At 40.7% G+C, this 144179-nt stretch overlaps 1 protein-coding gene across 2 annotated transcripts; it reads left to right on the top strand.

Moving 5' to 3' along the window:
* The first annotated feature begins 44754 nt into the window (after nt 1-44754).
* LOC124802453 (ras-related protein Rab6) lies at nt 44755-126244 on the top strand. 2 transcript variants are annotated; one of them, XM_047263366.1, is made up of 7 exons: nt 44755-44980; nt 47214-47272; nt 64196-64249; nt 67046-67151; nt 72497-72702; nt 107351-107417; nt 125496-126244. In XM_047263366.1, exons 1-7 carry the CDS (start codon nt 44911-44913, stop codon nt 125564-125566), a joined length of 633 nt encoding a protein of 210 aa, XP_047119322.1. In that variant the 5' UTR covers nt 44755-44910; the 3' UTR covers nt 125567-126244. The 2 variants fall into 2 exon arrangements, with proteins under 2 accessions (XP_047119322.1, XP_047119236.1); XM_047263280.1 differs by lacking the exon at nt 125496-126244 and adding an exon at nt 121667-122902.
* The last annotated feature ends 17935 nt before the right edge of the window (nt 126245-144179 follow it).

Genomic DNA, 144179 nt, shown 5'->3' with positions numbered 1-144179 from the left:
CCATGCCGCACAGTCTTGATGTCGGAAACAGAGACTCACCCTTCATGGAGACACGTCTCCTATCTAAGTGAGCTCCTGTTCCAACTTAAAAACCGTTGGCCTCTCTTCGACTGTCGGTTTCATGCAATATGCTTCACTGGCTCCGCAAATGTTGCCAACCCAGTTACTAACGTAGACACGTTCCTCTCACAAGGGGACGGCCACAGACACGGCCAACCGATTCGGCTCAGATTAGGCAGGTCGCTTGTGTACAACCTAAAACGAAGGATTCTAAGATATTTTGGGTCAACACCCCTGCGTTTTTGAGAAAATCTCCCCTAAAGGTTACGACGAGCAATCGACTCAAAATTGGAGGGATCGATAGATAATTTTAAATAGAGCATTTTTCATCACCAGTAATGGGTCCGCAAACGCATACTTTTCCAGAAATCGAGGTAAGAAACTTTAACAACTGCCGTTCTGTAACCACAGGGTAAACGCTTCTCATCGACAGCATCGATATCACCGGCGCGGTAGCTCAGCGTGTTCGGTCAGAGGTTAGCTGCCCTCTGTAATAAAAAAAACTGAGTTAATCGATCAACAACGAACTTAAACCGATGTCTTACGACGTCCACCCCGAGCAGATGCAACGAACGAAAGCGAACAAAACGAGATGAAGAAAAGATAGCGCAACGGCGAAGGTAAGTGGCTGGGAATCGAAGAACCCGCGCTCGAATCTCGAAGAAACCCAGCGGATGTTATTCTTTTCGTTTGTATTTTTCCATATCTCAATTGATAGGGATAGGAGGGTTAATAAGGTAAGTAAATCAATAAGGAATGATAATAATAAGGTAGGCAAATAAATTTCTCAAACCTCTTGAGATAGTCAACAACTAAAATGTTACTCCAGGTCACTTTACAATGACTCTTCCAGTTACTGTTACGTTTCCTCACTTTTCTTCGATCAACTAGGTGGGTGGTACTTGTCATATAAACATTTGAAACAAATATACTCACGGCACCAAGAACATGTAATGAATGCAATCTTTCAATAGCTACATTGCTTCCGGAGTGTCGGCTAAAAGCGTTTACCATGTGGGTACAGAAGCGGCAGTTGTAGAAGTTTCTTTCCTCGATTTCTGGAAAAGTTTGCATTTGCGGACCCCATACCTGATGATGAAAAATGCTCTATTTACAATTATCTAGCGATCCCTCCAATTTTGAGTCGATTGCTCGTCATAACCTTTAGGAGCGATTTTCTCAAAATTGCGGGGGTGTTGACCCAAAATATCTGAGTCCTTCGTTTTAGGTTGTACACAAGCGACCTGCCAAATTTAAGCCGAATCGATTGGCCGTGTCTGAGGCCTTTCCCTTGTCAGAAGAATAAGACGTCTGTGCTATCTTTCCTGGTAGGTCGATTTTACAGGAGCCCCGAGACTTCCAATATCTCCGTCTTCTTTGTCAAATTTGAACCTAATTTGCCGGCCGGAGTGGCCGTGCGGTTCTAGGCGCTACAATCTGGAACCGAGGGACCGCTGCGGTCGCAGGTTCGAATCCTGCCTCGGGCATGGATGTGTGTGATGTCCTTAGGTTAGTTAGGTTTAATTAGTTCTAAGTTCTAGGCGACTGATGACCTCAGAAGTTAAGTCGCACAGTGCTCAGAGCCATTTGAACCTAATTTTTGGCGTTTCTGCCAGGAGTGCAAGATCTGTACTCGAAAGAAGAGATCTCAGACATTCTACACTTCTGTTCCAGTATAATCCCAAAGTGGGATTTGGCTGAAATGGTCTGATTGTTTTAGTGGAACTTGATCTAAAATAGTCTGTCTATCTTTGGGTAGGGAATGAAAAGTTAAGCATCTGTGACGTGTCAAAATATGTGGTGTTTGCCTTAACTTATTCACGCATCAACTGTACGTTAAAAATTAATGAAAACCTTTATTTTATTATGTAGCCTACCTGAGATTATTTTTCCTAAATTGTTATGCAAACACGTTGTAGACACAAGGAGAACTGAAAGATGCTGCAAGTTGTTGTGTGTCTGGTGTTTCCAGCCAGACTGCGACCTGAGTGACACAGGGAACACATCACGCCACAGCCTTCTGCTAAGAAGATATAGAACGAACAGTGAGCAAAATATGTTAATTATTAAAAGTGGTGGTTCGTGGATGTTAGTTTGTTCATTTTGATGGTTTAGAAAATTTACACGTTTGTTGAATAGCATTTTGATTTGACCATTATCTGCGATAGGCGTTGGCTCCGATTTTGCTTCGGTTTATTGTATTAGTACAGATCCATCTCGTGAGGAAGAGTGGTTTCTATCTTTGTGTGTAATTGATTGTTGAGTTGCACTGAGTTTGTAGGTACGAATCAAGTACGGAATACTGCAATAACAGACACTTGTAGTGAATTCTAGAATCTGAGGTTTGTGATACAGTGTTGTTTGCCCTATTATGGCAGGATCCCTTATTCGAATTCTAGGTAGTTTACTCGCCAAAACGAACCATTAATTTGAATTAGGTTCAGTGCTATTACTCACTTAATGGATGACTGCGTCAAGTGTCTAACACATATTGTGATAAAGCGAGAATTAGCTGCCAAAGCCTGAAGTGGAAGAGTTTTGTTTACAAATTTAAATGGTAGCATAAAAGTGGTGATGTCAACAGCTATTTCCGTTGTAGGATAGATTTTTGGTAGGTCGGGCTACATGGGCACTCGTTCACAGCGGCGCCTGGGCGTGTATTAAAACCTTTGTGATTAAACCTTCTTCCTTAAAAAGAAACTTTAAGATCCTGACTCTCGTTATTTTGCTTCGACCAAATTAATTTCTTACCATCTCTAACAAAGGAAATGCCAACGAACGTTGAAAGAAAAAAAAATAAAAAAATCTTTTCTTTGAAGTTTTCTGCCTGAAGAGTTAAAGTGAAAAGTATTAGAAATTTCTGTAAAGACTCACTTCAGTAAAGAATGTTTCAAAGATAGGAATTATTTTCAGAATGAGAATTTCACTCTGCAGCGGAGTGTGCGCTGGCAGATTAAAACTGTGTGCCCGACCAAGACTCGAACTCGGGACCTTTGCCTTTCGCGGGCAAGTGCTCTACAATCTGAGCTACCGAAGCACGACTCACGCTCGGTACTCACAGCTTTACTTCTGCCAGTATCTGGTCTCCTACCTTCCAAACTTTACAGAAGCTCTCCTGCGAACCATGCAGAACTAGCACTCCTGAACGAAAGGATATTACGGAGATATGGCTTAGCCACAGCCTGGGGGATGTTTCCAGAATGAGAATTTCACTCTGCAGCGGAGTGTGCGCTGATATGAAACATCCTGGCAGATTAAAACTGTGTACCCGAGCGAGACTCGAACTCGGGACCTTTGCCTTTCGCGGGCAAGTCCTCTACCATCTGAGCTACCGAAGCACGACTCACGCCCGGTACTCACAGCTTTACTTCTGCCAGTATCTCGTCTCCTACCTTCCAAACTTTACAGAAGCTCTCCTCCTGGTTCTCAGGAGAGCTTCTGTAAAGTTTGGAAGGTAGGAGACGAGATACTGGCAGAAGTAAAGCTGTGAGTACTGGGCGTGGGTCGTGCTTCGGTAGCTCAGATGGTAGAGCACTTGCACGCGAAAGGCAAAGGTCCCGAGTTCAAGTCTCGGTCGGGCACACAGTTTTAATCTGCCAGGAAGTTTCAGGAATCATTTTTATAGTCAAGTCAGGAAATACTGAGGTAGTTGTCTTTCAAAGCAATGTTAAAGAAAGAAATACATTGAATAATTTGATACTTTCTCTATAATAGAAATAATTATCAAATATAATGAAGCATGAGAAAAAAGAGGATATAAAAATATATTTATCATATTTTGTAATACTAATGGTTTGCAGAAATCATATCGCTGACTTTGCAAGTAGATTGATCTTTGCTTTTTTTATAGCAAAATCGTGGAACAAAATGTACAAAGAGCGTTCAAAAAGTTTTTCACAGACGTCTCTAATTTATTTATTTTTTGCAGGAGGAGAATGAATTTTTTTGTGAACATGCTTGGAACATTAAGCTATAAGTTGGTGTATAAAACTATTTTCTTTTATTTACAGGTGAGCCATAATGGACCGTGAAGTAGATGTCAGGTTGCGACAACGGTCGGTGATGGAGCTCCTCTTCAAGACCGGCGATGACTCTGCCACATCGATTCACAGGAAGTCGCTCCCTGTTTATGGGGAGGACACAGTGGATCGCAGCAGTATCCAGCGCGGTTTGCAGAGGTTTAAAGAAGGTGATTTCTCTCTACTGGACAATCTACGATGTGGTAGACCATCGATGGCAATGAGTGATGTGGATAAGGAGACCATTGATCAAATCATCCAAAATGAGATGTGTGTGACGACACGACAGCTTGCTGAAATAACTCGTTTGTAATTGTGTAGTGTGGTATCACTGGTAATCACTAGAGTAGAGAAAAATCTGTGCACGCTGTGTGCCTATATTATTGACAAAAGAAATGAAAAGATGAGGAAGAATGTGTGCGAGGGTCTCATGAAGACCTTTACTGAGGAGTGGAAACAGTGTTTTGATGGCGTCATTACCTAGGATGAAAACATGGTTGTTTTTGTCCGAAACTGAGCGCAAAACCCAATTCATGGAGTGGCGTCATCCGGGTTCCCCTTGGAAGAAGAAACCAAGACTTTCACTAACAGCAGGCCGAAAGGTGATGGCCTCCTTCTTCTGGGATCAGTGTGGTGTCATTTTCATTGACTTTTTGGAACCTGGTTCCACAATTAACGGGGACATTGACTGTTTGTCATTGGACAAGCTGCGACTTGCCATCAAGACCCACAGACCACAGTTCAGGTCAGCCCATCAGACTACACCATGACAATGCCAACCCGAAACAGCCCTTATGACGCAGGAGAAAATCAGGAAAATGGGTTGGAAAATTGTTCCTCATCCTACCTACAGTCCGGACTTGGCTTCGTCTGATTTTTGCCTCTTTGGTCGTCTGAAGGCCCACCTGCGCGGTAAAACATTTGATAGTGAGAAAGACCTTATTTTCTGTGTCAAGCGATGGTGTAAAAGTCAGTCCCCAGAATTTTACGAAAGTGCATTTACGTCATGGAAATAACGTTGGGCCAGATGCGTCATAGCAGATGGAGACTATATTGAGTAGGCTCAATATATAGCTAAATGTTCCAAGTATGCTCACAAAAAATTTCATTCTCCTCCTGCAAAAAATTAAAAAAAAGAGACAACTGTGCAAAACTTTTTGAACGCCCTTTGTGTATGAAAGAGGAAAATTAAGTAATGAGGTAATTACTATGTCAAGCTTTTCTCTGTGGTAGTAATATCGTTTGGTAAGAAAGTTATGTCCGCCGCTCGTGGTCTCGCGGAGGAAGGCTATGGCAAACCACCTCCACTAGGACCTTGCCTAGTAAGGCGGCGCGGATTTCCCGCGTCGTTCCCCTACGCTCTGTAAAGAAGAATGGGACTTCATCATCATCATCAAGAAATTTATAAAGTACTTAATGCGGAAAGATTGAGGAAAAGTCCAATACAATCCTAAATCAGATATAAAATTATTGTTTTGGTTATGCTTCATTTGTCGACGGTATGAGCTGTAAATGATCTACAAAAATATTTATTTTGCCCATTACAGAGAATGATTAAATTTGCAATCTTATAGTGTTGCCTTAGGTGAACCTATTAAAATAGCTTTTGGATACTAAGTGTATGACAATTAAATACATGAAGGACATAGATGTTCGCACTCTTGAGTTTCAATAGCTATTCGATTTAGCCATGCAACCTTCTGTAGCACCACATTTCCAAATCCTCTTTTCTGTTCTTGTCTGAACTGATTACCGTTCACGTTTCACTTCCAAGCATGGATACACTGGAAACAACAGTACTCCTAAGATGGACTTACTTCGTATTTTGCGCGGCTATAGACTAGCATTTCAACGTCTCTGGTTTATTTTCGGTTACCTGCTGAACCGGGTTCAGTTATTTGAAAACTTAATATATGCGCAATTACAATGAAATGACTGCAGATACGAGGTGCGTGAGAAGATTAATAAGACTGACAACGTTGCGAGCGATCTGGCAACGCTGTGTTGTTTTACTTACGTAGACAGGCGTATTCAACCCTTCAAGATTCTCAGTCTGAGTTTCAACTCACGCGATTTTTGAGAGCTCCATCTGTGAAGTTGTGTTTTTGTTATGTGTTAACGAAACTGGAACAGCGGAATTTAGATCAACGTTATGCCATCAAGTTTTGTTGTAAACTTCGGGAATCTACGAGTCTGACCCTTGAAAAGTTGAAGACTGGGATCAATGACTTCCCTGGTGTCTAGCTACCGAAGGGAACCACTTTGAAGGGGACAGTACTATTGTCTGAAAAAAATGAAAACTTTGGTGGATAAATCAGTCTCACTGCTTTTCTCACACACCACGTAGTTTCACAAAACTAGAACAACGATATCAGCCACTTGTATTTTTTGCTAGACTTATTAAGCTACACCTGTTTCAACAGCAGTTCTCCTGGATGTAACATTCACTTTGGGCTTTTTTATACTTAGTTTTCAGCAGCGTATCGTCTGATATTGCAGATAAAACAGTCATCTACTTCCTGTTTGATTTTCTTACAATATTTAAAGTTATTTTGTAGCTGGATAAATTGTTGACGGGCTCAAAAGCGTTACGATCAATTGCAAATGATTCTTTTTCTTTTTGCGGTCGTGTCTTTAACTATGTGTCCTGAATGTCCTAATGTTGAGTTATGATGGGCAAGTCAGAGCTGAACGCTGTAACGGCAGCCAGGATATTGGGGACAGGGTACAAACTCGGAATGAAAGAAATGACTGATGGTATTGACTGTACCATTTTCTATATACCATCCTGACATTTGGCCAAAACGATTTACGTAAATCACAATGGAGGTTCAAGTTCAGCTCTTCACGAATACGATGCACCGAAGTGACAAAAGTCATGTGACACCTCCTAATATCCTGTTGGACTTCCTTTTGCCCGGCATTGAGCAGCAACTCAAGGAGGAATGGACGGAACAAGTCGTTGGAAGTCGTCTGAAGAAACACTGAGCCGTGATGCCTCTATAGCCGTTCATAACTGCGAAAGTGTTGCCGGTGCAGGATTTTATTCATGAAGTGACCTCTCGATTATGTCCCATAAATGTTTGATGGGATTCATGTCGGGCGATCTGGGTGGCCATATCATTAGCTCAAATTGTCGAGAATGTTCTTCAAACCAGTCGCAAACAATAGTGGTCCAGTGACATGGTACATTGTCATCCACAAAAATTCCATCGCTGATTGGGAACAAAGTCCAAGAACGGCTGCAAATGGTCTCCAAGTAGCCGAACATAATCATTTCTAGTCAATGATCGGATCAGTTGCACCAGAGGAGCTAGTTCATTCCATGCAAGCACAGCCCACACCATTATGGAACCAACACCAGCTTACACAGTGCCTTGCTGACAGTTTGAGTCCATAGCTTCGTGGTGTCTGAATCACACTCGAACTCTATGATCAGATCTTGTAAACTGAAACTGGGGCTCATCTGACAATCACACTGTTTTCCAGGCGTCTAGGATCCAACCGATAAGGTCACAAGCCCAGGAGAGGCGATGTTGTGCTGTTAGTACAGACATTCGCGTCGATTGTCTGCTGTCATAGACCTTTAAAGTCAAATTTCATTGCACAGTCCTAAGAGAGACGTTCGTCGTACGTTCCACATTGATTTCTGCGGTTATTTCACGCAGTTTTGCTTGTCTGTTAGCACTGACAACTCTTTGCAAACGCTGCTGCTCTCAGTCGTGAAGCCGACTGGTGTGGCCGTGCGGTTATAGGCGCTTCAGTCTGGAACAGCGCGACCGCTACGGTCGCAGGTTCGAATCCTGCCTCGGGCGTGGATGTGTGTGATGTCCTTAGGTTAGTTAGGTTTATGTAGTTCTAAGTTCTAGGGGTCTGATGACCTCAGATGTTAAGTCCCATAATGCTCAGAGCCATTTGAACCATCAGTCGTGAAGTGAAGGCCGTCGGTCACTGCGTTGTCTGTCTTGAGAAGTAATGCCTGAAATTTGGTATTTTCGGCACTCTCTTGACACTGTGGATCTCGGAATATGGAATTCCCTAACGATTTCTGAAATGGAATGTCCCGTCTGTCCAACTCCAACTACCATTCCGCGTCCAAAGTCTGTTAATTCCAATCGTCACGTCGGAAACCTTTTCACATGAATCACCTGAGAACAAATGACAGCTCCGCCAACGCACTGCCGTTTTTCTACCCTTGTGTGTGCGGTACTACCCCTATCTGTATATGTGCATATAGTTGTCCCGCGACTTTTGTCACATCACGGTGTTTTAACAATTGTGCCGACTCTTTCGGTGGTAATTAGTTTTGCTCTTTGTCTTCAAGAACAGTTACACTCCATCACGAAATCAAATAACATGATGTCTCTTGAGATGCATAATTTGCACGATGCGATTATTCTTGCGAAATATACTGAAAACTACTTTTTCGGAAACTGTATTACTTCTTACACCCTTCGACAGCATAACAATTTCAGATACGTGTGGAGCCTTGTACTATGTCTTTTCTTCTCTTGCTTTTATTCACTTACGAGTACGGTAGAAGGACATAATTCAAGAATCTTTTCAATACTGATACAGCCTAAACTGACATTTGGAACTTATTCCTGTTGTAGCAAAAAACTATGTCTACAGCTATAATTCACAAGCTACCTTCTTGTGTGTGGCGGAGGGCACTTTGTGCAAAACTCTTACTCCCGCTTTTCCTGATCCAGTGACGAGTGGTCCACAGGTGAAAAATGAAATGAAATGATCGTGTTGGACGGGAGGTCCCATCCGGGGAAATTCGGCCGCCGAATGCAAGTCTTATTTCAGGTGACGTCACATTGGGCGACTTGGGCGTCGGTGATGATGACAACACAACACCCACCCCACAAGCGGAGCCAGGAATCGAACCCCGCCCCGCTGCATGATAGGCAAGAACGTTACCGCTCAGCTAACCAGGCGGACCGTCCACGGGAGAAACTTGCTGGTAGGACTCGGTATGAGCTGGAAATCCTCTAAATTTGCTTGCATTTTCTTCTCTCGAGATCTATGGAGGTGGAAGCATTATCTCAGTTGACTGTTCTAGGAACGTGCGCACTCGGAATTTCAACGGTAAACCACAGCAAGATTCAGAAAGCCTCTCTTGCAACGTCTGCCACTGGAGTTGCCCGAGCATCACCGTGACGTTTTCGCCCCTACTAAATAAGCCTGTAACAAAACGAGCTGCTATTTTTTGGATCTCCTGTGTTTAATATATCAAACCTATCTGGTATGGAGCAATATTCGCTTTCTATATATGCTAGTTTGGTTCATGCAAATTTCTTGCTAACGTTTATAATCTACCACTTGTGTTTCCTGTACACCAACATTATTGCACCTCTTTTTTACGCTTAACAAACCAGAGGAGTGGTAAGCCATTAAATTCACATTCCGAAAGATTATGTGACATATTTCGCCTTTGCTACCAGGGACCTTTACTCCCAGCTTCTTAAGGGGGGTACGACATCAAACGGGCCGACTTGGAGCAGGAGAGGCATCACAGGACATTTTAATTTCCAGTGTCAATAATTTTACAAATAAATTCATAGAACTTGGTGAGCAACACCAGGAAGGATTCAGGATTCACACTCATTGCAGTGGAAGTTCAAAAACATAACAAAATAATTTTTTTTTCAAGTGCGAAATTTCATCATTTTTTCACTTACTAATGGCTGCATATGTTGCTATAGGTACACTTTTCTTCATAAGTTAGAGATATTCTTCGATGAATTTTGTACAGCATACATACCATACTCACAGGTGTATGAAACTCTAGAATTTATTTAATTTATGAAAAAAACGAACGAACTGTTATATTTTAAACTTCATGTTTAGAAAAAACACAAATTTTATAGTTAATTACCTCAATTTTTACCACAGTTTTAAATAGATTTGGAAAATTCTAGAGTTTCATACACCTTTAAGTATGGTTTGTATGCTGTGCAAAATTCATCGAACAATCTCTCTTACTTATGAAGAAAAGTGTACCTATAGCAAAAAATACTGCCATTAGCAAGTGAAAAAAATGATGAAATTTCACATGTAAAAAAAAATCATTTCGTTATGTTTTCGAACTTCCACTCCTATGAGTGTGAATTCTGAATCCTTCCTGGTCATGCTGACAAAGTTTTATGAATTTATTTGTAAAAGTATAGACAGTGGAAACTAAATTGTCCTGTGGTGCCTCTCCTGCTTCAAGTCGGCCCGTTTGACGTCCTACCCCCCTTAATACTGCACTCGAGAAATTATTCAAAGAATGATACTTCTTTATTGTATTAATACATTCACTATATTTTACATAAAATGGCCACGATAATCTCTATGTATGGCCATGAATGAAATAACGGAACTCCACCATAAAAACTGTTGCAGAAAGTACCTCGAATAAAAATAATTAAATTTCGAATTCACTTACTGCACTGTTGAGTCAGTGCTACTAACCGTAAATGGACACATACGAAACAGGCAGTAGGTCTATGTCCTCTGCCACCAGATGGTCAGAAATAAAGGAAACTCAGTTAATATCGTGGAAGAAAGCTGCAGGAGCTAGGATGGATACGATCTGATGACTGAGACGGGAGATTCAGCGGTAGCTGGCTTACCTTTTAATATCATGAAAGCTTCTTCCACGTGTTGCAGAGGTTAACTTCTGGCAAGCGACAGACTATGTAAAACTCAACTGAATAAAGACAATGGAATGCCGAGGTCGCAGCTACGAACTGTTTAAAGGCTATAACCTAGCAAGTATCCTTTAAAATATCTTACCACTCTTGTAATAGTGAAGTCAGATGGTAAAATATGCGAAGGTGCGTAAGCGAAAAATGTTGACTGAAAATGTTGTTGTTGTTGTGGTCTTCAGTCCTGAGTCTGGTTTGATGCAGCTCCCCATGCTACTCTATCCTGTGCAAGCTTCTTCATCTCCTAGTACTGGCTGCAACCTACATCCTTCTGAATCTGCTTAGTGTATTTATCTCTTGGTCTCCCTCTACGATTTTTACCCTCCACGCTGCCCTCCAATACTAAATTGGTGATCCCTTGATGCCTCAGAACATGTCCTACCAACCGATCCCTTCTTCTTGTCAAGTTGTGACTGAAAATATCCGAAGCTTATTTGCGATGGAAATGTGTGAAGCTCGCGCTACACGACGTGAAATCCAGAGTAAACAGTCGATCAAACAATACAACTGCGAGAAAGAAATCTGGTCTCAATAAAATTTACGTTCACCATCTGACTCTGTGACAGAACGACTTTCTGATAAATGTTGGCCCTGAATGTTACGAATCTTTGTTGGTTTAGAAAACAGTTGCCGTACTGGAACTATTATCATAATTACACAACAGATGAGCACTGAATAAAACCATCTGACTATAACCTAGCAAGTATCCTTTAAAATATCTTACCACTCTTGTAATAGTGGAGTCAGATGGTAAAATATGCGAAGGTGCGTAAGCGAAAAATGTTGACTGAAAATGTTGTTGTTGTTGTGGTCTTCAGTCCTGAGACTGGTTTGATGCAGCTCCCCATGCTACTCTATCCTGTGCCTCTTTCATAAAAATATCTCACTTGCACTAAACCTCTGAATTTATACAGATATTTCCCTTGTAAATGTACTCTGACAATCACTGTGCCTGATCCTGAATGTAAACTACAATGATAATGAACTTTATGGCTTACTTGTGCGCAGTGGACCGCTCGTTTGCTCTGTAACCTTTTTTTAATAACATAATTATCTGACTGTCAAAATTGAGTTTGTCTCGCCGTACTCGCCATGTGCAATGCGAGACGAGATTTCTTCAGCACTCAAAAATTTTACGCAACACACAACTCGTGATGGGCACTGCGATTGTCCAGTCAAAAGAAACCATGAATACAAATGAAAAATCGGGTACTAATCTCAACAACAAAGAAATAATTGAATCGGCATTTTAGGTATTCACTGAGCTTCATTCGATCATAGCAACAATACAATTTTTCGCACTTCATACTCATGAACGAATTCGCAAAACGTCTCTTTAGCCTTTATCACTGCAGTGAAAGAGAGAACCACATAACTTCATTACACAAACCTTACAGAAAATCTAAACCACTGTTATAACGATCAGTACACTACATATGTATAAATCTAACAAACTGCTTTACCTTTAAATGTTAATTTTTCTCATTCATACAACAATATAATCCTTCTACTTAATATCTCTTCATATTACAAAAATTACTCCAAACAATGTTGGCTCCACTACGGTGCAGGGCAGTTTCCGTCCGTTTCGAACCAAGTAAATTACCTCTAGGGTTGCCACATCTAGCTGAGACCTCGTAGGTGGGGGTGTAGAAATGAAGTAAAAATTTATTTAACATAATTATTTTTTATTTAGAACACAATTACATGGAACTTGTTGCGGAAGACGTAGTTGCTACACAATATTTTTCGGAAGATTTCACCTTTTTCAGCAAGTCTTTTTCCCTTTTACATATTTATAAAATTCCATGCGAGAGAACTTGTAGTTGAACTGACACCCTAAGATTGATTTCACAGTCCCTGGCAGCAGTCGATTTCTTTCATTAGTCCACTGGGCCGACATCAGCGAAACTACTCTTTCCACACTGGCTTTGTGTGCGAGAATAGAAAACAAATACTCGCATAATTTTAGCAGATGGCTTTTGCGTTCAGGATTTTCCGTTCCTTAAGAAAGTAAATCCACTTTTCTTACACGGAGTGTTTAGACCTCAGTTCTTCTGAGTCACGCTTAGTTTCTAAAGAGCTCTTCAGATACATATATTCCTGAAAACAACCGTCGCCTGAAACCTTCGCACCATTTTTAGTCAGGTATATAATAGCGTTTTCAATCATTGCCCAATCTGGGGCTTCAGATTGCGTCATCCAATCAAATACTTGATATTTATTAAAAGAAATAACCCATTTCTCTACATAATCAAATGCTATGTTATAGAAAGCCATTAGCTCTTCCTCAAATTTCGAAATCAAATTAATAGTTTTGCAAAATCGGACAAAATTCGGTCTTGTTGGTATGTCCAGACAAGAAAGTCCATAACGATGACAGTCCTGATGTATCACGATAGATGGCAAACCTAATTACCACACAGTTGCTACTTGCACACCTTGACACTGCTCAGACAGAGTAAAGCTAACTTCTCTGACCAACATCTCTGGTCTCGAACCAAAGGGGAGATGCCACCATATTGATGTGTCCATAACATTTGGTGTCGAGTGTGCATTAATAGTAGGGCAAGGGCGACATCACTCCACATTGGCCGGCCGGAGTGACCGAGCGGTTCTAGGCGCTATAGTCTGGAACCGCGCGACCACTACGGTGGCAAGTTCGAATCCTGCCTCGGGCATGGATGTGTGTGATGTCCTTAGGTTAGTTAGGTTTAAGTAGTTCTAGGTTCTAGGGGACTGATGACCTAAGATGTTAAGTCCCATAGTGCTCAGAGCCATTTGAACCATTTGAACTCGACATTGCACTGTAGCCAAATTTTTGCAAGATGGCGGATCCAAGATGGCGGCGATAGATGTGGCAACATTGATTATGACCACATGGCGAGAAGTTAAAATTTTGATGGGAAAATAGGTCAATTGGGCTAGCTCGATTAACCTAACCCTTCCCTCCCCTCTCCTCCCCTCCCCCACCCCCCTTCCCTCGCCTCCCCTCCACCCCATGCAGGCTGCTGTGGCCGAGCGGTTCTGGGCACTTCAGTTGGGAACCACACTGCTGCTACAGTCACAGGTTCGAATGCTGCCTCAGGCATGGATCTGTGTGATGTCTTTAGGTTAGTTAGATTTAAGTAGTTCTAAGTGTAGGGGACTAATGACCTCAGATGTTAAGTCCCATAGTGCTTAGAGCCATTTGAACCTCCCCCATCCCCAAGAATATGACAGTAGGTTCAAATTTTGGCAGAAAAAAGGTCACTTGGGCTACCTCCACTAACCTTACAAAACGGAGGGAAAATTTTGACAGGAGAAAAGGTCACATGGGGTACCTCCACTAACCTAAGTCATCTAACCACCCCCTCTTCCTTGGAATTGGTGGGAAAAGGACTTAGCCTGTGCTGGGCTGCTGGATAGGATGGACATAAGTATTTATTTTGCATTCAGTGTTTATTTATACAATTTGAGTTGTCATAGGCAGTAACTCAATCCACTGTGTTCACCATGAGGCCTGGAGTCCAACTGACATAGCACAGTACTGCTACCAAAGGGTGGTGCCATCCCATAGTGGTCTGGGGGAAAAATTGTGGGAAAAGAAGTCAGTGTGTGTCCAGTTGCTGGAGAGAGAAAGGAATGTACTTTATTTATGTTCAGTGCGAAGTGTGGAAAAATTTATTTATGAATGGATTTGACGTAGTTTATTTATTACACTGATACAAAATACTTGCCCTGATATGCTTGAGGTCACAATAAATAGCCTACAGACCTGCAAACTACTCGTAAATTAACGAAATAATGCTGTACACCAATGTACAGACATGCAAACAACTCGTAAATTACCAAAATAATGCATGTAAAACGCTCTGCAAACACGACCACTACTTGTAATTGCAAAGCCCACAGACATGTTCACAAAATAATGCTGTACACTGATGAACAGACACATTAACTACATGCAAAGCTGGTAGAATAATGCACAATACTTAAACCGTCAGAATAATGCAGTGCACAAACACTCATTGCATGTAAAAATGCTTTCAGACTATAGTTAAGAAATTCGACGGCGACATATCAACGAACTGTTCCCTACAGAGTTCCAAGATGGAATGATGACCGGATGCATTCTTCCTAGTGATTCTACTGGGCAGCCCTTCCCATATGCAAGATGCCTCTGGCCGTGGACGTGTTTACTTAGCCATTGTGGTTGATGCTCGTAATTGCAAAGCCCACAGACATGTTCACAAAATAATGCTGTACACTGATGAACAGACACATTAACTACATGCAAAGCTGGTAGAATAATGCACAATACTTAAACCGTCAGAATAATGCAGTGCACAAACACTCATTGCATGTAAAAATGCTTTCAGACTATAGTTAAGAAATTCGACGGCGACATATCAACGAACTGTTCCCTACAGAGTTCCAAGATGGAATGATGACCGGATGCATTCTTCCTAGTGATTCTACTGGGAAGCCCTTCCCATATGCAAGATGCCTCTGGCCGTGGACGTGTTTACTTAGCCATTGTGGTTGATGCTCACCTTTAAAAGCTGTGGATCCAGTGCCAAGTGAGATGTTTACATATTGGTTCATCCTCGCAGGCACAGCTAAAAGGTTGTCAGTGCTATAATGCCGTCACTTGTCCTTGTAAATAAGAGCCAAGACTCCCTCTGGGAAATCGTAAACTGTTGCAGAAAAAGTAAACGGTCACTTTTGTTCTTTTGTGACGTCTTAGCTTGTCCGCAGGGAAATTCTTGTCCCAACAGGACCTGTTTACGAAAATAGCCCAGAATAACAACGAATGCATTCTTTGTGATGGTCCCAACAGGCATCCGTTGTTAACCTTCCTGAAAATCGTGTCGTCCTGCTTTCAACAAACGTCTCAGAAACACTAAACGTTCTCATCGCTAAAAGCCTTAATCATGTCTGTGCACACTTTCGAAAACACTGTTAATCATAAAAGCATTCTTGTTGTTGGAAAGCGAGCACTGTCTAAGCACAAACGGGAAAATAAGAACAATTATGCAAACTGAATTCGATGCACAATCCTACAGAAGAGAAAAATGGCTGAAATTTTTGGTGTCCTACAGCTGTTGGTCGGAAGATGTTCTAATGCCACAATGGCGGATGAGTGTCAGCACCCCGCCAGAGATGGATGGTGTGCTTCAAATTGTCTTTGAACACTTGAACAAAGAACTTACTCTCAGAACTTTCCATAGATACCTTGTCCCCGTCATGTTTCAACCAGTCTTTAGAGGCTCCTATAGCCCAGCACAAAGGATGTATTGTGAATGAATGGAGCATTCTGATTGGCTCTTAATGTATTTATCCACCAAATTACTGATGCTGCAGGTGTGGGAGCACTGTCCGCCATTTTTCTCTGCAGACGAGACTGTCAGCAGCAGAACTCTTTGTACAGATCGCCCTATCGCACTGATAGTTAAACCTTGCAAAAGTGGTCGACAGTTCATGAAATATCGAAAGATACTCTCTCAATTACACTGCTCTGCCAATGTCGAGGAAATCTTGAATATTTCAGCATGAAACGGCTCTCCAACACGGCTATATATCACCACATACACCACATACCATACTGATGTATTAAACATACAATTCATACCCTGTGCCATACAAAATCATCACTTCTACATCCTGAATATAGCTATCAACCATCAGACCCTCATACGCATACCATGAAGGCAGACAGCATAAGGGCATGACCTGTATACTACACCCACAAATGAAGTTGACACTCGGCGCAGTGGCTGATCGGAGCGACTGCAGAGGCATTTTCCATTTACAATCGCTCCCATCAGCCACCACGCCAAGTGTCAACTTTGTCTACACAAATATTATAGACCTCGCAGCACTAGTCACAAGTCATCTGCTTCCGCACACACACTGGCCTGACATGTAACCAGAGCGCCCTCAGTGGACTGACGTCACTCTCTGACAACGTGTTCCCATTTCCATCGAATGGTCAAAACATGGTCCTGTAACACTAAGTCAGCTTTGCCTGTTTCTACACGGACTGCAAAATGTCATAGATATAGCTCTCTCCGACTTCTGCTCAGTTCCCACTTAAATTGGAATGATCACATGCACAAAGCTGCAGGGGTGGCAGCGCAGAGTATGAGGAACAGTTGCAAAAAGCATAGGGACTATCTAAAACCGCATTGGAACTTTACCGTAGCCGATAGGTTTGGAAAAGGTGACTCATTTCGAGATATGAGAATGATTCATTAGAGGCTGTAATCATTAAAAGACTCCTCCATAGGATTTAATGCAGGTATGTGTTTGAATGGATAGACTTGATTCCCATCACAGACAACAGTTCTACAGGAATGTGTAGCACCAGAGATCTGAAAAGCTTGTGTACATTTCTTATGACCTCAATCAGCACACCATATACTGTTTCTGTTCATTCCCAATCAACCATCACCTATAACCCAGTGGATATATCCCAGGACCTCTGACGTGACATCGAGACAGAATGCTTTACAAATACTGGAGAAATATCTAGCGGCGGCATGAGAGAGTTACAAATACCGGCTTCATACCATGTTGCTTAGCCGAATCACTTTCTAAATTCGGTCATTTATTTTACGAGCTTACACCATCGGCGACGTGTAACCGCACTGTTGGTCTGATAATATACACTCTGATGATCACCATGTATATTCAGTGTCGCAGCATTTGTCTCGAAAAACCACTTCATTTGGAGATAATTCCATACCTCGATTTATAAGGCTTATATAGATTTTAATATGGATATCGTTAGCGATACTTTTTAGCAGCTGTAGATCCAAGACCGATTCTGACAGTAACATAGTCTTTGCAAACGTGTTTTTAACATTTGGCGTCTTGTAAGATGGCTACGTTTCTCTTTTTAAGACACTGTGGTACCACTCACAAGAAAAAATTATGAGACACATCCACCCACCGCTGATTTTTGATCATTGTTGTTTCGTATCGCCAGCAATCAGTTATTGGTGAGGTATTATACTTAGTAGTTGGGGATGCGTGATAGGTTTGCCATGACATCAGGTTTATAAAGCATGTGCATGTGTATGATCCGACAAGTGCAAAGAAAATGACTGTGTCCAAACGTAATTGAGGTATGGATTTGACATGGAACACTGCGATAGCTGCAAAGGAAATGAAAGATTTTTTTTTTAATTGGAAAGGTACATGAAGTCATAAGAATGGTTTAGATATTTCTATTTCTAGAGCCACTTCTGTCAGCAGATGGTTTTTCCGGTACTTTGCTCATTGTCGAATGTTGTCCAATTGAGACTGCGATCGTAATATTTAATTGTCAGTACACTGATAAAATATATGTGGCCGGTTTCTTAGGACGATTCTGCCTGGTGTGCGAGGAGTACGTGGCGGCGGTGGCTTGTGACGGGAATGATTCACATTTCCCGCTAATGGCAAGAGTTGACCGAGTGGAAAGACTGGTTGAGGTACAGGAATGTAGCTGACCTGACCATGTTGCCCTCTAGACAGCTGAATAGTGAACTAATACTCACTATGTGTTGGACAGCCTTTGTGATCACATGTGTTCTCCGTGGAAATTTGAGAAGATTCAATATGGACGTGTGTTTGCGCTGTACCATTAGTCCCGCCCACGTAAATTGTCCAGTTTACTGCTTCTGCACATTTCCCGGCCTTATTTGGTTGAGAGACCATCGATTGTGGTTTGTGTTGTTTGCATCTAGCAGGTGAAAGACGGGTGGCAGACACGTTTGCTGGTTTTCTAGACACGAGAAGCACCTTAGATGACTTTGTAAATTATAGGGATGATTTGAAATTTGTTACATCACCGACATCAGTGTCTGCGAATGGAAATATCAATTTCCTGTATTTGTTTCGAGTTCTCACGTAAAGGTCTTCGCAGACAAAATAAGTTTCTAGTTAGTGGTTTACAGCAAGCTTCACCTCGCTAAAGATTCGCGTTTCTGGAGTAACAATTTCCAGTCTATAACTTCAGAATTGTACTGTGCAGATACTGCTATGCAAGTGATATTGCTATGTGCTTGATATCGAGAAGTATCGCGTAATTGGTATGATATTCTGTCAACTATGTGAAAATACATGTGTTCTTGTAATCCCAGAGTCTGGAGATGGATGTAGAAAGCAAGCAAGCTGGCCGGGACCAGAAACAGTAATGCCTTTGTGCCGAGGGGAACCAACCCAGCCTTTGTACAACAGTTTGGAGAGTGACCTCGGTCCACTGAGAGCGCTCTGGTCACGTGTTGGGCCAGTATGTGTGCAGGGGTAGACGTCTTATAACTGTCGACTACGGTGGATGACCTACCAAGCTCACAGGAAATATCTAGTGCTGCGAAGACTATAATATTCGTGCAGACGAAGTTGACACTCAGTATGGTGGCTGATGTGAGCGACTGTAAATCGGAAATGTCTTTATGATCGCTGAGTGTCAACTTCGTTTGTGCATGTATACGGGTGCATGCACTTATCCTGTCTGTCTTTGTGGTATATGTACGAGTGTCTCAAGGTTGATAGCTATATTCAGGATGCAAAAGTGAATTTTGTATGGCGCAGAATTCTAATTTTGTGTTTACTACATCGATATGGTATGTGGTGATATATAGCCATGTTGGAGAGCGGTTTCATGCTGAAATATTCAAGATTTCCTCGATAGTTGCAGAGCAATGTAATTGAGGGACTGTCTTTCCGTATTTCATGGTCTATAAACCACTTTTGCAAGGTTTAACTGTCAGTGCGATATGGCGATCTGTACAAAAGAGTTTTGCCGCTGAAATTCTCGTCTGCAGAGAAAAATGGCGAACAGTGCTCCCACACTGGCAGCATAAGTAATGTCTTTACGATCACTCCCATCAGCTACAGTGCTGAATGTCAGCAGATGGGTAAATTCAGTAAGAGCCAATCAGAATGTTCCATTCATTCACATGACATCCTTTGTGCTGTGGCACAGGAGCCACTACAGACTGGTTCAAACATGATGCGGATTAGGTATTTATGGAAAGTTCTGAAAGTAAGTTCTTTGCTCACGTGCTGAAAGACAATTTGAAGCAGACCATCCATCTCTAGTAGGATGCTGTTCCTCATCCGCCATTGTGGCATTAGGACATCTCCAGGCCAGTAGCTGTAGAACACCGAAAATTCCAACCACTTTTCTCTTCTGTGTGACAGTGCATCGAATTCAGCTTGCATAATTGTTCTGATTTTCACGTCTGTGCTTAGACAGTGCTCGCTTTCCAAACAACAAGAATGCTTTTATGATTAATGGTGTTTTCGCAAGTGTGCACATACATGATGAAGGCTTTTAGCGATGAGAACGTTTAGCGTTTCTGAGACGTTTGTTGAAAGCAGGACGTCACGATATCCTTAAAGGGTAACACGGGATGCCTCGTTAGGAACATCAGGATGAGTGATTTCGGTGTTATTCTGGGCTATTTTCGTAAGCAGGTCCTGTTAGGACAAGAATTTCCATTCAGACAAGCTGAGACATCACGAAAGCTCCTACAACAACAAAGGCGACCGTTAATTATTTCTGCGACGCTTTACAATTTCCGAGAGGGAGACTTGGCTCTTATTTACATAGACATGTGTCGTCAATATAACACTGACAACCTTTTAGCTGCGCCTGCAAGCGTGAGCCGCTATGCAAACATCTCGCCCGGCTAGGAAGAATACATCCAGTCAGCATACCACCTTGGAACTGTGTAGGGGACAGTTCACTGATACATCTCCATCGAGTTTCTTAATGATAGTCTGAAAGTGTTTTTACATGCAATGAGTGTTTGTGCACTGCATTATTTTGGCTGTTTAAGCATTGTGAGCGTGTTTGTAGATCATTATACATGCATTACGTTGCCAGGTTTACATCTAATTAACATGTCTGTGCATCAGTGTACTGCATTATTTTGTGAACAAGTCTGTGGGATTTGCAATGCATTATTTCGACAGTTTACATTAGTGATCGTGTTTGCAGAGCGTTTTACATGCATTATTTTGATTATTTACGAGTTGCTTGTGTGTCTGTACAATGGTGTACTGCATTATTTCGGTAATTTACGAGTAGTTTGTAGGCCTGTAGGCTATTTATTGTGACCTCAAGCACGTCAGGGCGAGTGTTTTGTATCAGTGTAACAAATAAACTACGAGATGGGGACATATTAGATATCTTGGCGACAAACAGACCTGATCGTTTTGAGGAAGTAAATCTAGAAGGAGGTATTAGTGACAATTATGAACAACTTAGATTGGAAAGAACACATAGAAAACGTTGTGGAGAAGGCGAACGAAAGACTGCATTTTATTAGTAGAATACTTAGAAGACGCAACAGATCTACTAAAGAGACTGCCTACACTACACTTGTCTGTCCTATTTTGGAGTACTGCTGCGAAGTGTGGGATCCTTACCAGATGGGGTTAACAGAGTAGATAGGATTAACGGGGTACGTCGAGAAAGTTCAAAGAAGCGAACACGTCTTGTATTATCGAGAAATAAAGACTGACGTCATTGAAACAAAGGCGTTTCACGTTGCGGCGGTATCTTCCCACGAAATTCCAATCGCCAACTTTCTCCTCCGAATGGGAAAAGTATTTTGTTGACGCCAATCTACATGGGGAGAAACGATCATCATAATAAAATAAGGGAAATCACAGCTCGCACGGAAAGGTATAGGTGCTCGTTTTCTCCGCGCGCTGTTGGGGAGTGGAATAACCGAGTATTATTGTGAAAGTGGCTCGATGAACCCTCTACCAGGCACTTAAGTGTGATTTCCAGAGTAGCCATGCAGATGTAGATGTGTATGTAATTATTTGTTTCTCTGTACATTACATCACATCTACCGATTTCCGTCCCATTCGGATAATTTCTTCAGTGTGCGTCGTTTGGTTTTGTTAGTGTGCAACACAACCAAGTAAGACTACAACCTTCACACCGTTTTTCCTGTTCCATTGATGTGAGGTCGAAACGATAGTTGATACAACATTCTCTTTTCAGCCAGATGGTACTGCAGATGAGTACGTGAAACATCTCATCACCAGGATCAAAGAAGCAACACAGCTGGCTCACATATGGACCGAGAGTGGAACAATGCCAAGAACCGGATAGTGAGATACAGCCCGAGGATCTATGGTTTTTTATGCCTTTGCGGAATGTGGGACTATCGGAGAAGTTACTGATGTGATACTTTGGGACCTACTGTACACTTCGTCGCTTGTCACACGTCACATACAAAGTCGAGGATCATAACCCTTCGTCACGAAGACAAAAGCGCAAAGACGTCGTCCTTGTCCTCCATATAAAGCCCTACAGCAGTCCTGAGTCGCAGATCGACAGTAGGGCCTTCTCGTTCAAAGAAATTGTAGACCCACTCGGTGGTCGCAAGGATCCGATGCTCGCCATAGTGAAGAGGATGGGACAATGCGACGAGAACGCGAAGATCCTCCCCTACTGCCATGCAGACAAGATGTACGTAGATCCAGGTGCTTTAGTCGGTTCCAATGAGGACCTCCGAAACCGCAGGCGTACGTTTCTTCAAGAGAGGGAGCAACGCCACCGGCTGTGCGACGTGCCTCGTGGACTAACGGTTAGCGTTGCTGACTGGCGAGTTGCTGGTCGTCCGTCAAACTCCGGCAGCAGTAAATATTTGACACACAGTGTTTATCGTTTCTGGGAGGTTCAAATGGCTCTGAGCACTATGGGATTAACAGCTGAGGTCATCAGTCCCCTAGAACTTAGAACTACTTAAACTTAGGTAAACCCAAGGACATTACACACATCCATGCCCGAGGCAAGATTCGAACCTGCGACCGTAGCGGTTCCAGACTGAAGCCTCTAGAACCGCTCGGCCACTGCGGCCGGCCTAGGAGGTTCTCGAAACTTTTTGTATTTGTAAGGTTTGTATGTTCTAGAATATTTTATGTTTGTATGAACAGGTGCACTCTCTATCTAGGTATTTAGTTCTGTTAAGGCCGTACATTGGTGTACGCAATAAACGGAATTTCAGTGCTAAATGTTCTACTTCATTGACGGCCTTACTTTCTGGTTTCGACCTGAATGTGGTTACGACGCGACGACCTACAACAGTGGTTGTAGTAACACTGCTACAATGCGAATTTCACAAGCAACTTGTTTGTTCATTGGCACTGAACGTTCTTTTGGCGAGAAAATCCCGCTTGCTATCAGATACTAATTGATGGAATGCGTAAGACAATGGCGCGACACCAATTTGCTGAAAGATTTCCAAATTACAAAAGTGGCATGGAAGAAACGTTGCTGATCTATGGTCAGTGTTAACGGATATTTTTCAAGGTCTGCTTCAGCCCGGAAAACACTGTATTTCTAAATCGTTTACGTCCCTCGGAGATGATATGAGTTGAATGGGCTAAAGTCCTGGTTCACTGCTTCAGACTCTCTACCACTACGTCCCCAATGTGGTCGCATTTGTGATAAATCCTACAGGAACATGGAAGAAAGGACAATCGTACCATTCATTGACATAAAAGCAGTATGGACACGACAGAAGAGCTTGTTGGGGGAATGCACTGATGACTTGGTTCGCTGTATCTTTTTCTGACAATGGTGTTGCTACACGACGCTTAGCCAACGGTCTAAAGTTACAGACACAGAAATGACCGATGGCTGGGTGAGGCCTCAGCTGCTTAGAACGAGACAGCAGTCAGCCGAACTGCTGGCAGTCGTTATGTTGCGCCTCATGTGCACCTCAGACATGGCTATATATCTGTGACATCTCACTCCGGACCAAAGGAGAAAATACATTGGGGCATTATATGTTACAGTCCAACTCCACAAACGGCATATTTGTACCTTTTCTTGTGAACTTCGCTAACATTATAAGGGATTTTTAAATTTATTAGTATGTCTGAACAATTTTTAATGGATCTCCCATGAACCTAGCAATAAGCTGATGAACGAAGACCAGTCTGGACTCAATATTTCTGCCAAGAGATCTCGTCCAAGACGTGGAGGAGATGACACTGCTGGCAGTTGTTGAATGCACTTAGTAGAACCAGTGGCAAATCATTGTTCATATCAAAATCAATACACATGTAGCCTGAGCGCAGTGGCGACTTATACAGTAAAATCTAATGAGATAGAAACAGTCAGAATGTTCTGCACTTTTCCAAAACTGCTAATTTTTTACTTCTAGATCAAAGAAATAAAAGATACAGACACACAATTACAAATGTTGACAGCAAAGTAGAGCCCAGTTGACATCAATAGCAAGTGTAAAAGTTTCGAAAATAATTATTCACTCGTGTTTTGGGACAAAGTGTATAATCATCATACTGTAGTGTCGCGGAACAGTAAAGAGTTGGAAACGTGGAATATTGTCAAAGTTTCGTTGCCTATGCCGAGAGCTAGAGGCAGTAGGTTAGCCAAGAGGTAGGAGCATTGCGCATATATCGGAATGTGTCGTCAGGTAAGGGCAATGGCCGGGTTACACACAACAGGCCAGAGAGAATTGCTTAGCACGCGGGTTTGTGTTGGACGGAGATGGTTGGTTGGTTGGTTGGTTGGGGGAAGAGACCAAACAGCGAGGTCATCGGTCTCATCGGATTAGGGAAGGACGGGGAAGGAAGTCGGCCGTGCCCTTTCAGAGGAACCATCCCGGCATTTGCCTAGAGCGATTTTGGGAAATCACGGAAAACCTAAATCAGGATGGCCGGACGTGGGATTGAACCGTCGTCCTCCCGAATGCGAGTCCAGTGTGCTAACCACTGCGCCACCTCGCTCGGTTTGGACGGAGACTTTCGTAGAGTGTAAGACAGAGGTATAGCGTCAGCTGTACTGCATTTCACAACTTCGCGTAAGTCTGCCGTAACAACATGTAACCGTGTCGCAAGAACACCTAAGGGGCGAGTACGACAGATAAATCAGCAGTGTAAGTGGAACGAATGCGTGCTGTACTGCATTTCACAACTTCGCGTAAGTCTGCCGTAACAACACGTAACTGTGTCGCAAGAACACCTAAGGGGCGAGTACGACAAATAAATCAGCAGTATAAGTGGAACGAATGCGTTCATTACAAACGAGCATGACGTCAGGACGTCGCTCGTGCTTCCTTTAAATACGCCAGCTTTGATAGCAACAAGGCACTCGCAGTCAGACATGCAGTTAGATGTGCACTGGGTCGCGGCGTAGCGCTCAGCTCGGTGATCGACATGTTAATCTTTATAAAGGAGATGTTGCAGTAAGGGCGGCCCATCCAGCAGCAGACGAGAGGGGACAGTACTAGCTCTGGTCCTCTCTGCTGCCGCTGTCAATCATCAACCCAGGATTAGCAGAGATCGCGGCAGACTCGCACGCCGCCAATGCTGACCACATCGGTGAGTCGTCGTCGAGATCGTGCGGGGCCTAGGCCCTGTGCATCCGCCATCACAACCGTGTGAGCCAACGACGATGGGGGAGTGCAGCCCGTTCCGCCCGTCCAACGCGGACGACCCACCAGGAGGAGCAGGGAAGAAGACGGGGTGGGATAAAGTACACTCCGCACTACGTGAACGCCTCTCGTGCCGACAGCGCCGGGACTCCAACCCGGAGCCTCCTGCTGTCCGCCGCCGAGCCGGCCGGCCAGCCGGGCGTCACCAGCCATGCGCGGCCGAAGTACGAAGTAAGAACATTCCTTCGCTACTTCACAGCAAGCGGCGCCGCGCTAGCAAGACTGGTGCAGCCCGTAGCTGGTGTCATCGCTACGAGTCAGCGAGGACTCGGGGAAGGTCGTTGATATCACCAAGTTCAGCCAGCCTGTGTTACGCGGACCACATTGTACTCGGCAGGAATAAAGGTGTTATGAATTAATAATGTTTCTTTGGCGTTTCTGACGCGTCCACAGTCATTTCCTAGCATCCTGACAACTGGAGAGGTCACCGCCCGGCCTCCAGTCCACCATAGGCGACCGGGACCACCGGAGCGCCTACAGATTTGGTGTCAGAAGTCCTCGCGCCCACCGCCTATAATACAGAGAAAGAAGAGGATTTTAGCACTAGAAGACGCTAAGTGTAGCAGCAGCATACGGAGGAAGACAGTGACAGGGATGGCGTATTTCAGTCCATGTGCTAGGAGACATACACATAACTCTCTTCCATGAGTGTGACCACATGAGTACCATCATCTGCAGGATGTTTGAGATCAGACATTAATCAGATGGAGTGCTTAAGAGCTGTGGCATAAGATCCTCCTCTCTCGCTCTCCAACCCCCATTCTTCAAACTGGCGCATACAATTAGAAGCAGCTAGTGTTCTTGAGGTCGACATCAGGGAAACATCAGTTGAATCTTCTGGAAACTTGTGAGGCACCCATAGGATAGTCTGCATGTTAATCTCCATTGTGTAATACGGTATTACAGTGTCAGTCCGAAGGAACATTGCATCGTACTTCTTACAAACACAGGCACTGCAATATCGTATTTATCTGCCGATACCAGGCTAGCGACTTTCGATTAAATGTATCCCCCATATGAGAATGATGGGAAGTATATGAGTGCAGGTTAATGACAATGGATGAAGACATATGGAAGTTTGGATCTGGCCATGACATGGTCAGATAGCCTTAATGGTCAAGGTGAAAATGAAATGTCGTGTGGCTAGGGCCTCCCATCCGATAGACCATTCGTCTGGTGGAAGTCTTTTGAGTTGACGCCACTTTGGTGACTTGCGTGTCGATGGGGATGAGATGATGATGATGAAGACAACACAATACCCAGTCCCTGAGCGGAGAAAATCTCCAACCCAGTCAGGAATCGAACACGGACTCCTGGGCATGACATTCCGTCATGCTGACTGGGGTGGACAGTGGTCAAGGTGACCACTCGCGATGCTTGGGAAATCCAGGTTCAGTTCTTGGCCAGGTTTTCAGTGTCATCATTCCATTCTACAGTTAGAGGTTGCCCATTTTTGAAACTGTGAATACATTTCCTGTGCTCCATTGTGTGAGATGGTGGCAGTGACGTCATCCATTTATATATGAAGTCTGCGTTCAGCTGTCAATCATCTTTGTGAGAGGCCTGAGGGGATGGCGTCAGAACACTGTTGTGGGAATGAGGTCGTTCCTTGAGAGCTGAGGGCTATAATGTATCCACTTAGTGTGCATAGTGGGGCACACCATCATTTATTTTGAGCCAGAGAACAGGAATAGAAATGAGTTTGCCAATTTGCAACCATTGATAGTGGTTCACCAATTACAGACATAGCTGGTTCAGATGATGGGTTTCCTGGTCATTATGTACTTATATCATGCTAGACCCTAGGGGTGGGGGAGGGATTGAATGTCTATTGCTCATGTCTGGCATGCATGGTGAATGAATGTGCAGACGAGATAATGTTGCAAAGAACTCTTAAGGAGACAGCCTGCAGTGCCGAATGTAGGTGTTGCAGCAGCACATAAGGCAGCCGGCCATGTATCACCTACCTTGGCTGAACAATGCCGATTAAATGGCGTAGTCCAATAGGTAGTTGAGAAAGGGGGTTAGTGTTGGACTGGTGAACGGCTCTTTCAGTTCTTTTTATATCTGTTTCTGAAAGTTGTGAATCATTATACAGACATCACCTGCAGATTGTAGACCGAACGTCCAGGAGAGTAGGTGCTTGCTGATGTTTTTCAGCAAAATTCTATGACACAGTTACATGAAAATTAGGCATAATTTTCTTACATTGATTTAAGAAGTCCCTGAATGGCTAATATCTTGCTACGAACCTTAACCGTTAACTATAGTTTGGTCCATGATGAATACTGATATACAGCACAACACTGACTACTTTTTGCAACATATTGTGTAAGGAATAATTAATAAATTGAGCTGAATATTGTCACAAGGTAATTCGGCACTAAGAAATGTAATGGATTCCATGAGACACAATGGTCGCATTTGCATACCAATTGCTCAGTATTGTCAGTCTTTGAGCAGTATGCATTTTGATATGTCATTGCCTTCATATGATTGATCCTTCAATGGCCTTGAAGAGAATAAGAAATACAGGAAATCTCAAAGTAAGAGGAATGACAACGCAGCGTTCGCGGTTTTGTGTCCTGTAGGAGAGCCTTTGTGGCTCACTGATAGTCAACGGCGTAGAGAAATCTGTGTGAAAATATTGGATTCTGTTCGCAAGATTACGTCAGCCCTGTTTATTGTCATAACCTACATTCTTTACTGTAGGATCTATATAGAATGCTTTTGCGATGTGATGAGACGTAGTAGGAAAAGAGTGTGTGGTACAGTCCCGGTCCTCACTGATGTGGAAACAATCTGGTCGCCGATGTTGGAGCGCGCTACGTGGGTAACTGTGAACGGGCTGCAGTTTGTTTGTGCCGTAATTGTAGCGACATTTTACAGGACAGTTAGGAATGAAATCCAAATGGGGAAATCAATGGTTTCTCGTCTTCGATTAGATGAAATTTGGATCTAAGAAGAAGTATGGAAGTTCTTTGCGGCACAGATTACTGCTACATCTTCTGTCTCAATATGTGAAGAGTGCTCATCAGTTCAGCAGTAGCTCGGTGGTAAGACTTGGAATTTAACGATGAACAGACGTACAGTCTGCGCCTGCCTAAGAGTCTTCCTAGACATTGCAGCAGTGAAAGCAACCCAACTCATACATGAAATTACACAGGCAGGCACCAATACATGCAGCCTTAAGGAAATACTATAATGCCACATTTACGAGGATTATAAACGTCGTAACTAGCACGTCGACGTTTTCAGCTCTCTGTTGTCCATTAAGGGGAATCCTGAAGAGGGAACAAACAGGTGAACTGCTGTGAGTCGTTGATACTTTCCAAGCAACCCCAGTGAATTCATTTTCGGATGTTTTGATTAACCATCTCATTTTAATAGGCTATACAGCTCCTTTTATAACGATACCCTAATCATATCCTTTCCAGTGAACAAAAAAAAAAGAGAGGGAGAGAGAGAGAGAGACGCACCACGAAGGAATTATCCGAATGGGATGGAAATAAGTAGTTGTGATGTACATCTACAGACAAACAAATGCTTACAGTTTTCGGAAATCGGTAGATGTGATGTATTGTACAGGATGGCAGCCAGTCAAGGAATATTTTCGGGAATTAGTTTAAAAAATTTATTTCAAAGGCCCGGTGGAATCTTTACAAGTTTTCTCCCAGAGTAATTCACGCCGTGTCTACGTGACACAAATCGCTTGTCTTTCAAAACCGAGGCGCTTCTGTCCAGTTAAAGCTGCTGACAGGAGACGCCCTGAGCCCTCTGCTGAAACTGCTAGCGAATTCATGCCATTGGTTTTAGCCAATAGCGTGCACGGGATACCGATCACGTGTGTGAACGCTGGAGTCTTCTGCGGTGCCGAACACAGTTGCTTCTCCCCCTTGTAATCCAGATCTCAAGCAGAACAGACGTCTTTTTGGAAGGCAGAGCCGCTTCCCTTTCCGTTGCCCATTTCATTTAATTGTTCGACCTCATAGACTGGCCTAAACCTGCTAACTTCCGACCCTACGCGCGCTTTTTGTACACCGTATATCGAAATACATCCTCTTTATTGTACTTAACTCCCCGTTTTGTCATTTAACGGCAGCCCTGGATGCCCACTATCAAGTCCTGACTGCTCGACCTCCTACACACTCCCGCCACGAGGCATATTTAACAACCTTCTTCCCCCTTCCCTGCCATTTTATACGTTAACACTGGTGTCAGAAGTTTCTCTCACCACCCCTAAACCACGTACTCTTTTTACAATTGGTTTCAGAAGTGGGATGTAACAATTATATTCCCCCTTCCTCGCACGAGCTCATTTACAGTACATACACAGACAAACAAATGATCACAATTTCAGAAAAACTGGATGATTTATTCAAGAGAAAGGGTTTCACATATTAAACAAGTCAATAACACTCTAGTCCACCTCTGGCCCTTATGCAAGCAATTATTCAGCTTGGTGTTGATTGATAAAGTTGTTGGATTTCCTCCTGAGGGATGTCGTACCACATCTGCCCAACTGCCCATTACATCGTCAAAATCCCGAGCTGGTTGGAGGAGCCTGCCCACAAGGCCCCAAATGTACTCAATTGGGGAGAGATCCGACGAGCTTATTGGTCAAGGTAGGGTTTGGAAAGCACTAAGACAAGCAGTAGGAACTCTCGTCGTGTGTGGACGGGCGTTATCTTGCTGAAATGTGAGCCCAGGATGGCTTGCCATAAAGGGCAACAAACCGGGGCGTAGAAGATTGTTGATGTACCGCTGTCCTGTAAGATTGCCACGGATGACAATCAAAGAGAACCTACTATGAAAAGAAATAGCGCCCCAGACTAGCACTCCTTGTTGTCGGGCTGTATGGTGGGCGACAGTCAGGTTGGTATCCCACCACTGTCCAGGTCGTTTAGAGGCTCGTCTTAGGCGTTCGTCGGGGCTCATTCACCAGCAGGACACATCACTGAAGACAATTCTACTCCAGTCAGTTAGATTCCAGGCGAAGACGTGTCTAGAGACCCCCTCGGACAGTGGTGGATTATCAGTCTAATTGTCACTTGCCATACAGTCTGACAGCCGGGAGTAAGGGTCTGGGTTGCCATTTAATTTCATAATAGGACGCCTTTTGTTGTCATCTGTGACGCCCTTACAGCACAGCATTATATCGACGATATCCTACGCTCTGTTTTGTTGACCTTCATGGCAAGTTTTTTGGGCCTATGCCGGCCGCGGTGGTCTAGCGGTTCTAAGCGCTCAGTCCAGAACCGCGCGACTGCTATGGTCGCAGGTTCGAATCCTGCCTCGGGCATGGATGTGTGTGATGTCCTTAGGTTAGTTAGGTTTAAGTCGTTCTAAGTACTAGGGGACTGATGACCGGAGATGTTAAGTTCCATAGTGCTCAGAGCCATTTTTTGGGCCTATATTTTAGCAAGATAATGCCCGTCCACACACAGCAAGGTTTTCTGATTCTTGTCTTTGTGCTTGCCAAGCCCTACCTTGGCCAACAAGGTCCCCAGATCTCTCCCAAATTGAGAACGTTTGGAGCCTTATGGGCAGGACCCTCCAACCATTTCGGGATTTTAACGATGTAGAGCGCCAATTGGACAGAATTTGGCACCATGTCCGTCAGCAGGACGTTCAACAACTCTATCAATCAGTGACAAGTCGAAAAACTGCTTGCCTAAGGGACTGATGCATAGTTGACTTGCTCAATTTGTAAAGCTCTTCCTATTGAATAAATCACCCATTTTTCTTGAATTTGTAATCGTCTGTTTGCCTGTACATGAAATCTACCGATTTGCGTCCTATTCGGATAATTGCTTTGTGGTGCGTCTTTTATTTTTCTTAGAGTGCATTTAGTTTGAACAGGGATGTTGGATCGTCAGTGGCTTTTTTTTGTATGGACCTTAAAATTTGTAGATATTATCAAAGTGAATGAATGCGATATAGTTCGGCGTGTTTCCCAATGTTTGAAGACGAGTACGTCAATATTAGAGATGTTATCTTTTATTCCAGACGAACCTTGACATGTTTTTTAATGAATTGTAAATAATTACAGTTATGCCAAGTAGGCAGGCTGCAGTATCTTTTTTATGCAATCGTGGCTGAAGTAAGTCTTTCTTCTCATAACTCAACTGCTAACCATTAGGAATCACGATCAGAAAGCTTAAAATTAGAGGGATGATAGCTTACACTTTGTATTGGCTGTGTAGAGAAAACCAGGATATAGTACAAATAATTATGATTACCATTGGGATGATGGGTAGTAATATCCAGTTGATTAACTGCATAGGGGAATACATGTCAATGGGAGCAGAACTGTAGTGATACAGGTGATCACTATACACATTCTTTCCTCACAGCTGGAAGTGATTAAAAATGTAATATGTCAAGTAGAGTCAAAGCTTGATACATTATATCACCATATGTGATCCTTGTCCAACTCATAATTGAGATGTAGCTGACTGGTGGTGCAATTAATTACATTTCAATCATTTCCTGACACATACCACTTTTCCTGGACACCACACATTTGTAAAAGCGCCATGGTAAGGCAGCTGGTGTATATACTGGTGCGCCTGCAGTTTGTGATAATAATGACGATTCATGTGATCCTTCTAGTTCATCAACTTACTAAGCAGAAACCTGTCTTGCTTCACTGCAGAGTAAATTTGCCAACGAGTCCTCCTTACGAAACCTAAATTTACTGACAAAAGAAAATTAAATTATACCCACTATAACTTCATTTGGACACACGAAAGGAAATTATGCATACACCAGTTGCAACCTCATTGCCTCTTTCGATACACATTACACAGATAATCTACACAGTCAATGACATCACAGAAAGTAGACTTTTTCTTATGTAATTATAGTGCATGTCAACTGATATTATAATCTGATATTATAATTTTTTTGCATGTTTAGTTTATGACTATCCTCACGGGAAAATTCGAGTAGTCATCCCTACACTTTGTTGTTTACTTTTGAAGATTAATCAACAAATGTGACATCTGAAATTAACTCTTTTTTGTTACAATAGACGTCTCAGAAACCACAGCTATGAAAGTGTAAGTGTCTCCCTCCCCGCCCTCCCTGAAGTTATTTTTAATATATCAGAAGTAGGTTACAGCACTTTTATGGATTAATCGTGCATAATTGTGCTGTCTGGTGGAAGGATTTAGTAGTGCATTGAAACTCATCCATAAAAGAGAAAGTGTTCACAAAAACTGCCAATTTAAGTTCATCATCTTTCACAATTAGAGCTCAATGTAAGTGGGAAACTCTTCCCCTTTAGGCACCACTAACAAAGGATCTAAAACTACACCCTGTAGAATGACCAAAAAGTTGTATGAATAGAAAGTCATTGAAGAATAGACAAAATTTGTTTTGTGTGCCATGTTGAGGGAATTAGATCAGGAGATAAGACACAAAAATGAGTTTTGCTATTTCTGTAGGTAAATACCTGAAGATAAAATTGCGGATGATATCGAATGAAGACTAACAATAGCAAAAAGATAAATAAGTTACACACGAGAATAAAGTTAAGTGTCAGGAAGTCTTTCCTTAACGAATTCATTTGGAGTGTTGACTCATATGGAATTCAAAAGGTAGAGAATATACACTAAGGATAAAGAGAGAGTAGAAGATTTTATAATTTGATGTTTCAGAGAAATATTGAAAGTTAGGTACATAGAAAACACAACCAATGAAGGGATACTGTATCAAATGGAGAGAAAATAACTTAAGGGCACAACTTGAGTATAAGAAGAGATGCTTAGGCATTGAAGAACACAGGTGCTCAAATTGGTAATGGAGGAAAGTGTGTGGTGGGTTGGAGGTAGGGAGGGAGGGGTGGGCTAAAATTGTAGAGGGATATCAAGGCTTGACTGCAGTAAGCAACTTCAAGTGGATATCAGTTACAGTATTTATGCAGAGGCTTGCACAGGCTAGACCGCCCTGGAGAGATGCATGAAACAAGTCTTCAGACTGAAGACCATGACAACAAAATGTGCTTATCAGCAGAATTTATAATTAGCATGGAGGATATAATAATTTCATGAAAGGTTTCTGCTGTGTACGGACTGTACTCTCTACAGACTAGCTACCCTTCCTACAGCAGTTGTGTAGCAGTAGCCTAACCTTGAAGGGGTTCCACCATCAGATGACAGAGGTTCAATCATGTACGCTGCCTTGGCCATCAGGCGGCACAGCGAGCGCCGCCAAAGGTCGCTGGCCGTGTGGCCCTGTTTCCCTTCGTGGGCCACGAGGCTACAAACAGTTCCTCTAGTATCTCTTTGCGATGTGGTTATTCAGAGCGGCACAGAGCCACTCCGAGGCATCTTGAGTCAAATTCTGGGCCAGCCGCCGCTCTGCACTTGCAATCCTTCAATCAGAGTCTCGATCAGAACCTTTGCTATGTATGACGCGATGCTGCACCAGCCACTTCAGACCGAGGGAGCCGCCAGTGTCTGCCTTTACCATCACCAGTACTTGGACTCTGTGTCCAATATGATCAGGAACTTGGTATCGGACAATGATCTTCACTAAATTGTTTCGTACCTCTGAGTGGATATTAATTTCGCCTGTTTCTTCATTATGGCCTTCAGCCTGAGTTTGGACTTGTGTAAATGCTGTGCTAATCCATAATTTTCACAAACTATTGTAGTAACTAACTTTCCTCCAAAGAAGGCGTTTCTGGTTTGTGCACTTTTCGTTTAAAGTGTTCTACATTGTCTACCTGGGCGGTGTTCTCAACCGACGCAAGACTTGGCAAGAGGCAATGAGGAATTTTTCTCTGACCCAATATTGTCCTTTGTGTTTTACGCCTAGGTAGATATTGCCAGATTAGCAATTTCTAAGAAGATGTCCTTGTTTGCTTTAGGCTTCAAAGTTTAGGACAACACTATACAAATCAGTGCCTCTAAGCAAATCACATTTTATGTTGATTAGGACGAGGTCGTTTAGATGTCCCATGGCGTTCCTTAACTCATTTTAATGCACTTTAATGTTGCAAAAGAATGTTATCCACTGCAGCTATTGATCATCAAACATTGGTAAACAAATAAAACTGTTTCTACATTTGGGTAACACGATTCTAATGAATTTTCCATTAAAATTTTGTAAAACTCCAGTTCAAGGGGCTCGTGCTTTTTGCTGTGAATAGCAGCAGCCACATCTGTTTCTAACAGCTTTGCAAACTGCACCAGTTCGTCACCTAGACTTTCTTCCAAATCGTCTGGGTAAACTTCGACGATAATAACTGGATTTTCTTTTTAGGAACTATTTTGCTTTTAAAGACTTAAACTGTCGATGTACTCCAAATACACTTGCCGCTTCATGGTACTTTCCTGTGTGTTTAGCTAATGCATACAGCACATTATCAAGTAGGACAATAAACTCCTGAATTTCGAAATGTTGTCCAGATGTTTGACTTTCTCAACTTCATAGAGTGTAGCAGAGCCGCTGAAATTGTCTCACTTTGTATTTTACTTGCGTCATCTTGAAATGTATCGCTTATATTTTTCACAGCTGGTCAGCACTTTGGCTTTTGCATCAATATTTGAAAATATGGACCACATTGCTTGGACATACTCGTGTAACGATTTATCCTGTGTTAAGGTCTTGATCAGGTGATTGCAGAGAAGCACTAGTCGTTTGCATGCATTCCAGGAATTCGTTACAACCGATAGTCATTATTGCCATTTCCAGCTTTTCTATCTTCGAAGCTAGTCCATAATCCTGATTATGACATTATCTTTCGATTTTTGTTATTAGATATGTCATCCAAGATGTGCTTGATAGTGGTAAAACTACATACAAGTGCCTTCATAGTATCTGCTCAGGCCGACCATCCAGTGTCGACACAACCTTTTCAAAACCGGAATTTTTCCACTAGTTTCTTTCAATAAAAGAGATGTTTCCACACATCATTCTGCAGCGCACTTCGAACCAAATATAATGGATGTGCAAGGCAGGGATTGTATTCTGCATATTTATTTATCTTATTTATTCGTTCTTATAAGCCACTGTACTTTCCTCTCATGTTTCTGGCATTGTAATAGCTTTGCCCATGACAGTCTTTGATGTCAATGCTATTCTCATTTAAATTTAGTAAACTTTTCTCGAGTTGCACATATTGTACAACAGTCCACTAGCTAGATGAAACCACCATTCTAGATGGCTCATATCAAAAGTACTGTAACAAAAGTAAATTCACTATATGAGGAATGATCGCATGTAATAGCATACTTACAAAAATTAATACAGTATCCATTAATTACTTTTTATTGGTAATTGGTTGAGCTACTATGAGTATCTCGGAAAACACTAGGGAATTCCTCTATAAGTTTTGCAGAGGTGTCAATTAATGACGATGTGCAGTGTGACCAGCACTGACTTTTGGAAATGAGCTAAAATTGTTACTTCTCATTGTAGATTTGGACACCGCCGTCTTCCCATTGGACAGTAGATAAAATACCATTCATATTTAACTTGGTGGACTTTTTTTACACCCAGATGCGCGGCCCCCTTAATGCATGGGGTTTGTAGCACTTGTTAACTCTTTCTATGTGGCTAATCCAGCACTGCAGGTAGACAGTGTCAGTGACACCCAGCAGCACATCTTCTTCTTGACCTATGCAGCCCTGGAAATTTATCATTTACTGCAGCAACTCACCCTGATGTGGAACCCAATGCCCTCCCATACAATCCCTTGAAGAATTGTTTATTAGATCGATGACCTCAGCAGTTTGGTCCCATAGAAACATACTACCACCACTTGTTTATTAGAGTATTTCGACTCTCGTGGAGCTTGAAGTGGCCTTCTATAGGAATTTTAACTGCCACAAGCATAGTGGGCAATTTTATAGAGATTGAATAGACCTGCCTGATTTAACTGGTGATTGTCGGTGCCATTGTTATAAGCCTCAATGTAAATAGTTCCACGTGACTTCTTCTGTCAGAGACATGATTCTTGTGCATTCACCAGGGGAAGGAATTCGTAACGACTCCCTCAAACTCAAGGATCCCAAGTTAGAAAATTGCCTCCCCATCCTTAGGGCTTTTGAACAGTCTCTACTGTCATCAGCAACATTATGTAACACTCCGCAAGTGTTTGCAGCCAGCCCGACTCACTGACCCCAATCTCAGACATGGTCTTTACAACACTCTGATTCACCTCTGGCCGGCAAGCCCTGAGCCAATGTGCAGCGCCCACAGCAGTTATCCTCATGCAGCATCTATTTTGTCACTCATCCACAGCAACAGTGTTATTATCACTGGGCTAAATGATTTTCATGTGGCAAGACAGGATGCAAGGCAGAAGTCCGCCAATCTTCCCTCAAGATGAATGTAGACTGTGTCCACATGGATCCCTCTTCCCCTGGAGTTGAGGAGGTGGGTAACACCTGTGTTCCAGAGGTTTTAAATGTCCATGCTGTGCTCCCAGTATCTGATAAACTCTGAAAGCTAATGGTGGAAGTCAGTACAGCCCCACTGGAGTTAAGACTGATATGGATTCTTCAATAGCTACTGAGATTTGGAGACTTATCAACGTTTGGGCTCACCTCCGCTACAGGGATTCTGCAGATGTCTGCATAGCTATGGCAGTGATACTATCGAAGTGAAACGACATTTCATGGCTTGCATTTGGTATCATTCTACTATGTTCATAGGATGCATCTTGGCAGTTTATACTGATGAAGCCACAAACATCCTTGGTTTGAAGCTTTTTAATACTTTGGGCTTACATGTACATGACTCCACCAGTAGCATTCAACTGTCAGTGATTAGCTGCTACTTATATGACCTATGCTGCAGGTACAAGTCAGTTTTTTCTCATCCTACAGCTGGTGTCACTGGTTTTGAGGGGCATGTCATCCTCCTTCCGACAGCCACTCCCCCCCCCCCCCTTCATCAAAGTATAGAATGTTCTATTCACTCTGGGGGCAAGCTACAATCAGAACTACAGCATCTGCCAGAGAAAGGCATTTTCACTTAGCCACCAGCAGTCAGTGGGCTACCACATCGTTATTGTGGAAAAGCTCAATGAGTCACTTCGAATCTATGATGACTTCAAGGTCACAATTAACCCACAGTCCATCATTGAAGCCTACCCAATTCCAAAAGTGGCCTACATTATAGCACGACTTGCAAGAGGCAAGGTTTTTACCAAAAATGCTTTGCGAGATGTTTATGTTCAGCTCCCTCTGGACGAGGCTTCACAGAGCATTCTGGCCATTAACACTCTGTTTGACTATTCTGCTACAACAGGCTTGCTTTAAATACTCTCTGTGATTTGCCTATTTTTTCAGTGGTACTTGGAACAACTGATGTGGGACGTACCTGGTGCAACAAACTATCTGGATGACATTCTGCCCACTGGTAACAACGTCCAGGAGTTGGTGCCAACCTTGACAGTCTTTTTGCTGTTCTTGAAGAAGCCAATCTCAAGTTTAACACAGACAAATGCCGCTTATTTGTCCCTCAGGTGGAATGTCTTGAACGTGTTCTCAGCGCTTCAGGAATATGACCCACACCACAATATATTCAACCCTTCATCAACTCCCAGTCGCAAATGACATTAAGCAACTGTAATTTGTCGTCTGCCAATTCAATTATTATCGCAAGTTCATCTCATATCCTGTGGCCATTGCACAACTGCTCCATTAGTTGTTATGGAAAAATATAGAGTTACAATCGTGTATGTGACAGAGTCATCCAAGATCTCAAGTGAGCCCTGCTCAGCCTGACAAGCCCTATGGCCTGTGAACCATTAAAACCTTTAGTCATAGCAGCTGATGCCTCTGATTATGGTTTGACTTTGGTGTTATCTCATGAGATAAATGGTGTGGAACGTCCTATTGCATTCATATCGACTCTTACACAGATGTAACGCAACTACAGCCAAATAGGAAAGGAGGCCTTGGCTATCGTGTTTGCAATAAAGAAATTCCGTGATTATATATACAGTCGACGTTTTATGTTATTAACTGGCTAGAAAAACTCTTTTGCTATTATTATAGGCAGAATCCAGTGTTCTGATCAAATTAACATATCGTCTCTGGAGGTGGCCACTGTTTTTGTCTAGCTACCCATATGAAGTCAGATATGCTCAACAGCTCTACATAACATTCTCTCTAAGTTACCATTAGGACAGGACATGCATTCTGATTTGTAACAAGAAGTCTGTTACAACATGGACACGGAAGCTGATGAAGCTGTAGCAACCCTATCCTTGAATGCAAGGGTCATCACATGCCACTCCTTGGTGGACCCAGTTATCTGGGAAACACTCTATCTGGTTCACCAAGGGTGACTCACGGATTCGAAACTAGATCACCCATAAGTCCAAGCATTCTCGAACACCCACATTTCCACCCTCCGCAGAGTCCTCTTGTTGCAAGTAGAAAATGCATCATGAACCCTTCCGGCTTCCACTTTATAACACCATATCCTATCCCTCCTACATCAAGGCCACTGGGGAATTGTGTGCACAAACAGGCTGGTCTGTTAACATGTGTATTGGCGAGAGATCAATGCAAATATTGCCAGCAAAGTGGTTTCATGTGAGACCTACCAAAGCAAACAGGCAGCACACGCTCACAAATACTTTCCTTGGCCATATGATTCAGCACTCTGCTCATGACGCCATTTAGATTTTGCAGGCCCCTTCATTGGCTAGTCATGAGTTATTATGGGTGGTCCAGGGACCAAATTCCCCATGTTTCTCGGATGTCTTCAGCTTTCTCAGCACAGACTATCCAGACACTGGTATGGATCTTCACCATAGAAGAATTCCTGGAAACCATGGTAACTAACAATGGATCTCAGTTCACATTTTCCAAAATTACTTTTACATCACCAACAGAATCACCCTGGTATACATAGCATCTTTCCAACACTTATCCAATGGATTATCGGAATGTTTTGTCCACATTTCAAGTCACACTAGGCAAAGCTGCACTGCTGTTATGACTTAAATGAAGCCCTCACTCTAGTTTTGGCGTCTTATCGCGTCACCCGCCAGGATGGCGTCAGCTCAGATGGAGATCTCCCTGGATGGCAGTACCAGTTCAAACATGTCATCCACTATACTATGAGAACTCTGTCCCAACTGAGGTGTCGACGCCACCGTTAGTACGAAAAAAGATGATGTCTAGGCATTATTTTCTCCGAAATTCGCCGCCAGTGGTCACCAGCAGTGATCACCCATTAGCTGGAGTAGATCATGGTGCAAGTACGACTGCACGATGGTTCCATTTTTCACACTGCTTCGGTCTGCATGTGACAGATCAAGCATCACTAGAGATCCCTGGCCATGTGGTGCTGTTTCCCTTCACTGGCCACATGATCACAAATAGTTCCGCCAGCATCTCTATTTGGTCTAGGTATTTAGAGCAGAGGGCGGAGCAAAACCTCTCTGTCACATCTTCCATTGATGCTTTGGCCCAAATGCCGACTGCATTTGCAGTTCAACAAGAGTCTCAATTGGAACCTTCACAAGGTTCGATGCCATGTCAACCACTTGCACCCTCAGCAAACAGAGATGCCTCCTAGCTGTGAACTAACACAATCTTTTGTCCCAGAGTTGGACATCCCTCCTCCCAGAATCTTGGACAGCAGCACAATCACAGCAGCCAAAGGGTCCACATTCTTCGGCCTCTTGTCTCTTTCTGTCTCTCTTTGTCGTGTGGCAGCTCGCTGCCAGGTGCAAGTCTTTTTATGTGATGCCATTTAGGCAACTTGTACGTCATTGACGATGAGGGCAATACAACACCCAGTTCCCAAGTGGAGAAAATCTCTGAGCCAGCTGGGAATCGAACCTGTGCCCTTTTGGCTGGCATTCAGTCATGCTAACGCCACAGCTTCTAAGATGGATTCAGCCTATGATGAGAACATTCCCCCCCTCCCCCCAAATATGGACACCAGCTTTGATGGACATCATCCTCAGCCCTGTGGGGTCACCAGTTCCATAGGCAGCTAATGAAGAGGCACCAGGTTCCTAGGACATTGAGATGTGCTGCACCCTCTCGTCCTTTGAGTGGAGGAGGGTTGCTGTGTATGAGCTGTATGCCATACAGACAGGCAACCCTTCTCACAGCAGTGGTGTGGTGGCGGCCTAACATCAAAGGAGCTACATCAGCAGATGACAGTGCATGAATAATGTACACTGCCTCGGCCTGCAGGTAACAGATCAAGCATCACTAGAGATCCCTGGCCATGTGGTGCTGTTTCCGTTCACTGGCCACATGATCACAAATAGTTCTGCCAGCATCTCTACTTGGCCTAGGTATTTGGAGCAGAGGGCAGAGCAAAACCTCTCTATCACATCTTCCATTAATGCTTTGGGCCAAATGCCGACTGCATTTGCAGTTCAACAAGAGTCTCAATCAGAACCTTCACAATGTTCGATGCCATGTCACATCAGCACCAACGACTAAGGGAGCTGCTAGTGTCTGCCTTCACCATCACTGGGACATGGCCTCTGGACTCAAAATTAAAAGTATTCTTTAACCACCTTGAAGGTAGTCTTGACAGTATCAGGGGCCTAAACAAAACAATTATAATATGTGGAGACTGTAACACTGACTTTAACAAAGTTTCAAAAAATAGAGATGATCTTATGGTTATTTGTCCAACATACAACCTGCTCTCAATTATAAATTCCCCTACCTGAGTTACAAGTGTATCCAGCACCACAATTGATATGATACTTATAAACAAGGAAAGCCATGAAAATGCAGCTAGAAACTTCAGCACAGGTTTCAGTGACCACTATGCACAGCTTCTTGAAATACCTTCAATGCCAAAATTAATAAAAAAATAGAAACAAAAAAATAGGAAGAACCTTCAGCCACTAAAACATTGAATACTTTAGGAATTTACTAAAGAAGGAAACATGGACTGAAATGTAGATATGAAAACACAGATGAGAAGTTCAGCATATTTATGGATATATTTACACACTATTTACCACGTCATTTCCAATTAAAAATCAGAAAATCACGTGTAGTACACTTAAAAGAAAAAATTGCTGGTTGACATCATGTGCTGAAAAACGAAGATTATATGAGATCTCCAAGTCTTCCATGGTATCCAATGAATTCCTTGCATATTCCAAGAATTATAAAATGATACTTAAAAAAGTGATCAAAGAAGGTAGCGTAATGGCAAATGACTGTTATATAAATAACACCAATAACAAAATGAAAGCTGTATGGAGTATAATGCAACAGAAAACTGACACTGTTTCTCCACAAAATTCCAATATTAAATTGAATTGTAATGGCAACGAAATTAATGATCCTAAAGGAATAGCAAATGTGTTCAGTACTTATTTAGCAATATAAGTGAGCAATTAACTGCTGAAATCAAATCTTGCAGTATAAACTACCCAGTATTCTCTGTAAATACCAACATAAATTCTACTTCACCATTTCTGTTTCCAGCAACCCAGAAAGAAGTCCTGTCAGTTATCAGAACTTTAAAAGTGAATCATTCCACTGGAATAGATAGCATTCCAAACAGCCATATTAAAAAATGTGGAAATCTCATTACTGAACTATTAGCTCAGCTTTATAATAACTCCTTTCAAACCGGAATTTTCCCACCATGCCTAAAAGCATCTAAGCTCAAACCACTATTCAAAAAAGATAAAAAGGATGAAGTGTCTAACTACAGCCCCATTGCTCTACTATCTGTATTCTCAAAAATCATAGAAAAAAATTTCAAAGAAAGGGTAGTAGATTTTCTGGAAGAGCACGAAATACCATCCACAGCACAACATGGTTTCAGGAACGGCTGATCAGCTGATACAGCAGTTTTTGAATTATTAAGCGAAGTACTTCAGAAACTAGATAATGGCGAAAATGTCATTGGAATACGTCCAGATCTCTCTAAGGCTTTTTGTATCATAGATCACACAAAACTATTGCCTAAGCTTGACAACACAGGGATTAGAGGAACATCTAACAACTGGATAAAGTCATACCTAAGCGATCGAAAACAAGTGGTTGAACTGCTACTTCAAAATTTCACCAAACTCACTCAACACTATTCAAACTATGAAACCATTAAATATGAGGGCCACAAGGTTCAGTTCTGTGATCTCTTTTATTTCTGTTATATGTGAATGACCTAAACAAAATCTGTGAGAACAACATCCAGTTTGCTGACGATACAAGTGTGTTGTGAGTGGGAAAGAAATGGAAATGCTTCAGAAGTCTACAACAGAGACACTGAACAGTATTGAAAACTGGTTCAGTCACAACAAATTTGTAATAAATGCGAGAAAAACAGTGGTACTAAATTTCTATAATGTGACAAAAGGCGAGAAAACTCTTCAGATTCAGTTATTTGACAAAGACCTTCAGTATGTAGACAACATTAAGTTCTTGGGAGTATGGCTCCAAGATAATCTGAAATGAGGGATGCATATTGAAAAAGTCTGTAAGAAACTAATCACTACATGCTACTTAACGAGAATATTAGAAGGATGTTGCAACAAAGATCTCTGAAACCTGTGTATTATGGCTATATATATGCATAATTGAAATATCTATTTATTTTCTGGGGTAACTCTTCTCCTAGCCAAAAGCTGTTTAGCCTACAAAAAGAACTATAAGAATAATGGAAGGTGTAAAATGGAACAAAGCCTGTAGACCACTCATTAAAAAGCTAGTAATCCTCCCACTTCCATGTATATATGTGTATAAGACAACCATTTTTGTGAAAAAATATTCAATGGAAAATGCCACTCTCTTCCAGAAAAATGAAAATATCCACTCCTATAGCACCAGCCAAAAAGCAAACTTTCATTTAGACCCCTCCAATACCACCCTGAATAAAAAAGGAATCCTTTATTATGGGAAAGTTATTTATAATAAACTTCCCCCACAAATTAAATCAATAAATGACCAGGCAAATTTCAAGTCAACTGCTAAGGCATATTTGACTCATCGCTGCTTCTATAGCCTCCACGAGATCCTTCAGGAAGCTCAGTAACAATTTGTCTCTTTGCCTTAATGACATATCATATAAATGTTACTAGAACTTTAATGATTTGCCATGTAAATGTTCCTGTAATACAAATATTAATATGCCAGTACAGTATATGCTCTTTCTGCTTTAAAATATCTATTCTTTATTTTTGTACAATATTTGCTCTGTATATTGTAACTCAGAGCTCATTTAATGTAGAAATGATGAAATTAATACAAATTTAACATTATATTTTGTTATACATCGACTTGTCCTACATAAAAATGTACTATTTGTGTACAATATGATTACCAGGACCAATAAAACTCTATTCAACTCTACTCATTGGAGTCAATTAGGAGCTTGCTATCAGCCGCTTACCTTCACTAGGTTATTTCGCTCTATATCTGAGTGGATATTAAAGCATGAATGTCTCTCCATTACAGACTTCATTCTAAAGTTCGGATTTGTGTAAATTCAGTGATAATCCCGTATTTTTACAAGCTATTGTAGTGACTAAATTTTCTCCATAGGAAGGGTATTTTGGTTTATGTATTTTTCAATGAAACTGTTCTATATTGTACAATTTTTCGAAGAAATGTTCAGTACAATGTTTCTCTTTTGGACTTGTTATTGCCACTCAATAGTACCAGTACAGACTGACTGGATTTCTAAGACTCGATTTCTCGGTGATCTGTTTCAAATTTTTCCTCGATATATGCAACCGAAATGTGCTGTATCAAAATTACATGTCTCTGAGTCCTCTGCGTTACTAAAAAGGGCTGTCAGCGTTGGCAGATAATATCCATATCAAACTAAAAACATCTCCCAATATTCCGACACTGTCTGATACTACAAGTGAAATCTGACTGCAAGAAAATTACATTTGTCGTGAGAACCATTGTTTTCTCATTTCCTGCAAATTTTAACGTAAACTAAGCTACCTCGTTTTATTTTATCAGGGAAGTGTAAACATAACTACAGCCTTAGTTAGGAATACGTGGCTTTACGCTATGCACACTGTAAGTGACTGTTGAACTCGGTGTTGTCCATCATATCATCATATATGATGAAGACATTGAAATAATTTCGGGGAGTAGAAAGAACGAAAAGTAAAAGAAGAAAAAAGAAGCACAAATACAAGCACTTTGATAAAACTTCACAAGTTATCTGAAATTTCTGACAGCGTCTGATAAAAGGCGGAGATGCTTGCTGATATTTTGCGTAATCGAACACTTAAGATTTTGTTGTGATAATTTGCTAAGCTCTTTTTCTATTTATACGAAAAAAGGTATAACTTATTGGCAATAACGATGTAATTATATAAAACATGAAAATCTTTGAAGTGGATTAACGCTTTTATTGATATCCTAAAAACTCTGATTATATATATTATTATAACTAATTTGAGAGCCGTGTACTACCTGTTATATGATCATTCCAAAAATAATCATTGATCGCCTGTTTTATCGGACCATAGTTATCGAACTATATTGTACGTCTCTGGAATAGTCCACCTATTGTTATCTATGACAGAAGTGGGATTGTAGTGACGTCACGGCCTGTAACGTCGTAACGTGGCGGATTAGTGATTAATAGGAGGGGCTGTCAATTTTCGTGGTTTAATGATTTCTGTGAAACGGTTTGCATAAAAGTTACATCTAATATACGTACTAATTTAGATAAACGAGCCGAAAAATGTCATCCTCGGGCGATTTCGGCAACCCATTACGCAAGTTTAAATTAGTTTTCTTAGGAGAGCAAAGCGGTAAGTTGTGCTTTACTGTTTTCAGCATAAAAGTATTCTCTATAAATATTACGAGCAATATATCGTGATCATGCCCCGATTATTTTATTGGCAACTAGACTACGTACTTTCGAAACATGACGTGCATTGTTCATATCCGCCTGTCAACTACTGTCATGCCGTAATTTAAGTTTGTTAGTACTATTGTTTACTTATTTTTACATTGCTGTTGCTTTGCCTAGATGTAAATAACGGGCGTCATATAACATATTTACTTTCTGCGGTAGTGACGGGTTCCTTTACTTCCAACTTTACTTAATGGAGAACAAACTTTCATCCATGTTTTTGCGTATTACCAATTGACCCATAAAATTCAGCAAATATAATTCCGTATTTTACTCATAAATTGTATTATAAAAGATCGCGGAAAGGACGTACTAAGTTTGCTCATAAAAAATTACCAATTTTCTAAATGAGACAGAAGTGCGAAAATCGGAATGACTGTTTTTAAATTCTTCTGTTCTCGTAATATGTTGATGCAAAGTTCACTGATGATAGATATAATTTGTTGTTTTTCTGTAAATAGTACATGCCCTGTATTAAATGTCATTGTTTTTTATGTTAAGAACTTTCAGCAATTTCCATAATGTACGTGACGTTTTTATGTATCAGCAACGTACATTTTTCACGATTAAGGAGACAGTCAGGCTCAGAATGTGGGTAGTTGAAACTTAGAGTGTAATATTTAATGATACTTCGGTTTGTCAGTCTGAATATTGAGCGGTATGTAATAATAGCAAAACATCCCTCTGTCTTGTCAATGTACTGCAATTCTCGCGCTGTTTCTTCATTACTTACCTCATTCACTGATATTGGTATTGATCTTTTCAATTATTTCTTAATAATGTGTAAATAACATCACTCACAAATGGTTAAGAATTAGAAGTGATGGAAATGAATTGCTTTCTCTTATAATGTACGTGAAATGGAGAAGTAGGCATGTACATCTTTGAAAGTCAAATTGACAACTGCGAGCAGCACAGTATTACATGGTCACTACTATGTCCTGCATTAGACATCTATTGATTTGATCCCGTTAGGAAATAGTGGGCTTCACATTCCCTTCAAATCATCCTGATTTAGGTCTGTCTTGTGGTTTTCCAAAGTAGTTTAAAGCAAATATTTAAACAGTTCCATTGGTTTTGTCCCACATTGTTGCCCTACTTGAGATTGTGCTCCATCTGTAATGGCCTTGTCGTTGGTGGAATTTTGTACCCTAAATTCTTCCTTACATCTGGCACTGATACAATCAGTTCATACCAAGTGAAGTGATGCCGTAGTTAGAACACTGGACTCTTATTCAAGGGAATGATGGTCAGATTCTCATCTGACCATCCAGATTTAGGTTTTCTGTAATCACTCCAGGTGAAAGCCAAGATGGTTTCTTTGAAAAGAGTATGGCCAATTTCCTTTGCCATCCTTTCGTAATCAGAGCTTTTGCTTGGTCTCTGATGATAGCAGTTTTGACAGGGTATTAAACTCCTTTTTTCTGCCAGATGTTCTTGCAGTTTCATCTATGAACGTGATAGGAACAGAAAATCAGAAGAAGATAGCAATTGGAAAGAACAAGTATATCAAATGAATTAATAATTACAGTTGCCAGCTAAGTAGGACATACATTGCACATACAGGTGACTAGGGTAAAAGTTGCATAGTGGACTGTGCATGTATTTTTGTAGTTTATATATGATCTATGTACATAATGTGAATCAAAATACTCATCCATTATCAAAATACTCATCCATTATCTGATGTAGGTTTTCTAAATTCATCTTTGAGTTTTAGCTTTCATGGTGAGAAGTGCATTAAACAGGGCACGAGCATAAACAGTAGGGTGTGCAACAGATAACTGTAGTACCACAACCTTCGTTTGGCACTCACATTTGTTGGCTTTGCCAACTCTCAACCAAATTATTACCTTCCAATGTAACCTAGACTTTGGGTTATGCTACTGATCAGTGTCAAGACAATAAAGACTTTGGAGGGAGGGGGATCCAGTGTCACACTCTAGTCTTGGTTAATATTTATGGAGTGTTTCTTTTACATGTTGGTAAAACCTAGTTTGCTTGTTGCTTTCTGGTGCTGAATTTTGAAAGCTGCCTAAAACAATTTAAGAACTTGATGGCATAATTTAACACGCATTGTTAAATCATTTTATCAAAAATGCTTGTAATTAACAATTTTCTTTTTGCAGTTGGGAAAACGTCTCTCATCACAAGGTTTATGTATGACAGCTTCGACAACACATATCAGGTAATGAACTCATCCTTATTTTGGTATGTGAAATATTTCAACCTACTTCAGACATTTTACAATAATGTCTGATGTACCCTAAATCCACATGGCGTAGATGACATTCATTTGCTCGCTCGCTCACACTTGATGAATTTCTGCATTGGTTGCAATAACTATTCAGACTAGCATTTTATGTGCCAGAACTAAGTGAGGTGGCGCAGTGGTTAGCACACTGGACTCGCATTCAGGAGGACGACGGTTCAATCCCGTCTCAGGCCATCCTGATTTAGGTTTTCCGTGATTTCCCTAAATCGCTTCAGGCAAATGCCGGGATGGTTCCTTTGAAAGGGCACGGCCGATTTCCTTTCCCACCCTTCCCTCACCCGAGCTTGCGCTCCGTCTCTAATGACCTCGTTGTCGACAGGACGTTAAACACTAATCTCCTCCTCCTATGTGCCAGGAACTGAGTTCCACTTTGATGGTTGAAAATGGTTACTGCAGTTGTAAGGCATTGGTCATTGCAGTTGTTAATGCATGTTAAGCATGGTTAATTGTTAAATGGGGGTATGTTTGGTTATTAATATGAGTTTCCCTATATATTTTCTGCATTCTGTAGACAGCTTGTTAAATTGAAGTTGCCTATGTTTGAAATATCATATGAATCACATCTGTCAAAAAAATATATTGGCCTACTCACATTACAGGGACAAAAATTTCACGATAAAAATAGTAAATAAAATGGAGAAAATGAATGTCACTTACTGTGGATTATGTAAGTTCTCTCACACTGAATAAGGGTTGTCAGTGTACTGTTGTGCCAGTGAATTGTTGCACATCAACAATGTGCCACTGTTTATCTATTTTCGTTTTTGTTATTACTCGTCCAATATAAACATAAAAATATTGCAGGGCGGTTGTATTAGTGCAGTGCTTAAAATGAAAAACTGATTAGTTATAACAGTATTTGTAAATGAAAATTATACACCCTAGTCTCAATGTTTTGGAATTTGTTTACTATCAAATATAAACACTCAATTTTTCAACATGTAATTTCTGTGACTTCACTTCATTGTATATTTATTAGGCCATGAATATGATTATTCCTTACACATAGTTACGTTCATTCCTTCTTACATTATTATCCATTATTCTTTTACCCTGGGATTAAGGGAAGTAGTATCACACTATAATTAAAAGGTTTGAGGTAGGTAATATAGATCTATAAATTACAATGGCTGTTGTAGCATTGTAATGTTTGCAGGTGCATGTTGTGGTAATGTAAAAGGTGGTGTGCTGGTGTAGTTCATGCAGTTGTGCAAAGCCACTATGCAAGGGTAGCTTAGGGGTTGTGCATCTGCCTATCAGAAGATTCGTCAAATCCCAGACTTCTTACCTGAAAGATTCTGCTAGAATGCAGTGTTAACACTTGAAATTGAAATTAACCAGCCCTTTTTCAAACCTATTACTTCGTTGTAGTACAAGCTAGCAATGTAACATTGTGTAAAAGAAATTGCTCAACAAATTCTGAAAATTTACTGGCTAAAGTAAGCATAGTGTCCACAGTTCTTCCATTTTGTGCTGCTGTTGACATGACATTATCATTGGCCATAGCCAACCTGGTGGTAATATAGCGTAGCCAATTGTAGACTGATATGGGAAATGCTGAAAGTGCCAAATGTCAAACTAAGAAAACAGAAAGTAACAAAGATATATTTACATTAAAAATCATATTATTTGAAAGGATGCAAATTATAATTTCATATCATTTGCAGTGCCTAACAGAAAAAATTTTACAGAAGTGTAAAAAGTTCAGAATCAAAAAATTTATGAAAACGAAATTTAGGTAAAAATGTAAGTGCCATGGTTCACTTCTGAGGAGTCACTGAATGTGTAAAGCTCTTATTTCAGATCAGTTACAAAGAATACAGTAACTGAAATCACTGGTACTATAGGAAATAAAATTCCCTGTGTTTCACTTAAAGACAGTGGACCCTGTCTCTTTTGTTTTCAGCACTTAATATATTGATCAATGGGAGGTAGCGAACATTTCCTAGGACGAGTAGATCATGCATTTTGAACCCTAAAATTACTGCGAGTTTTGTTTTGTTTTATTATGCTGTACAATGCACAGCTAAATTGTAGTGATTTCAACTTAAGTCTCGGTAGTTCTTTTTACTGGACAACAGCTGCCACTTTGCTTCAGACACTTTCCTTGAACACTTTGCTGAGTATTCTTCTTCATTTCTAATCTTGTTGTTCCTTTCCATCATAAAGCACAGGACACTGAAATTAAGTAACATATGCTGTTGCTTGTCGCTTGCAGCAAAGTTAGTGAGAAAAAGGTTATATCGTGCTTACCACCACAGTCACATACATTTGGGGCATTCAGTATTCCTTGTGCCTCAGACATAGGAACTTAGACACTGTATAATCTAGTGTAATATTTTGAAGCGCCAGGGAAGTCATTTGGGTACTTTCAACGTATCTCAAGTTATTAGCCTTGGCGCATTCAGTGGTTTACAGGAAACAAATGAAAGTATCCAATTTTTGACACTTTCTGCATTTCCAGTTTTGAGCCTTCAATTAGAATCACTCACTTGTCAAGTCTTGGTCATCACAAATATTTGGCTGATATTTCCAAACATGTCCCAATTTATGGTGTTGTGGTCAGGTTGGTACCTAGTAATGCAGCTTAAATTGCTGCTAATGAAATGAACAGCAATGAAATTTGCAATCTTTTTCGACATGTATAAGTGGCTATTTTGTACAAGATATTGCAAGATTTCTGAGGTTGTGGTTAGGCTGAGACCTAATAGTACGTTTTACATTGCTCCAAATGAAATAACATTTCTAATCTGGATTATTACAAATATTTGGCTGTTTTAGAGTGAAACAGAATAACAGCCAATTTGATTTATGAGGGAAAGAAAATTGTGGATGAACAATTTGACTGACTCCACATCCAAAACAATTCATTGTGATCACTTTTCGTCATTTGTTAACTAACAACAGAAAATCTGCAAATATCTTAAGTACATTTTCACGCATTTACTTACATCATGCAGACAATTATGTGATAAGCAAATGTGATAGAAGTGGCCAGTAACAGAGTTGAATAAACTAATTTCTTTTGTATAGTTGCACCAAACTTTAACATTGTATACTGTAAAATGAGTAGCTTTAATTCACTTTTCTAGGTGCTTTGTGGGATGTATGCCAAGGCTTGCTGGTGAGATTGTAGTGTAGTAATTTTCCTTGCACTAATCTGACGGCTTCTGTGTATGTAAAATGATCCTTGGACAAATGAATGTAGATACTGATCCTTAACAACTGTGTCAGCGCTCCAAGATTCCATTGGCTTATCTGAATATCCACAAATGTAGAACCAGCTGATTCATACACACACACACACACACACACACACACACACACACACACACACACCACAATAATGTTTGACATATTGCAACATGTTAAGGACACACAAACACCTGTTCTGTTCATATTTGTCGGTGTAAAAGACACATCAGTGTAAAAGACTCGCTCTTCTTTTTAAGATCTTTCTTAGGGAAAAAAAATTTCTCACCTAATACATCTACGGTAAAACAACTATAACATGTATTTGAATGTATGTCAAATGTCTAGGCAGTGTAAGTAGGAAAGATTGCTCACCTTTTAATTTTTATTCTCAGAAACAAAGGAAGAAATACTTGAAGCTGTTATGTCAGTGTGTGGATCCTCATACCATAAATTATCCTCTGTACATTCCACTCCAATATTGATTCCAAACTTCAAAGATGGGTTAATCACTGTTTCGGTTTCTATAGGAGTCTCACGAAGCTCTGACTCTCTCACATGAGAAATGCTGTATCTTCCTTCTTTCTGATGGTGTAGTTTCAAACCTCCTACATTCGTCCCTTAACTAGTGTGTTGATACATGCATCTAACAACTGAAGTAAACTAGTAGCCCACCTGGAATTACAGATAACATGTCTTAAATTAAATTCATCTTTTTTTATTGTCTTGTTGTGAGAGACCAAGTCTGATCCCTTACTAAAAGGGCAGACTTCTTCAATTGGTCTCCACATTGACTATACCAAATGTAATTGGCAGGTGACTGTGCAATGGGTCTTGTCATGATGTGAGGTCTTAACAGTAAGTGATTGAATAAGTGTTTGCCTGGGATGCACCCAATTCTAACAGTAATGTCTTTTGTGCCCTTGGAATTAAGTTCTGTTTGAAGTTACATTGAAAGTTAGCAGAGTCTTGCCCCTCTATCAAATTTGCAGAAGTTCAAACTTTCCTCTTTTCCTTGCGTTAATGACAAATCAATGAAATTCAACAATTTGTTCTTCATACTCATCATCTGTGATATTTTTGCCTTGGTCTGCATACAAAGTTGAGACCTCTTCATAAATCTTGAACACTACGATGTTGATGTTGTGAAGCTTGGCGTTGCTTTTGCTCGAGTATAAATTTTGTAAAAACTGAAAATCGTGCATGTCTGTTCTCTAAAATCCAAGTATTGAGCTCTGCTTCAAGTTTTGGCCATTTAACAGTTCCACTTCTCATATTATGTTTACTGTAAGGTACTTTCTTTAAAATGTCTACCTGATTCCACCAATGTCTTAAGATTTTTTTCAATTGGAGGTGGCCCGAAATGGCTTTCTACAGCCCTGTTTTCATGTTCTTTAGTATATGCAATCACTTGCACCTTAAATGCAATATTATAGCAATACCATTTTCCAGCCACCATAGCTTGCAAGCAAAACCACAATAAAGATATGACTCAAGTGGGTCTCTGCACGAGACACAGTAACTGAAGCTTGAACGAACAATATATAAACTGTTAACAGCTGCGCACGTGCATCTACTAAACTCTGAACAATGTTCAAAATTTCCAAGGAAGCTAACTGTGAATTGCTTCAAGCCCAAACACAGAAATTTTGAGCTTTTAGGTACATACCTTAATCTGCTACCAGTGTATGATACACCCAGTTTTTAGGCCTATTTTTGAAGGAAAACGTGTCTTAAAAATCTGGAGAACATCAGCATCAGACTTGGCTGGAAGTAGAAAGAGAACCGAAGAGTAGAAGAGAGGGAACAAAAACCAGTAACATAACAAGCAAGTTTGTTGATGAAGGCTGAACCAGTTGCACAAACTGTTATTTGTGGTGAAAACAATATTCCATGTACCTAAAAAGGAGTCTCTCTCTCTCTCTCTCTCTCTCTCTCTCTCTCTCCCTCCCTCCCCTTGAGCAAGTGTGCCTATGTATAAACTGTGCCAGCCACAAATAACATTGTTTTGTACTGTTCCATTGTTTTCAATTGCAAACCCTCTTTTATTCCTTTATTATTGCTTCAGCTAACAGTGATAAGGTGTGTTGCTATGCACCCAAGTAATCAACAGTAATATAAAATAAACAGCAAGCCAAGTGAGAAAAAAATTTACACTCCATGCTAGCAGAATAACCCCATAATGAGGCAGTTGCCCGCGAAATAATTAGTAACGAATAAGTGTTTGGCAGGGATCTGATGGAACTGTACTGTTCAATGTTCCGAGTGGATTATTACTGTGCAGTAACACTTGAATATGGCAACTGTCATATGATGAAAGTTCATTTCATTGTTTAATTAAACTGAGATTAAACTGTGATTCTACTCATACATGTTTACCTTGGTAACAAATATAGTTATCCTCTACATGCATGTAAAGTACGCCATGCACCCACTCCCGTTGTGAAAATTGCTGTGCCTGCTCAAGGATTATAAAGAGGATAAGCAGAAGTGTACAGTTTTACATGAGCCACGATAAAGTGAAGGTTAAGGTGCCAGAAATGGTAAAGGTAGAGAAACAAGTTACTGAGCTTGAATAATATATTTTTAGTAACACATAAGGTCTACAGACCTCGAATTTGCTGCAGTGTTACTGACAAAATACTATTAGTGACTTCGAAAGTGCCTCACAATGAAGAAGGCATTGAAAAAGCTTGTTAAGAGTATTTCAAGCAGAAAACTTTGGAACAAATGGAGTGAAAAAAAGTTTGAATTAACAAGAATCAAAAAAATTGTCAGATTAGAATTGTTCCAGAAAAGAAAGATATAACCTATAACTATGCAGTACACAGTAGTTCACAAACTTGTGTGTGACAACTTCAAAACTGTTTCCTACAAATTAGCAAATCGATTGACTGTGAACAGATATGAATATCTTCCTGGAAGGAAATAAGCTAGATTGACCCACACTTTGAATAATTACTGTCATATTGAAGACAGCTTTAAGAGGCAGAAGAGGCTCAGTAGAACTCAAAAACAGTGAAGCTTATCATTCATATGGAGCTACATAATACCAAGAAATGCTTAAATAATTACCTGTCTTGCCAGTTGGTATTTACAAAATAGAAAGACGGAGTAAAATCTAAGTACCAGGAGTAAAAGTAGGCAGTACTGTTAACCAGTGTAGCAGCAACTATAATATTACTCAAAACAGGAACAAGTCGATGGTGAACTACCTGCTGTATAAGAAATCAGCAGCTGGAAACTGGTATGGCAATGTTATAGCAATGAAAATATAGACAGCAAGCACAATGATTTGATGTGGAGGAAGCAAACTGGTACTAGGCAGGTAGTGGTTAGGAATGGTCAGGACAGAAGTGGTTTGAGAGGAGTTAAAATTCAGAAGCAGGAAATGTGAAAGGAATAGAAGAGTAGAGATTTTTTGCACCATGCCCAGGAAGTTAGTTTAATAATATTTTCATCTGAAAAAATGAGGAACACAAATTAGGGGGTATGCATATGAAGAATATTGATCTCCATGCTTTCTGTACTTCGACATAAGGCATGTACTTCTCAGTTATTGTTAAATTGCTACATGGGAGATTGTTTTTACACCGTTTCATATAAAAATCTCATATTCTGCCAAGGCGCGTTGTTTGTTTCCCACATAAAGTCACCAATTTATCCACGTGTTCTTCCAGTAATTGGTGCCACTACCCAAAAGTTGCAAATTGTTTGAAACCAGACATGTTGGACTTCAATCCTGCAGAATCCTCTTCTGTGCACAACATAAAGCCCTAAATTTTTGTTTAACATACCAAATTCTAATATTTACTTCTGTTTGTATAAACTTTATTATACCTGAAGCCATTTGGTAGTTATGACATCATTTAGTGTCTGTCTGGCTGCCCAACAGTTGTAAGTAGGTGCATCACCAGAGTTCGTTTATATGAAACAGTAGTAGATAAAATCGGAGATAATATAATTGAAACCCATTATGTCACTCTTCTAAAGTTTCATGTGACATCACATTGATTTGAGGTACTGTGCTGTCATGGTTGTTACTATAGAAGTAAAAGGCATTCATTTTAATAATGCACGAAAAGACGGCACTTGTAGGCTTTGAGAAAATAAAAAAGGTTTCCAAAATATATACATTGTCTTAAAAAAGTTAAAGAAAGATAGTAAGGCTCTGATCTCTAGCTTATTTTTAGCTGCTGTTACGCGATGACAGTATTATTTGATCTGGCACGTTTAGGACCATTCAGTGCGTTATTGTTGTTTGGTATGAAGCCATGAAGAATTTAATTTTTTGATAAGGCATTTAGTAATAAAGCCCATTGAAATAGCGTATTTACTAGTTTCTCTGTGTCTGGTGCGTTTTGTTACCAAACTCAAATTTCGATGACTTTTTATAGGGTTTAGAGAAACACTTGCGTCGAATATGGACGGAGACGTACATTTTACGTTAGAAACGCGCCAGGTTTCCGTGAATGTGTTTAATTTACGGATATAATTTATTATTATTACGTTAACCATAAAGAAATAACCATCCACAGACAGATCTGTTAATTATGTAAATATTTTGCATTTGTCGAAAATGAACTCAAGTATCGGTAGAAGATTGACTTTGGGTCTGGAGAGGTATCATTAAAATTTTTGACGTAAAATAAATGAAAATTCCCAGATTACATATTTAATTTCTATTGTTAGGCCTACTCTTCTTTGTTCGCCTTCCTGTTATTCGTAGGTAGAGTTCGTCATTTTTCGTTAGTCACAGGTGTGAACAGTAACCTCTTTCAAAAGTAGACGCAGTTACGATTTGTTTCTCTAGGTAAATGTCAGCATAGAGCAGTGTCACCGACCTGCTCGGTACCACAGTGGAAGGTAGGAGAACGATCGTCTTAGGAGGGAGTATTGATTTTTTCCCCCGTGTCGCTGTTAACAGGCGCCGGGCTGGCTATGTTGAACCAAGCGCCTCAGCGGCGGGACATGCTGCAGTGTGCGCGTCAGTACACATTGTTTAGATATTTTTCTTGGCTCTTTGTTAGAAAGGCCTGTTTGACCCAGTCGAAAACGATTAGTACAAATGAAATCGTGGTTGGTGCTGATTATCTCATACTCTGTAGAGTAACTTCACACCTTGCGTGTTAACTATTTTACTGAGAAGAAAAGTATTTTGGGTGGTAAAACAGCATTCAGAGCGACAGGTACAGGTACTAGTTTAGGGCAGACTTGCAGACGTAAGAAAGTACTGAACGCGTTAATGTGAGAGTTTTGTTGGAGACGTATTGCCTGAGACTAAGTGAGGCTGCTCTCTGAAGTACAGTCAATCCCAGTTTCTGATAGCAGAGTTAGAAAAAAAAAATTCAGAATTTTGGGTTACGTTCACAGTGGCACCGACAACGGTCGTCAAACTCTGTAACCAGAAGTCGTCCAGTAACATCAGCTGACATCATGGTCACAGTGTTCCCCATCTGATTCCTCAGTTTTTGGTGGGGTAGTGGTGGTTAGGTTAGAATCTATTCTGTGTATGAAGCAGTTTAGATTTTAACCTCAAGGTGGCTAACATGACACTTCTGTACTTGGATACGAGTACTGCAACGCGGCGTTTGCTATTAAGATGATGCCGAATGCATGTAAACGAGCTATAGGACTGTCACGAAAAGAACATGATGAGTGCTGTAAACTTCACTGCACTGTAAAAACTTGCCAAGTGGATTTGAGAAAGGAGGTAACAAGATTGCTGGTGCCAGTGTTATTTCAGATTGAGTATAGCTTTTAATAAAGAAAATCATCCATATTACAGCGTTTTTTTAATAGACTTCCACGAAGCTCCAAAATTCGGTATGGAATAATTTAAAAAATCGTAGTATTTGGGATGCAAGAATGAAAATATTATCCTTTAGATTAGTAATTTAGGGCATCGTAAATAGCGTCAAACATATCACACAGAACTTTGAAACTTTACTTTTCAGAACTTAGTATACTGGTATGCCGAATGATTGGAAAGGTGTAATAGTTGGACGTCCAATAACAAAGTGACACTTCTAGTTTTACTTGAGCCAGAACTGTATCTTTTAATGTGAGTATCGGATTGTTTAATAGAATTCGAATCACACCTCTACAAGTACTCGAAATCTGCTTTGATGAATTTATTTGATGATGGGCAGACATACGCCAACTAACCTTCAATGGCTGTCATTCAGATTACGTGTGAATGACAGCGTTTAGAATAAGATATTCTGAACACCTAAAGTACTGAAAAGTGGAAACATGTACGTACATAAAATTTGCAAACCACTTCATGTGACAGAATCACAATTCTACTGGAGTAAAAACGGCAGTAAGGAGTAATAATAAATTGTAGGCAGCTGACGTCCACCCATCACTGCCCAAAAAGATCTCTTGCAGTAACTTTAAGCATAAGATACGCCATACTTGTCACGTTAACTAATTTTTTTAGAGGTTATAATCTGTTCCTTAAATTTCCAATAAAGACTTTGCCAACTTGTTGTTTCCAATAGACTTTGATTTCAGTCCATTAACTCCGCACTGAATCCCTATTATGATATTTTTCATCCCCCAGGACGCCACAGACTTCTCTGACTGCACTTAAGTTTCCAACAGTCCATTACGTTCAGGCGATGATATGCTGCATTGAGACCGCGCATGTGGTGGCGTAATTATTCGAAAAGATCTGCCGTCATTGGCCGATGAACGCGGTCGAAGTGGCACTGATATCCGTGGATACCGCCGACGACCGACATCGGCCGAAGACTGCGGATGAAGCCTTCGGCTGCGGCCACAGTGGCTCCGATATCAGTGGATTTCGCCGACGGCCCGCGTGGGCGGGGACGACCGATCTTATCCAATCACTACGTCCGCGGTCGCACTACAGCCGATCTTATCGCCCGAAAGTACAGACCTCGGACGACGATCAGTGAAATTAAAATCAGTTTTTCTTCGGTCGAATCGACCCACGTTCTCGCACACAAAATATGGAGTGTGAGAAATTGACAAGATTAGTTCAAGAAAGACTGAGCTTGTGGTATCCTGAGGATGAAAGTATTATAATCAGGATATAAGTCGGAATCTGTGGACTGAAATCGCAGGTTTAGTCGAAACTTCAAATAGGCAAAATCTTTATTGGAGATTTTAGCCATAGATTATAACCACAAAAATAATTTGTTCAAATGAAAAGGGTGTATCTTACATACTTATAGCTACTGTACTGGATCTCTTTTGTGATAGGTTGTCATTAGTTGTCCACAAATTTATTACTTCTTACTGGTGTTTTATGCCAGTAGGGTACTGATTTAGTATGAAGTGGTTTGGAAATGTGGTGTATAGTATGTATCTTCACTTTTAAGTGCTTTAGATTTTCAGAGTATTTTATGCTACAATTTATGCTTGTCTTTCACTCGAATGCTAAATGACAGTCATTGAATGTTAATTGACGTAAGTCTGCACAACTTTACATAAATAAATCAAAACTAAGTTTATAGCTTGCTTTTCCAGATCACTACAAATTATCTCAAGTATATAACAGAACGTTTCTCCCATCATCTCATTTGTAAAATTTGTCTGCTTATTCTGATATAGTACTCACCATTTTGTTTACAAGACAAGAAAGCTCATTCACATGAATTCAGTCTCTCTTTAACTAGCAGAAGTGGCTATGCAGCACTGGCATCCAAGTGCAGAGGCATCGTGGTATCCACCCCACATTAGTAGGTTCAAATCTAACCTACTACATACATAAAAGAGATTCTAACATAGCCTAATCTCCTTGACTGACCATGCTATCAGCCGATGTTATTGGGCGACGTCTGCCAATGGTGTCTGGCTACAATTGTTGGTGCCAATGTGAATGCAGCCTTAGAGAAGTGTCTTCTGTATGTGAGAACTTTCGGCAAACTTTTTAATAGGTTGAAAACTAAAACTCTTTTAAAAGAGGCAATCTGAGATGTGTGGTACAGAGTAGACAAGGGCTTCATTGTTGTCAAACCTGTAGTGGCTTAGAAATCAGCAAATATTCGTAGGTGCATAATTGGAACTGTAAAGCTAACATTGTGACTGTTGACAGCTGACTGTAAACTGGTTAAACAGCTACAAACACATTCTTGGTGCCTGGGAAACTAGGCCTTGAATGCATTGAAGTGCAGTGCTCTGACATTTTTTAATGACCGGAATAAGCATGCATTCTGTGATCGAAGTGCTACACCTTAGAACTTGGCTCCATTTGTGTATTATCAGTAAATTTAACATCGTCAGAAAATTTGGCAGCTGCATGAATCAAACAATAACATTCCGGTCCCCTTGAAATCATTCTTGTTAATTGCCGTTTTTGTCATCAATGTGATGGAAAAAATATGAAAACTGTGTCAGAAAAGCCGCAAAATTATCAGAGCACCTTACCAGCAGAAGCAGATATAAATCCCTGACATATCAAATACTGACATTCTTAAATTTATATACACGTAAACAGCTGTATACTTAAAATTCAATGTACCTTAATTAGCAAATATAAGGGTTGTATTGTTCCAGCAAAAATGAAATTTTTAAAAACTTTTTTCCCTGTTGTAACAGTTTCGCAGGTAGATTAGTACTATTACTTCTAAATTTGTTTTGTGAATTGTATGTTGGGGAATATCTCTGTACGAGCTGTTTCTTGGGTGTTGTTATTACTGTGTCCATGCATGTTCTATGTGGGTATCAGAATGACTTTCCTAAGTTTTTCTTCATAGAATTTGCATGAAATTGGGCATATTTAAAAATTTTCCTGCCCTTTTTTTTATTACACGAGTCAAATTTGTGACCAGTTGTGTTGCTGTTTGCACATTGTTGTATTCATGTAGTCTAACCGAATATTGCTACCACACATTTGTATAGAACCCACAAGCATTTTGTAAGTAATGTCTCCTGGGGATTCCCAATAAACAGCAGTGGCCTGAAGCCTGTTCCACAAAGTATTGCCCAAGTAATAGCAACAGGAATTTGAGTCTGAGAAACCAGTCAACTTAGTATATTAGTTAAGTACACGAATTCTTTAACACCAGTTGGCAATATAAACAGTATGCTTGTTAAAGACTGACTACATATTCTTTCTCTTAAGCATCACACACAACCACATCATGTACTGAGATTACATCTAATATAATCTGTTAGTATGACTTATTTTGGAGCTATAACAATTCCAAAGAGCACACTTGAAATTATTCGTGTCATCAAAATTCTTGTTTCTTACCCTATTCTCGTGATCCTTAAGTGAGATAATCAGGGGTGGCGGCTGAATTGTCACTTAGTGTAATGAAAATGATTCCGTACATTTACCAACAGGGTTTTGCAAGAATGTCACCATCTTTATTTCAAACTTTCCCATTTAAATTCCAGATGTGATGATACATGCTCCTCCTCAGAATGTACTATCTTGGTATAATGTATTAACTTCTGCAGTTCGTCAAACAGTTGGTCCTGGGTCAGCATCATAATACTTGATGTCATTTAACAAGCAACAAGCAATAAGCAATGCCTTTGTTGCATCCTAATTCAGGTGTTAAAATGCTGAATAATATTACAGAGTTGCAGTATTCAACAACGTTTCCTCACCAAATTCCTCCAAAATTGTTACTTGTTCAGTTCATTGTGGCATCATTAGAGATACTAAGTACTTTTAAAATTATTTAAGTTGCTTTTTCTGCAAAAGTTTCACCGCAGTTTTCTTCTTACAAAGTGACCATAAACCACACACATAATGCTGATACACTAGCCTAAAGTAAATGTCTATTTTATTATTTGATTTTGGCCCTGTTAAAGGTTGTAGACCTACTGTAGTCACATTTTTTTCGTAATCAGTAAAGTTCCATCCCTGATTCTTTAAAGAATCGAACTCCCGTGTTTTAGGTTGGCACCTAAGTTTGTAGCATTTTTCATTTTGCATGCTGATATTCCCATTGCTAAGGATTTATTAATGGGTCATTTTCTTACTTGTAGTTGACTGTTCCACATGAGTTTACATTTTGTCATTTGGAGGTAGTGAATGGTGCTGTGGATGCTTGAAATTGGAATGCCAAGTGAAAAAATGTCCAACAACAGTATTCATTGTGGAAAGGTTGATGCATCTGTGTCAAGTGACATGAACTTTGTGATGGCATGGACATAAACATAAAGCAGTGAGTGCTTTCCCACCCCTTCCACAGTGATATTCTGCCATTCACCGAACCTACACAATATACTCGTACATGCCTAACAACCGACGCTCCTCCCACCCCCTTAACTTGTGGCTCATATCCCTGTAAAAGACCTAGATGCAAGACCTGTCCCATACAACCTCCCACCATCTACTCCAGTCCGGTCACAAACATCACCTATCCTATCAGAGGCAGGGCTGCCTATGAAACCTGTCATGTGATCTACAAGCTAAACTGCAACCAATGTGCTGCATTGTATGTGGCATGACAACAGACATGCTGTCTGTCCTCACGAATGGCTACTGACAAACTGTGGCCAAGAAACAAGTGGACCACCCTGTTGCTGAGCACACTGCCCAACACGACATCGTTCATTTCAATGATTGCGTTACAGCCTGTGCCATTTGGATCCTTCCCACTAACACCAGCTTTCCTGAATTTCCCATGTGGGAACTCTCCCTGCAATATATCCTAAATTCCTGTAACCCCCCTGGCCTCATCCTTTGTTAGTCATTGTCCTCACCCATCCAGCCCCTTCCCTGTTCCCATTCCAGCACTACAAAGCCCTCTGTTCCACCAATGCACCCAGTCTTTTTACTTATCCGCTACCCCCACCTCTTTCCTGCTCTCCATCTAACCTCCCGACTGCACCTAGCTGCTCTACCCCTCTCCACCTTCTCCCTGTGTGCTCCCCAGCAGCAAGTCACTGTCCCCCACTGCTACCCTTACCCCACCCAGTTGAACTGCTGCTGCTGCTGTTCAGTGTGTCTTCAGCTGCCAGAGACTGCAGTCATGCGTGTGTGCGTGCACGTACAGTCTGTTTTTGACAACAGTTGGCCGAAAGCTTATTTGTGACTTTCTTTTTGTTGTGACTATCTGCGACTCTGCATCTCTGCTATGTAGCGAGTAGCAACTTTCCTTTTCATAATATTGTAAACATATCAGCAATTTCTATTAATTTTTCAGTTATTGAATAATTTCCAGTGGTGGCACAGTTGGTTGAATTTGACTCTCATGATCACACTGCTCTTTCAAGTAACAAAATACAATAGATTCTCATTACTGGGTGTTGCTGAAGTGGGAGAAATGAGTGCTGAACTTCATTTTTGTGACCTTACACTGAGCACCTCTGTCATATTTTGTATGGGGCATATCGATCTTTCATTCTTAGCTTCATGTTTCTGAATTTATTTGATGTCTGCTGCCATTGCCACACTGATAAGGACTCCAGATGCTGGAGTCCCTTGCATTCTCTGGAACCTTTCCAGCAAATGTCTTCCATTCACCTTCTGTAATCCTGATGGTAAAATCAAGCTTATCCCCTTTTTGTACAAATTGTTTCTATTACCTGTAAATATTTAAATGACGACATACAACCCAAATGTCCGCTACTGATTTTATAATTATGTACTATTGGGTTCTTTCTGTTTGTTACGGACATTACCAAGCTATTCCTTGCACTAAATGAAACTTTCATCAAAGTTTGGTCGAAGTTTCTTAAAATAGCCAAACAACAATATTTTCTGGTCATTGCATTGTTATCGAACAGTCTTGTAGTTCTGATTATTCGTATAGAGACCATCAGAGGTCCTGTTCTGTTTCTTAGAAATGCTCCCAATGCTACTTTTTTCTTTTGAACATCCACTACCCAGTATCACATCTGGTTTCAGTTAGTCAAAATGCAGCTGGAAAATCGCATATCTGCAAAGATACTCAGTATGACTGATTGTATTTTGGTTATTAGTTGACAGTGTGGTGCTGTCATATGCTTTTCATAAATCTTGAAGAATAGAACTACCATTCAATGCCCATTGACTTTTCACAAAATATTGTGTATCAGTAAAGCAAGCTGCATTTCACAAGAGTGGTTTCTTTCCGAACCCATGCTGGTTCTTTGAAAGGTGCTTCCATTCCTTGAGGTATATTGTAATGTTTGACTGCAGAATATTCTTATTGATTTGCTTTCTGCAACAGACAGAAGATCTGTAAGGCATTAAGGCATTAGTTGCTGAGACCCCAGTAAGAGAGGATCCCAGGGCTGGGAACCCTCTAATCCTGGGATCTTTGTGGCAATTCCTTCCCTTTGAATCTTTCCCAATGAATCCCTCTCTCCTCCCTGAGGTTTCAAAATATCTACTAAGTTTGTTGCTTTCATTTTTGTGTGTGCATGTTGGTAATGGTGTGTGTGTGTGTGGGGGGGGGGGGGGGGGGGGGGGTAGTAAAGTGTGCTAGACTATGTAGACTATGAGAGGAGAGGTCTTAGGTTCAATCCCCAGTCGAACTTAGGATTTTTATCTGCCACTTACCTCCTCCTTCATCTGTGCAAATGATTGTTGGTACAAAAAATGCTGAGTTCTGCTGTGGTTCGGAATCAGTGTTAAACTTTAGGCCTCCCCCCAATAGCTGGATAAGTCAGTTCAAAGGATGTAGCAAGCCAACAGCATACCATGTCCAACAGAACCATGTGTTCTCGAGCACTGTGGTGTTCAAATCATTGAATTGATGACTGCTGAACTTCAGTGCAGTATTACATACTTCACCCGCTAGGCAGCAATTTTCACAAAACATATCTTGAAATGCCTTCTGGTTACTCTATAAACTTTGTTGGGCTACTGAAGCGTGTGTACATCAGTTTTGTCTGTTTCAGTTTATGGATGTGACTGTAATGTCTGCAAGACTAATAATTCAGTTTAATTTTAATATTTTATTTCTAATAATTTTGCATACACATTAGTGTGTGAATAATATCTGTAGCTTGACTGAAATCTACAACATTGAACTTGTATTTCAACCATACTTTGTGGAAAGCAAACATTTTTTATTATTGTCCAGATACATTGGACAGTGATAATTCATCAGGTTTGATTTCGATATTTTCAGTTTAATCAGTCTCAGTTGAGATGAGAGAAATTTGAAATATGTTTATTATTTGAAGGTGTGGGGAGACTTATCTGTTGAACACTGTTGTAAAATACATACATTTCCAATCCATGTCTTTGGTTGAAAAAGTAAAAGGGAATAAATGTTTATGAAACATATTTGAGAAATAATTGAATTACTGAAAGTAAGCCATAGATGATCAGTATATATTCTTAAACAAGGGATGCAGATATTAAAGGTACTGATATAAAAAACTAAAAATATCCTACCAAAAACAATTTCCCCACTGTCAAGCTTTCAATGGTTGTCAACAGAACAGCAGCTTCAACCAAGAATAAAATTTATAAAATACAGTGAGCAAATATTTCAACACGTATTTTACATGGAGTACACACACACACACACACACACACACACACACACAAAGGCAAGGTGAGCTGATGGAGTTGGAAAAACATAGGAAACTCAGTTAACACAGTGTTTCTTTATAACATTAGCAGATGTGTACACATGGAGGCCAGTTACAAAATGGACAGAATTTAAATTTAGTGTTTTCCTGATTTTATTACACTTGTTTTTTCTGTCTTTACAGGCTACAATTGGAATTGATTTCCTGTCGAAGACTATGTATTTAGAAGACAGAACGGTAAGTAAAGCAACAGATCTGTGTTTACCTTCCTTAAGTTTAATTTAAAACTTACAGCTGCAGTTAAGGAGCTACTTCTTAAATAGGATAATGAAACTGAGGATTGCACAGGACTCATTGGATCCCTTTAAAACAATACTCTTGGCCACACCAAGTACTTAGTTATCCACAATGACTTTTCACTTGGCACTAGTGTGTGTGCTGTTTTTCTAGTGTCACAAGGTATGCAGGGTAATTTCTATGAAGTTTAGAATGTAGAAGAGATGGTACTGGGAAGTGAATGTGTATGAGTATGGGTTGTGAGTAATGCCTGGGTAACTAAATTAGATAACTTGGCTGTGAAAGGCAAATGTTTCAGGGTAAAATCCCATCTGGAATAGTCATAATGGTCTGTTTTCACATACAAAAATGTCATAGATTCCCAGAACCTCTGTACCAACTGTTCTTTATATTAAAAAATTTCAACCTATGGTTTTAACCTCGAGCTGCGAGTTGTATTTCTGTGCACACTGCATCAGGGACACTGTCTTAAAAAGAGCGCATAAATAATTGACAAAAAGTCTCATCTGTGTTGATGTGCTTGGACTTAGGAACAGAAACTAGTGATGTATTACCTGATTTTTCTATAACATATGTCTTTCTGTAATTCCCCATACCCCCACCCCCCTTTCCCTACCACACTCTTGTTCCCCTCCAAGATAACTCGGTAGTTTCCAAGATGCATTGCAATCAATATACAGAGTGTACATAAAGTTCGGGAACACTTTCATTTATTGCTTAAGAACTAAACATTGTACAGATGTCATACATACTGCATTTTGAAGAGAGAATCTGAAAATTTTTTACAAACATTTGATATGGGAACCGTGAGTGACCCGGCAGATTTCAATACCGTAATTGAATTCTTGCCATACCTGTTCCAGGATGCCATCGTCGACTGTGGCAGTCACTTCCCGTATTCTCTTCCGGAGCTCTGCTACATCACGTGGTAGAGGTTGTATGTACACCTGATCTTTAATGTGTCCCCACAGAAAAGTCACATGGAGTGAGATCTGGTGATCAGGAAGGCCATTTCATGAAACAGCTTTGGAGAATCGAGCTCAAATTCAATCCATTCATGTGGATGCTTTGTACTCCAGATCCGACAATTATGCCTGTTCACTTTCCCATTAGTGTGAAAACTGGCTTCATCACTAAAAATTAAGTGATCACAAATGCCATCCCCATCCTCGTTTAATTGTTGCAACTGTGAACAAAACTCAAAATGCTTGTCTTTGTCGTCATCATTGAGCTTCTGCACTAGCTCCAATTTTAATGGGTTGATAGGCAGCTTCTGTCGCAGGACTTTCCAGATAGTCATTGGAGCCATTTCGAGCTCATGAGACGCATGACGTTTCAGTTTCTTTGGACTCCTTATGAATGTTTCTCATATGCGCTCCACATTCATTTCACTCACATTGGGACGTCCCCTTCTCTTTGCTGGTCACAAGCAATCTGCTGTAATGAGTTTGTTGTGCCAGTGGTAAATGGCATTCCTTATTAGTGGCTTCTTACTGTACTTGGTTCTAAACATCTATTGAACAGCTGTAGCACACTTGTTTTTGTCCAACTCCAACACACAAAAAGCTTGCTCCGCACCTGAACTCTCCATGTGTGCAATTATCAGCAGATTACCAAACTACCCTGTGGCAGTATACATGAAAAAAACTCTCAGGTTTTCTCTTCAAAATGACATATGTATTATATCTGTACAGTGTTTGGTTCTTGTGCAATAAATAATTGAAAGTGTTCCAGGACTCTATGTACATGCTGTATAATTTTTTTATTTTATTTTCCAGTGTTACTGACATCAAAAGGTGGATGTAATGATTTACTTAAATGTTATCTTAGCAACAAGTGCTTGTGAGTTGTGACATGTAATCTGTCTACTTCGACAACCTTGTTTTCACCACCTACAGCAAGACTGTCATTTGTCACAATCAAATAACACACCTTCCAACAAAAACCATAGTAATCATAAACAGTGTTTTTAGATAAATCACTTTCTGAATCAGTGATTTCTGACATATATTCTTGAACCTGTGAAAGCACTAAAATAGTACCTTGCTGTATCGGTAATTTACATGGATCGAACGAAGTGTTTTCCCAGATTGCAATTATTTTGCAATATTTTGTGCAATATAATTGGAATGGGAAGTCAACAGTGCTGCTGCTTTTTCCAGGTTTCACATGCATCTCCCCATGGCAATCCACACATTTCCTAAAATTGTGATTTGGCAATAAATGATACTACAGAGCTCCAAAGCTACTTTCCCTAGTACACACTCTCAGAATTAATTCTCATTAGGTAAGAGTAGTCAAAGTCAACACTGCACAGGCTTCATTCATCTCTATAACACTACTGACATTAGAAGAAGCTGTGTTGTCAACAATGCTGCAAACAAAATTGCTCTCTCTTGCCATGGCAATTGTGTGCTAGATATATATTGCTTCCATTGGATCTTGAAATTACTGATAACTTATCTTGAATTACATATTCTCCAGAAGCTGCCACCATACATTTGCCTTTCCATGAAACAAAAATAATTTTAAAGCTCAGCCAGAACCTTCACTAGGGCTATGTGTGGTAGGCTGAAAATGTAACAAAGGTAAAGATCTTGGACTGGAATCTGTTCAACTTTGGACAAACTCCTCTTCCTTACAGAAATCTCATAAATTAGAGTGCTGCATTCTCTGAGCACACATGACCACAATTTCATTCTACAGTCTAGAAATTAATGGAACTTGCATGTTTAGGTACGCCTGCAACTTTGGGATACTGCAGGACAGGAAAGGTTCCGGAGTCTGATTCCTTCATATATACGTGACTCAACAGTTGCTGTGGTAGTTTACGATATCACAAGTAAGTACAATCACTTAATTATACTATCTTTTAAAAATGTTGCATGAGTTTTTGATCATTCATTGATTAACTTAATATTAACAAAAAAATTAAAAATTGCTTTTTAAATTATTTTTTTTCTTCTGGGCTCTGTGTTTGAATTAGTACTGATAAGACTGTGAAATAGTAGCTTGCTGACAAACAACTTTTATAAAAGTTTATTGCTACCTCATAGCAGCCATAATGGTGCTCAGTGCATTTATTTTCCAGACTTGAAGTGTTTGGTGTTGAAATGACTGAGATGGGTGTTGCTTTACCATGGATACACTCAATAACTCCTACGCATTGATTTCAGTACAAAAGTTAGCCACTGCATGTTACTTTTTGCCACATGTGTGTGTGGCACAAACCTCAAAGCACCTATTGCATTTCTTGTGGTGACACTGAGAGACAGCACTTTCTTTCCACTCGCCATGGATATCTTGTGTTTTATGGAGTTGATTTTTATCACTGTGATATCGAATTAGGTACATTTTTGCATTAGTATTACCAATAGACAATTGTAAGAATAAAATTTGTTTTCTGGGCTTCTGATACACCACTTGACGTATGTCACAGTTCTGAATAATGAAAAATGTGGGTTGCGTAAAAAAACTCGAAACAAAGTACTGCTAAGTTTGTCACCTGTATATCTTTGCAAAGAAGTGAATTAAAAATGTTCCTCACCTATCGTAAGCAGTTGATATTTAAAAATTTCCTTTAACTGTTGCTGTTATCTTCAGTCTAATGAATGGCTTGATGCAGGTCTCCATGCTAGTTTTACACTGCGCAAGCCCCTTCGTGTCTAGATAACTTCCGCAACTCATCTCTCCAAAAATCAAATAAAAACAGTCTTGATCATGTTTTCAGATATTTGCTTACTAAGCAATGTAATGTTTCGGGGTATTTGTGAACATCCCAACACATTGTTGGAAAGCTGTTGACAAGAGGAGCTCATGAGTAAATTGAATAAGGATAAATGTAGTGGGAAAGGGAAACTGTGTGTTTTCCTTTCTTGTATGCAGTGAATGTGGAGCAGTGGTGGAGTCAGCAAGAAGGGTACCAGTAAAAATATTACAACCACTGGTCATCTGGGAGTCATTTTTGCCATGGTGCAGCAAGTGCCTGAATCAGAGCCATGGACTAAATGATGCACCAACGGGGCATAATGAACAATTGAAGAGTGATAGTTGTTTTTACAATTTGTACAGAAACCAGATGGCAGTTATAAGAGTCGAGGGGCATGAAAGGGAAGCAGTGGTTGGGAAGGGAGTGAGACAGGGTTGTAGCCTCTCCCCAATGTTATTCAATCTGTATATTGAGCAAGCAGTAAAGGAAACAAAAGAAAAATTCGGAGTAGGTATTAAAATCCATGGAGAAAAAATAAAAACTTTGAGGTTCGCCGATGACATTGTAATTCTGTCAGAGACAGCAAAGGACTTGGAAGAGCAGTTGAATGGAATGGACAGTGTCTTGAAAGGAGGATATAAGATGAACATCAACAAAAGCAAAACAAGGATAATGGAATGTAGTCTAATTAAGTCAGGTGATGCTGAGGGAATTAGATTAGGAAATGAGACACTTAAAGTAGTAAAGGAGTTTCGCTATTTGGGGAGCAAAATAACTGATGATGGTCAAAGTAGAGAAGATATAAAATGTAGACTGGCAATGGCAAGGAAAGCGTTTCTGAAGAAGAGAAATTTGTTAACATTGAGTATTGATTTAAGTGTCAGGAAGTCGTTTCTGAAAGTATTTGTATGGAGTGTAGCCATGTATGGAAGTGAAACGTGGACAATAAATAGTTTAGACAAGAAAAGAATAGAAGCTTTCGAAATGTGGTGCTACAGAAGAATGCTGAAAATTAAGTGGGTAGATCATGTAACTAATGAGGAGGTATTGAATAGGACTGGGGAGAAGAGAAGTTCGTGGCACAACTTGACTAGAAGAAGGGATCAGTTGGTAGGACATGTCCTGAGGCATCAAGGGATCACAAATTTAGCATTGGAGGGCAGCGCGGAGGGTAAAAATCGTAGAGGGAGACCAAGAGATGAATACACCAAGCAGATTCAGAAGGATGTAGGTTGCAGTAGGTACTGTGAGATGAAGGAGCTTGCACAGGATAGATTAGGGTGGAGAGCTGCATCAAACCGGTCTCAGGACTGAAGACCACAACAACAACAACAACAGTTGTTTTTCTGGATTTTATCTCTGATCCTATAGTACGCATGTTTGAATGTACTCAAGAGAGTGGTATTACCATAGCAGTAGTTAGTTGTGTGGTGACAAGTAATAACAAAAATGTTGAGCAAAATATACCCCTGTTTGTGAGAAGTGTGGCATTTATCTGGTAGCACAATAGAGAGAACTTGCAGAAGCATTCCAGGGACCTTCACCGGAGTTGGTTTGGCAGGGAGCTGGCACGGAAGGATCCAGACCACCAAAAAAAAAAAGAAAAAACTTATTTGGGAAAATAGGATAAAGGTAATACTACTTTCATCTGGCAGTGTTTTGGGGTCAGAAAAATATTGCCCTGTTATATCAGCCAGGGATGCAACTTCCCGCTACTGCTGGTATAAGATCCACCACAATCTCACAAAATAAACAGCAGGAAAAGAAAGGAAAATACACCTCAGCAGCTGATTTCAGCCCTTTCCTCAATCTTCAGGCTTTTCCCCACAGTTTTATTATGGTCTCATGGCCTGAGGAAAGGGCCGAAACCATTTGCTAACAAATAAAAATCTGAAAATACTATAAAGACTGTTATTTGATTTTTAGCATTTTGTACCAATTGCTGCTTTGCTCCATTTACTTAATGCTTTCTAAAATTTTACATATATTCATTCTAAAATTTTACATATATTCAAACCTGCTTACTGTAGTCAAGCTTTGGTCTCCCTGTAGAATTCCACCACGCACACTTGCTTGCATTGCCAAATTGATCATTCCTTGATGCCTTGGAATGTTGTGTTGAACTATCCCTTCATGTTGTCAAATATAGCTATAAACTCGCTCCTCCCCCCCCCCCCTCCTCCCCCACTTCATTTCAGGTATTCATTAGTTTTTGGTATACATCAGTCTAATTTTCTGTATTCATCTGTAGGAACTCGTTTTTTAAAAAAGCTTCTGTTCCCTTCTCGTCAGGACATTATCATCGGCATTTCACTTTCCTACAAGGCTACATTCAAGACAAATACCTTTAAAAGACTTCGTGACACTTGAATTTATATTCACTGTTAACAAAGTTATCTTTTCAGAGATGATTTTCTTACCATTGGCTGTCTCCAATTTATATCCTTATTACTTCGGCCTTCGGCATTTGGCATTTGTTTTGCTGCCCAAATAGCAAAATTTTTACAGCTTATATTATCTCTTTTTCTAATTTAATTCTGTCAGCATGACTTGACTTAATTTGACTACATTCTATTTACCTTGTTTCACTTTTGTTGTTCATGTCATACCTTCAGTTCAAAGCATTATTCATTTCATTCACCTGATCTTTCAAGTCCTTTAACAGGTCTGACAGTATTAAGACATTGACAAACCTCGTTGTTTTCATTTCTTCTCCCTGACTTTAATCTCTTTAGCTACTAATTTTTCCTGGGTTTCATTTACTGCTTGTTCAATATACAGATTGAATGTCGGAGGTAGGCTGCAATCCTATTTCACTCCTTTCTCAACTCTGCTTCCCCTTCATGTCCTTTGACTCCTATAACATCAGTCTCGTTTCCGTTAAAGTTGCAGATAACTTTTTGCTGTCTGTATCGTATCCCTGCTATCTTCAGAATTTCAGCGAGTGTATTCCAGTCGAGAGTGCCAAAACCGCTCTCTAAATCTACAGATGTTTTAAGTTTGCCTTTCTTCAGTCCATCATCTAAGATACATTGTAGGGTCAGTATTGCATCATCTGCACCTACATTCCAGTGGAACTCAAACTGATCCTCCCGGAGATCAGCTTCAACTATTTTTTCTATTCTTCTGTAAGTAGTTTGTCTAGATTTTGCAACTATGACTTAGTAAAGTGATAGTTCTCTAACATTCATACTTGTCAACATTTACCTCGTTTTATACATTCTTCTTAAAGTCTAAGGGTATTTCCTGTCTCATAAATTCTGCACACTAGGTGGAATAGTTCTGTCATTGCCAGTTCTCCCAAGGATTTGAGGAAATGTCATTCAATGCAGGAGCTGTATTTTGAGTAAGTCTTTGTGCTCTGTTGGATTGTTCTCACAGTGTTCACCCATCTCATCTTCTTCCTCTATTCTTTCTATAATAGGTCGTAAAATGTTTCTCTTGTGTAGAGCTTCTGTGTATTCCTTCTACCTTTCATCTCTCCTTTCTTTACTATGAGCTCAGCTCTTAAAGTTGGAGTATGTACTTCTCCACACTCAGCAGGTCTCCTTGATATTCCTATGGATGGCATCTTTCCCCTAGTCAAGCACACTTTCACAGACTTCCAGTTTTTCTTTGGGTCACTCCTGCTTTGCTGTTTTACACTTCCTCACTAATTTTTATAAGCCTGTATTCCCTTTCCCTACTTAATTTTCTGGGTTGTTGTACTTTCTCCTTTGTCAAATAAATTCAGTCCCTCACAAGTTACTCAGATTTCTACTGTATCTTGTTTTATTTTGCCTACTTGATCCTCTGCTGCCTTCTTTCATATATCAAAGCCACCCATTCCTCTTTTATTGTATTTCTTTTTCATGTGTCAGTCAACCATTGCCTAACGTTATCTTTGAAACATTCAGTAACCTCTGATTTTTCAATTTATCCAGTCCTCACAGCTTCAGTTCTGCCAGTACAATGTCTCCTACCTTCCAAACTTCACAGAAGCTCTCCTATGAATGGGTCATGTGATGTGCTTGGGTAGCTCAGTTGGTAGAGCACTTGCCTGTGAAAGGCAAAGGTCCCAAATTCAAGTCTTTGTCTGGCACACAGTTTTAATCTGCCAGGAAGTTTCATATCAGCTCACACTCTGCTGCAGAGTGAAAATTTCATTCATGTATCATTTTTGTATAGAGTTAATAAGGAAACCTATTCAGTTCTAGTTACTGTTCATTTGGATGCTGAGTACTACCCGTCAAATAATTGTTTGTAAATGTATAGTTTACCTGACCAGTGATACTTAAAAGCATTAAAAATGAACATTGGAAAAAGTATAAAATATGTTGTTTTAAATTTTTAAAATCATGCAGAAGAAAAGGCCTTTTTTAATGGAAGAAAATTTTCTGTTTGATATTGAGAGTTAAATAAAATCCAAACCACACATTAGGCATATTTGTTAGTGTGTTGTCATTAGCACAATTACATCTAATCTATTCCATTTGCAGATGCGAATTCCTTTCATCAGACATCTAAATGGATTGACGATGTTCGGACAGAACGTGGTAGTGACGTAATAATTATGCTTGTTGGCAACAAGACTGATCTCTCAGATAAACGACAGGTCTCCACTGAAGAAGGAGAACGGAAAGCCAAGGAACTAAACGTCATGTTTATAGAAACTAGTGCAAAAGCTGGCTACAATGTTAAGCAGGTAGAGTAAACTTAATTTTTGTCTTGACATGGCTTATAGTAAGTTTGCAATAGGTAACATATAAATTAACATTTTGTTAAATTAATTTACGCTTGGAAGCAAGCTTAAAATTTTGTCTTGCATGAATGAAGGAGTATTGTTGAAAATACCTGTTACCAGTTATTTGTACAAACTGTAAAATTGCTACTTCCATCTTTAGTACCTTTGTAATTTACAGAAACGTACTTAAGCAATGTCCATTGTTGCTAAGTAATATACTGTAGCATCTGCTGGATTTGGTGGCTGCTGATGTTTTTATCTGTGCTAAAAGTGCATTGAAACTCGAGGCTCTTTATGATGTTAAAGTTATGTAGCACCATATCAAAGTAACTACAACTAAAAAGCAACAAATTTTCGCAAAATGTGAAAGAAAATTGGAAGTAAAATGGTTTCTCGTGCATACTTAAGCCTTATTGAGCTTTCAAGGTGTTGCTTCGACATAGACAGTGGTAGTGCTAAGCCCTTTTTCAGTTACACACTACTTACTAAGAATGTAAATCGTTTTTGTTTGATATACGTATCATCTATTAATATCACCTGAAACACAGAAATGTACACATTTTTATTTTAGAACTCGTGTATGCAATTTGTACTAAATCTCCGTCAATTCAATTGAATTATTATTCTAAAAATAATTCACTCCATCTGAAGATGACAGTATAATACTTGAAAAGACATTGTTGAATCATAAAAGGCACTTGTTTGTCATTCTTCTGTGTTTTCATTGGTTTATTTCAATGGAAGTTGGGCAGTATGTGAGAAGCAGCCTTGATAAAAGTGTTGCAATAACTATGTTTATCAAAGCAGTGCACTAAATTTTCCTGTAAACACATTCAATGTCTAGTTATTGTTAGCACAAACATAATTCAAGAAGTAGGGAGAGACAAATGATCACATTCCATTTCATATGAGAAATGGAAATTCCTGTATGGAATAATATGTAAAATAAAGGAAAAGCAATCACTAATATATAGCTGACTGGTTTGTGGTACATAGGACACAGAAAAATACAATTTTCACTATTGTTCGCATAATGTAATAAGGCAGCCAAATTTTCAGCCGTTCTGCGCATCCCCCTCTGCTAGTCACTGGTGGCCAATAATATTCGTTCTCTTTCTGAGCAGCTAGCAGAGAGTTACAGCTAGAGAGTGAGAATCTCGCTCCTACATGCTGTACTGTTGCTGCATTTCCTTGCAGCAGTATAGCTGCGAAGTTGTATGAAAGAACAGATACCATCTTCATATGTACAAGCCTTACCGGCCAATGATCTGCGGTGCGGATGCACTCACATTGCTCAGACTCTTACGGGAATCAGTAGAGTGACTGCCGCGAGTAATGAGTATAGTGGGCAGGGGCACTCCAAATGTAGTTTGTGGACAGTAAGTTGGAAATGTGGGTCTCACGGGGAGCGTGCCAAAGATAAATCCCTACAGTCGTACTATCGTCTGTATCCTCGATGGTTGTCAAACAGTGTGTCTGCCATGTAAGCAGGAGATCTCGGGTTCAAGTCCCAGTCGGGGCACACATTTTCAACTGTCACCCTTGATATTTATCAACACCTGTAAGTAGCTAATGGTCTGGATTTCATTGTAATTTCATTCTTAGAGAGCTGCAAGATCAATAATGGTATCATATATTCGTATGTAAATGTGTCGGAGCTGTAGGAACCGTAGAAACAGTTGGTTTCATGTTGCCTGGAAAGCGTCGAAATCGCAAGGAACCTGTAACACAAATATATAGTTTTAAGACTGAAGTTTTAAAGTGCTTCACGTGAATGATGAATGCCCAACATAACAAAAACGTGTTAGTTATGCAGGCTTCAGTGGTAAGCGCTTCATCAAGGTAAAGAATTTTAAATGATGTTGGTTCCAGATATGTTAAGAGTTTTTAATTCAAAGAAGTGACCTAGGTGCAGTATGAACTATATCCCGTATAAAGAATCATGATTCAAGAGGAGGAGGTAGTTCAACAATGTATTAGGTTCATTAAACATGGGTCAATTATAATCATTCCAAGATGATCTGTTGGAAAATGAGTGATGGTACTGGCGGTTTTAATGTTCTCATAGGGATAAGTTCTCAGATAATTATTCTGCTTGCTGACTCTTCTTCTGGTTTTATTTCTGAGAATAAACTTGTATTCACGTGCAAGAAAAACAGCAGTGATAACCATTCGACAATTAACACTGTCAGTTTCGTGACGTGATTCACAATTCTTGTCATACCTTGCTTCAAAGTCGGTCATCGCCAGTTATAATTCAACTGTTATAGAGAAAATATCAAGTACAAACACCAGAAAAGCTGATATTTTTCTCTGGCTTAAAAATAAAAACGTTAAACACCATATGAACCAGACTCGTACCGATCTGCTGCAGGTCGTTAATTTATACTGCAAAAGTCACATGACAGAACGTACAAACTTGACTTCCTTGCACGTGAATGGGATCACAGTGTTTGTATTTACCCTTGTGTCGCTGTCATCATAGCCCTGTGTCAGTCATTGTAGCCCCATGGAATTAATTTGGGTAAAAAGTTTTAAGGCTATGTGGGAGAAGAAATAAAACATTCAAGATGACATACAGTGAATCGCTTGTGCATGAGGCAACAGACAACATCCCACCTCTAGCGTGAGCACAATCTGTGTGGCATGCTGAAAAGCTTCAGAAAGAAGAATTTGACAGGGAAGTGATAATGGATATAAGCCTTGAACCTATCATCGTAAATCTAAAATCAGATTGTTTGGAAACACTCATAGAAGTGACAGTGGTATTACAATGTAGACTTCGGAACAAAGTAATAATATTTCTTAGTTTTAAAGACTCGTGGCTTAAATGTTTGTCAACATATCAGTTGCATGCATAATAATGACAACTTCCTAGTGTTTTTTATTAGGACTTTGTATCCTTTTGATGATGTGACTATAATGTTCAACATATTGCCCAAGGAGAAGTTAAGCTTCTTCCACTATGTTGTAAACCTGTCATTTTCAAGGCACGAACTGGAGAAGGCTCTAAAATGACAGTAACTGTTACTTGTCGAGATATTGGTGGTTTTCGATGTCAGTCAGATACCCTGGAGTTATTTACAGATGGTGGTTAATTATTTGCTTGTTCAATGGATTATAAATACAGTCTTTCACTGTAATATCGAACATGTTAGTTTACACTCATAATGCCCTTCAACAATGAAAAATGATAACTTACTGTCCGTTCTTATGATAGTCTTTTACACGTCTTCTCCACCACTAATTCTTTCTTACACACAGTGATTACACTTAACTATGGTCACACATACCCACACCTCACACATTTTTAAAAATTATATTGAGCAGAAGCAGTTGTCAAGCAAATGTAATTATTTCAGTTTGTGCTTGAAGTTAATTTTGTTGTATATTAAATTTTGACTTATAATGCAGTTCAAATACAAATAAACAGTAATTATTTCAAGCAGTTTCAATATCATTTTGAGAAAAATTGTTCTTCATGTCTTCACAAAGTGTATCAGCTGTTCTCACCTCCTGACATCATGCAGAGTAAATCCCCCCTGTGGGTCCGGGGTAAGAATAGGCCCGAGGTATTCCTGCCTGTCGTAAGAGGCGACTAAAAGGAGTTTCAACCGTTTCGGCATTCCATGTGATGGTCCCACTTGGGGTTCGACCTCCTTTTTTCAAAATTCTACAGAAGTACGAGCCTTTTGGGGAAGGACACCTTACGTGGTGTATCATTGGTCCTCAGTGCACCAAGACCTTGGCACTCAGCATTGTAACGGCGTTGTAACCACACCCGCTATTCCTCCAATTGGGCCTAAACGCCTGATGGGTTGCACATGTTCCGCCCATAGTGCGTCCCCATCTGCACCTACGATCATGATGGACTTTCCATGGCACCCGAAATCCAGCACGGTAGCCAGCCCGTTGTGGTGGGGTCGTCATGTACCCTCTAGGTTGTAGCCCCCTGACAACAAAGGGATCGTACTGCTGATACCTGAGCTGCACCCTCCCCACGTCGGCCAAGGAGTAGATGCCCATATCCTTGGGGCATCAGGGCTCCCGGCAACGGTCATCCTGCCAGGTGGCCCTTGCTGAGGCTGGGTGGCGCCCGTGGGGAGAGCCCCTGGTCGGAGTGGGTGGTACCGGGGCGGACGTTTCGCAGATGAAACGTCAACATGTATCAGGTCGCTCTGTGGCCGAGTCTTTTAAAAAGAAAGGTACTGTCTCTGGTTCTGGTTCTCCTGCCCTTTCCCCCTTGGCCACTCCCTGGGAGGAAGGACAGGCCCGCCGGCTTGGGGCGAAGTACTTCCCCCGCTATTTAGTCTGTTCTCGGATCGATGGGGGGACAGTCTGTTCTCGGACCGATGGGGGGACATTCGCCACCTCCAAGCCCATGTTCTTTGTCCAGCACATCGAGGACATCTTCGGGGAAATCGAGGCTCTCAGTAAAATGCGTTCGGGGTCCGTTCTTATAAAGACCGCCTCCGCCACACAGTCGGCGGCGCTCCAGGCGTGCGACCGACTAGGGGACATCCCAGTGTCCATTGTCCCGCATATGGCACTGAATAGGACGCAGGGGGTTATTTTTCATCGGGACCTCCTGCTGCAATCTGATGAGGAGCTCAGGGCCAACCTGGAGCGCCGAGGCGTGCATTTCGTCTGGCGAGTTCAGTGCGGCCCCAAAGACCGTCGCATCGACACCGGAGCCTTTATCCTCGCCTTCAAGGGGGACGTTCTCCCGGAGTAGGTAAAGGTGATGTGCTACCGGTGCGACGTGCAACCTTAAGTCCTGCCTCCTATGCACTGCTTTCGGTGTTTGCACTTTGGGCACATGTCGTCACGGTGTGAGGCTGAGCCCCTTTGTGGCGATTGTGGACGTCCTCTTTGTGAGAAACATACATGCACCCCACCACCTCGGTGCGTCAATTGTCCTGGCATCCACTCGCCTAGATCTTTAGACTGCCCCGCGTTATCAGATGGAGAAGAAGATTCAAGAATTAAAAACTTTGGATCGTCTCTCTTATTCTGAGGCCAGGAAGAAGTATGACTGCCTCCATCCCGTGACGTTGACAACTTCATTTGCCTCAGTCGTGTCCACTCCTTCCACAGTATCCTCACCCCTATCCTGTCCCCCCGCCACCTCCTCACCCCATCCGGGGTCTATGCCTCCGCCTCCCAAATCCCTCCCTTCCAAATCCTCCTCCCTCGCGGCCCCTGCCTCCTCTGCCCCAGGGGCCACCCTTCCTCCTCCTCCCCCTCCGCCGCCTGAGAAGCGATCCTCTTCTCAGGCGTCCATCTGGGAAATGTTCTGGACCCTGGCTTCCGAGGTCCGGCGTTCCAAAACGGACCCTGCGCGTGAGGACCTTCTTCGGGTCCAGCCCACCATCCCCGTGCCTCATCGGACTTCCAAGAAGAAATCTTTATCCCCCTCTCCACCCCGGCGCGTTTCGTCTGACGCTCCATCCGCGAGTCGCTGCTCCCGGCCGTCCTCAGTTTCGCTGGGCCGCTCTGCTGCCAGGCACTCAGCTGGCCTCTGGTCGGCGAATGATGCTGCCCCTCCTACGCAACCCAGGAAAGCGGCCGCAGCTGGCGATGACTCGATGGAACAGGATGTGCCTCCCGCCAGTTGTAGCGTTGTTCCCTCGAAATCTGGCCCTCCGCGGCCGTTGAGGTGACCAGCTCTTCACCTGTTTCGTTCCCCCCTTTTTTCTGACTAGCGATGGCTTTGTTACATTGGAACATAAGAGGTATTCGATCTAATTGGGAGGAATTACAACTGCTCCTCCGGGCCTGCACTGTCCGCTCGTCCTTGGTCTCCAGGAAACCAAGTTGCGCCCAACTGACCGTATTGCTTTTACCCACTATACCTCGGAGCGGTCTGACCTCACCCCTGCGGACAGTATTCCAGCTCATGGTGGGGTCATGTTGCTCGTTCGGGACGATGTCTATTACCATCCCATCCCATTGACCACCCCACTCCATGCAATAGCTGTCCGTATTACTCTTTCTGCTTTTACTTTTTCTGTTTGTACCGTCTACACTCCATTGTCATCCGCAGTTAGTTAGGCTGACATGATGCACCTGATTGTTCAGCTTCCTCCGCCGTTTTTATTGTTTGGCGACTTCAATGGCCATCATCCCCTTTGGGGCTCTCCTGCATCCTGTCCGAGAGGCTCCCTCTTGGCGGATGTCTTCAACCATCTCAATCTTCTCTGCCTCAATACTGGCACCCCGACTTTCGTCTCGGACTCCACTCATACCTACTCCCACTTGGACCTCTCGATCTGTTCTACCACTCTTGCCCGTCGGTTCGAGTGGTATGTCCTTCCTGACACCTATTCGAGCGACCACTTCCCCTGTGTCGTTCGTCTCCTACACCACACCCCATCCCCACGTCCTTCGAGCTGGAACATACCGAAAGCTGACTGGGGAATTTACTCCTCCCTGGCGACCTTTCCGGACCACGATTTTCTCAGTTGTGACAGTCAGGTCGAATACCTCACGGCTGTTATCATCAATGCTGCCGAACATTCCATTCCTCGTACTACCTCTTCTTCACGTTGCGTTTCCGTCCCCTGGTGGAATGAGGCTTGTAGAGACGCTATCCGTGCTCGACGACGTGCTTTATGCACCTTTCGCCGCCATCCTACGTTGGCGAATTGTATTGGATACAAACGACTCCGAGCGCAATGCCGTAGAGTCATCAAAGACAGCAAAAAAGCTTGTTGGGCCTCTTTCACCAGCTCCTTTAACAGTTTTACTCCCTTTCTGTCTGGGGTGGCCTGCGCCGGCTGTCGGGCATTAAGGCCCACTCCTCGGTACCTGGCCTGACCTCAGGTAATGAGGTCCTTGTTGATCCTGTGGATGTCTCCAACGCCTTCGGCCGCTTTTTCGCGGAGGTTTCAAGCTCCGCCCATTACCACCCTGCCTTCCTTCCCAGGAAAGAGGCAGAAGAGGCTCGGCGATGTTCCTTCCACTCGCTGAATCTGGAACATTATAATGCCCCCTTTACTATGCGGGAACTCGAACGTGCACTTGCACTGTCCTGGTCCTCTGCTCCGGGGCCAGATGCCATTCACGTTCAGATGCTGGCGCACCTTTCTCCGGCAGGCAAAAGCTTCCTTCTTCGTACCTACAATCGCGTCTGGACCGAAGGTCAAGTCCCCATGCGATGGCGTGCCGCCGTCGTCGTTCCTATACCCAAACCCGGGAAGGATCGACATCTTCCTTCTGGTTACTGCCCCATTTCTCTTACAAGCTGTGTCTGTAAGGTGATGGAGCGCATGGTTAACGCTCGGTTAGTTTGGATTCTTGAATCTCGACGGCTACTTACCAATGTTCAATGCGGCTTTCGTCGCCGCCGCTCCGCTGTTGACCACCTTGTGACCTTGTCAACATTCATCATGAACAACTTTTTGCGAAAGCGCCAAACGGTAGCAGTGTTCTTCGATTTGGAGAAGGCTTATGATACCTGTTGGAGAGGAGGTATCCTCCGCACTATGCACAGGTGGGGTCTACGCGGTTGCCTGCCCCCTTTTTATTGATTCCTTTTTAACAGACCAAAAGTTTAGGGCACGTGTGGGTTCCGCCTTGTCCGACGTCTTCCTCCAGGAGAACGGAGTGCCTCAGGGCTCCGTCTTGAGTGTAGCCCTTTTTGCCATAGCGATCAATCCTATTATGGATTGTATTCCACCTACTGTCTCAGGCTCTCTTTTTGTCGATGACTTAGAGATCTTCTGCAGTGCCCACAGAACATGCCTCCTGGAGCGCTGCCTTCAGCGTTGTCTAGACAGCCTATACTTATGGAGTGTGGCAAATGGCTTCCGGTTCTCTGAAGAGAAGACAGTTTGCATCAACTTTTGGCGATATAAAGCGTTCCTTCCGCCATCCTTACATCTCGGTCCCGTTGTTCTCCCATTCGTGGAAACAACTAAGTTTCTAGGGCTCACACTGGACAGGAAACTTTGTTGGTCTCCGCACGTCTCTTATTTGGCTGCCCGTTGTACGCGTTCCCTTAATGTCCTCAGAGTTCTTAGTGGTTCATCTTGGGGAGCGGATCGCACTGTCCTGCTTCGCTTGTATCGGTCCATAGTCCGATTGAAGCTGGATTATGGGAACCTCATCTACTTGTCTGCTCGGCCATCCCTCTTACGCCGTCTCAACTCCATCCACCATAGGGGGTTACATCTTGCGACCGGAGCCTTCTACACTAGTCCCGTCGAGAGTCTTTATGCTGAAGCTGCCGAATTACCATTGACCTACCGGCGCGATGTACTGCTTTGTCGGTATGCCTGCCAGCTGTTGTCAGTGCCCAACCACCACTCTTATTAGTCTTTCTTCGCAGATTCTCTCAACCGTCAGTATGGGTTGTATGTGTCTGCCCTGCTGCCCCCTGGAGTCCGCTTTCGTTGCCTGCTTCGACAATTGGATTTTGCCCTTCCTACCACCTTCAGAGAGGGTGAGAGCCTGACTCCATCTTGGCTCCAGGCTCCGGTTCATATTTATCTCGACCTCAGCTCGCTCCCGAAGGAGGGTACTCCGGCTGCAGTGTATTGCTCACGGTTTGTCAAACTTCGTGCGCGACTTGCCAGTCACACCTTTATTTACACTGATCACTCCAAAACTGACGATGGTGTCGGCTGTGCCTTTGTCGTCGGGGCCGTCGCCTTTAAATACGGGCTCCTCAACCAATGTTCCAGCTTTACGGCCGAGCTTTTTGCTCTCCATCAGGCCGTTCAGTATGCCTGCCGCCACCGCCATTCATCGTATGTACTCTGCTCTGATTCACTCTCAGTGCCCTTCAGAGCCTTGGAGCTCCTTATCCGGTCCATCCCTTGGTGCAACGGATCCAGCAGTCCCTCCATTCTTTTGCTGATGGTGGCTCTCCTGTCAGCTTTCTGTGGGTTCCCGGCCATGTAGGAGTGCCTGGGAATGAGGCTGCTGATGCTGCAGCCAAGGCTGCAGTCCTCCTGCCTCGGCCGGCCTCCCATTGTGTCCCGTCATCTGATGTTAGTGGGGTTGTTTGTAAGAGGCTTGTGTCGTTGTGGTGGGATGCTTGGTCCTCACTTCAAGGAAACAAGCTCCAGGAAGTAAAACCGTTCCCAACTGCTTGGACAACCTCCTCTCGACCATCTCGGCGAGAAGAGGTCCTTCTGACCAGGTTGCGGATTGGGCATTGCCGGTTTAGCCACCGCTACCTGCTCTCCGGAGACCCAACCCCGCAGTGCCCTTGTGGTCATGTATTAACAGTGCGCCATGTTTTATTGTCGTGTCCCCATTTTAGTCAATCTCGTGTCGTCCTGTCTCTGCTATCTACTTTACAGGATATTTTAGCTGATGACGCTCGAGCAGCTGCTCGTATTATTCGTTTTATTACTTTGACTGGCTTATCCAAAGACATCTAACTCTTTCACTTATTTTATCTGTGTCTTTGTAAGAACTTTCTGGTGTCTCCCCCCCCCCCCCCCCCCCCCTTGAGTTTTACTAGATTCTATGTGCTCTAACAATTGTGACTGGGCGCTAATGACCTCAGTAGTTGAGCGCCCTTAAACCAAAAAAAAAAAAAATGCAGAGTACATATGTGGAGCAGTGGACGTGAATTAATATTTCTCTCATGACAAGGGGTATCTGTTGAGAGGCCAGACAAACATATGGTTCCTGAAGAGGGGCAGCAGCCTTTTCAGTAGTTGCAGGGGCAACAGTCTGGATGATTGACTGATCTGGCCTTGTAACATTAACCAAAACGGCCTTGCTGTGCTGGTACTGCAAACGGCTGAAAGCAAGGGGAAACTACGGCTGTAATTTTTCCCGAGGGCATGCAGAGCAGCATCAAACCAGTCTCAGGACTGACGACGACGACAACAACAACAACTCATGACGATTGATCGAAATTGATTTTAATATTTATTATTCCACTCATAGATTTGAGCATATAATACAATGTACCGTAGGCAAACGAGCTTGACTGTTATCCGCAGCGATGCAGTTCAGCAACGTGGTCTCTGTTTGCCCACTCTGTTGGCGTGCATGCGCAGTTCTCATCCTCCCATGCTTCCTTTTCGCTCCACGTTTTAGCAGAAGGGCCGGCCTAGGTGACGTGGGCTTTAGGACATGGGCTTACCATTACAATTGGTATCTCAGCCTGTCACCTGTCCTATCGCAAGAATGTCAACCTTCTCCAATTCCATCAGTCCCTCACCTTCATCATTCTGGTCCATCATAATCATAAAATTCAAGCTCAAACCAATCATGACAGCCTCTACTAATTTTGCTATATCATTTTGCTCTGTGACCAAAACTTCGTGGGTGCTATGACTGCTATAGAAACTCTTGCCTTTAAACAGTTACAACAGTATTTCCAGTGCCATCGGAGGAAGCGTATCCCTGTTACTCCTGTTATATGCTTGCACAGGATTAACTACAGCCAAGAGAGAGCCTGTCATTCTGTTCTAACTTCTGTGAACCCTTCATAACTCCCCAACCGTGTCTGACTGACTTTCTACCTTCCACATACCAAAAATTTCCTCCCTCCTCCATCACACAGTGGTCCTGAACACCCATCGTGTAACACTGTCATCAACCTGTTTTCCAAAATTCCGGTCCCTGCAGAAGTATCGGTACTTTCTAAAGGCCTCACCTTTAGACCAAATCCCAAGTTCATCCATAGTGGATTGGTAAAGGATCTTCTTTCTTTTACTCATTCTCTTCAGTGGAAACATTTCTCAGCCACACACTCCACTGACAACAGCCAACCAAAACCACATGTAGAATCTTGCTTAACAGTTGCATTCTTGCAACTGTGATCTTCCTCCACTTCCATTATCATCTCCAGGAAACTTTACAGGAATGCCTCACTTATAATCTGGCCTCTTCTTGCTCTCCTAAATTCCTCTTGAGTGAGTCCCACTTCACTCTTATGGAATAGACAGCTATCCATAACCTGAAAACCAATCCAGCCTTTATCATCCTTCCTGCAGACAAAGGCTCCACCACAGTGGTCATGAATCGTAGTGACTATGTTGCTGAACGTCTTCCACCAAGTTTGACACCTCTCTATACAAGCCTTACAGCCATGATCACGTCCCAGAAGTCCAACATAACGTCCAGCAGCTCCTCAAGGCCTTCGGTCCATCCCAGAATCTGACATTTCAATCCATCTCCCTCCTCATACTAGCTGCTCCACACAATCCTACCTTTTACCTAATCTCACAACCACACTCACAGATTTCCCTGCTGATTGTCCTTTGTGGCTGGGTACATTGCTCCCACAGAACGAACCTCTGCCTTTGTTGGCCAACACCTCCAAACTACTGTTTATAACCTCCCATCGTACATTCAAGATACCACTCGCTTCCTTCACCACCATTCCACAGTTCCTGTGCAATTACCCCAGATGCCCTGCTGGTCACTGTGTATGCAACTTACATATACAGGGTGGTCCATTGATCGTGACCGGGCCAAATACCTCATGAAATAGGCGTCAAACGAAAAAACTACAAAGAACGAAACTTGCTAGCTTGAAGGGGGAAACCAGATGGTGCTATGGTTGGCCCGCTAGATGGTGCTGCCATAGGTCAAACGGATATCAACTGCGTTTTTTTTTTTTTTTTTAAATAGGAACCCCCATTTTTTATTGCATATTCATGTAGTATGTAAAGAAATATGAATGTTTTAGTTGGACCATTTTTTTTTTTTTTTTTCGCTTTGTGATAGATGGTGCTGTAATAGTCACAAACATATGGATCACAATTTTAGATGAACAGTTGGTAACCGGTTTTTAAAATTAAAATACAGAACGTAGGTACGTTTGAACATTTTATTTCGGTTGTTCCAGTGTGATACATGTACCTTTGTGAACTTATCATTTCTGAGAACGTGTGGTGTTACAGCGTGATTACCTGTAAATACCACATTAATGCAATAAATGCTCAAAATGATGTCCGTGAACCTCATTGCATTTGGCAATACGTGTAACGACATTCCTCTCAACAGCGAGTAGTTCGCCTTCCGTAATATTCGCACACGCATGTTGTCAGGCATTGTCGGTGGATCACATTAGCAAATATCCTTCAACTTTTCCCATAGAAAGAAATCCGGGGAAGTCAGATCCGGTAAATGTGCGGGCCTTGGTATGGTGCTTCGACGACCAATCCACCTGTCATGAAATATGCTATTCAATACCGCTTCAGCCGGACGCGAGCTATGTGCCGGACATCCATCATGTTTGAAGTACATCGCCATTCTGTCATACAGTGAAACATCTTGTAGTAACATCGGTAGAACATTATGTAGGAAATCAGCATACATTGCACCATTTAGATTGCCATCGATAAAATGGGGGCCAATTATGCCAATTATCTTTCCTCCCATAATGCCACACCATACATTAACCCACCCAGGTCGCTGATGTTCCACTTGTCACAGCCATCGTGGATTTTCCATTGCCCAATAGTGCATATTATGCCAGTTTACATTACCGCTGTTGGTGAATAACGCTTTGTCGCTAAATAGAATGCGTGCAAAAAATCTGTCATCGTCCCGTAATTTCCCTTGTGCCCAGTGGCAGGACTGTACACGACGTTCAAAGTCGCCGCCATGCAATTCCTGGTGCAGAGAAAGTATGGTACAGGTGCAATCAATGTTGATGTAGCATTCTCAACACCGACTTTTTGAGATTCCCGATTCTTGCGCAATTTCTCTGCTACTGATGCGTGGATTAGCCGCGATAGCAGCTAAAACACCTACTTGGGCATCATCATTTGTTGCAGGTTGTGGTTGACGTTCCATAAATAACGTAACTATCCGGCGGACGGTCCGGACACTTGGATGATGTTGTCCAGGATACTGAGCAGCATACATAGCACACACCCGTTGGGCATTTTGATCGCAATAGCCATACAACATGATATCGACCTTGAAACTTCCTGGCAGATTAAAACTGTGTGCCGGACCGAAGCTTGAACTCGGGACCTTTGTCTTTCGCGGGCAAGTGCTTTTATCCTTTCTTTCAGGAGGGCTAATTCTGCAAGGTTCGCAGAAGAGCTTCTGTAAAGTTTGGAAGGTAGGAGACGAGGTACTGGCAGAAGTAAAGTTGTGAGGACGGGGCGTGAGTCGTGCTTGGGTAGCTCAATGTAGAGCACTTGCCTGCAAAAGGCAAAGGTTCCGAGTTCGAGTCTCGGTCTGGCACACAGTTTTAATCTGCCAGGAAGTTTCATATCAGTGCACACTCCGCTGCAGAGTGAAAATATCATTCTATGATATCGACCTTTTTCCCAATTGGTAAGTGGTCCATTTTAACATGGGTAATGTATCACATAACAAATACTGTCCACACCGGCAGTGTGTTACGTGATACCATGTACTTATACGTTCATGACTATTACAGCGCCATCTTTCACAAAGTGAAAAAAGTGGTCAAACTAAAACATTCATATTTCTTTACATACTACATGAATATGTAATAAAAAAATGAGGGTTCATATTTAAGAAAACACAGTTCATATCCGTTTGACCTGTGGCAGTGTCATCTGGCGGGCCAAACAGAGCACCATCTGGTTTCCCCCTTCAAGCTAGACGAGTTTCGTTCTTTGTGGTTTTTTTGTTTGATGCTTATTTTGTGCGATATTTGGCCCAGTCACTATCAATGGACCACCCTGTATACAAATGTCGTGTCCCATGCCCATGGCTTTGCAGCAATTGAACACTGATACCAAACCCACCAACTGTTTCCTAGTCCTCCTAGCCAACCTTATACCTTATCCTGATCCACAGTTACTTCATTTCTGAAGGGCAGATCTATAAACAAATATGTGGTACTGTCACAGGTACTTACATATCACCATCCTGTGAAAACATACTTATATGCCATCTGCAGGAAACTTTTTGATGCAGTCAACTTGATATCACTGCAGTATACATTGTTACCCTTAAACAGTTGGAACAGCATTTCCAGCATGGTCTGAGTAAGCCATCATTGTTACTACTATCAAAACTTACCCAAAGTATGATTCACGTGCAACGTCTCAACATGTCATATTCAGAGATCTTGATCTTGACATCTCTGATGGCTCCTTAAATACATCTGTTCACATAAAGTGCACCAACAGTACCTCCACTTTGACAGCTGTCATCCATTCCATGTCAAAAAGTATGTTCTTTCCAACCTCACCATCCGTGGACATTGTCGAAATGACCGATAACCTTGCCTGAGACATTATTCACAGGCAGTATGCTAGCCATCTCATCCGTGAACAGATCTCCCAAGCTATCTCCTCAAACACCAGTAAACCCCTTTAACTAGCCTCTGGACAACATTCTTCTGATCACGCCTGGCCTTGAAAAGCTCAACCATGTCATTCACCAGGTCTTTCATTACCTCTTGTCATGCCTTGAGATGAGGGATATCCTACAAGTAATCCTACCTACATCACCCAAAGTAGTGTTCCACTCCAAACCCTCATCCCCCACCTACAGAATATCCTAGTCCATCCAGTTCCAATCCTGCACTTCATGGATCTTTCCCTTGCAGTTGGCCCTGCTGCAAGACCTTTTCCAACCCCCTCTTCACCACATGCTGTAAGTGTCCAAAGGCACTTCATGCGATATAAAAGGGGGGGAGGGGGCTTCGACCCCTTCTCCTCACTCCAAATTAGCCTCAGTTTTTATGGATGTCACCCCCCCATCATCTTTGGTAATGACCACTAACCCCGTGACGTGACCTCCCCTCTGCTTCTTTATGTTTAAGTTGGACTCTTGTCACACAGTAATCCAGTGGAATTGCAATGGATATTACAGCCAACTACCGGAAACACAACTTGTTTCCTCTTATTCTGTGTTCTTGCTCTTCAAGAAAAGCATTTCTGTGATGACCACTTTCCAACATTTTGTCGTTATCGGGCATTCTGTCAGAACTGTGCTGGCCCAGAGGTAGCATCTGGAGGGCCCACCATTGTCATTAGTGACTGGATCTTCCTCCATACCAATGTGGAAGCAATAGCAGTAAAAATGTGAATGACCCCAGCAGTCACCATTTGCAATGTCTACCTCCCACCAGGTAGGCCACTTCCTTATGTTGAACTGCCTACATTAATACAGCAACTCCCACTCGCATATCTCCTCCTCAGGGACTTCAATGCACACTACCCCTGTAGGGGAGTGTCACTTCAGTGTGATGGGGGTCTTCTAATTGACCAGTTTATAAGAGACTTTGATTTGTCTCTCCTCAATGAAGGTCCTCTTACCACTTCAGTGCCACTCGTGGCACGTTTACTGATATCGATCTCCTGATCCTCTCCCCTGTTCTCACAGCTTCATTACATTGGCCACCCCATTATGATCTTTGTGATCACTTTCCGGTGATTTTATTGTGCCCCTGCTGCTGCCATGCAGGCAAGCCCCCACATGGGACATTCCGCAGTTGGCCTTTATATACGTTAGCTCTGCACTTGGACACATCTCAGATTGCATTGATGCAGTTTTGCAAAACATCACTGATGGTATTCTTCATGCTGCTATCCCCCTATCCACAGATCCCCGTCGCATCAACCAGACCATGGTGGGCCACGGACGTAGCAGTCGCTGTACGGGACTGCCGATGGGCACAACAGGGCACTACAAAAATTTAAACAACACCCTTTACAGACCAGCCTTACTGCTTTTAAGCATCTCCATGCTAAAGCTTAGTATCTTAATAAGCAGAGTAAAAAGGAATTCTGGGAGTGCTATGTTTCCTTCATGGGTACCTATGCCTCATCATCTCAGGGTTGGTCTAAGCTCCAGAGCCTTCTGGGCACTCAGTGACAATCAACTGTCCAGGGTATTATCCTAAAGGGTGCTCTGTGTACTGATCCATTGGTCCTTGCGAAACCTCACAACACACTTTGTGACAGCATAGGCATCACCTTACTATCCTGGCGCCCTTTCTCTGGCAGAAACAATAAGTTGAACAAACCACCCCCTGCCCCCCCCCCCCCCCCCCTCCTGTTTTTCAACCCCCACAAAGCTGAAGCCTGTAATGACGCTTTTCACTGAATTCTTGCATGCTCTTACTTCTTCATATGATGCTGCCCCAGACCTAGATTCCATTCACAACCAGATGATCCAACATTCGGACATTGCCCAGAGGTAACATCTACTCTGAATCTTCAAACGCATTTTTCTCGTAGGTGTCTTCCCCTCGCAAAGGAAAGACGGCATTGTTATCCCCATACTTAGGCCCGGGAGGAACCCAACGTCTCTCGATATCTATTGACTGTTTAACCTGACCAACATACTTTGCAAATTACTTGAGAGGATGTTTAGCTTCAGATTATGTTGGGTATTCGAATCTCGGGGCCTGTCATCCCTGTATCACTGTGGCTTCTGGGAAGGACAGTCTACAACTGATTATATACTTAGATTGGAAACAGAAGACTGACAGGCTTTTCCTGAATGCAGACACCTTGTTTGGTCTTCTTTGGCCTATATAAGGCATACGACATGGCTTGGCACTGTCAATTTTAGTTACCTTACATGACTGTGGCTTTCGTGGTGGCCTTCCAATTTTTATCCACGTGTTTTTATCCCACAAGCTCTTCCAGGATAGATCTCCGCACCCCTCTGATCCAGGAGAACAGAATTCCAGAGGGTTCTCTGTTAAGTGTCACTCTCTTCCTCATCGCTGTCAATGGGCTTGTAACCTTTGTTGGTCCTCTGGTTAGCCCAGTGCTGTATATCAATTATTTTTCATATGGTGCAGCTCCCAACGGCAGAGTCAAAATTCTTGACTCTCCATTCGCACAAGAATTACTGGCATGCCTTAATGGATGATACCAGATAAAATAGTTTGCTGTTTCGCTGCTCATCTTACCTTAACCTGTAAGATAACTTGCAAAAAGAGGTAGGACACACCATGCAATTGAGCAAACCACCAACAAGAAGGGAGCAATAAGTGAATAACAAAGTTTGCTGTGTGTTGGTGCATTCATGGAAGAAAATAGTAGTGGCTTCCAGCAACTCCATTGTCGAGAACAGTTGCATGCTGCATCAAAATATTCTATACGGTTGAATGTGTGTTTTTTCCAACCACTTACTGCACTGGCTTTGTTTAATTACCGACATGAAAAATGAGGAATCGGATTTATGTCCATAAAAATCCATCATCGGTAAACTTTCGAGTTCTCCATCATTGTAAAGATGCCACTTTGCAGGTACAAAAGTTTAGAGGTACGCATCCCACCGCATTCCCCCAGAAAGACATACTGACTGTATGTACACTTCAGCATTAAGGCTTAATCACCTATATTGCAAGGCTGACTAATCAATGAATGTCTTTCCCATGTGTAACTATGCATCTGTTATTAACTATCTTAAACCAGAAGGGCACTCGGAAAAGTTCGTGGTAATTGTGAGCTCTGTGTTCCAATCAAAGCCAAGGGATATAGATGGTCTCTCCGAAGCCCTATACACTTTCAAGTGTCATGTGGTATTGACGGATTTTACTATTGTCGGCAGATTTTGTGTATTCAGCTCATGTTACATTTGCTGCTTTAAAATTTGAGTGAATACAGGCTTTTTTTAAGAGGGGAGAGAGAGAGAGAGAGAGAGAGATAGTTTTAATTTGAAAATTCCCTGCTAAATTGTTTTCAGGGATCGTATAACGAAACCATCTCTGAAAAGATTTAAATATCAAATTTTGATTGTGAATTGTCTAAATATGTAAACTGCAACATAAGGAAGTGAAATGTAATGATTCTAGATTCAGAATTCAATTTACAACCAAAGTTACTGTAGTTACCACCATAGAAATTAAAAAGCAAAACCCTAGAAGAATAGAAATGACAAAAAAAAAAGTCATGAAAACTTGTAAACAAGAAAAAGGGTCAGACGATCAGTGTCACATGTATCGACAGAAGGAAAATAGATAACTCTTAGCTATAAGAATGCTGTAATATGAAAATTTTCAGAATGAAAATATAGTTCCTTTAGTTGTACAGCTGCCAGACTCGGAGTGTCCACTGTATCTGCAACTTGCACCAGTGAGAAATACTTCATTTATTGCTGTTGGTCAGAGCCCGGAAAGTAGTGGAAGATGCACAGGTCAAGCAGTTTACCACATACAGCATTTAAATACATAAAATTGCCTAACATAACCACTGCACACATTTATTGAAGTATATTGCCCAACACACACACACACACACACACACACACACACACACACACACACACACACACACACACACACACCATAGCTACGAAAATGAAAGAGAAATTGAGTTTGTTAAAAAAAAGACATCGAAGTAATAATACGTCAAAACAATGACAATAGCAAGTTTTTGAATCCACTCACTATAAAACAACAAAACTAAAATAATAGTGCTGGTATACACAGTTTGGAGTGTAAAATAGGCTCTTAACGTGCACGTATTAAAGCCCATGTTAACTGGACTTTTTCTCGTTTTGATCCATACTACCACGTCTCAAAATAGGGAAAGCAAAGAGCTTGCAGAAGAAGATACTTGTTTCACAATATCGAAGATGTAGTGCTCATAGCTGTTGAGGTATGCTTTTTACAGCCCCTGTTTATTATACTTTCTTGCTTCGAATGATAGTTCTTGTTAAAGCCTGAAATATTTATCATTCCTCCTGGGACACTCTGTACAACTCCAGATATGTTTCTTGAAATAACTGAAAACGAATTATTTGTTCTTGTTGATTTATTACAATAATTTCTTGTATTAACACATTGATAAAACAGTTTTTTGATCAAAGTGAAAGTAGTTCACATATACTGCACTTCAGTTCACTCAGTTTCACAGCAGTTACATCAAGCCGCATACATAACTGTTCCTATGTCATGACTCCTGAACAGACTGATCACCTCACTTGGTGCCGTTTCAACCCCAAGAACAAAAATACTCAAAGGTTAAGTGTTAAAAAAGGTACACAGATTTAAATATTAATAGTAATGTGCATTGTGCACAATGAAGAGATTCATTATTGTAAAATATAATTTGTTTAATGTACTGTCAATGAGTGTACTGCTGGTTCATAATGCCCAACAGGTACTATGAACTGGCAGTACACCCACAGACTGTTTAATCAAATAATATGCCAGGAGAAACTGAAGAATCACATAATTTACGTTAATTATTATACTTACATTTTTTATACTCTGTTGAATTTAACCATAGAAGTAGTAGGATGACTAGCTTTCCATAGTTTTCGTACACTTGCATTCTGAGTATGACACATCCCCAACAGCTTCAAAAATGATAAAAAAAATAGTAATAGTTCAGTAGTGGGATAATACACCAAACTCCCTACACAAACCCAGAAATTTTGAAATTATGAACAAAAACAATATCAGAAACATTGGTAAAGAAACTCAGCATTGCTAGATCAGATTTAGAACAGTGTTTATCATCCTTGGATTGTTGCAATCTACTGACATAAATAAACACATTACTGAAGTGTTCTAATTATGCTTTATGACTCCCATTTTAAGGATCAGCTGACACACTTGAAGAGTGTATGGTCTTAGAGACTGCTCAGGAGTTCTTCATAGACCTTCAACAAACAGCCTATTGTTTATAAGGACACTAAATATCTAGCTGCTGTGCTCTCAAATCACTTTACCACTGTCTGTCTATTATAGGCTCATCTGTTGCAGGTTTTCTTCCACAATATTGAGTGAGGGGTTGTAGCAGTTTGACATAGCATTTGCTTTTGCAAGAAATGTTTCAAATCTTCATTCAGCATTCCAGATGTGGGTGTTCCATAGTTTCCCTAAATTTCAGAAGCCAAATGCTGAGATCATTCTTTCGGAAAGGACACTGTTTTTCTTCTGTCCCCTCATCCCACCTGAGCCAGTGTTCTGTCTCAAAACACTTAGTAATTGATAGGAGGCTAAACCCTGTTCCATCTTCTCCTGCAGTGGATAGAAAAAGGCAAGAAAGAAAAAAAATCCTTATTTGAATAACATTGCCACTGCAGTAGAAGACAGCTTAGACATGTGAAGGAACTTACAAGCATACCTCAAGGCAAGCCTTTCTTTACAGTATAACTCCGCTTATACGTTCCCGGAATTAACTTTTTCGCTCTGTTTACGACATTTTTTTATTGGTCCCATCATATTTCCTATGCCCACAATATTAATTTGCACCTGATTTTGCATCAATATATTTATAATTTTCCTGCGATTTACGCATTATGAAAAAATGTTTGTGAAGAAAATGTGATGCTGGCGTAATGTTGGCCATCCATTAGTGTTTACAAATATTAAGTGGTTAAGTTTCTTGACACCATGGCACTCTATTCAGCGGATTTGAATGGGTAAACGAGTAAAGGTTGAAACAATTCGTACCGTATCTCCTGCCACTGCCCAGCTCTACGTGGCATGGTGGCTGATGAGAGTATATAACTTATGTTCGTTCGAATGAAGATATCATGACCAATCACAAGCATTTCCAAACTGTGTCTACTGTGCAAATGCAGATTCATGATTGTTGTGATCGTGACACCTTTGTCGAAACATATTTAGCATGTTTCGGCGTATGACCACATGGAGCGCTAGTTGACACCATCATTCACTTTGTGTTACTCAAACATTTTTAGTGTAAACACAGCGCTGGTTATTTATTGTATTCAGGCTGAGCAATGTGTTCCGAGAATTTATTCTCATTGTCAAGTGCAGTATTTACGTATGTATTTTTTGTGATGTTACACAAACAATGTCAGTGATTGTGTGTGTGTGTGTGTGTGTGTGTGTGTGTGTGTGTGTGTGTGTGTGGGGGGGGGGGGGGGGGGGGCTGCATAACTGATGAGGCACAGTACCTGATAACCTCAAAAAGACGCAGAATAACACACGTTCAAAATACTTACTTACATATTTGCACTTGACAATGAGAAAAAAGTCTTGAAGCTCGTCTTGCTAAGCATGAAAAATAAGTAACTAGTGCAGTATTTCATTATTTAAAAAATGAATGACAGCTGCAGGCTTCGAAAAACATTGATTATGACATTTGATATTTAGTAAAACTGCCCAGATAGTTATCAATCCCAGTTAAATCAGCAGTTTTTATTAGCTAATAGACCTTTATTAGATAATAAAAAAGTTACTGACTAGTCTTTTGACGCCTGTTATGTACGTACGTCATACATAAAGTGCAAGGGGGTATCCTATACATAACTTTTACAGCGTAAAACATTATTTCCCACATTTTACATTTTCTGCCTTTTACACTATTTTTTTTAAGTCCCTTGAAATGTGTAGAAGCGGGGTTTCACTGTATTTAGTTCCACTAAATTCACTGAAATCCTTACAGTGTGGATGGGCTAAATCTTCCATGTAAAAAGATTAGTGAACAGATAGGTTTTTGTATTTGTGCCATTACACTCCTCACTCCTCACTTCCCCTGCTCCTGGCCCCTGCTTGAAGCACTTAATGTTCTTTATGCCTCTAGTTACACCTTGCTTAGGAATATAGTAGTAGTCTCTTGAATGCAGGACACACATGCTACACATTTTAGCACTACAGCAGCTTCCTTCTGGGGTATCAGTTGTTCAGGCAGTTCAGGTTTTATGTTTTCTGCAGAGAAGTGTGTTGGTGTTAACTCTGTGAGATGCACTTAGCAGAATATTAATTTGGCAGTTATTTCCAAATTAAAGCTTACAATAATGAAAAACGGTGTTCTTGTCTATAGTGTACAAACTTCACTCCAAAAGAGTGATAATCTGCTATCTACTTATTTGTGGCTTCGACTATTTAAGAAAGTAGACAATATTGATTAAAAGCTATCATAATAGTTTGTTCCTTTCACAGAGACTCCATTTTAGTTTCACTGAAGTGAAAATGGGCAGAATTGATTCACAGTTACTATGGTAATCTTCTGTTTGCAGTTCAAAACCATTAGACACAGTCTATGTTTATAAGAAATATCCAAGGTTTATCAAAGGTTAAAATTTTTTCAATAAATCACAATTAACATATAATCATTGACACATATCTAGCCGTAAATAGATTCAAATACAGTAATTTCAGTGATTAATATAAATTAAGAAAGGGGTTAGGTGTCACCGGATGGTGGATCCACTTAGTCGTCCATAATACATACGGCTCAGTGTGAAATACAGCCAATGCTTAATATTGAGTTTGATGCGAAGCTGAGAATGCAACATGTAAGGGAAATTAACCAACATCAAAAACTTGCAAAAGTTCGTGGGGCCTGTGCCCAACTGGTGTAGGCTGCATGACGATGTCATTGTTAGATTAATGACTGAATCATTCTTTACATAGCTTGCTTGAAAATCCTGCAAGATACAAATAAAGTAACCAGTCCAAGTATCTCGGGGACGTATAGTGTAAGACGCAATGAAAAGTAATGAACACGAAAAGTGTTTGGTCATTAACATCCACTAACAATGTGCTGTCGACGCCTCTGTTCCAGTCACGATCCTATGAAAACACATCATACAAATTAAAAATAATGTAAAAGTGATGTGGTTTTATTAAAAATAAAAGGCAGAATAACTTTTAACTTCATACTATATTAAGAAAACCTAATTATCATTTACATAATAATCTTTAGAATGAGCACAGCAGAATGGCATCTGCACCTTAAGAGAGTGAGACAGTGAATGACAAAACTCGCAAGAGATTACAGAATATCCGAAGTTCAAAAATATCAAACGAAATTAGTCCAGCGATTAGATGTGAGGATTTGAGAGTTCATACGTAAATGCATATGGGAGCATCATTTACTTTCCAAGAACTGTTCATACATACAAAATAGGATTAAGTAAGTTGCGCCCACACTTCATCTCTCTTACACATTAGAAACTTTCTAGTAGGCACAGCTTCTTTTAATGTCCTGAAGATCAGATTTGTGATGACTCCCTAAGATATGAAGTATGTCAGTATATTTACAAGTAAGATACATTTTCTGTGGGAAAATTCTTTGAAACTCGTAACTTTTTTTAATCCACATAATTTGATAAATGTCCCACACACACTCAGATACAATCAGTTGAAATTCATCTATGAAGTAAGAGTTGTGAAGCAGAAATGATTTGTTTTTATACCTTGTGCCAGCACTTCTATTTAACAAGGAAATTGGTCAAATAATTTTTATGGCTGCATACTCCGCTGATCCTGTGCAAGAGGAACAGTAAGTTGTAGTTAGTGGAGGCTACTTTAGTTCCTAGTGTTATGTTTATGAAAGATGCTGTTTTGACACTGTGCACAGTTATTTGCAAAAAACTTCACAAGAGAGCAAAAGCATTGTGATGCTGTTTTTTAGTATGAGAGTTAACAAAAAGGGGCACCAAGGGAAGTCTCGTGCAGCAAGGGACAGGGTGAAGAGACGCTTGGCTGTGTGCCTGGAGCCTGGTCAAGTGATGCTGAAGTCCTTGCTGGTAGTAGTCAGGGAGAGTGGTGGTTGCAAGGGTAAAATCTTTTCACATGCTTGCCTAGACAAGATGCTCACTATACCAAATCTGGAAGTTGAGTGCTGGCAGGCCAGGGTAGAGAGTAAGGGTGTGTTCACACTGCGTGCCAGATCGAGATGTGCTGAGCTGGGTCAGAATTCATATTGGCAACCAGCCTGTGCCGCATTGGCGACATAAGAAATGTTTAATATTGCCAGTGGCTGGCTTAAACTGGTGGAGCTGTATTTCAGCTTCTGCAGTAAACATATATCTCCCATCTGTTTTTATCAGCAGTGTCACAGTAGATGTTAATCAGCATCTGTCACTGTACTGTTTTTGTTGATAGCTCTTGTTGTGCATGGAAATCCTTTTTTGTGTGCGTGCGTGTGTTCGTGTTCGTGTGCGCGTGTTCGCGTGCTTGTCCCATTGGTGGAGCAAATTCCTTTGTGTGCTATCATTTAGTAGAGCTTTCTCTGGTATCTTGAACTGATTTTATTTATTACTGCAGGCCATGTTACATGAACTGTTGTGTAGTGTTCTTGCATAATTACTCTTCCTACACATGCTGTTTACTCACCACTGACCCCCCCCCCCCCCCCCCCCAATAATTACACACACACACACACACACACACACACACACACACACACACACGTAAATTGTAAAGCATTCTTACCTGCTATGCATTATGGCATACGTGAGGGAGGGTAAAGCATCCCCGCCAGATGGCAATGTGTTTAAGTACATCATCACTAAGAAAAAAGAATAGTGGTGGGCAAAATATTTAAGAATTTTTAAAGCCCAATAGTGACAGATTGGCTATGGTGAAGGCACTAAAAATGCTGTTACTTATCACGTCTGGATGAGTGTAAGCAGTGCAGTAAACAGCCTTCCTCTTCATAGACAAATGTTTGTAAAACTTAAAATGCAAGACCCTGTGTACAATGAGTTGCAGGCAGTGAGCTCAGTACAGAGTTCATCTTCAAAACAAGGGCTGTGCACTAATTCAAAATTAGTTCTATTTCGAATTTTTTGAGTGTTCATCAGATAATGAAATGTATTATTGCTCATTCTGCAACAACAGTAAAAGTTTTTGAGGGATGATTTGTATTTTCATGTGAGGAAAACTCTTCTAAATGTCAGTCAGTATTCGTAGGGTGAGTTGATAACCATCCTTTTCTTATGTGCTTCAAATTTAGATGAGTTGATATGATGTGAAAACAAAATCACTGGTAGAATGAAATAATTGTTATGTAAGGTGGCTCTAATTAGATAGCAGTGAAACACTTCTGTCTGCACCCGTGTTGTCTTTGACCTTCAGCTAGTAGAGTGAGGATCCCTTGCTGCTGAGGACAAACCCACGAAGGGAGGAAAAAGTACGTGGAAACACATCTATCCTTTAAACTGGTTTGAAGTGTGTGAGTATTCAACACATCCATCAATAGTAATTCATTTACCTGTTCTGCAGTTTTTGGGCTAAACTGAAGCTGCGCATTTTTCTGTCACTTGAAGTAGGAAAATCGAAAAGGAAGCACCTTGTAGACAAAGAGAACTTAATTTTGTTATCGAAAGATTCATTGAAATGCAGTTTCACTTAGTCATGATTTCATTAGATTAATTTCCTAAAATAAATAATATCCATAAGAGCTGTGCACAGTTATTTGAAAATGGGGGTAAGGTTGCCCTAAAGCATGTAATGCTTTTGCAGTGCTACACTTTCCCAGTACTAAAAAAGCAAAAATACTGAAAATGAACATCTTGTTTATGAGTCATACTTAGACATAGAAATAGGTTTTTAGCATCTGCTGTTTTCCATCTCCAGCTAGGAAGGAATTAAGTAGAGTGTTGCAAGCTTTTATTATAGCCCATCCACATCAGTCTCATCTCAGATGATTTTTTTCTTCCCCTCTACTTCCAAATACAAAATGTACATTATACCAGTTTTAGTGTGGGGGCAACAAATAATTCTTTGTCTTTCATAACGTAAAGAGTGGTCCATTATAAAACAATAGCAGATGGTTGTCCAGTATAATCGGATGTTACCAAAGGAAAAATTTCTGTATATTTTGGCTTCCCTAGACATGGATCATTAAAAAAAAAGATGTGGTCCCCGGTCGTCGTCGTCCCCCCCCCCCCCCCCCCCCCCCCTTCTTTCCCTTCAGTAGTGTGACACACTATGCTACACCCGCGTGAACATGGGATTGCGATGCAGCATTAATGCCTCGTAGTAACTGGCATTTCTTTGAGAATGAAGACAGGTATCACAGTCACTACCAATTCAAAATGTTTTTGTATTGGTAGCTATATTTCACTTATAGTAATGGATGGATTAAAATGTGTGTAACAGTGAGCTACCGGCTATGAAACTTTTTCATGGCAGATTTGTGAATCGAGTGCACTTGGTTGAGAAATAGCGTCATTTCTTAGTGACTGTTACAAATCATGACAAGGTAAATGATTTCTTAAGAAACTAAGATGCTACCCTACCAGATGTGTAAAAACCCAAATTTTTTAACTACGCACTTTCCGTAATCGATTGAGAAATGTAACTGAACTAAAACCCACATGAAGTGAAAGGTGTTTTACCACAAGGAAAGTAAAGCTTCTAAGGAAAAAAAGTATTCATAAAACAGTGTGGTGCAGTCTTACACACTGCCAAAAGTTTTTTACAACATGAAAATCAGGAAGTAGATTTTCCCCTTTTCCTTCCTTCCGGCCTGGCGCGCAATGTGAACACCCAGGATGGCGGTTTGAGCCAGCTAGGCCCGGGCTGGGCTGGTAAACGTCACCTCAGTCCGACCTAGCCCCATGCATTGTATGAACACAGTGTCATGCACATGCACATTCAGGTGCCAGTCGGCAGTGTGTCTTAAAATTGGATACAAAGGACATTCTCTTCTCATACAGAGGTAATTGTAACACACATTGAAAGGCAAATGGGTTGGAAAGTGGCACACATCACAAAGTTGCTCAAACAGGTAATTTAGACGTTGCAGGGGTGCCAACACATTTCCAAGGTGCGTGTGTGTGTGCGTGTGTGCGTGTGTGTGTGCGTGTGTGTGTGCGTGTGTGTGTGCGTGTGTGTGCGTGTGCGTGTGTGCGTGTGCGTGTGCGTGTGTGCGTGCGTGTGTGTGTGTGTGTGTGTGTGTGTGTGTGTGTGTGTGTGTGCGTGTGCATGCGTGTGTGCGCGTGCGCGTGCAAAAGTACATTGTTCCCTTGTACTGTCAGCACTGCTCTCTCTAGACAAATGTTGATGGTGTTGAGACAGCAACCAGCCACAAATTATTTTCAGTTCCTATATTCAAAAGGTATCGTTACTGGTTTCGATTCATCTTCAGACGGTTTTCGTGCTTTTATTAGAAACATGTGGTGCGTTTTTTACAGATTAATTGTCCTAAAATAGAAATAATACATTATTATAAGCACGCCACGCAGATAGTTGAGTTACGGATTTGCATTGGATGTGACTTACATGAAGTGTCGGTTTGGAGTATTTATTTTCATAGTTTTCGTCCAACAGATGTGAATACATGCCCACTGTATTCTTATCGTTGCGTGTGTAAATTTTTCTCACTAAACACTTTAGATTTTTCACACAATAGATTTATAACATGCACCACATCTTTTGATACATACAAAGTGCTTACAAACATACGAGTGTCAAAGATGCTGTGATAAATTGTAACATTATAAAGATGTCATAAATGAGGCCTCCGTGATCTGCTCCCGACTTTTATCTGGAACTTTTTATATCCCACTTTTCAGATAAAGGTTGGTGCCTCCTATAGCCCCTCCCATCTGCAAGAGAATGGGGTTCTGCAGGGTTCTGTTTCGAGTGCCCCTCTTTTTTTAGTGGCTATCAATAGTCTGATGGTGTCCCCATCTTTGTGTGCTGATTATTTTTGCATTTCTTTTTGTTTGTCCACAATGGGCATTGATCAATGCAGGCTGCAGGTAGCTGCTGGACAAGAGCACAATCTTGGGCTCTTACTCATGGCTTCCATTTTTCGGCTGCCAAGACCTGCATTAAGCATTTCTGTTGCCCCGTACAGTCCATCCCCATCCAGACCTGTATCCTTATGGCCAGTCACTCAATTTCGTTAACTCTGTTTTCTGGGGCTGGTCTTAGATGCCTCAGCAACACAAATTGGGGTGTGGACTTCTCTGCTCTGATATGGCACTACACAGCATTGGTCCAATCCTGTCTAGATTTCAGGAGTCTCGTATATGGCTCAGCAGCACCTTCAGTGATACAGGTTCTAGACCAGATACACCGTTGTGGGATAAGGCTGACAACTGCCACCTTTTGGACTAGCCCATGGCAAGCCTCCTAGCCAAGGCAGGGATTACACCACTGTCGGTTCTGCGCCAACAACAGTAACAGCTTATGCGTTGCATATCCATTGCTCCCTGGACCTCCCGAACTACTGTTTCTTTTTTCCAGATACAGAGATTCACCTCTCGCAATGGTGGCCTGGGGACTATGATTGCCATCCACATCCAGTCCCTGCCATCCACATTCAGTCCCTTTTTTCTGTACCCCTCTACCTCCTCTTCTCCTGGCCTAGTCATGCACATCTCCTTGGTGCAACCCCTATCCACAACTGTCTTGAGCTATCACATGGTCAGAAAGACTCAGCTCATCCTGAGGCCCTCCGCTGCCAATTCTTCTCCAATCTCGGCATGTTTTGGTGTTCAGAAGTAGCCTATACTGGTGGCTCAATGGTTGTCAGTCATGTTGGCTTTGCTTACGATCATGCAGGATGTAATGAAATCGGCTCCGTGCCAGAAGGCTGCAATGTTTTTGCTGCAGAATTGGTAGCCATCTCTTGTGCTCTTGACCATATCTGTTCCTTCATTTGTGAGTCCTCCCTCTCATCTGGAGAGACTCTATGAGCAGTTTACAAGGTCTTGACCCATGTTACCATCACCATCTCTTGGACCTGACTGTTCAGGATTCCCTTTTTGCTCTTGAACAGTATGGAGTCTTCGTGGTTCTAATCTGGACCCCGGACACATTGTGCTCCAGAGGAATAAACCTGCTGACAAGCTGACTGAATTGGCTACCAATGAGCTACCTCTTGAGATCAGTATTCTGTAATCAGACCTTTGATGATATTACAATGTCAACTTACAAGGATTTGGAATATGGAATAGCGTACTCTGACTTTGCTGAACAAACTACACATGATAAAGGAGACCACAAGTTTGTGGAGGTCCTGTGCAGCCCTTTTGCAAGGACTCCATTATCCTTGGCCAGCTCCACATCAGCTATACTTTGCTAACTTATGGTCATCTCCTTCATTGCAACGATATGCCCCACTGTCATTGTGGTGCCTGTTTGACATTCGTTCGCAGTTTGCTGGACAGTCCTAACCTAGCCTCTGTGATGGACTCTTAATTCCTGACTCGCTACCTGGTGTTAGCATACAATGGGTTGTAGAGCCAAAACTTAAGACAACTGCCTATGCTAGGTGTTTGCTGGGGAAGTAGTAAAAGCGTATGGTACCTCAAGATCATCCAGTCCATTGTGGTGGCATTTCTGTAATGTCAGGGAGAGGTGCTCTTTGAACTGTACAGTGCCCATACATATGTTCTAATTTACATAGTGTGCATTCCACAGGGTGGCCACCAAACCCTGAAATTGGGAAAAAGCCTTGAATTTTGAAAAAAAACTTGGAAAATACCTCGAATTTCCGTGAGAAACCTGTCATTTTCATCTAACAGTGTTTTTGTTTGTTTCCAGTCAATTATTCATAATATAGTATACATTATAATACTGTATAAATGTTCCAAATTGTATGTCAGACTTGCTATTTATAAATCAAAACCAGAATTTGCTTAGGTTTGTGAAATATAGGGGATGTGTGTATATGTCATGTGATTTCAAAAAATATTATTAAAGTTGATAAGAAAACAATATAAATTATGTTACATAAGGATAGCAAACTTGCGTTTATGTAGTTTGCAAATCATCTGTATGTATGTCAGTGTCTTTTTAGAACCATAAGAACAAAAAATGAAGCATCTTGGTTAGAACAAACTAAGATTTTCATTTAGAATGCATTATTGAGCATGTACCAGTAATGTTCGTGTTACTGTTAGGCTCTCAGCGAGATTGAATCCTACATGTCCTTTGTTCCTGAAATGTGTTTTAGGTTGTTTTTTGTTTTTTTTTATTAACTCTTAAACTTCCAACATTCTGCATGAGTCCTGTGTGTTATTACACACACTGAGGCATCAATATTCGTTGATGTGATGCTAGTTTTGGAGGACAAAACTTGTTTGACTACATAGATGTTTTAAAACCATTGTTGTGAAAAATATGAATGAAAAACTGAAACAGAAAAAATAGCTGTTCATTTCCTGAAAGAGTATGTCATACAAAATGTATTAGGTTTTCGAATATTATTTTGGAAATAGTCAGTCCTCTGTGTGTGTGTGTGTGTGTGTGTGAGAGAGAGAGAGAGAGAGAGAGAGAGAGAGAGAGAGAGAGCGGGGGGAGAGGGGGGTGAGATAGATAGATAATTGAGGCCCCCCCCCCACAATGTTTCCTCAGAAATAGGACTTGCACCGATCCGTCACTTCATATTGCAAAGTATTTGTTAGAGAATCATACAAGTTAGAGATGGGCTAAATGGTTATTCTGAAGGAATCATTATTGTGGTTCCAGTTTTTTTATAACTGTTACTTTTAACAGTTATAAATAACTGTCAAGTTATTTTTCAGTGCCGAATATTGAATACTCTGACGGGGTTACAGTTGAATAACGGCGTAGGTGGAATTCATCATTTTAGTTACCAGTATAACTGCTAGTAGTGTGAAATGGCAGGTATGTCATATGAATCGTGCCATAACCTTAGCTAATTAACTGCGGGTACATTTCAGTGGATGTTCGAATGATTATTAGTGTTTCATATTACATGTACATAGGTTATCAGTCGCTATGAGAAATATTATCCTCACAGCTATAACAGAAAGTACTCGGAACTTCGCCACGGCATTGTTTAAGTAAAATGTTAACAACATGTGTTTTTAAGTATGAAGTACTATGTAAGCTGAAAACTGCAGGTTAAATTCGAAGCTTAATTTCTTGTGCTGTTCACTTAATAGAATAAGTGTATGGCCATGTAAATATACATCATGTGATAGATTTGTTTACTCTTGTACAAGATATTTCTATTGGGGAAAGTGTGAGTATGCCAATCCAAGTTTTATTTGAGATTTGGAAAACTGCTAGGTTTCTCCAGAAACAGCATGTGTATAAAATGAAGACATGCAGATCAAAAAGATTGACATTTGTGGGATTACAACTTGATAATAAATTCAGTTGGGAAGGGCATACCACAGAATTGCTGAAGCGCCTAAACAAGTCTGTATTTGCAGTGAGAATGATGTCAGATGTAGGAGGCGTAAATATAAAAAAAAGCTTACATACTTTTACTGTATTAAATCATAAGGGATCATATTCTGGAGTAACTCATACAACCAAGCAAAAGTTTTTAGCATGTAAAAGTGTGTAATAAAAAATCATTTGTGGTGTAAATTCAAGATCATCATGTAGAAACCTGTTCAAAGAACTTGTATTCTAACCACTGCTTCCTAGTACATTTTATTCCTTCATGAAATTTGTTGCAAGTATTTCCAACCGGTAGCTCAATACATAATATAAATACTGGGAATAAGAACAATAATCTACATAAAGACCTAAAATCACTTACCTTGGTCCAGAAAGGGGTCCAATATTCAGGAACACACATTTTCAATAAATTGCCAGCAAGTCAGAAGCCATTAAAAACTTAAGTTTCAGATAAAGGACGGTTTACAGGGACTTTTGATAGGCAACTCCTTCTACACTATAGATGAAAATTTTAACAGGGACTGTTAGACCAGCTTAAGTAAAAATTCTGCTATATTCCAGTTTTGAGCATTCGGTCACAACAGTCAAGATCAGATATTCTGTGTATGATACATTTATTAAAAGTGCATAACTATGTTTTATTCTGGCAGTGTATTAATCCTGTAAATACGAGGGTTGTTTTTTAAGTAAGGGCCGTTCGCGCATAGTCCCGTAATTCGCGCGGACGCCGCAACAAGCCACCGCACCACTTGCCGGCATCCTTCCCGTTCACACTGATGCAAGTTGCAGCTCTGTAGCTGACGTGTACGCATCGCTGTGCTACTTTATAATGTTTACGATTATTGAATCACCCGCCGTGTGAGATACGGTCAGTGATACGTTTTTTGACCGCGAGAAGCCTATCAGCTGCAGAAATTCATCGTCAGTTAACAGAAGTTTATGGCTTGAATGCAATGAGTGAAGGTAAAGTGCGTCAGTGGGTTAGAGTGTTTAAAAATGGCTGTCAAAACGTCCATGACGAAGAACGCTCAGGCCGGCCCTCTGTGACCACTGATGATTTGGTGGCTGCAGTCGAAACAAAGATCGTGAGGACAGAAGATTCAAAATTTCCACCCTTTCTTTGGAATTTCCACAAGTTTCAAGATTGGTTTTGTACAAAATTGTGTCTGAAAACCTAAACTTTAAGAAACTGTGTTCTCGGTGGGTCCCCAGACTCCTCACAGAGTACCGCAAAGGGAAGAGATTTGCCACTTCATTGGACTTTTTGATTCGTTACGAGGAAGAAGGGGATGACATATTGAGTCAAATTGTCACTGGAGATGAAACATTGGTATCCCATATCACTCCCGAATGCAAGCAACAATCGATGGAATGGCGACACACAACCTCACCCGTCAAGGTCAAAGCCAAACAGACGCTGTCAAAGCGCAAGATTATGGCAACTGTGTTCTGGGTCCGGCGCGGTGTTTTGCTAGTGGACTTCATGCCACGAGGAATGACAATAAACTCAGGTGCCTACTGTGCAGCTCTAAAGAAGCTCCGCAGAGCAATTCAAAACAAAAGGCGCGGCATGCTGACAAAAGGAGTTTTGCTCCTGCACGATAACGCTAGGCCTCACACCTCTCAAAACTCGGGATTTGATTTATTCTTTTGGCTGGGAAGTTTTGGACCATGCACCATACAGCCCTGACCTTGCTCCTAGCGATTTTCACCTTTTCCGGTACCAGAAACACCATCTTGACGGGCAGCGCTTCAATGACGACGATGAAGTGAAAGCGGCCGTGAACTCTTGGCTGTCGGAGCAGGTGGCCAAATTCTTTGAAGAGGGAATTAAAAACTTAGTTGTACGGTATGACAAGTGCTTAAATAAACAAGGCAACTATGTAGAAAAATAGGTAAAAGTGTGTAGAATCAGAAAATAAAAAGTTTTTTTACAAAAGTATTTGTATCTTTTTTAAAAATAAAAACGGCCCTTACTTAAAAAACAACCCTCGTATTAGCAGCTCCAATTTACTGTAATATATTCACATATTCTGACAGTCTCCTGACAGATGATGAGGATAGTACGTATTATATTCAAACGTTTTATGTTATGCTTTCTGACACATTGTCATTCCTCCCCCCACACCTTCCTCCCCAATGGCCAGAGGCTATTTCTGTAGCAGTACGAAAAATATTTGTTCACTCCGGTAACTATACTCTCTGGAAATATCACTGGGGTCTACGACCTTTAACTGGAATCAGGAACATAGTTACTCAGTTACCAACTTCCAGGTTACCTGTTGTGGTTGCCCATTAGCTGCCAGGGAACAAGAACTGTGAGCAAATAACGATAACTGCCAGAGAAAAAGACTGACCTCTGACAGGTACTTCCATAGTCGCTCGACTTTCTTGTGGTAACTCTATTTGTACTACCCGCCTAAACTAAATTGACAAATAAGGCGGTGGCTCAAGGGGACGACAATACATGTCAATGCCTGTACTGCAGCTCCTATCAGCCACCACTCTGATATTAACTTTATTTAATTGTTTGTGCTGAAAGTAGCAAAGGCATATGAAATAGTACACAGTTCTATCAACAGATGGCACACAGTCTCTTATTTCCACGACCAATAGAACGCCCTCCAAATGGTCTATTCCTCTCCTCCGTAGCCAGATCTCCAATGAGTTGATGCAAAAGCGTAATACGATCTTCGGTCAACAGATGGCGCAAGGCACTGTTGGCAGTTATTGAAATAACTGCCAGTATTAGATGAGCGGTTATCACAGTAACCTTTACTTCTCAGTAACCTGTTATTTCTATCAGTTACATTTTTTTTGCCACCTCTAATACAAGAAATTTTTGTGGTAAAGAAACCAATTTTAAGTTATTGTTGCCTCTATAAACTTCAACGAGAAAGTTCTAGAAGAAACTAAAGTATTCTTTCAGAATGAAATGCAACATTCTACAGCCATTAGTTTGTGGGGAAATGATTCTGTATTTTAGTGAGTTTACCCTTTGTTGCTCCTGTCACACACTGGCTGTTCAATCCATCAAATGATTATAAGACATGTAGCTTAAATGAACAGACAGTGTTATATAAATGAACGTAGCTCTTGGTCGATTATATTGTAGGCTATGTGTTGCACGTCATAACATGACTTGGTTTAGTTTGTATGACACACACTTTAAAAATATGTTACTTGTTATTTCCAGCACATTGTGTTTGCAAACCTCATGTGGATAAAAATAAGTTATGTGACAACCTGGAAAACCAGGGGAAAAAACCTGAATTTGAAAATTAAGATTTGATGACCACTCTGGTTCCAGTATACACTCAAATTTCTGTTGCCAATGTTATTTACAGAAGTGTCCTCCACTGAGTATATACAGGACTGGATGTATCGTCAGATTTGGTTTGAGTTACCATGTTCTGACTTCAACCAGTTTTGATGTCACATAGTATAGGCACCTAACCAAGGTTTCATATATCACCTCTGAAGATGAGTCAGTGCAGGATTACAGAGCATCATGTAGTGAAAGATGCTGAAATTGTCATACTGAACAATCTGTAACCATTGGGACCATCGTGATGTACTTATATACAGTGCAGTACTTCATTCATGTAGCATCATTGATTCAAGTACTTTCTCATTTTCACTGCTGTAAGGAATTTTGTAAAAGCTATTTGCCATGATCACAATAAAGAGAAGCATACATTTTATTTATAGTTCTAAGTTCCTCAATAAACCATTGTGGCATTTACTGTTGCACTGATTTGCTTAAAAATATAAATTGGAAAGACATTAAAAGCATCATTTATGCTGGATGTTGTATTTTTGAAAATAATGCAAAATATTTCCAATGTTTTGTAGCTTTTCCGACGTGTCGCTGCAGCCCTTCCAGGCATGGACTCTACTGAAAACAAACCACCAGAAGACAGTATCCTTAAATACAAGAAATATATTTTTTTAATAATTTTGGTTCTCTATATATTTTTAGTTGTGTGTGTGTGTGTGTGTGTGTGTGTGTGTGTCTCAAGGTGGTAGTAGTTCCTAATAGGTCAGTGGAAAGTTAACTTCACTTACTACCCACCACCCTCCTTTTTAAGACACTAGTTTTCAGTGATTAATGTGGCATATTTTGACAGTTTTGAGTTTTTTGCTTTTGTTCATTAAGGTATTTTAAATTATCTCAGAGTAATTATTATTATTATTATTATTATTATTATTATTATTATAACTAAGACAGCCGCATAGTTAATATGGTAGCTTATATGTTTTCCACAGTGACAGTGGAATATTGCAGTATTTGTAAATGCACTTTAAGAAAAATCTCAGTTTGTTGTGAATATTTCCTGGTTTTCCCATTACGTAATTGAATGAAGCATTATCCAGTCTGATAATGGAAGTAGTGCACTGTATATAAATGTAACTTGGCTTTTCATACGAAAGTTTCTGTAGGTGAATTTAAGACACTATGTGTAACTCCACTCCTGGCATTTCCCATATGTGAAATGTCAAGTTTCGGTGTGCATATAGTAGTGATATGATTCCACAATCACTCTCCTTCGTATTCATGTTTCCTTTATTACATGTAATTTTTCTAAATTTTAGGTACATGCTTTCAGAAATATGCGTTATCTAAACATTGCTTATTTATGTAAATATTATTCTTTATGTATATTTGCAGCAGAAATAGTAACTTATGCAAAGGACTATTAGTGAAAAGTAACCTGAAGTGAAGGGTTGAGAGAGGTGCTTAGGAGTGTTAGCTACTAACCCTCACTTTTTTCCTTGTTTCAGGGATATTATTAGTTATAAATTAAGGCAATTGGAATTTGTTTTGTAGGTTAGAGCTCACATACAAGTAAATTTTGAAACATGTGACTATTGACTTAGTACCCCTCCCATTCATTGAAAGTAGAATAGCATTTATTCAATAGTATCTACTGCTATTAGATTATTAAACACATCTGTGCTTCAATCTCAAAGTAGCCCTGAAGTTGGCCAGTAAAACTTTGATTTTTTTATTGATTTGTTTTAATGCACTTTGAAAAGAAAATCTGAAGAAATCAGTTTCACTAACACTTCATCCTGGATAGTTAAATTTTACACTCCCACTCTTCACTTTTACAATCATTAGTAGCTTTGTGGATTGTTGCCCATGATTTTATTTGTGCATGATTATTAACTCATTGAGTCACTATCAGGCTATTTTAAGAGTTCACATCTCTTGACCTGTACTACTAATGAATGTTCTGCTCTCCACCATGTTTTCCCTGCTTTACGAATGTAACCATTAATCTCATATCGTGGATTACACTCGCTCATAATGCTGCTACTGTAACTCTGACCCCACCCAACACAAATGATTGCTCCCTACAAAAAATGCATGTACACCTGAATGAAAAACTCAACGTCAGAAACAGTGGTACCTAATGAATGTCCACCTGGCTGTCAAAGAAGTTAGCCACAGTAGATATGGTACACCAGTTTGTTACACATCACTGAGTAAATTGAAGATGCAAGTATTTAAAATGGGCACCGAATTGATTGGTGAACCCGAAGTTTTCAACTGAAACAAACATGGAAATAACAGCAGTGGGGCTGAGAATAGATCACTAAAAGTGAAAATAATTACATTAAAGCAGAACAGAAATGTTAGGTAAATAGGGTAATGAATAAAAAATTCTTCAGAAATCAAAGATAAAATAGCAAGATTTAAATGAATATAGGTAGAAATTTCTACTTGGGGGGGGGGGGGGGGGGGGCACAGGATAGCTTAGTTTACTTTTAATCAAGAATGTGTGCTTGCTTCTGTAGCTGAAGGTTAATTATCTGGCAAAAAAGGGGTATGGGAAACAGAATGAATTGTATATTAATTAGGAAATACACAGAGGATATTGGATCAATGGGAAAATAACTGAGCAGCACAAAAGGGAAATTAATATTGAAATGGTAGAAACAGATTGTGCCCATAAACCTGTGCAGTGATTAGTACAGTTGGCTGTGGATGGGATACTGGAAACAAGCAGCTCAGGATATATATGGGAACTTCTGAAATGTGACCAGTGGATAAGAAAGGAAAATCATTGAAAACAGTTATTGAAAGTAAGCAGGGATGGCTAGAGGACAAATGTAAGGATGTAGAGGCTTATCTCACTAGGGGTAATACAGATACTGCCTACAGGAAAATGAAAGAGACCTTTTGAGAAAAGAGAACCACTTGTATGAATATCAAGAGCTCAGATGGAAACCCAGTTCTAAGCAAAGAAGGAAAAGCAGAAAGGTGGAAGGAGTATATAGAGGGTTTATACAAGGGCGATGTACTTGAGGACAATATTATGGAAATGGAAGAGGATGTAGATGAAGATGAAATGGGAGATATGATACTGCGTGAAGAGTATGACAGAGCACTGAAAGACCTGAGTCGAAACAAGGCTCCCGGAGTAGACAATATTCCATTGGAACTACTGACGGCCGTGGGAGAGCCAGTCCTGACAAAACTCTACCATCTGGTGAGCAAGATGTATGAAACAGGGGAAATACCCTCAGACTTCAAGAAGAATATAATAATTCCAATCCCAAAGAAAGCAGGTGTTGACAGATGTGAAAATTACCGAACTATCAGCTTAATAAGTCACAGCTGCAAAATACTAACACGAATTCTTTACAGACGAATGGAAAAACTAGTAGAAGCCAACCTCGGGGAAGATCAGTTTGGATTCCGTAGAAACACTGGAACACGTGAGGCAATACTGACCTTACGACTTATCTTAGAAGAAAGATTAAGGAAAGGCAAACCTACGTTTCTAGCATTTGTAGACTTACAGAAAGCTTTTGACAATGTTGACTGGAATACTCTCTTTCAAATTCTAAAGGTGGCGGGGGTAAAATACAGGGAGCGAAAGGCTATTTACAATTTGTACAGAAACCAGATGTTAGTTATGAGAGTCGAGGGACATGAAAGGGAAGCAGTGGTTGGGAAGGGAGACCTCTCCCCGATGTTATTCAATCTGTATATTGAGCAAGCAGTAAAGGAAACAAAAGAAAAATTTGGAGTAGGTATTAAAATCCATGGAGAAGAAATAACAACTTTGAGGTTCGCCGATGACATTGTAATTCTGTCAGAGACAGCAAAGGACTTGGAAGAGCAGTTGAATGGAATGGACAGTGTCTTGAAAGGAGGATGTAAGATGAACATCAACAAAAGCAAAACAAGGATAATGAAATGTAGCCAAATTAACTCGGGTGATGCTGAGGGAATTAGATTAGGAAATGAGACACTTAAAGTAGTAAAGGAGTTTTGCTATTCGGGGAGCAAAATAACTGATGATGGTCGAAGTAGAGAAGATATAAAATGTAGACTGGCAATGGCAAGGAAAGTGTTTCTGAAGAAGAGAAATTTAACATCGAGTATTGATTTAAGTGTCAGGAAGTCATTTCTGAAAGTATTTGTATGGAGTGTAGCCATGTATGGAAGTGAAACGTGGACGATAAATAGTTTGGACAAGAAGAGAATAGAAGCTTTCGAAATGTGGTGCTACAGAAGAATGCTGAAGATTAGATGGGTAGACCACATAACTAATGAGGAAGTATTGAATAGAATTGGGGAGAAGAGGAGCTTGTGGCACAACTTGACAAGAAGAAGGGACCGGTTGGTTGGACATGTTCTGAGGCATCAAGGGATCACCAATTTAGCATTGGAGGGCAGTGTGGAGGGTAAAAATCGTAGAGGGAGACCAAGAGATGAATACACTAAGCAGATTCAGAAGGACTTAGGTTGCAGTAGGTACTGGGAGATGAAGAAGCTTGCACAGGATAGAGTAGCCTGGAGAGCTGCATCACACCAGTCTCAGGACTGAAGACCACAACAACAACATGCACTTACTAATACAGGCTACTAAGTCATATTTCAGCAAAGGGAGAGCTCTCTGTAAGGTGATAATGATGACCCATTTCAGTGTGTGGCCATATATTACATGGTAGTGTGTGCATTTTTTTATTATCTTTCCCCGTTTCTCCTTCTCTTCTACTCCAGTTACAAATTGTTAGCCTTTGTTGTAAAATCAGAGAAATTTTAACTTGCACAGACATTTTGTGAACAACATATGAAGTGAAGTAATATGTTGTTTGACTCCTCGTGTAATGTGCATGCTATGATTTTTAACATTAAGCATCTGTGTGATATACTGTACCTCTCAGATAGTGTGTGCTGTTTTAGTTGGTTGTATGTCTCTTGGCTAATAATGACCAGACTGACTTGCAAAGAAACACACAGCATTCAGTGGAAACGAACTTCAGAGTTATTTAACACGCTTTCTCTCCTTTTTCTTCCCTCTCTATCCCCTTTACCAGCAGTTCACATCAAGAACTGTTGTTAGAGATCTACACAGGATCTTTTTTTTTTTTTTTCAAACCAGAGTGCCATGATCACTTCTGGGTAGAAGGCTACAAACAAGAAGTCACACCTACAGCCTGCATGCAATGCTGATAGTCTTCACCCCATGAGCCTGGTGTCAACAAGCTGAAGGTAACTTCTAAACCCAGAAAAGGCAACCTTGCTGCCAACATAAAACAATGTGTTCATTGACTGGCAGCAGAGGCATTCCCTCACTCAAATCTCAAAAGATGTTCCATATTCTTGCAAATGTAGAGTGTGTACACTGGGCTACAGTCTCTGTGTGACAGTTCATTTCTCTGTGGAACTCCTTTACTTACCAAACATAAGAGAACATACTTATTGACCCCATTGGCTTATTTTCTCACAAAAAAATGTTTTGGAATGATAGTTCGATTGACCAGAAGAGTGGCATGTCCACCATGCCAGCGTTTCTGCTAGACGCACAGCTTAACTTGGTATTTCATGTGAAATGGTGCTGGTAGCAAATCTAGAATATTGTACGTATTTCTCGACATAATTACGGAGTACGTAGCTCTCTGTCCTGAATGATGGTAAAGCACACAAAATTTATTGCACTCCAGGTGTGTTGAGATAGAGATTCTGTTTCGCTTGTTGTTGGTTAAGAGTGACCTTCATAACAGCCAGGAAACTAGTTCCATCCCTTGCTTTCCTGGTATGTATCCTATTTTGATGGATATTGTCACTGTAGGGTAGAGCTGCAGTCAGTCTCCTACAACCATGTGAAAACTTATGAGGTCACAGGATAGAGGCATGAAACAATAAGGCCTAGAAATTGCCATGAGTCAGTGGAAGGTGGCATCCAGGCATAGAGATGGCTAGTTGCCATCATCAAAGTGACAACCCCCAGGGAGTCCATAACTCTTTTGCGGATACTTGCATGGCAAGCACAGGACCCCAAGCTAGTGCGGCCCTCGTACCTTTCCGGGTTGCATACCTTCCTTTTCCACATCCTTCCCCATCCCCCATCCTTCTCCCCACCCCCCACCTCCGCCTCTTCCCTTCCCCTTCTCCCCCTCTGGGAGTATGTTGTGTGCCTACGTCCGGATAAGGACGCCTGTAACTGTAAGACAGTCCCATCTTCGCTTTCTCTGCTGGAAAGTCTCTGTCCTCCCTTTGTCCTTCTCTTTTCCTTGCCTCTTCTCTTTATCCTCTTCTCCGCTGTGGCATTTGAGACCTCTCTTCTTTCCTTTTCTTTGTTTCTCCCTTTGTCTTTTTTTCCTTCCTGTGTGTGTCTGAAGGCCGACCCACGCATTCCCATGTGTAGACGGTGACGGGGTAACGCATAATTCCCCGCCCTGGGTAGACAGGTAGGTCACATATGTACCCCCTGGTAGTGGCTATGCCCAGGCAGGGCAGGCAGGGGTGATTGCCCAAGCTGGTACCTTCTGAATGTGCCGATTGGTCCCTCCATCCATTTCTCGGAAGGTGTCACTTGAGGTTTGAACAATCACCTAAGGCAGGCATGCCCTCAGAGGGCCCACACAAGGAAGGAGTGCGCCATCGGAGACGCTAGTAGTTGTGGGGGATACTTCTGCAATGGTTTCCTCATGATCTAGTATGTCTGCTCACAAGCGAAAGTTAAATGAGTCTCAGCCACGGACAATTTTTCCATCAGTACCACAGTTCCTTGATGTTTCTCAGTCGGACGAAGGTCACGACTTCTCCACAGTCAACCCTTTCATTATTCAGAAAGGTGTTGACACAATTCAAGGTCCTATAAAGTCTTGTTCCCGATTACGAAATGGCACCTTGTTGTTAGAAGCAGTCAGTGCCCTACAGGCACAAAAATTGCTGCGAACTTCACTACTGCACACCTTCCCTGTCTGGATGGAAGTGCACCGCACTTTAAATTCATCATGCGGGGTGATTTATACACACTCCCTTGAGGGATTGCCCAATGAGGAAATTCAAAACTACCTGTCTGACCAGGACGTAACGGCTGTTCATTGAGTCATGAAAAGGGTTGACAAGAACTTGGTTCAAACCCGTACTATCTTCTTCACATTTCAGGGTTCAACTTCCATCGAACATAAAAGTGGGCTATGAGATAATTTCAGTTCACCCTTACATCCCCAATCCTAAACATTGCTATTGGTGTCAGTGGTTCAATCACACCAGCCACTCGTGTTCCAATCCGGCCAAATGTGTTACATGTGGCAAGGATGCCCAGGAAGGTGCTTGTCCACCTCCATCCTCTCGTTGCATCAACTGTATGGGTGACCACGCTGCTTCCTCTCGAGATTGCCCCATTTTCAAAGATGAAAGGCTTATTCAGGAAATCAAATCAGAGTGAAGGAAAAGGTGTCGACATTTGCTGCTCGTAAGTTATTCACCAGTCAAAAGCCCTCTGTGCCTCCTGCAGGTAAATATAGCACTGTCCTGGCATCTTCTCGGCCTACTAAGCAGGCAGCCAAGCAGACTTGTGATCTCACCTTTAGTGCCACGGTCATCAGATCGGCCAGCGCGAAGATCACCCATTCAACCTCCCCACTATCACCTTCTCACTCTACGGCTCACCCTTCTTCGGCTTCTGCTAAATCACAAGCCCCAAAATCAGACACCCGGACTTCCAAAAAAGAGCATACTCTCGAAGATTTTTTATGTACGCCGACTTCTCAACCATCGATTTCTCCCTCATCTCAACGACCTGTTTCTAAGAAGGCTCATAAGAAACCCAGTTCCTCTCCTCCTCTGCCATGGCATATCTCATCTACAGCACCACCTGGTGGTAACCGCCCTCGACCGTCTTCTGTGTCGCCAAGGCGCACTGCTGGCGGCCGATCGCTGGTGGCAGGAGCTGCTCCCGAACAGCCTATGGGTCAGGATCTTCTGCCTTCGGCTGAATGCCGTTCCATGCTGTCGGTCACCGGCTCTCAGCAGTTGTTGAGTCGAGGGCAACCATGGTAAGATTCTTCCCTTTCCTGTCCACCCTATGTCAATTATCCATTGGAATATCCGCAGCATCGGGATGAATCAGGAAACAAAGCTGCATCCCCACGACCGCTTTATTTTCCCTCATTTTCAGTCAGTCCGGTTTGATCTCCCCTCTGTTGATGGCACTCCAGCACATGGAGGACTCATGATTCTTCTTCGTGATACTGTCCATTATCACCCAATCCCCTTAAACTGTTCCTTCCAAGCAGTTTCTTTCCGTCTTTCCCTTTCTGGATACACCTTCTCTCTTTGTACTGTGTACATTCCATTGTCCACACCGATGTCAAGAGCTCATCTCCTTGGTCAGCTCCCGCCCCCAATTTCCCCCTACTTGCTGGTTGGGGACTTCAGTGCCCACCACCTGCTTTGGGGATCTCCATGTCCTTGTCCGTGAGGCACCCTATTGATTGAAGTCTTCCACCAAGCGGATCTTGTTTGCCTCAACACTGGGGACCCTACATTTTTGTCTGCCTCCACGACAAATTTTTCTCATTTGGACCTTTCGGTCGGTACTGTTCCACTAGCTCGGCGCTTTGAATGGTTCACTCTTGCTGATACACACCTGCGTGACCATTTTCCATGTGTCCTTAGATTGCAGCCATAACTGCCATCTATGCGCCCGAGATGCTGGAAGTTTGCCCAAGCCAATTGGACACTTTTTTCGTCTCTAGCGACATACGATGACAGTCACTTTCCTAGTGTCGGATGATCATGTCACTCATATTACAGAAGTTATTCTTACAGCTGTGGAATGTTCAATACCTCGCACCTCCAATTTACCCCGGCGCCCCCCAATTCCTTGGTGGAACGAGGCATACCATGACGCAATACATGAGCAGCGACGTGCTCTTCACGTTTTCCGCCACCATCCTACTTTGGCCAACTGTATCCGCTATAAGCAGTTATGTGCGTAATGCCGGTGCATCATCCGCGATAGCAAGAAGGCAAGCTGGGACTTCTTTACTAGTTCTTTTAACACCTTCACTCCCTCCTCTGAAGTTTGGAGTCGAATTCGACGGTTATCTGGAGCGCCTAGTTTCTCCCCGATTTCTGGGCTCACTGTCAGGCATGATACCCTGTCGCAATTATTAACTCAATGGGTCAACATTTTGCTGAGATTTCGAGCTCTTCAAATTACCCACCAGCCTTTCTTTTGAAGAAACGTGCAGTGGAAGTGCAACCTCTTGCTTCCTCCTCTCAAAATAGCGAAAGCTATAATACTGTTTTCTCCATGCGGGAACTCCGACACACACTCTCTTCTTCTCGCTCTTCTGCCCCAGGATCAGATGGTATCCACATCCAAATGTTGCTGCATTTATCATACCATAGTCTGCGCTACCTCCTTTGCCTGTATAATCGGGGTGGGGCGTCTCTGTGGCGTTCCTCTGGGTCCCAGAACATGTTGGTATCCTTGGAAATGAGGCAGCCGATATAGCTGCCAAGGCTGCAGTCTCTCTTCTTCAGCCTGCTGTTAACATGGTTCTCTTTGCCGATCTACAGAGTGTTTTATGTCGTCGTGTTGCTCTTTTATGGCATGCACATCGGTCTACACTTCCCAATAATAAATTGCGGGACGTGAAAGCTCTTCCCTGTGCTTGGACATCTTTCTCTCGACCTTGTCGTTGGGAGGAGGTAATTTTAACTAGACTCCGGATAGGGCACTGTCTTTTTAGTCATTGACATTTTTTAAGTGTCAACCCTCCCCCGCTTTGTCCCCACTGCTCTCAACTGTGGACGATGAGACACCTTTTACTTGAGTTACTCCGTTATGTGCCTGTTGACAACTGTTGCCTGATATATCTTCCATTTTAGCAGATGACAATCGCTCAGCCGATCGCGTTCTCGAATTTATTAGTGCCAGTGAGATGACGTCAGTCATTTGAAGCTCTTTTTGGGGACAAACAACCCCCCCCCCCCCCCTTCTATTGTGGTTTTTTAAGCTTTCCTTCTGTTTTTAGTTTCCCCCACTTTTTTGAGTTTCGCTCCCATTGCTGCCGATTTCCAGTTGGTTTTTTTACCTTCTCCTAAGCCACAGACCAGGTGCTAATGACTGTAGCAGTTTTGTGCCCTAAAACCATAACAACAACAACAAAAATCAAAGTGACAACACCGTCACTGTTGCAGGTGAACTTTGAAAAGTATCGGATGCTGCAATAAGTAAATATGAACATTTCATGCCATTACATGGGTTGTCTCGGGTGCAATTGCAGTGTGTCCACTTGTAGTCTGTGCTGTTTGACTGTGATGGTAATTGTCTTGTAAGTTAACTGAGTTTTAATTAACAAATGTCATAATCTGCACCTTACTATACGTCCAGTCAATATGAGGGACTCTTGTTACTTCAGGGACTTCATAGACACTTATTTTATAACTGTTATGTTACCTCAGTTGTCTCTCTACTCATGGAGGTACGAATTAAGAAAGACTGAAATTCTGTTACATGAAAAATTTACACTCGTTACTTCTAGTAGTCAGTTTTACCTGAGCCTTAAGACTGTGTAATCTCTATATGGCAGTGAATCGTATGAACTGATACGTGGCACAGCAATGTATTACTGACTATTGCCAGTACTGAAAAATTTGTGTATGCAAATCCAGGAAAAACCTGGGAATTTTTTCATCAGGGAGAAAATGGGTAAAAACCTGGGAATTTTTCGGAATTCCGGGAATTCTTCATTGTTCTAGCTTTCAGTTAAATTTTTGTAATTTTGACTGGTAAGAATTGATTCTCTAGCGAAGAATGTTACTGTGTCCTGCTACTGGAGGATGATACTGCAGCAAAAATATAAACAAGAGGGAAAAAATAAAACTTTACTGGCAAAGGAATGCGCCATTTACAACAATAAAACCATCGTGCACGCACAAGCGTCTACAAACAGAAAAAATATGTCAAAGAACTTAGGGCGAAGGCTATGTAATACTTCGTAGCAATAAACTATTTTCTATGAGTGTGACATCACAACTGTTTGCATTAGGTTTGTTTGACCCGTTGCCAGCGGGCTCATGCACATGCACAGTTGGCTCACGTATCAGTCAGTACCTTCTCCCGCTTCCCGCTACTTGAAGTGTGGCTGTTAGTTGTGTTGGCAGCAAGCAGCCAGATGCTAACGACAAAAATTAGTGGGGAGGGGGTTTTCCCCACGTGACCCCTGTTTGCGTAAAGTGATTTTGTTATTTCCTCGTCGTTTACAGCTCCCAGGTCAAATGAAAACAAAACGGATTTCTGTGGCCGGGAGCTATCAAGTGAATTATAATAAATTCACATAATTACGGAGGGCAAAAATATATTATTAATTTCAGTTTTCTGATTTTATTTCGAAATTATTAGCAGTCACGCATTAATCGCCTTGCAGAACAATAAAGTTATTTTTGTCAGTTTGCCAAAGAAATTTGGCTATATCAATCTTTCTGCTGAGGCAATCAATTTATTTGAAACAGTGTTTCGTTCCATACTATTGGATTGTTCAACTGTTCACTGAATTTCAGGTGCACGTTTTCATCTTGTGCCATGTACAGCATTATGCCATAATAAAGAACCAAATACGAAATAATACAGTATTGGTACTCCAAGAAAATTTACATCCCAAAAACCACACTGAAAAGTTAATATCAAATGGGACCTGCTTCATTGTGAATCTGGAAAACAACCACGTGCACTTAAAGCCGAATTATGCATTTTAGTATGGTTCACGAAATTCCGATGCTTTTGGAGTATCCTCTGATGTCCTGTATCTTTTATGGCATAATGTAAGCTCTCGTGCTTTATACGTGGAGACTTCCTACACCACTGCAGCTGCGCACACGCAATAATGCCTGTTTTCTGGTGCTCTCTGGCAACTGCTAAATCTAACATAATTCTATCAGTCTCGGGATAGTATTGCGAACGGTGATTCAAAAAGCGTTACTTTCAAAGTAAATTTCTTTTTACTCAAGATAAATTATGTTATGTATGAGAAAGTGGGATGAATTTCTTGAATCACAGTGTGTTTGAAACTGAACACTTTGTGGACCAGCCACTTACAAGAATTTTGAGCCCAGAAGACCAGACATTTATGTCATTATTTTAAATGTACTGGCACATTTGAGTGATGTATCTTAAAGTATAACACACGCAAAATAGGTCAATATTATATGTGAAAGCTTAGCTTTTCTTGTAGCTATACTATGTATATTAATGTAAACCATTAACTTTTCCTCCTTGTGTGTTAGCGCTACATAACAGTGATCTTGCTATTGCCTGATGACATCACATGTCCTATGCTCTGAATATCTGCTGTCGTCGGCTGGCGAGAATACGTGGCATGAGATATGATTGGCTTACAAAAGGACAACGCAATTACTGTTTCAATGCTCCGGAAACTAATGTGCTGTGTTTGGTGCAATTCAAATTTATACTTTCGTAATACGAAAATATGCAGCGTATGTGTTGGTGCACGTCAAAGATCTTTCCAAAACGTCTCTCCCTTTTTTTTTTTTTCCCCCACACATCAAAAGTCTTTCCAAAACTTCTCTCCCCTGTTTTTTTCCTGAGAAGTTCTACGCTAGTGTATAAAATGTTAATCATTCAGAGGAGTGATAAGTTTTGCAGTTCCAAAGGAAAAATCTACAGAAAACCTAATGTCACTTAGCACGGAAAAAGTGTATTTTCGCCCGGGAAAAAGTATATTTTTTAAACGAAATATCCGGGAATTTTTGTTGTTGTTGTCCACGTATATGCCCTGAATAAGGCTGCAGTCAGTTGGCGTCAAACTGACATACTCTTACCAGTTCATGGCCAATACTTCAGTAATATGTATCCTCGGTGAAGTAATAGTATAAAAGTTTCTAGATCATACAGTGGCCATATAAAAATTTATCTACTGTGGAGGCAGAGAGAGACTGGGAAGTACCCTTTTTATATTCTCTGCATTGGAAAAATACACTAAAGAGCTTGCAGGTAAACACAAGAAGTTTCCATGATCTAGTGCTGAGAGCTTTCAAATGCATTATGTTGTTATAAACTAATGTCACTTACAGCAGGTAAGTCTGAATAGAGATACGAGAGGAAAAAGTGTTAAAACTTTGCTACAGCTGTTTTATGAGAGACAGGATAACTTACTGGTCAAAGCATGCAAGGTGGTGATATGCATGGATAGACAAATAGAATTGACTAGTGTGTGGCAGCAAAAGCAACAGCAGTGGCACTGTTGTCAGTGCCCACATCATTTGGCTCTTGTTTGACAGAACATACGGTAGGTGTGGCACAGTCTTTCAGCAGCTCTTTTCACAAATATTAAAATTACCAGCCCACCTTTTCAACATCCAGAAGCTATTTACTCCCTTATATATGGAGAGAACATCATTGTGTCTTCACAGACCCTTTTTTCCCCTGATGAAATGAAATATCAAAGTGGTGAGCCATAACATGAGAAGTTTCTGTGTCTGATCACTGTGGAAGACTGTGAATATCTCTCTCTCTCTCTCTCTCTCTCTCACTCTCACTCTCACTCTCTCCCTCTCTCCCTCCCTCCCCCCATCTTAATTGTTATGAATCTTGTCTTTCTTAATATCATCCTGACAAATTCGAAACTCACAAGTAAATGACTTGGTTTTAGATGATACTTCACTTTCAGAAAATCCTTTCCTTGTAGTCAAAGTTTGTGTAGGTGTTATGAGATGAGCAGAGGTCTTACAACTGTAGGGTAACTGTATTATTACCTAAGTACATATTCAACTTTATTTGGTTTGTTATGTGTAGTTTTAGTTCAGAATTTTGTGTGCTATTCAAATTTCTGTAACAAGTTATATGTTCTGGCTGTATAATTGTATTTCATTTTTCATCCTCATAATTCCAATAGTTGCGGCATTATATTAGTCAACATTTAAATATTTAAGTGGCAATAATTCCTTGATTTTGAATGTGTTCAAATGTTTCATTTATTTGCATGCTATATACAAATTTCTTATTTCCGGATTATGGATGTCCTCTTTCCTACAGCAGTATTCTTAAAACAACTGAGACAGTATTATATGCAGTATAATTTTCTTCTTGTACGTATGTCCCTGCCTGCATACAGAATGGCCTGGTGGCCATTCTATCACGCAGAATGTAAGAAACCTGTATGTTTCTCACAACTGTTAATAATGCAGAAATAAAAGATTTGATGTAGATTCCAGATAAAAATGGCAGTTTTGAGCATTCCGCTATACTTGTACAACATTCAGGCTAATCCATCTGTTTGCGGTTTGTGAACGTGCGTTTGTGTGAAGAAGGAAATGAACAACAGTTGTTTTCGTAATAGTACATACTTGGTTCAGGTTACAAGTGCCATTAATTTTCATATTGGCTTGTAAAGATGTAAGTTGCAGTTTAGTTAAGTGTCCTTGCAGTATCATATATTGAAAGAGACACTCTTGCCTTGCCAACAACGATGATGCCTGTCACTGTCGTGTGGGATCTCTCTCTCTCTCTCTCTCTCTCTCTCTCTCTCTCTCTCTCTCTCTCTCTCTCTCTCGTGTGTGTGTGTGTGTGTGTGTGTGTGTGTGTGTGTGTGTTTTCAATGGCAACATTTTTAATAATCTAATAGCAGTAGATACTTTGTTAAATCCTCAGTTTGTAAACACATCTGTGCTTCAATCTCAAAGTAGCCCTGAAGTTGGCCAGTAAAACTTTGATTTTTTATTGATTTGTTTTAATGCACTTTGAAAAGAAAGCTTCATACGTCACGCTGCCTATTGAAAAACTTTAGTTTATTCTTCTCATTGTTCAGTTTCATTTCTTTTATGTTAATTTTTGTGACTTCATAATTATTTTGTGTAGTTTTGTATTATTTTCCTTAATATTTTTTTAGTGCAAGAGGTTGTGTTAAAGGATACACCCAATGAAGTGAAAAACCAAGAGGGAGGGTGCTCATGCTTAAGGAAAGGTTACTGAAGTCTCCTTTTGCTGGAAGACTGGTTTGTTATAATTTACATGGGAGCAAAAACACATGGTTGCAGTACATTAACACAACATGATCAGGTATTAAAGTCAGTGCTCCTCAAATGAGATTTACATGAATTGTGTGTAATTGTTTTGCTGTGTGCCAGCAGAAAAATGCTTTCAGAACTAATTTGTTCGTGGGCATTGGCAGCTTGAGGAACTGTGGAATTAAGTAAGGTTGTGTTTTCTTATCCACTGAGGGTTAAAGCTGATTGTCATGCAGGTTTTTTAGTGATCAACGGCAAGTACTTCCATAAAAATATTGGAAAGATGCAGACAAATAAAATTGTGTGCAGTGGCATCTGTGCATATCCGCATAATTTGTGCGTAAATGGCGTAGAAAAATTTCTTTAAGAAAAGAAATTCTATGCAGACAATATACAAGCCTCACATTTCATTTGGGTATGTTGCAGAACTTGTACGTTGATGTCAGTTTATCAAACTGTATTGTGTCTTCATTAAAAACAGTAACCTGTCATTATCAATGGCTTTCATCATTTGTTTTGTATATGACTTGCCATTTATTAATATGAATGCGCATTGTACATAAGTTATTTTTAGTCCTCAGCTCTAATTGTAGTAATTATTTCATGTGTAAATAAAAATAGTAAATCTGTGAAGCCTTCAGTAGTATACAAATCATTCCATTATATTGAACTAAAAGTTTTGCTTAATAACTCAGTGTTACCTAATCTGACTTGGCTTCATTTGAGAGCTGAGATATTTTTATTTATATAGTACCTGCAGAGAACAGTATGTTGCCATAGTATGTCTTGTGAAGTGCATTTTAAGATGAATCTTCATTGCAGAATTGATTTCACTTCTGGAAATTTTATGCTTCATATGTAGAAATCTGCATGAATTTTGTGACTACTGTTTATAGTAGTTCAATTAATGTAATTTTTACTTTTTACCAAATTTTACAAAGCAATTCTATTAATGCATTGAGCATTTCAATCTTACCTGACTGTCTAAAACAATTTAAACAGTAGGTAGATAGATTAATGATGTTTGGAGATGTCTGTATATAGTTTTTCAGAATTGAAAACTAAAAAAAATTGTAAAGGTAGATGGAAATAAAAATGTGAGACTTAATTTATTTTTATATTTGTGTTTTTGTTCATGTGTCACAAAGTGTCCTTATTTCAATATTTTACAATGAAATTTTTATCATATCATGGCTCATCAAATAGACTTTGTTACAATACCAAATGTGGCTCTGATTAATTTGAACCTGCTGTATGAAATCAGTTGCAGAAGATTTGATGTTATACAAATAACTACTGTTGCTTTAGGCATTGAAAACTACATATTTTCGTGCTAGTTATACATCCACGTAAGAGGTGAAAATATTGAGAAAGTCAACTCAACATATATCCTTTTTTTTTCCCTCTTCTCTACTCTATTCTTACTTACTCTCCCTCTCCGTCCGTGCCATTGAGATTTTTGTGGTACAAAATGTGTCAAGTGTCACATGTCACATACACTGCATAGTCAGTAATTTAACTCCTGTTAGTGACAATAATACCTACTGGGTAATATTTGGCTTTGCTTTGTTCCTCCAATGGAAGTTTCGTTACTTTGAGATTGTCTGCTGCAGAAGCTAAAAGCATTTAAATGTCATCTGCGAATTGAATAATTAAAACATTTTCAATATCTATTTTGTTTACAATTATTTTTCTGTAAGTATTAGTTCTTATATTGAAATGCTAATGTACTAATAGAGCTCATGACTGAGTTACAAACCTATTGCACAAATTCTGCTGCTACATTCTGGAGTACATTAAAGAAAATTTGGAGAGCACATTAATTTCATATAGAATATCCATTGCAGTATCTGCAACAGGTATGTGCCCAGCAACTCCATGACTGCAAGGCAAAAGAATTACATCAGTCACTTCTCAATCGTAATGTATTTTTCTTCTGATTTTGTATCCAAAGAACTATGATATGATATATTAAGAGACCATGAATTTGCATCTGTTAGTTGTTTTTCTGTCAATTGGTTCCTGCTTCATGAGACAGGTGAGTGGTCATCTCTGGAAATATAAATTGGAAAATTATTTATTATCCATTCACAAGTTAAGCATTGTAATTTTTAAATATTAAGTGTTCCAGCTAGAATGAAACAAAAAAAATCCAGTGGTCACAGCAAATTAGTAAACTCTGCCTATTATGTGACTTCGAATGAAGCAAATCAACCTGATACAGCATTTCATCTGTTGGTACTATCCCCCCCCCCCCCCCACCCCCCCAATAACGTCTTCACTTTACTGCTGATTTGTGCTAGATAAGGCATTAGTTTCATAATGCCTACAGAGAAACCAACAAAGCAGTGCAGTATTCTGCTGCATTGATATGAACTTCAAAGTGATTTAAGTTAAAATATCAGTCTTATCAACAAATTTAACTGTCTAGAATGAAGGTAAAATGCGAGTCATTTTTGGGAGACTTTCAGAAATGAAGTCAGTTGGTATGCTTCTACTTCCCTTAAGTTGTTCACTTTCCTGATTATTCCTTCTGAAAGATAAACTAGTAAGTAAAAATAAGCAATTAGTGTCAATGGTAAGAGTGCCAAAGGGGGCGGGGTTATGGGAAGCCACAGTATTTGGCTTTGGGACCTCTGTTGCAAATTTTCACTTTCACCCTACTCAGGAAATACTTGGTGGTATAGGCAATGCTTGATTTGCATAATGAAATTTTTGTAGATTACATGTATTACACAATATAGAGGCACATATATTCACTGTTCGATGTGCAAAATTTGGCCTGTCACATAATCTGAAAGTCTTGTGAACGTCGCGGAAGCAGGTGTAGCATTTGATTCAGCTGCGTCGAACTCTAGCATATTATTCATACAGAAGTGTGATTGAATAGTTTCATGTACCTGTTCTAACTGATCAGAAACAGCTACAAACTTTTAAAGGAATCCAGGTACTGGACTCAAAACGTGTATGTTCCTTCACCAATGCTATAAGACCTATTACACCCACAGTTGCAACAGAATTCATACAGTTTCTAAATTTTCTTCAATCCTAACAAGAATTAAATTGCAAAACTGCCCTTTAATTTTTGGCTGATTCCTGGGTAAGGATGCCAGTGGTAAATGAATAAACATAGAATTGTATTGGTTCAAAAATGTATTCTAATTGCAGGAATCATCAGTTGTCTTGCCTTCAGAACATAGTGTAGCAATAAATAGAAAATTCTTTTAAAAAATTAAATAGCAATCCATACTGATATAACTTATCATCTGTGGAACTGTCATTCAATGCTGCATTACAGTTTATGGCTGGTGAATGACTAATGAAAAGAATTTGTGCTGCATGCATGCATTTTGTGCTTTAGATTGGAAAAGGTTATTCTGTCAGAATTAAGTGTCTTAAACTATGATCAAACATGGACCAAGAGGATGATGAAAGGAAAATTGTAGTGTGTAAGCTGTTTGTGACGTTAAAACATATGAATCTAATTCTTCGTGGACTAATCAGCATGCTTATATGGTTATATATAAATAATGTAATGCATGTCTTAAAAATAACTTTTTCTAATTGCTCTTCAGTTCACAAAAATGTTAGGTTTCTCTGAATAACTTTTACTTATGGTTGATATAAATGAGTTGATTTGTTGATGGGATTTTTCTACTGTAATTTGTTTAATCTAGTTACTCATATTTTCCCTTAACCACTTTTCTGTAGCTGTTGATCTTCAGACTCAGACACCCCAGCAAAATGACCAACAGGATTCTGAAGGTGGCTGTATGTGTTAAAACTTGAAAGTGAATGAAAAATGGAAGAAAATCAGTTATATTTGCAACAAATCTGGGAACAAGCTCGTTGTCATTGTGATTGTTGCAAAGACTGAGGTTAATTCTTGCTTATTTCAAACGAAGTAATGTAGGATATTGAGTTGCTGTAAGATGCCTAAATTTTTTTATTGAACACCGTCAGTTGATAAGGTCTTCATTGTATTTCATAATCATACTTACCTTTTTAAAAATGCTGTTACTGAAACTGTCATTCATCAACTTGGATCTAGGACTTCAGATTCACATGTTACTTATATTTATGCTTTACGTATAAGATATTTACATAAAGAGCACAATGTTAACATAAAAACAGAAACTGAACACAAACTGTTAATATCCCATAAAATAAGTAGTTCTGAGTAGTCGTTGGATAACTTGTTTTAATTTTGTTATTGTGAGGAAAGAATTGTACTGTGTTGTAATGCTCACACAATTCTGTAAAATTCAGTTTTTAAAGTTAGCTCAATTTTGTCTAATTTGTAATAGACATCATGTGTTTCAGAATGTGTACATAGAAGTGTCCTGTTTTCATGTTGTTCACTTTTTGTGTTCCTTTGCTTTCATTACAACAGTCCTAAATTCAGCTTGAAAAAAAAAAAAACCCCAAGCATTGTTCAGAGAGTAAAGGCTTGTACCCATCAGTAAAAAGTTAAAGCTATTACCTGTTAGTGCACTATCATCCAGAGTTCTAGTTGCATCATTTTGTGAGAGTTTTATAAAGCAATTCTGCATATAAGATAGAATTTAATCAGAAAATAAATTTTAAGATGGGATGCTGCAATATAATTCTATTAACATATTAAAATTAAAGTATAGGGTTGAATTTTGGAGATGTTGTTCATGAATTTCTGTGGGAACTTGCAAAAAATAATTATATCCGTTACAAATCGTATAAATATTTAAGGTGTTAAGTTATAGCAGACATCAGGATTCATTTATGCAGTTCATAACAATTCATTATGGAGAGAAACTGAAGTCTTGCAAAAGGAATCACTGTCACCTCAGATGGCTAACTTATCTCGTGTGGTATCAAAGTCGCTCTTTATTTTAAATTGTGAGCACTTTCTGAATCTCGATACTTTTATTTGTGTAATTGTTTGGTTTATATAAGATAAATAAATCTGTCTGTTGAAAAGTGATGTATTAAGTGAGATGCTTTAATGTTTACTGGTTGAATGTTTTTGCACCAGTTAAACTGTGTTTGGCTTTTGTGCAGCTTCCCTGTGCATTATTGGCTCAAAGTTTGTGAGATTAATTTATTATGAATTCCATAGTGGAATGCTTATTTAAAAATAAAAATCATTGAACGTGTTAAATGGTTTTTTATAAATATGTAGCAGCATGTTGCTTGAAATGCACATTTGAAACAGTATTAACAAATTTTGTAATTGTGAGTCTGTAAATAACAATCTAGAATTATTAATTTCTTTTATTTTATACTGTAAGTTTCATGTAAGTATTACATATCATGCCATGTAATAAGAAGGAATAATAGTAGTAGCTTCTTTTCACTGGGGGTGTTTGTGAATTTAGTAATTTTTGCCAGTTCTGAGATTGTCACATAATTTGTTAGATGTCAATATGAAAACCGAGAACTACCACATTTTGTAACTGAGTTTGCAATTTTTCAATTAACCCGCACCCAAAATTTTGATTGTGGAGTTATCAACAACAAGCTGGTATTTGATTTTGTTGGAAACTCATTTGAAATACTTAAGACTGTGTCCAGAGTACAAGGTTGTAAGATATTTGCGAACACCCATTAACTTAAAATATTTTAAGTGGAAAACGCGAGGAAGATGTAAAGTGGTTATAGAACCAGCAGCCCCCTCGTGCCAGAATTTGTCATTGAGGGCTTGTTCAATGTCCCTTTCTTTCCAGTCATAAAATCTCCCTTGACCCAGAATCCATTGTCACCTTTCCTATCTCCTGAAGCTTCACCAGTCTTATTCTTCAACTATTACATCTCGTCTACCAATAAGAGCGCCTGGTTCTGATGACTAGCAGCTTTGTCTGAGTTGATTCTATTGATACTGTAAAGAACATTAAAAGAAAATGGTATTTGCTGAGGTTTCACTCTGAACTTTGTTGCAGAACATACATTCAGCTATAACAAATTATTTAGGTTTTAACGTTTTTGTATTTCCATTACACTAAACCCTCAGTTTTTTAATAATTTTTATGTTGAAAGTCCGTATTTCCTGCCATAAGTCAAGATTGATAAACTCACTAACAGTGAGCTTTGTTTTTCAGACACATCAGAATTTGAAACCCTGTTTAGATTCTCAAAAGCACCCCATGGCATTTAACACTTTTGTTTATACTCTGTCTAGTGTTTTCAGCTGCCGCTAATTTTGAAGCTTGTCAACTTCTACAACTTGCTTGGTAATTTGTACACTATTTTCTTTTTAATATTTGTTATATTGTACATCAGTTAAGTGGTGTTAGAATTGATTTTCATTTTATCCATCAGTTTCTCTCTATTGAGTTCTATTAGTTATTGAAGTTTATCTATACTAAAAACAAACAGTACAATGTTATTAGCAACTCATGGAGGCTTAGTGCTCTGCAAATTCCAAGTTGAGGAGGAGGCCACCAGGGATGTGGAATGAGTCAAGTTATACATTAGCAGCCACTGCAGGCAACTTCTGTTAAGTACGTGGAGATTGTTAGCCATTCTAGATAAAACTTCAAGCTGTCTATACCAGAAAAGTTCAGTACTTATGTGATATAAACATTACTGCTGATCAGAATTTACATCACACAGTTGAAATATTGTGATAAATTATAGGAAGATTGGCTGGAAAGGTATTTGTATACTTTTTTTAATTCAGGTTTTCCAGTTTCTTGCCTGTTGTCACCAATAAGCTGTTACACTTCTGCAACTCTATTGTAAACCTTAGACAAGGATGCATATTCTACAGAAAATTTTATATGCTGCTTGGTTGTGAATTTCATAGTTCATAACAAAAGATGATTCAGCTGTATTCCTTTGATATGTATTCCATTCTCATTCCCCCCATTTAAGGACCTGGAAACTTACCTGTAGTACTGCTGAGAGTAGTTTTGGTGTCACAGAATCATCCTGCACAACTCTTCTTCCAATTCCTAACTTTTCACCATCAGTTTAATGGAAGCTGTAGTACTGACATACATATTCTTAAGCATACTAACATATGCAGAACAAAGCTTTTCTCAAGTGGCACTGGATCAGATGTTTTAAAGTTAGTCAAAAGATCTCTTCAAATCTGCCAATCCCAGACAAGCAGTAACCCATAATTATTGCTCCATTCTATAATTCTGCCCAACACATGCTAAAGGTCCATTGTGCTGTAACAACTACTAAAGACATGCTGTTCCTTTGCCTGAATAAAATTTATTTATTTTTTCTCCTATGTGATAAGTTTAATGAATGTCTTGTCTATTCTGTAGTTTTCTTCTGCACGTTCTCGAGAATATTAATTACTACATTCTTCCAGTTCTGTAAACAATTCTTGTCCTCTGGCTTTAAACCTTTTGCATTGGAAACACCATTGTCTCTAGGCACCTTACTGTCGTTCACCCTGATGGCATAGTAATCACCATCTGGTATTACTAATTACTTGCAGAATGTCTTGTTTTATTATTATGTATCTGTGCTTACGATTCATCTCTCGAAGTTTGTTACCTGAAGCTGTTATCAGCATAGAGTTTGAACTGAACATCACAGTGCCACTGGTGTACAGTTGCCATTCTCCAACCATTCAACTGGCTTAGCCAGTTATAGGGGGACCTACAATTTGTAGACTCCCAACCACAGTGCACTTCATATTTTTCACACCACCATAGGTGAAAGAAGTAATAAGTGACAAAAAATCCAAGGACCAGCGGGCGATTGAAACTCAAGAGTTTTTTAATTGTAGTCCAGCAGATCAGATGCCCGATGAGTCACTCTTTAACTCTACAAACAGTTAAGGAAGTTTCTCTCTGTTGATAGAATATCATCGTTTCTCTCTGTTGGTATTCTATCATCTGATATCTTAACTAACAAAATGTAGTATCTTCCTGTTTTTTTAATTCCTGTGTTTTATGCCTCATACATGTTGTTTTCCACTGTTTCTTTTGCCATGTTTACATTGTAACTCCTCTGACTTCCTCAAGTGTATTTAGCAATAATTTCATTTAACTCATAAAATTGTATGTAGGTTCTCTTTCTCATTCTATTTCGGTTTTTTCCCCACCTGCAGTAATTGCCTTCAACTTCGAATAATCTTCATTTTCTGAAATGCCAGACAAGTTGCTTAATTGAATGTTGTTGTTGTTGTTGTTGTTGTTGTTGGGTGGTCTTAAGTCCAGAGACTGGTTTGATGCAGCTCCCCACACTACTCTATCCTGTGCAAGCTTCTTCATCTCCCAGTACCTACTGCAACCTACATCCTTCTGAATCTGCTTGTGTATTCATCTCTTGGTCTCCCTCTACAATTTTTACCATCCACGCTTCCCTCCAATACTAAACTGGCGATCCGTTGATGCCACAGAACATGTCCTACCAACCAATTCCTTCATCTTGTGAAGTTGTGCCACAGATTCCTCATCTCTCCCACTCCATTCAGTACTCCCTCATTAGTTAACATGCTCTAACCATCTAATCTTCAGCATTCTTCTGTAGCACTACATTTCGAAAACTTCTATTCTCTTCTTGTCTAAACTATTTATCTTCCACGTTTCACTTCCATACAAGGCTACACTCCATACAAATACTTTCAGAAGTGACTTCCTGACACTTAAATCTATACTCGATGTTAACAGATTTCTCTTCTTTAGAAATGTATTCCTTGTCAAAGCCAGTCTACATTTCATACCCCTCTACATCAACCATCATCAGTGATTTTGCTCCACAAATAACAAAACTCATTTACTACTTTAAGTGTCTCATTTCCTAATCTAATTCCCTCAGCATCACCTGATTTAATTAAACTACATTCCATTATCGTTTTTTTTCTTTTATTGATGTTCATCTTATATCCTCCTTTCAAGGCCCTGTCCATTCTGTTCAACTATTCTTCCAGGTCCTTTGCTGTCTGACAGAATTACAATGTCATTGGCAAACCTCATAGTTTTTGTTTCTTCTCCATGGATTTTAATTCCTATTCCAAATTATTATTTTGTTTCCTTTGTACCACCATATTATTTGAAACAGTTCTCATGATGATGATTCTGTCTTCGGGCTTGACTAGTCTGTTTCTTTCTAGCTTATGATTCAAAGGCCACTTGAAATGTGGAAATGATTTAGGACTGTTGCATGCTGTACATCTCTCTACTATTTGATAAAATGTGGTCAGGTTAATGTTTACTTTTGTTTGGTACTTGTGAAGTCCATTTTTTGTTGTTTTTTTTCTGCAAGAAAATACTTTCTGTTAATGTATCTAGAGTTTCTCACTGACAAATTAGTCTTTAGTTCTTGTTCTATGTCCATATTAAAATCACCTTGTAGTGGGATACATTATCATTTGTGTGCATCAGAGGCTATTTGGTTAAGTGGCAGACTATTAATCCAAAGATTTATACAGTTTGATGTTGTATAACTCCTTTCAACATCACAAACCTCTCCTCAGATGTTAGGCTTCTGAAGTTTTTGTCCCTGAACAAAAAAAGTTGTTACAGTTGTGGTTCCAAGGCCAATGCTGTACCTATTTGGCCCACCATCCTATAGCAAAGTACAGTTAAAATAGTAGCTAGGCATGCCTCATGGCCTGGAGCCATGCCAACTTCCCTCAGTCCATTTATCTTGGAATGCAAACAACCCTGAAACTAGAATATGTAGTAGGGCCTCCAACAACCCTACCAATGTTACACCTGCATACCAGGGAGTGAAGAGTTCTGTATGATGTGCAAACTACGTTAAATTTTGGCAGAGCAGTCTCATATTGGGCTAAGTGCCTATAAATATCGAAGCCTATGATGAATACCAGTATGTTTGCAAATCACATGCAAACAGGGATGAATAGTTAGTTTTTGTGTCAGAAATAATGCATTTAGTTGAGATTGTAGCAGATATTGGTGAGCTACTGTGGGTTGGTTGGTTGGTGAATAGCTCATCTATATTTGTTCTACATAGTGATGCAACACCTTACTGGTGCTAACAACTGCACAGTGTGATTACCTGGACTGGACATTTGGGTCCACCCTGCTGGGTTCACCAAGATGTAATTAATGGCATTCACTCCCAGTTCTAAGTAGTCACCTTTTCCAGCCATAGACATCTAAAACTCACAAAATATAACTCCCATGTACCCTCCAGAAAGTGACAGTAATAGAAATAAATAGACTAAAGTTTTATCACTTGATATTACGTTTTGTATCACTCTTCAGTGGAATAGTTACAAGAATATAAGGAGTTTTCCTACTGCATTGTTAGATAGATGTAAGACATATTTGAAATAGTGAATAATTATAATTGCACAGGGCATTTCATGTGAAAATACCTGGATGATTTTTTTAGTATGAATTGTACTGTTTTGATGTTGCTCAGAAGGTAGTTTATGACCCATTATGCAAAAGGGAAAATGTGTGATGCCTGTCATTTGAGCTACAAGGAAACGTAGACTACTTTTTAGTCATTGTTGGAAGCTAGATACTTTATTCTTTGGGATATTTCAAAATCTTGTATTTTTAAGGTTTTTACACGCACACTATGAAATTGCTTTGCTACACTATTTTATCGACCCTAAGTTTTATGGACATATAGTCTTCATATAGTTATTTTTCTCATATTGTTAGTTACTTTTCAATACTTATCAGTCAGTAGTAATCCTTTTAAAGCTGCTAGTTTTGTAACTAGTGAGCCACACAGTGTTTTTGTATCCTGTAATTCTAGCTTAAAGATGAAAATACACTGATTTATGGTAAGAATAATTTCCATGTAATTGTGGAAAATGCAAGTGAGGACAATTGTAGAAACACAAGATACAGATTGGCAGTGGCGACAATGTAGACAAATGAGTTGAAGACTACAAAAAAAAAAAAAATATATATATATATATATATATATATATATAAACTCTTTGCCTTTACAAATGTCTGCTTGTGTCTGTGTATGTGTGGATGGATATGTGTGTGTGTGCGAGTGTATACCTGTCCTTTTTTCCCCCTAAGGTAAGTCTTTCCGCTCCCGGGATTGGAATGACTCCTTACCCTCTCCCTTAAAACCCACTTCCTTTCGTCTTCCCCTCTCCTTCCCTCTTTCCTGATGAGGCAACAGTTTGTTGCGAAAGCTTGAATTTTGTGTGTATGTTTGTGTTTGTTTGTGTGTCTATCGACCTGCCAGCGCTTTTGTTCGGTAAGTCACCTCATCTTTGTTTTTTTATATATATATATATATATATATATATATATATAAAACAAAATCTGGGAAATGTTCAAATTTCAGTTCATTGGGCCCATTGTCTCCCTTTGACTCTGCAGAGACAGATGAATTCCTTTCTAAGTACAGATCATTGCTTTATATATTTTCATTAATAATATTTCTTCTTCCCGCAACACCTCTCACTCTTGACAGAGATCTCTCATCGCAAAAACTTGTAAGATTTTTGGCCATATTAATGTATCATCACTTTTAAATATAATAAATGTACGTTAATGGGAGTAGCAATAAACTGGCAACCGAAATTTACATTTCAGAGTTGTAATAATAATGGGTTTGCAATAATAGTACAAAGATAGAAACTAAATTTGGAAGAAATGACTGGCTACAATTGGCGCTAAAGAATTTAAAAAATGGAGGTGGGCTGGCTGGGGGGTAAAGTAGCAAACTACAGTTAGATACTAAAGTCTACATACACCCTAAAAATAACACTAAGTTAAAATCAAGAAAATATTATGTATTCACTTTCTGTGACATAAACAGACATGTTAGGAATTGAAAAACAACATATACATCACATAATTAATAATTCCATATACTGACATCTTGAGCATATAAATGGAACAGCAGTCAGATCCAAAAATAAAAATATACTGTGATGATCTTCACTTTCAGGCCAAATTTAATATTTTGTATTGCCACTGCTTCAATCACAGCTTCCAAACGTCAAGGCATAGTTTTCACAATTTTTTTGTGTACACAAGTGTAAAGTTACTCCACTCTTTCACTACGGCTGCTTTTGAATCATCTCTGCTTTTGATGTTGTATTCTTTTATCCTACACTTCAGTTCTCCCCAAAGCTGTTCAATTGGGTTAATATCTGTTGACTGGGGAGGTGAATGCAACTGTTCTTTTACAACAATGGCCATATGCTTGGGGTCATTGTCTTGCTAAAACACCCAGTCTGTTTTTAGTCCCAGTTTCTCTGCAGATAGCTTCAGATTCTCCTTTCAGATGGTGATACACTTCCATTTATTCATAATACCTTCAATAAATGCTAAATTCCCAACTCCAGCCATGCAACCCCAAACAAGAATATTTCCACCACCATACTTCACTTATGGGACAAGATTTCTCTTTCATTCCTTTTTCTCCACACCTTTTGCTCTCCGTCACACTGGAAGAGGTTAAAGTTACTCTCATCTGTGAAAAATACTGTATTCCATAATGTGGAATCTTTATTTCAGTGCATAGTTGAAAATTCTAGGCACTTCTGTTCATTTACCCTGCTTATGAACGGTTACTTCCTTGCTGTTCTACTTTCAAATCCATGATTGTGCAGCAGTCTTTGTACTGTTGTGGGATGAACATTATTTCCACTAGTATTTGCAACATCTAATGCCAACTCCCTAGCTGTAATTCTGGGATCTGCATTCACTTTTCTAATGATGTGTCAGCACTCCCTGTTAGATAATTTTGGTGATTGTCCACATCTGGCTTTGTTTTCTACACGTCCTGGATCCCTGTATTTTCTTCTTATGGTTTGGACACTTGCATGGCTCCTAACAATTTCCACAATTTTCTGCAGTGAAAAGCCCTCTCCACTGAGCTCAATAATATTTTTCCTCACCTCCATTGGTATTTCAGTGCTTTTTGAATCCATGTCACATGATCGAATTATGTATTCCAATACACGTCTTTTACATCAACAATCCACACCACTTGCGCTGTGTTCACTGCAATATCTCTTGCAACTAACAACAGACTCAAAGTGTGTGTTGACTTCTGTACCGCTGTAAGCAAACACTGTTGCATCTATCACGCTTTCAGTGCATGATACCGATCTGAAGACCGTGGTTTATGTTATTGTGGATATGGACACAGGCACAGAGTTGCACGTCTACCTCTGTGCATCCAGGCTGTATGCAGCATGCTACAAAATGGGGATGTAAGTAGACTTCAGTGTCTGACTGTATAACACAATGAAATAAAAAAAAAAACCTTTTTATAGGGATGTGGAGCAAAATGAGAAGGTCCAACCTGATGAAATGAACGTAACACAGACAGAGAATTTTTTTCCCTTGATGCAATAATTTATACTTTACCAACAGCCGCATGTATTGTAGAAATTTATTTTATGAACTTGTATGTGCTACCAGTTTCGGCATTACATTGATGCCATATTCAGGCCCCTATACAGTGAGTAGAACAAATGTACTATTATAAAAAATATAGAACATACGTTAACAATTACAGGTATCATGTTAACTCTGTGAGTGGCTCAAAAAGACATATTGTATATCATTAAAACTATACGTAACATTAGGGCAAATATGGTTCTGCCTATGTCATGCTGTTAATAGTTTACACTGTTATACTTGAATACAGCATGATAGCTGGACATACGTATACGCTATTATTCATAAATCCTTACCACACAGTTGTAATAGGCCATGCAACATACAAATGTACTGCATACAATCATATGTCCAGTGGAAGAATATCTTTTCCTCTCTCTCTCTCTCTCTCTCTCTCTCTCTCTCTCTCTCTCTCTCTCTCTCTCTCTCATATATATAAAAAACAAAGATGCTGTGACTTACCAAACGAGAAAGCGCTGGTAGATAGACACAATAAAAAACTCACAAACACACACACAAATTTCAAACTTTCACAACCCAAGGTTGCTTCATCAGGAAAGAGGGAAAGACGAAAGGATGTGGGTTTTAAGGGAGAGGGTAAGGAGTCATTCCAATCCTGGGAGCGGAAAGACTTACCTTAGGGGGAAAAAAGGACAGGTACAAACGCGCGCGCGCGCGCACACACACCCACACACACACACACACACACACACACACACACACACACACACAGCCGCCCCTCGTACATCACCTGTCATTCAACAACATCTTTGCCTCTGTACTTCCGCCTCGATTGACATCTCTGCTCAACATCTTTGAATTTACAAATGTCTGCCTGTGTCTGTATATGTGCAGATGGATACGTGTGTGTGTGCACACGAGTGTATACCTGTCCTTTTTTCCCCCCTAAGGAAGTCTTTCCACTCCTGGGATTGGAATGACTCTTTACCCTCCCCCTTAAAACCCACATCCTTTCGTCTTTCCCTCTCCTTCCCTCTTTCCTGATGAAGCAACCTTGGGTTGCGAAAGCTTGAAATTTGTGTGTTTTTTATTGTGTCTATGTACCAGCTCTTTCTCGTTTGGTAAGTCACAGCACCTTTGTTTTTTATACATATTTTTCCCACGTGGAATGTTTCCCTCTATTATATACAAAATAAATTAAAATAAAAGAAAATGTGACATAATCATGTCAGAATACATAAGTTACATATGTGTAGCCTAGGTCGTAATGTGTGTGCTACAACAAATAGCTGCCGCAATATTAACGATAAAAAGCATAAAAGAGTTTGTCTTAAAACCCAATTGCATTCACGAATTAAACAAAGGCAATCATACTATAAAAATCATCAAACACCTGGTCATCATAGGCACTTTATTAGAACCCCTATGTAAGACCACCTCACACTGTGCTGAGTGGATTAATGCAACGACAGTAGCATAGCAACAAAGAAGATTCTCAATATCTGTATATCAAAAAATGTCTGTCTCCCTACGTATAAGTCCTATACAATTACGTAGGATTATACCAAGTGGAATCAAAGGAAGAAAAAGAAAAAATATAGGAGGCCGCGTATATGTCCGAACATTGTGTGTCGACCCAGAACAGAATCATGTGGTAACGAACACTTTTCATCACTGCTGTCAGATTGAAGCCGCCTCCCTGTTTGTTGACACTAGAACGACCAACCACTCTACTTTCCAGATATTAAGTGAAACATTGTTGAGCTTTTTTCCCTCACGGTGTTCCAACTTATGCAAAAGTATTGTATGATTCACACAACCGAATGCCTCCGTTAAATCAAAGAAAATACCTGCTGGCCTCAGCTTATTGTGTAGACCTGCAAGTTCCTCACACACAAAAGAATTAATGACATATTTTGTGGATACTCCATTCCTTACCCCAGATTGAGAGTCGACAGCAAGTTATTTGAACTGAGACATGCCAATACTCTCCTATAAATTGTCCGCCCTGATAGCTGAGTGGTCAGCGTGACGGATTGCCGTCCTATGGGCCCGGGTTCGATTCCCAGCTAGGTCGGGGATTTTCTCCGCTCAGGAATTGGGTGTTGTGCTGTCTGCATCATCATTTCATCGCCATCCAGTGCGCAGGTCGCCCAATGTGGTGTCGAATGTAATAAGACCTGCGCCAAGGCGGCCGGACCTGCCCTGCAAGGGGCCTCCCAGCCAATGATGCCAAATACTCGTTTCCATTTCCTATAAATTGCTTACGTATAAACCTTTGAAAACACTGGTAGCAAAGAAATTGGCCAGTAATTGTCAGTTTAATCTCTTTCACACTTTTTATAAAGTGGTTTTACCAACAAATTTTCAACCTGCTAGCAAATTAACCACATGTTTCACAGGTGAGTGAGTGCAAAATTAAATCGTGGTCCACTGATCATAATTCTAACTGGCATTTTGACATACCCATCTGAGTCATTGCTCTTTAATGATGTAGTAATTAATTGAGTTTCATCTTTGGTTATTCCCTATTGCTGCATGTGATGTGTTGTCTCAGAACATACTTTCAAGAATTATGTATATTTACCTACACACTGATAACATTTTGATTTAAGTAGCCAGTTATCGAGAAGAAATGATTCACACAGTTTCACTCTCACGCAAGAGAGTTGTAATATGTTGAGCACCCACATTCTGCCCTGATACCTCTTTCACAATTGGCCATGTAATTTTCGCTTTGTTCAGAGACTTTCTAATCTCTGTGTGTAATACAGTGTTTTAGCCTTATGACATTCCTCAGCACCAACTGACATGTATTCAATGCACTGCTTTTCATACAGGAATGGCTGCCACTAAACTCGCTTAGGACATAATTGGATATTGAAGAACTGTCCACTTTGGGGACATCTTATATTCAGTTGCTGGGTAAAGATGGTTCAAAGGACCATAAGTGCCAGTGATACCACAGAGACCAATTGGATCCACTTATGTGCTATCAGTTTCCCTGAACCAGAGTTATGACTTCAGGGATATGCCAATATTGTTCTATACATTGCTTTCTTACAAAGTTTTGAAAAAACTGCTAGCAAGGAAATTGGCCAGTAATTGTCAATGTTATCTCTTTCACACTTTTTATAAAGTTTTTTTCTTAACAAGTTTCTCTCCAGGATATCCTTGTATCCTGCAATCCTCCTGGGCTTAACCCTCATCAATATACCCCTTTGTTTCTTTTTCTTGGTAGTATTTGTTTATTTATTTACACAATAAGTAAGTCTGCTACTTTTTACGTTTTTACCTTCTTGATTCCTCTTCCACCCCACACCTTTTCTCCCTCTATGACCGAGCGAGGTGGTGCATGGGCTAGCACACTGGACTCGCATTCAGGAGGGCGATGGTTCAATCTCGCGTCCGGCCATCGTGATTTAGGTCTTCTGTGATTTCCCTAAATCGCTCCAGGCAAATGCCGGGATGGTTCCTTTGAAAGGGCACAGCTGACTTCCTTCCCCGTCCTTCCCTAATCTGATGAGACCGATGACCTTGCTGTCTGGTCTCCTTCCCCAAACAACCCAACCCAACCCCCTCTATGGTTTATTCCCATCTCCTTTCCCTCTTTCTCTTACCCCGTCTTTACCCCTCAATATCAATGTACTTTCTGTGACCTACTCTCTCTCTCTCTCTCTCTCTCTCTCTCTCTCTCTCTCTCTCTCTCTGATGCCCCTCCCTTCATCTTTGTCTCCCCTTGCCCTCGCATCTCAGCCTAAGATGTGAATGTCTTGCCCTCCTTTTCTACCTTTGCCATACTATACTATACGCTATCCCTTCTTTCTCCCAGAGGAAGGAACTTCAAGTTTCAATAGCTAAAAGAGTTGTTTTTACTTTTATATGTGTCTAAGTCAGCACTATCCTGAAGGTAAGTACTGGTCAACCATTAAGTCTCCTTGTGATTTTATTTAAAAATCCTGACAGACATGTTTTTAAGCCAACTAAGGCTGTTCAAGGATGATGCAGGGAAGATGATAGAAAAGTCACTTCATTAAACCAACAGTTGTTCCCCCCCTGTGCATCATTCTTTCATGGAATAGGATGGAGGAGTGGGATAGTTCTGGTATGTCATGTACCTTTTGCCCCATACCATACAATGACTTATATAGTACAGACGTAGACAGGGTAGGCATCATTTTCATTATCCCCCACATAGATTTTCTGTAAATCCCCTCATGAAAGAGAGCCCTCAGGGATGTGGAGTGAGGTAAGTTATGCATTAACTGATGGGAGTACCCACTGCAGACTACTTCTGTAAATTATATTGGTAACCAGTTACGACTAGTACCAACCTACTCCCACTGGTAATTATGGATATTGCTTCTTTTTGTTTTTATGTAATATTGCATAAGAAATATTTATGTACTTCTAACAAGAATAATATCAAATGCATTACGGGGCACAGGTTGGGATCTTGCTAAGGACAGCAGTTGTGTCGTTTTTGGAATCGCCATGCCATCATCGTGTCTACATCCAAATCCTGGCCTGGAGGATTCAGCTTGTGCTTCATATTTCATAAAGTCACCATTGGACTCTACAGTTTTCATTATTTTGTCATCTTGTGGAACTCCAATTCGTCAGAACATTTCTTCACTGATGCTAATGATCTCAGCCGCCTCATTGAACTATATTTTCCATTTGTATGCCATGAGTAGGAACAGGGTGGATTGGCTGTATCCTCAATAAAGTGTATTTTACTGTTTGGCAGCTCAGCTGTGAACAGGCACTGTCACCATTTTATTTCCTGTCTGCTTTTGCTGGACAGTAACTTTATGGTTATTCCTGTTTTTATGGAAAGCATCCATAACCTGGTGGGGCTTGTCTGGGATTGTTCTGGGGGGGGGGGGACTGTGACTGCTCCTTGTTTTCCCTTTTTGTTTCATGATCTCTCATTTCACTCTTGTGGGAGGCAGCTACTCTTGTGCCCTTTTGTATGACATCAAATAACAAAAACTCCAGGTAGGAAAATAAACAATGTAGGGAAAGCTGCTTACAGTAAAGAAGACACTTTACATTGCAGACAAGCACAGGTAAAAGACACTTACATAAAGCATTCAGTCGCTGCCTTTATACTCGAGCATCTTTGGCCAGAATGAAACTATCTCGTGGAATGCAAACAGCAATCTGGAGGGGGCAGGGAAGGAAAAGGGTTAGTAGTGTACCGGTGGGGAGAGAGACGAATGCTGTCCTTTGGAGTGTGCAGGGACTAGAATGCCAACAGGTGCACCGTCAGGAGGAGGTGTGGCAGGGAGGTGGGGAAAACAGGAGCAAAAAAGGAGAGAGGCAGGGAAAGACAGGTGGATGCACTGGCAGAGGGCAGCACTCTGCTCCCTATGCAAGGTACTGATACTGTGCAATCCCTGCTTCATACATCAAATCTCTGGCATTGAATCCCTCTCTCTTCAGCACCTGGAGGAACATTTCGGACACCACTTCCATATGTTATCCAATCTGCTGACATCCTACTGCTACCTCAGGACACCACTATCCATCCCTTATCGTACCCACTGTGTTCTTCCTCGTCCACCCCTCATAACAGCTAAGCTCTGTCTACCTGAGCCTCTTCAGCTTGCCACATCCCCCAAAACTCTCTGACAACTCTGCACCAAATCCAGAGCCAAAACCCTCAGCTCCACAGAAGTTTCAGTCCTACCCAAATTTAACCATGCTGTACTTGTCAAAGACCTAATCTCCTGCCGCCAATTCCTCCAACCAAAACCATCCTAATTTCAACACTGAACCTGCCTCTTCCAGTTCACCCACCTCCAAGCATGACCCCCCCCCCCCCCCCCACCCCGCTTTTCAACCTCCTAACCACCCACTGGTCACTGGTCACCTCCTAGGAATTCCTTACCTCCAACTTAGCCTCACTTTCCTTCCCCAGGTCCCTTCCTCAGAACACCAACCTTTCAGTAGAAGAAAGAACAGCCATACACAACCTCAAAACAAACCATGACCTAACCATCCTACCTGCAGACAAAAGTTCCATCACTGTTGTTATGAATCACAATGACTATCTGGCATAAGGCCTCCGCCAGTTACCTCACTACTATACCAATTAACTCTGCCAGAGTAATCCCATGTCAGAAGTCCAACACAACCTCCAATCCCTGCTTACGCCTTAGGTCCTTCCCAGAACATCTTCCCTGAATCCATATCCCGCAACCCTGCACACTCATCTTCTACATGCTCCCCAAACCTAACAATCCTGGACACTCTATTCTGGCTGGTTATTGTGCCTCTATTGAAAGAATTTCAGCCCTCATTGATCAACACCTCCAACCAATTGCCTGTAATCTAGCCTCATAAAAGACACCAACCACTTCCTTCAATGACTGTCCATCATCCCCACTCCTTTACCTCTTGGATTCCTTTTCTCACTGTTGATGCCACCTCCTTATATACCAACATCCCTCAGGCCTTAGTCTTACTACTGTTGAACCTTACCTTTCCCAACGTCACTCAGACTCTAAACCCACTACCACATTCCTAACTTCATCCTAACCCACAGCTACTTCTGCTTTGAAGGGAAGGTATATAAACAAATCTGCAGCACAGCCATGGGCACCTGCTGGCACTCTCTTATGTCAACGTTTTTGTGGACCATACAGAAGGAGACCTTCCTAGCCTCCTGAAACACCAAACCTCTAGTCGGGTTCAGGGTCATTGATGATATCTTCATAATCTGGGCCAAGACACCCTGTCTTTGTTCCTTCACAACCTCAACACCTCTCAAATCCACTTCACGTGGTCCTCCTCAACCCAACGTGCCACCTTCCTAGATGTTGACCTCCTCCTCTCTGATGGCTCCATCCACACCTCTGTCCACATTAAATCCACCAACAGTACCTGTATTTTGACAGCTGTCATCCCTTTCACACCAAAAAATCCTCCCATATAGCCTAGCCACACAGGAATGGCTTATCTGCAGTGACAAAAGCTCCCATGCTCAGTATGCTGAGGTTCTCACCAAGGCCTTCACAGATAGGCACTATCCCCCAAACCAAGTCTGTAAACAGATCTCCTGTGACATTTCCCCTCACATTACCAATCCTCCCTCCACCTCCAAGAACCAGCCACAAAGGAGTGGCCCCTTTGTCACCCAGTGCTACCCTAGACTGGAACAATTGAACCACATCCTACACCAGGGGTTTGATTATTTGATTACCTACCACCGTGCCATGAAAGGAGACGTCCTACCTGAGATACTTCCCACCCCTCCTAAAGTGGTGTTCCACCACCCATCCAACATCCACAACATCCTAGTCCATCCCTATCCCACTCCCAATCCCAACCATTTGCTGCAAGGATTATATCCCTGTGGAAGAGCCAGGTGCAAACCCTGCTCAATCCACCCCACCTAGCACTTCCTATTCCAGGCCTGCCACAGGTTTATCCTACCCCATCAGGGACCGGGCCACATGTGAAAGCAGCCATGTTATCTACCAGCTCTGCTGCAGTCATTGCTCAGTTTTTTTTATGAGTATATTGGTATGACTACCAACCAGCTTTTGACGAGGATGAACGGCCACCACCAAACTGTGGCAAAGAGCAAAATAGGCCACCCTGTGGCACAACATGCAGCTGAACATAACACACTTGATTTCTATGGTTGCTTCATTACCTGAACCATCTGGATTCTCCCCTACACCACCATCTTTACTGAACTGTGCAGATGGGAGTTATACTTGCAACACATTCTCTGCTCCTATAATTATCTCAGCCTCAACCTACAGTAACTACTGTCCCTGCACCAGCAACCTCAATTTTGCTAGGTGGGCAAAATGTGCTCTTGATGTCATATTTCTGGAGTATCTTGCTGATTTTGCCTTTCTCTTCACTAGACATTTGGACACAGTGTGTACCGCAAACCTGCGCGCACTGACTTATACCTACAAGCCAGCAGTTGCCACCATCCAGCACAGAAGAATGGAGTGCTCAAAACACTGGTCCACAGAGCACAAACTCTGTCAGATCCTGATAGTTGGGCCACAGAAATAGAACACTTACGATGAGTGTTCAGCATGAATGGATATTCCTCTAGAGATATCCAGAAGACACTTCAACCTGCCAGTCAGCCAAAGGATTCAGAAGAAGAACCAGAAGAGACAAAGAAGATGGCATACCTGCCATACGCCACACCTATCTCTGTCAAAATCATCAGGATTCTCCAGAAATATGACATCAAGAGCATATTTTGCCCACCCACCAAAATTGGGGCTATGCTGGGAAATGTAAAAGATGACCTGGGGCTAAGCGAGCCAGGTATTTACAGCATACCATGCCAGTGTGGGATGTCATACATTGGCCAGACCACCAGAACTGTGGACATCAGGTGTAAAGAACACCAGAGACACACCAGACTCAGACAGGCAACTAAATCAGCCATTGCAGAGCATTGTCTGGAACTTGGTCATTCAATGGATTACAATGACACCAAGACTGTGACACAGACCTCAAGATTTTGGGACAGTGTCATTAAAGAAGCCATTGAGATTAAGGTCACAGATAATCTAATCAACCGTGACTTGGGATACCGAATCAGCACTGCCTGGAATCCAGCACTTGAGCTTGTGAAAACTCAATGCAGGACACTCCGGGATTCTACAAGAAATAGAAGTGGAGACTGAGAGAACAGCCGTGAGACAAGGTTTCGGACATTAGAGACCAGATTTGACACACCCCAGATCATGAACTCGACTTCAGAAGACGGCCAGGCTGGGTGCGGACAGCGGTCGGAACAATGGCAACCAGAGGGGGCCAATGTAGCCGCGTCTGGCAGGCACGGACCGCAGACAGAACACACGATGCGGCACGGACAGTTTCCCGCATTAAGGGCAAGAGAGTGCTCTCTTGCCCTCTCTGAAAAAGGTGTTGGCGGAATTGTATCTGAACTTTATTTTATGAGTTATTTAACAATATGTCAATTATAGGCAGGACGAGGTTTGATTAGAATACATTGTTCTTTACCGTTGTGGGTCTCAGTGTGGTAGAATTGCAGAATGGCGGTATCATCTTGTTTGGTATGGGTTTTTCTCTTTTCTAGTGTTGTTTTAAAAGTTCAAAAATGTACACTGGCATGACAAAAGTC

This window comes from Schistocerca piceifrons, chromosome 1, assembly GCF_021461385.2.
Source record: "Schistocerca piceifrons isolate TAMUIC-IGC-003096 chromosome 1, iqSchPice1.1, whole genome shotgun sequence".
NCBI lineage: Eukaryota > Metazoa > Arthropoda > Insecta > Orthoptera > Acrididae > Schistocerca > Schistocerca piceifrons.
This window is presented reverse-complemented; position numbering and strand designations above follow the sequence as displayed.

What these genes read in the sequence shown, in the direction of transcription:
- LOC124802453 (XM_047263280.1), top strand. Translation starts at nt 44,911, where the DNA reads ATGTCATCCTCGGGCGATTTCGGCAACCCATTACGCAAGTTTAAATTA. An exon ending in TTTCTTAGGAGAGCAAAGCG is followed by an intron (nt 44,981 to 47,213) that starts GTAAGTTGTGCT and finishes TTCTTTTTGCAG; the next exon opens with TTGGGAAAACGTCTCTCATC. An exon ending in GCTTCGACAACACATATCAG is followed by an intron (nt 47,273 to 64,195) that starts GTAATGAACTCA and finishes CTGTCTTTACAG; the next exon opens with GCTACAATTGGAATTGATTT.